The 141137-nt window shown below is 39.2% G+C and overlaps 1 protein-coding gene across 1 annotated transcript; it reads left to right on the plus strand.

Annotated features, from left to right (window-relative positions):
* The first annotated feature begins 30013 nt into the window (after positions 1-30013).
* On the plus strand, positions 30014-120156 carry LOC125257743 (ribonuclease inhibitor-like). The gene is made up of 5 exons (XM_048174392.1): positions 30014-30019; positions 30103-30302; positions 75731-75901; positions 100938-101108; positions 120024-120156. Exons 1-5 carry the CDS (start codon positions 30014-30016, stop codon positions 120154-120156), a joined length of 681 nt encoding a protein of 226 aa, XP_048030349.1.
* The last annotated feature ends 20981 nt before the right edge of the window (positions 120157-141137 follow it).

Consider the following 141137-nt stretch of genomic DNA (forward strand, 5'->3'; position numbering starts at 1 on the left):
TAGCTGTCTGTTTTGGATCATTCATGCACTTGGTGCATCGCCTTTCGTCATTAATCAATTTAAAGTATGCTTGTTTAATCGATGCTTTGCATCCACAGCACAAATATTTGATTTGACATGCTCTAGCACTATATTTTCTCATTGTGGTGATATCGTCACCTTCCAATTCATGGATCTCCCTTTTCAGGATCTGGAATTTACGTAGAAATGTAATTGGAAACGATTCCTTAAATCGTCCCAACATTCTCTCCATATTCTCACATCTTATTCACCTTATCCCAGCGATTCATCAGTATAGCAATTCCCAATAATTTAATATTTTCATTTTCCATAAAAATTCCAAAAGTGAAAACAGTTACTGTCAACACCCCCACAAATATCCATATATTAGCTTTTTTCCTATATCTACACACAAGCAAAATCACTAAGTATACTGTTGTACATGTAATTATAGACATCTCACACCAAATCGCATAATGATCATTCTCAATCAATTTCATTATTACATCAATTCCCAATTTACATACACAGGATATAAAAAGGACTGTAAGTCCCCTGATTTCACACATTTTACAACCTTGAGAGCTAATTAGTAGACCACAAACAAAGATCATTTTGCTCAAACTCTTCATTATTAAACGTCTGCTGATTTGAACAGTGCTCAGTAAATAATGCCACCAGAGATATTTAGTAGCTCCCTGATCATCCAAGAAAAAAAGATTGATAATTGACAAACCTCCAAAAACGTGTCGGAGGTCCCAGGCTCAGATTGGATGCCATTCTACACTTATCAATTTGGATCTCTGTTGGACTTAATTCAACGCCAATTGCAATGTCAGTTCACACTGGAAGTCAAAAGCTTCATCCTGATACCTTGAGATATTTAATGTCAGAGTCTAAGTCGTCTGTGTGTCAGTCTGTACAGTAGCCAACGTATATCTTCAGTTTCTACTTGCCCTTTTTCCATATAGAGAAAATTAGGAAGTTTACATTAATGGCCTCTTAGAACGCTTCCTTTTTTTGCTGTCTTTCTTGCACATCGAGAAGTTGTTCTAAGATCTCCAACTCGTCAGCCTTATCACCTTTTCAGGAGCATAGCTGTTGTCTGGCCATCACACATAAAGATTTTATCAATACGAATAATAATACAATGCCAATCACAATCAGACCTGTATACAGGCTGTACCATCTCATAGTAACCAGAAAATCAGTTATCCAGCTCCACAGATCTTTGGATACAAAGTTGACTATGACCGTTGCTGCAGTCTTTATTCCTTTAACACCTGTTTCCAGGAATCCGATTGGATCATCGTACCATCTCACTCCCACTAAAATCCCGTCTATTTCCCGACTCGTGTTGCATGTGATATTTCTCATCCAGTCTAATCCTAGGTAAGAGTTTTTATCCAGTGTGTTGAACCAATTCTTTTTCCAATTCCTCTTATTAATCAGATCACTGAGATCATCTAAAGCGAGTGCATCTAGATTTGTTAACACAGCTTTATTTTTGCCGTATGGAACATTATATCTAATTAGACTATTTTCTTCAATTCTAGACGGTGTATGAAAAACTTCCCAATTCCTTCTCTCATTAATTTCTCTCACTACGCCCCCTAGACCATAGGTCATCTTGAACCCATTTGATGTTTGATCACGTATGAACGTCCAAGGCAACACAGGTATACCATACGTCTAATAACATAAAACTGCAGATATCTGATTAATGGTTATAGAATCATATCCTTCTGCACAGTTCTTTATCACTTCAGCACACTCCTGACCAGGCAGACCGAATGTCTCTCCCTTAAGATAAATCAAGCTCAGTTTGTAAATCCCTTGTTCATCCCTTTTTTGTTTCAAACCTACTCTCTTCAAATATAACTTTCTTTTTATACTCAGAGTTTCACTTGTTCGGTTACCCGTTTCCGGGTCTGTTCCGTTAACAAGATCATCACAGTCCATTTTGTCTCTGTATTTGTCACATAAACTCGAATATGAAAAGTCATTATAATCATTTTTCGTGTAATGATATTTTTGTCCGTGTCGTCTTTTACCAATTTTTCCCGGACACATTTATCCATTAGTTTAGTTTCACGTTCATAATGGTTTCTAATCTCATGCTCGGTTTTTAATGTTTCATTAATCTTCATTTTGATTAAATAAACATCAACTGGTCTTTCTGTGTTATCCACCTCCCAAGATTCCTTCTCTTGGTTATATGTGGCTCTCTGTAGAGTCATTTTAACTTTCCATAACCATGGTAAAGTATTATTAAAATCCAGACTCATTGTAGTCTCATAATAATTCTCTTTCTCTACATAAATCATTTCCATAACAATTTATATAACAATCTTTAGCTGAAGTCAGTAAAACAAATTCATATAAAATTTTACTGGCTTTAATCCACTTGTTGATTTTTACGCTTAACGGGTCTTCACGTCTTTTTACTTTACTCCGTTTATGTCTCACCACTGACTCTGTACATTTGCATCCGTCTGTTCCACAGATTAACCCTCAGGGGTCTGAGGATTTTTGGGACCCTGGAGAAGTTTTGACATGCCCTGACATTTGTGCTTTTTTCAGTTGTTCATAAACATATTAATGGAAAAAGTGTCATTACACTGTATTCAGCACAAACTAGGCTACAATAATATGTGAGGAACATGTATGTACATGTTTGTGTTTTTGAAGGAATAACGTTTATGCGTGGTTATTGAAAAAACAAAAAAACTTAAGTCACTGAAATAAAGCCAAAAAATATATATTAAATCTTTGTTCACAAGACTTCTGGGTATTTGAGGTTGTAGACTAGAGTTTTTGCTTCAAAATGAGGTAAAAATTATGCTGCCTGCTTGTTCATATAAAACAATAGAGAGATTTAAAGCGCTGGCTCCGTGGGCGTGGCCGCATTAGCGGATAATGAGCTGAATCACGGATTTCTGACATGGCTCTCTTTTCATACAGATTACATAAACATACAATGTTTGTTTTCGATTTGACTTACACGATTTAAAACCTGACATTTCAACGTTTTTTTAGACAGAAGTCTCATTTTTTTGTGATTAGTATTAAGTTAGAGTTCATTTTCTGAGAACTATCAGATTGGACTTCCTTCAGAGGGAGACGAGAGATCACGCATCATGTTAGTTTTCTTTATTTTACAAAAAGCACAACATTTTGTTTTTACTCTGAGTGTACACAAATAAAAGAAGATATTCCACAGATTAAAATGGTGTATAACTCTTAATTGTATGTGCAACATTAACGGAGTATTTTGAGTCTCTTTCACAGTGGTAAGAAAAAAACCGCGGTGGTATCGCCGGCGATACCCTCAGACCTCAGAGTGTTAAAATCATTCCTTAATCTATCTAACAACCCCACAATTCCTCATTAACACTAGTTTGGGTTGTAGATCCTATAAAATATTTAGCAGTCATTGTCTTCTCGTTCCTCGATGTAGCTATTTGTCTCAAAGATTTCCACCATTTTGTCATGCCAATGTTTAAATTTTTACGGTATGTTGTAGCTTCATTTTGCGTTCTCTGACCATGTAATACAATACACGGTCATTCTCCGTACTATTATCTACTAACCCTTTCCAAAAACCAATTGTTTCGTTTTCGATGGTTATTATTCCGTTTTGGAATAGGCCTATAGACTTTATAACCCTTAAGCTCTCCCGAACCGACCTAGATGATTCTAGCGTCCGGTTCTTTGCCTCACACACCACACATTGCCAAAAATTAGTACCATCCCAGGTACAACTGCACCTCTCTCCAAAATCTCCAGATAACTTTGTAACACAGTTCGTAAATATGGGAAGGAGGAGGCGGGAACCAGCGAACATTCAACAAAACTTTACTTCAAAATAAACAAATACAAAACGAAAGTAATGCCGGCAGACCCTCACGGACGTCTGCCGGCCACACAAACATAATAAAACATAAAATAAAGTCCAGGCCTGGTCCTCTCTCGTCCTTCACGGTTGTCGCTCCTCCTTTTATGCTCCCGGAGCTCCTCCGTGAGAGACTCAAGGCCGGTGCGCCTCCCAGGTGATGCTCGTTATCACTTGCGTCACCGGCCTCGCGCCGTTTCCTCACGGCTCTCACCTGCCCTGGTCGCCACATACCCCCATCGCCCCTCGCAGGCCAGGGGGGTACTCCCGAGACTGCGCTCTACTCCCCCCCGGGGCCTGTCTCGGCAGCCGCAGCACCTGGGGGTAAGGACAGACGAGACGAGAGAAAGGAGACGGAAGCAAGGGGAGCGACAGGACGAGACAGGGGAGAGAGGAAAAAGAGAAAAAAAATTCTGGGTCCGGTTCCCAGACACACTGCCGCTCGGTCCTCAGCCTGCCAAGAGGCTCTTCCTCGCGGTGCCATGCAGTGGCACTGGACGCTCAGGCCCATAACTCTGCCCAATTCTGGTTCTAGCCACATCATTGCTCTTGACCTATGTTTTCCGTGCTCAACCTTGATCAGACCCCTTTGATTAATGAGGTTTATTATACCATCCATTTTTTTTAATTTCCTGATCAAATCTCTGTTGCTATGTATTCCGTTAGCCTATAACTCCACTGTATTAGACCCTGTGATAGCCTTGACTTTATCCAAGGTTCCCAGGCCTTCCCTAAATCTTCCTACTTTTCTTCTTCTAATGATAATTACCTGATCACCAGGTTGGAACTTCGGGTTTTTCTTTATCTCTGTCTCTGTCGTCTCAACTTTATTGCACCTGATGAGATCCAAGAGACACCTATCAATAATAGTATCCCATTCTCCCAATGCCCGATTTTTACAAAACCATTCCTTCACTTCCCTAATCGCTCTCTCGGCAATCCCATTCGTTTGGGGACGATAAGCGACAGATTTGGTCAGTATTATCCTATTTTCCTTGCAAAAACTTTCCACTAATTTTCTGCTAATATTATGCACCCCATCAGCTCGGATGGACTGCATCTTGCCTTTCCATCTTATCCATTGCTTCAAACACTCAACCACTTTTTCCTCTGTTGCGGAACGCATAGGCCATATCATTTTCATTTTAGTGTGGTTATCGATGGCCAGTAGGAAATAACAATTTCCTAATTTGGGTTGAGGTCTCATAGGGCAGGCAAAATCTAAACTGACTTCCTGTCTGGGATATTCTTTTGGGAGTTCGCTGTCTTGTGCACCTTTAGCTGTCATAAATTTCCTACATATGTTGCACTCCTTCTTAACTTCCCAATATCTTGCCCTCCAATTCGGAATATTTAGTTTTCTTAACCTAAGCTCCAATTGAATCATATTGTAGCTCGGATGATTCAACTGATCATGCATCTTTTAAAAAAGCTGAGTTAAGTCTTGTAACTTATCTCGCCCTATCAATTTATCAATTTCCTGATTTACGTTCGCCGCTTCCGTAGTTTGTTTGCTCTGGCTGATTTGATGATAGCAATGAGTGACCACCTGCTTTAAAAGGTCAGCTATTCTCATCCATTGTTCTCTGTGAGCCATAGGCTTATTTCTAGCTGGAAACCATTTGCCTTCCACACATCCAATTCTCGGTTGCTTCCATCCGAAACGTATTCAGAATCGCAGGTTAAGACAATTTCCTTGTGTCCTAACTCAACCGCTTTTTCCAGCGCTTTCTCTACAGCTACTACCTCCGCTAGCTGAGCTGTTCCCACTATTTCTTGACTTTTAGAGGTTATTAATTGTCTGTCTTTTCTAACTATATAACCCCACTTCACTTTACCAGCCTTCTCGCTTCCATCTGTAAAATATTTAGGCAAATGCTGATGTTCATCATGATATTTTGTCATTTTTTCATTCCTTTTTAGTTTAGTCATCCTCCATTCCAATTGGGTATCAGACAAAATCAAGTTCCACTGATCAAATCTGTGACAGTGAATTCTCTGTTGGTTCATGACTAGATTCTTTTTCAGCCTGGTGAGCTCTCCTGTGCTCTCCTGAGCTCGTCTGGATAGATCCGTCAATAGTCAACCAACTTTGGAATTTTCAGAATGCTTTTAGCCTCCTGAACTGTGCCTGTAAATCCCTAATCGGCTCCGGCCGACTGTGACTTCCTAGCTCTGGAGACTTCAAAAGGATCACCCCCCCCTATCATATCATAAATTATGCAAATCAAGCCACAAGACAAGACAAAGAAAACTTTGCCCGCCAAACATTGCAGCCTGACTATTGGTTGTTCCAAAGAAGGAGGTGTGTTAGCTTGGTTTTCCATAAAAGCACCAACACGCAACTTTTCCTATGTCTCCCGATTGTCTCTGGATTACCTCGTGCACGTCTCTCCCGGACATCTCAGGTGACTGCGCTTCCATCACGCGCACAGCTTCTTTCGGGACCAAAATCTCCAGCGAAACAAACTTTCAAGTCCTCAGTTCAAACCTTTCTGCGGAAACGTAAGAAGCCAATGAACTGCAGCCGCACTTCTCCGAAACTCGGCACCTAAACTGATGCAAGTAGCAGGGACATGCACAGGGGGGTTGCTCAGGTTGCCCAGGCAACTGCCCATATGCCCTTCTCGACTCACGTTGCCCTTCCGAGGTGGAAAAAAAATAAATAAAAAAATCATACAATGGATGCAGAATTTCACGTAGGCCTAGATTTAAATTTTTTTTTTAAAAAAATAAAAAAAAAATAAAAATCGCAAAGGCAAGGCAAGGCAATTTTATTTGTATAGCACATTTCATACACAATGGTAATTCAAAGTGCTTTACATAAAGAATAATAATAAAAATAGAACATAAGGAACAGAAATAACAGTAAAAACAGAGAATTTTGCTATCTGGATGGATGAGCTAGGAAGTCTCAGGGAGTTTTTTTGTTGTTATTGTTGTTGTTGTTGTTGTCCATCAGAGTGGATCTAAACGGATCTATCCATCAGAGCAGTTCTGAATGGATCTTCCTCACACGACAGGACTGCTACCTGTTAAGGCATTTCAAACTGATACGCAAAGTTTCAATCTCCCCTTTTGCCAAGACACCTCAAACTGCACCACACAGCCCTAATCCCCCCTTCCGGAGATATATTATCTATGCAACACAGTTCAAATTTCCCCTTTGGAAATTTCCCCCTTTGGAAAGTGTCCTGACTGTAATCCAGAGATATCTTAACCATGCACCACAGCTCAAATTTCCCCATGGTTTGTACCAAATTTTAACCTAATCACAAATGCTTTCTTCCTAATTCTCCCAGCTCTTTCAACCAGACAGCAATATTTAAAATGCATTAAAAGTCAGAAAACAAGATGATACGTAAAATATATAAAATGCATTAAAAATGAAATAAAAACAGGAAAAGGAATTTAAAAGAATAAAAAGATAATACGTATAAAATAAAATGCAAACAGTTTGGACATAGCACAGTGCTCAATCAGCAAATGCATAGATAAAAAGATGTGTTTTGAGTCTGGATTTGAATGTGGCTACTGTTGGAGCACACCTGATCTCTTCTGGAAGCTGGTTCCAGCTGCGGCTGGCGTAACAGCTAAAAGCAGACTCTCCTTGCTTTGAGTGAACCCTTGGTATTTCTAAATGACTTGATCCTGATGATCTGAGTGATCTGTTAGGTTTATATTCTATGAGCATATCTGCAATGTATTGAGGTCCTAGGCCATTGAGTGATTTATAAACAAGTAACAGTACTTTAAAATCAATTCTAAAGGCAACTGGAAGCCAGTGCAAGGACCTGAGAACTGGTGTGATGTGTTCATGTTTTCTGGTTCTGCTCAGAATCCTTGCAGCAGCATTCTGTACGAGCTGCAGCTGTCTTATGGTCTTTTTGGGAAGGCCAGTGAGGAGCCCATTACAATAATCCACCCTGCTGGTGATGAAAGCATGAACAAGTTTCTCTAAGTCTTGACTGGAGACAAAGCATCTAATTCTTGCAATATTTTTTAGATGATAATATGCTGATTTAGTTACTGTCTTTACATGGCTACTGAAACTCAGGTCTGACTCCAAAATCACACCAAGATTCCTGACTTGATTTTTAATTGTTTGACCCCTAGAGTGAAGGTACGTGTTCACTTTGAGAACTTCATCTTTGTTTCCAAACGCAATGATTTCAGTTTTGTCTTTGTTTAACTGAAGGAAGTTTAGGCACATCCAATTTTTAATTTCATCAATGCATTGGCACAGGGAGTCAATGGGGCTGTAGTCGTTAGGTGATAGGGCTAGGTAAATCTGGGTGTCATCTGCATAGCTGTGATATGCAATTTGGTTCTTTCTCATTATTTGGCTCAGGGGCAGCATATATAGGTTGAACAGGAGGGGTGCGAGTATTGAACCTTGAGGGACTCCGCATGTCATGGATGTCCACTCAGACTTATAGTCACCGATACTCACATAATAACCTCTCCCTTCTAAGTATGACCTGAACCATTTAAGGACCATCCCAGAAAGCCCAACCCAGTTTTCCAGCCTGTCAAGAAGTATGTTGTGATCGACAGTGTCAAATGCAGCACTGAGGTCGAGAAGAACTAGCACTGATAATTTACCTGAATCTGTGTTTAGGCGAATATCATTTATTATCTTTATGAGCGCTGTCTCTGTGCTGTGATGCGGTCGGAAACCAGATTGAAAGTTGTCAAAATATCCATTCAAGCTTAAGAACTTGTTCAGCTGATTGAAAACAACTTTTTCAATGATCTTGCCTATGAAAGGAAGATTTGAGATTGGTCTGTAGTTGCTCAATATGGTGTTATCCAGATTGCTCTTTTTCAGGAGGGGCTTAACAACTGCAGTTTTCAGGGATTTTGGAAAAGTCCCAGAGAGAAGTGAGGCATTTACCACTTCTAGGAGATCTGCTTCTAAACAGTTAAACACGCTTTTGAAAAAAGATGTGGGAAGTGTGTCAAGGGCATAGGTTGATGTTTTAAGGTGCTATACTGTTTCTTCCAAAATTTTACCATCAATTGCTTCGAAAACAGACATAATAGCTACTTTCTGAGGTTGTAATCTGATCTGTTTTACCCCGGTGCAGCTCAAGGATGTGCTGATCGCCTTTCTGATATTATTAATTTTCTCAGAGAAGAAGGAAGCAAACTCACAGCATTTGCTGTCTGAGAGCATTTCACTGGGAATCTGACTTGGGGGGTTTGTTAGTCTCTCTACAGTAGCAAAAAGATTGCGGGTGTTGTTTAGGTTTCTGTTTATAATATTTGAGAAGAAGGTCTGTCTAGCTTTGCCTAGTTCCACATTGAAAGCATGAAGAATATCTTTATAGATGTGATAATGGATTTCGAGTTTTGTCTTTCGCCACATGCGCTCAGCTTTTCTGCATTGTCTTTTCATATTTTGCACTGCTGTTGAGTTTCTCCATGGTGCTTTTTGTCTGCCACTCTTCTTCCTGACTTTCACAGGAGCAATGTTATCAATAACATTCCGTACTTTTGAGTTAAAAGAATCAAGGAGAAAATCAACAGAGTCTGCGGATATGCTTGGTGTTAAAGATATAGCCTTCATAAACAGTGCACTAGTATTCTCATTTAAGCATTGCTTTTTGACTGAGACAGATCTAGCTTCAACAGTTGGAGAGATCAATATATCAAAGAAAATACAGAAATGATCAGATAGCACTACATCCTTAATGACAATGGATGAAATGTTTAGACCCTTACTAATAATTAAATCTAGAGTGTGTCCACGATTGTGTGTAGGTCCATGTACATGCTGAGTCAGATCAAAAGTATTCAAAACAGTTATGATTTCTTTTGCCATATTGGATTCTGCATTTTCTATGTGGATGTTAAAGTCTCCAGTAATAGCAAAACAGTCAAACTCAGAGGAAATTGCTGATAACAGTTCTGTAAAATCCTCCACAAAGGCTGGAGAGTATTTTGGAGGCCTGTAAATAACTATAAGTAGAATGCGAGGAGCACCTTTTAACACGATACCCAAGTATTCGAAAGACAAGTAATCACCAAATGACACTTGCTTGCATTGATAGACATCTTTAAATAGAGCAGCTACACCTCCACCTCTCCTAACAGCTCTGCAGACACTCATAAAAGTAAAGTTAGGAGGGGCTGTTTCATTCAGGATTGTTGAACTGCAACTGTCTTCAAGCCATGTTTCATTTAGAAGCATAAAATCTAGGTTGTTTGTGGTTATTAAGTCATTGACTAGAAGTGATTTATTTTTAAGTGAGCGGATGTTTAAAAGTGCTAACTTAACAGTCTTACTTTCTGTCTCTACAGTAATCTTAGTTTGACGTGTAATAGGCAGCAGATTAAATGGGTTTGCCAAACGGTTTGAGAAGGCCTTAGGCTTTCTATCACGTAATAAAACAGAAATAGAGAAAGCAACAGGCACACTGGGTTCCCGCATGTTCTGTAAACATTTGAAAAAGTCACTGTTATCATAGCGGGGACCCGACACACATCACTGAGAGCTGTTATCGGTTGTTTTTGGTTCACCTAGAACAGATGGAGGAGGTTGAGGGCCCTGGCGTTGTGGCAGGGGCCGAAGAGCTCTTGCAGGAGGAGGGGCAGGGCGAGCTGGGCCCACAGGCTTTGGTGGTTTCAGGGCTTGACGTTTTTTTGTTGATATCTGGGGGCTCGCAGCAAAAGAGTGGGAGAGTTTGGTTCCAGCATACACCAGTTCCTCCATTTTCTCTGAGAAGCACAGAAGAGGGGATGCTGGAGAGAGGGATAACGTGTCCGGTGAGAGGGGCTGTTGCTCTGGTGTTACCGGAGGCTGTAATATGTTGTCCTGGCTTCCCTGGCTGTTTTCCTGAAAGTCGTCCTTGGGTGCTGAATCTTGGAGCAGTTCTAACACGTCACTGTCTCTCGGTGAGCTCTGTGGGCAGGGCTCAGTCAGGATTGTGTCCGTGAGCAGTGGTTGTTGTGGCTGCGTGGTGTTATCATTGACCTTGTGGGATGTGTCAACCGCATGTCCATTCAGATGCTGAAATGAAGTCCTGTGGTCAGTTGTACTCTGTCCAGGTGTGTTTGTGCCATTCAAATTCAGTGGATTTGCACACACTGCTGAAGGATGATGAAGGGAGAAGTAGATATTGTCCTTTAGCACTCTTGAGCCCAGTTTGTTTGGGTGCAGGCCATCATGAGTGAACAGTTGTCTCTGACTCCAGAACAGATTGAAGTTGTCGATGAAATTCAGTCCTTTTAAGTTGCAGGTTTTTTGCAGCCATGTGTTAAGCCCAAGCAACCGTGTAAATCTATTTGTTCCTCTTGCTGGGAGTGGTCCACTGATGAACGACTGAACTTTTAGTCTTTTAAGCATTTCAAAAAGTTCATTGAAATCCCTCTTAAGGAGTTCTGACTGCTCCTTCCGAATATCATTCTTCCCCACATGGATGATTAGTCGATTTGCAGTCTTATATTTCATCAGAATGCTCTTAAGTTCCCTGTTTACATCAGAAACTGTTGCTTGTGGAAGGCAGCATGTAGTTGTATCCCTGCTGCTAATGTTTCTGATAATAGAGTCACCCACTATCAGAGTCCTGGGCTCGGCTGCTCTCTGAGCTGAGTGCCGCTGACTGTTCAACCTTGAGCGGCAGTTAGCATCGGTGTTAGCTGCTGGCTGATTTGATCTGTGTCCGATCATGTTTGGGGATTCCTCACCCACATTCATCATGTCTGGAGATTCCTCACCCACATTCATTAACACTTCAAATCTGTTCTCCAGATGTATTGGCGGTGGTAGGGAGCTAGTGTTTGGGGTAGAGGATGCTACTGCATTAATATGTGATACTCGTGACAATCTGATGTCTCGAGTGCCTTTGGGTCTCGCTCCCTGTGTGTGCCATCGATTAATATGTTGATCAATTTCGGCACTCAGTACGGTCTGTTTAGGAGCATTAGATTCATGGGACTCACCGACTGTGTGCTGAGGATGTCCATGATGAAGCTCTGTTGTGTGTTCCTTCTGGTTTGGTAGTCCCGCAAGTAACTTTGTTTCAAGGACTGCAATCCTTTGTAGAAGTCTGTGGCAGTTTGTGCAGCAGGTAGATTCTTCAACCAGAGGAGGCATATTATTTCTAATGCTTTTGGATGTAGGCAGCTGTGTTTTCCCTTCTCCGGAATGTAAGCTGATGGCTGCCGTCAGTGGGAGGCTGGTTGGATAAAAATTCCCTTTTTCTGTAGCAATTCTTCCAGTTAAAAAGATTGTTTGTGCCAAGATTTGTCGTTTGAGCACTGTGCTGATTTGCTGTAGTTAAAATTAGGAGATAAAATATAAAAGCAATAGAGCAAAGCGCGGAGCTGTAAGCAAGAGCGTCCGAACAGTAGCGAAGCAGGAAGAGCAAAGCCTCATTCACTTCCATATTCGGGTACCCGTCCGAAAGTGAAAGTCAGTAGGGGAAGGGCAAACTCTGTTTATGTGGCTGCAGCGCTGCACGCGACCAGCACCTGAGCTGAGCCTGCATGAGCGGCACTAGAAGGAGATTGTCGCGGTTGTCGGGTGAGACGACTTAACATTGTCGGAAAGGTGAGTAAGGTTATAATCGTTAACGAAAACGAACGAAAAAACGAAAACTAGGTGGGGAAAAAACATCGTCGTTGACTGAAATAAAAATAAAAACGAGGCATTACAAAAAAATGATAATTAACCAAAACTGTAATGTGTGTTTGGCAAAACTAACTAAAATAAAATAAAATTATAGATTAAATGTCCTTAGTTTTCGTCTTTGTCAATGTCTTTCATAGAGGAAACGTTCAGCTGCATTTAATTTCCCTGCGTCTCTCACTCACGCGTCTCTCTCACATACTCGCACGTGCACAGCCCCTCCGTGCACACCTGAGTTGGTGATTCGGTCACGACTCGAAGCAGAGTCAATTATTCCGCTTATTCCACAGTTATTCTCAGTCCTTCGTATAGCCCATGAGTTTTTTTAGTTTTTTTTGGGGGGGGGGGGGTTTGGTAGGGGAGTGTCTTTTTTTTTTAGGTCAGAGCAACTGCCCCTCAAAATTCCTGTGCACGTCCCTGGCAAGTAGCCTACCGTTTCTCAATCTTAGATAATGAAACTGATTTCTGTGCTGGCTCTCAAGGACTGTTAGTAAGTTTTGCTATTTGTCTTCTCTCTTTTCCTGCCTTTACTTTCACTCTTGTATATATGTGTATATCCTGTATTTAGATGTATAACCTCTGTAGTAGTAGTTTTCATATATTAAACACATTATATCCATGCTCGATTGTTCTTTTGCTCATTCATAAAACCCAGGTCACTTTAATGTTTTCGATCTAGCACCATCGCTTTACGCTTTGATGCTATAATAGGAATTTATTCTCGTGGCCAGAGAATAACATTCCCTTTTATAATAGTCTGTGGAAAACTTAACAGTTTGCTGGACAAACTGGGGTAGTTTCTCTAAACAACTATTAAACTAGAACTGACCATATATGTAATTAATTATAATTCGTTGTAATTGATTCCCATATATGTACCTAATTCCCTCTTGGGTCGATATATGTATCATAATTAATCATAAAGCTTTATGATTTATTATATTCATATATTTCACCCACAAATTGATTAAATAACTGTAAAATCGCTACACCCGCCATCGAGTAGATTATTATTGGCTGTTCTTTTGCTACAGCTTTTATCTGCAACAATCTTTTGGTTATGGAAGCCAGCACCCTTTCCGGCCCGTTTGGGTCATACTTGTTCATCGCTGACTCCTGCATGTGAGTCAAAAAGGCTATAGGCACTTTTCCGTCTCTGTTTGACAAATTAAGTGTCACTTCGTCACCTTCCTCATGGACATGCACTTCTAATGGGATCTTTTCATTTCGCCTCTCTAACTGTCCACTATTAAGGTCCATCCTTATCAATTTCAACCTGGCTCTTTCCATCTCTTCTGTCCATTGCCATTTTCCTTCGCTAGTTCCCTGGTACAACACTTTGGCTTCCCTGGAATACAGAGGGATCAATTCCCTGATAAAATTCAGTGTTCCTAGCAAGGACTGCAGTTGCTCACGTGATTTAGGTGGTCCAGATTCCTCCATTTCCTCTAACTTACTTCTCGTGTTGGTAGTTAGGATTTAAACTAGGAAAAGACATGAAAGCTCTAAGAAATCCACGTCCTGTTTCCCAGTTTCCATTTTCTTTAAGCTTTAAACCTGCTTTCGTTATTCGGTCCAGAGTTGCTTCTAGAAATTCCAAGTGTGCTTCCTCAGGTTCTGTGGCTATTAGAATATCATCAATGTATACTATTACAGGTAAACCAGATAGAGTTTCGACCATCATGCTCTGGAAAACATTTGATAACATTTGACACATACTGATCAACCTGTTACGTAAAAGCTGTCTTTCCTTGACCATCTTCTGCCAATGGAATACTCCAGAAACCATTAGCAAGATCAATTTTAGACTACCAAATCTTCTCTTTTCCAATATTAATGCTCGCTTCACCACAATTGATTAAATGCCTAGTATCAGGTACGGTAACTTTGTTCAAGGCCTTGTAATTAGCAACCAGATGCCAACCACCCTGTGGTTTGGCTACAGCCTGAATTGGCGCATTGGTCACGGCGGTTTCATTTTTCCCCAATTTTCTAATAATCCCCTGTTCTGTTAATTCTTGGATAGTCTCACTTATTTCTTTTTCTGCTTTACTATTGATCTTGTACTGCCGCTGAGGGGGCGGAATTCCCCCTTGTATCTTATTGTTCATACTTTGATTGAACCTTTCCACAGTCGTTTTTGCTTCTCGAATAGCTATCGATATATTTTCTCAGAATTGTTTCCAGCTCCCCTTTTCTGTTTATTGTAGATTCTCTCACAATTCATTCTATTTCTTTTTCTCTGTCAACCACTCCTAATCTTCCTATTTTCAATAAATCATCGGGGCATAGTCTCTCGCTTCCTAGAATTACTTTTATCTCCTTTTTCTCCCATAGATTTTTATTCCTAACATGCCCATAAAAATCTTCAACTGGTACCTCGTCTAACAGTCTACCATGTTTCTATGACGGTTTTATTACAGATAAATCGGCCCATGTGTCAATGCGGAATGTGGTTTTGTCATAAGTTTGATATATTTTCTTATCTCTCTCTTCGGTTTTTAGGAGTGCCTTCTGTAGGGGAGCCGCCTCATCCTATGCTTCTGATCTTCCCTTTTTACCCTTGACCATTTTAGGCTTTGCTTCCTCTGACTCGGCATTTGGAAGAGTTTCTTCAGCCCTATTCATGCCTACTTTAGCTACTGCTTTATTTTTTCCTCTCTCTGTCATGACCCTAGTTTTCTCTTCGTGACTAAGTTTGTTCCATCTTTCTGGGCTAATATAACCTTTTCCTTTATTATTTTCCGCTCTGTTTGAGCGAGGTTTCGACTGATCTCTGTATCTATTTTCTCTACGGTTTTGGCTTCTATGGTCAATTTTCTCTCCTTTGTCTTCTCCTGATCTCCATTTCTGGTTTATTTTGCGTTCAGGACGAGATGAGGGCCTATTATCGGTCTCATGACGATTATAGGGTTTCTTTTCACGGCCTGACCTTCTAAGTTTATCTCTAGACTGCTGCTTTTTATTATTTGACTTTTCCCTATCTGCCAGTATCATTTCGGTTGTCCTTTCATACCGGATAAGGGCCCTCTCCAGTTCTTCAGGAGCTGTTTCTGGGCCGTATATGAGGAATTCTTTGGCCCTGACTAGAGCATTTTGAAGGCATTTTCGACCTTCGACGCCTTTCTGAGCCATCTCATGGTATGCGGCTAAGGCTCCTACAGTTGCCCATTTATCTTCAAACTGCTTTTTCTCCTGTTCTTCCTTGTTGGTGGGGATTAAACCTTCAAGGGTCTGTGCTAGTTTACGACCACTATGTATCCCAAATTTAGCTAGTAGGTGAGAATCTATAGATTCTTCTGATATTTTCATCTGTTCACCGTAACGAACCAACTTCCTAACGTTTTCCTTTTACGTTGGGGATTTTTTAACTTAGCCCTTTTTTTCCCCTCTCTTCTTGTTGTTATCTGTTAATAAATTATGCAGTCATTAGGGCTGCTTTTCTTTAATGTGATAATCTATAGAGGGGTCCGTGACTGACAGGCAGCAGCTCACAGCTTCTGGTGATTGTCCGTTCCTCTTTTGAGTTTCCGCTCCATCCCTTCTCTGGGTTTGTTCTATCACCCAAGCAACTCAGTGTCTCTTGACCACAAACTGTCACTGCAGTGCAGTAAGTGTCAGAGACCCATCGCATCCTAAACAGGACATACATTTTCTTTTCACTATTATTTAGAATGTGTTTGTCCATTCACATAAGGTTAATAACTTTATTCACCCATATCGATAATGTAAGTTCATCATCATTGGGCCTTTTTCATTGGCCACTTTTATCCTTCTAGGTTACTGTGAAATTTCTCATATCCTTATATGTTTTCATCACTACAACACAATTTCATTTTATTATTTCTTAATTTGTAATGTCTATTTAACAGATCTATTGTTTACTAATTTCAGCCAGTTGTCTCCAGTTTTTCTACTGTAATTGTCTGCTTAGGTTCACCTACTCTCTTTATTTGTTATTATCAGTTGCACTACAAATTTAACTGCCTGGCATACCCGCAATGATCTTCGAGGTGGGTGCTACTGTCAGGTCATCAAAAGTGTCTGCTCACACTTTATGATGCCATGTATTGTTATGAGACCAATGCCAACCAACAACACAACCCGAGCAGAGCAGCGCTCTAGCCATGCTGCAAGTATTGCATTGAGAACTCCAATACAGTCAGTCATGGCAAATAATCCATGACATTCACAAATCAACATAGCACCTTAACCTCTCAGATAATGCTTAATTACTATTTGGCTAAGTTATATTGTCCAACAATAATTTGATGTAACTGCTTCATATGAGCAGCTCAAGCCCACCAATGCGAATACACTGACATGACGAATAATAAGGCCTTACTATTAAAACTAGCAGAGTGAGATTTTTTTTCCATCATTCAGTTTTAAGTATTCCACTAACCTGAGATTTCTTTATCTCAAAATTCTTATGCAATTAGGGCTGAACGTGCCGACATCTATTAGCAACATTAATAAGGATATTGAGCCTCTTTCTCACATTCCAAACACCCTTGTTTCAGGATGATTAAATTTGTTCCCTTACCGAAAAATATCCTGACTGGTTCCTCGTCCTCAGACGAAGAATCATCACTTGGCTTTTAGGGGTGTCAATGTCAGCTACTGGAGCCGATAGGTCTAGAGCACTTTCATTCCCCTCTCTTAGGGGTATGAAACTAGGAGCCACTGAGCCCCTCTCGGATCCCTCTTCCAGATCATTGACTGTTAGGGAGGCCCAACCTCTTGTTGGTATGCCTATTATCTCTTCCACAGCTTTGTCAAAGACCCGTACTTTAGGCGATCCATCTTTGCCTCCCTTACTGGAGTAAATGAAGGTGGGGACCTCTGCCCCTTCCTTCATTCTAAAATTCACAACTGGAGCAATCATCTTGACTTCCTCCCAAGGAATATGACTGGACTCACATCTACACTGTGTTGAGTTAACCCATTCTAGTTTCTCACCTGCGTCTTCAGGTACTACATCAATGGTAACCATCTGAACCCCCATATCTCCCTATTTTCTACTTTTAGAAACCGGTTTCTATTCTGACAAAACTCACCCTCCTCTGAGGGGGCTCCTGAGCTCTTGTCTTTCAACTTTTTACAGGTCTTCACTCGAGCCTGTGCACGCTTTTGCAGTTCCTCTGAACTGACTTTTGCAGTTGACTGCTGAAGTGGTCGCGATCCACCTCCTCCCTGTGCAGTGAACTGTTTCTATTCCTGGTTCCCGATCACTGCTGAGGTGATTTTCTTTCACCTTCTCCCTGGGCAGTGAACCATCCTCTACAGCTCCTCTGAACTGTCTTTTTCAGTTCCTCCACCCCCACTGACCAGTGCTCTCCCCCTCTGTCTATGACACCATCATTCATTGTTGCAAGTCTTGGAGAGACAATGAGAAAACCATTTCATGTTAAGGACATCAAGAAGGAACACTTTTCCCTGCTCACTGAAAACTAAGATATTTTTATTTTCATTTATTTGAATTTTCATTTAATTTAATTTTATTATAAAACTATAATAATTGGCTTCAGTAAATTTAGTAAAGTCAAGTCACCTTTATTTATAGAGCGCTTTTTACAATGCGGATTGTGTCAAAGCAGCTTTACAGTGACAACTGGTATATAATTTTGGCTTAGTAACTGTTATTAACATTGTTACTTTTATTACCATCTTCATTTTCACTTTTGAAAAGTGTGTGTGTGTGTGTGTGTGTGTGTGTGTGTGTGTGTGTGTGTGTGTGTGAGTGTGTGTGTGAGAGTGAGTCAGTGAGAGATTTTTAGATTTCAGTATAAACTAAAAGCAAAATGTTTTTAGATTTTTTTTATTTAACTACCAAAATGTATGCCCCATTTGTAAAACACCTTTTAAAATTATACTAAATTATATTTTTCAAAATATAAAAATGAAAATGTTTACTACGATACATAGGGACAGATTATACAAAAAATAAAAAAGTCTATGTAAACCCTGCATAAACCATGGAAACCCCAACATGTCTGGACATGTCCACACAAGAAATTCCTTTTGCGTTGTTAAAATGAATATACCTTTACTTATATGTCCACATTTTGGGTGTTTTATATTTCAAACTAAAAGCAACTGTTAACTCAATGGACATCATTGCTAGTTTTTATATTTATATGTAACTATAATAAACAGTCTGTTTTTTATTATTATTATTTATTTATTTTATAAAATATATAGCATGTTTATTCTTTTGTTATTTTGATCTGGCTGTTTCTTATTTTTGTCACTTGCATAGAGATGAGCCGGAATGCAGATGTCTGTTCAACACATGCATGACCCCGAAAATTACCCTCAGAACTTCCAATTTGTATGGTCTATGTTCAAAAATCATGCTCATTAAATAATGGCAAATATTATTTAAATAATGACAAAATATTATTTAAATAATGACAAAATATTATTTAAACAACGGCAAAATACTATTCGAATACATCATATAAGTTAATCAAATAACATAATATAACAATAATGTAAATAATGAAATCAAAAGCCTGCAACACCATCAAATGTGACGAATCTAGCTTAAAACTATATTGACTACATTACCCAGAATGCCTAGCGCCAGAGGAGCATGCGCACAGTGACTCTACCGTCACTGGTAGCTATGGACGCTGTCTCCGTACACAAAACCCATGCTACCACAATCCTCGATCAAATGATTCATACACGCATAAATGCACTCTACCATAGACCACCGATTAAAACCACCGGTATCACTACCGCCACAAGAAACCAATAAAGTGCTCTGAATAATCAGCACAACGCTAATGGCTAATAATGATGCCTAATGCTTTACAACATCCAGGACGCTAAACTACCGCTACAAGTTACTCTTATCCAATTAATACAGACATAATAAAGTAAACGTTTAGTGCATTCATATATAATTTCCTTAATGTTACTAGATTGTGTGAAAAGTTAGCGGTTACATACCAACAGGCTGTGTGCTCCTGCTGAATGTCTGTGATGAAGTGATTACCAGCTGCCATGACTTTAAAGTCTCAGTAAAGCATCGCACATGAACACATCTGCATGTAAACAAACTTAAGAAATCACTCATTTCCCATTTGCGTCTCATTTATCTATTTGCATATACATTAAATTTTTTTTTTTTTTTTTTTTTTTTTTTTTTTTAACAAGCTAAAAGTCTTAACACCTCCCACTTGGCCGACTGATCAAAGATCCAAGGAGGGCACAGTTGCTTTAGTCTTAATGAATAGCTAAGCAAAGAACACTGAGTCACAGAGTTTTGAGTACCCATGGTGAGGACTTATATTACCTCCACTTGATCTTCAACAGGAATTAAGATCACCAACCTCCGCACATCTCTGCGAATGACAATGGTCGTGGGCATGGTAAAATCCTTTCTCTGAGCTCTGGGAGCAGGAAGACCCACACAGGTTTTTATGTCCACATCCCGAACAACCCCTTTCTTGTCTGGGTATGTTGTAGTAACCCGGCCGAGCCGGAACTGCCCCCTTAGAGCATTCTGGTCCGCGATCCAGACAACATCTCCAACCTTGACACTTCTCTCTGCTCGGTGCCACTTGTGTCGTATGAACAAGTTAGGTCCTGCCAGCTCACTCCATTTCTTCCAGAACCTGTCGACTCCAGCCTGGACAGCCCCAAGTCTACGCCAAGAGCAGGTGTCCATATCAATTCCGTGCATGTCTCCTCCCTGACCGGAGCGCCCTAGGATAAGGGAGTTGGGGGTCAGATACTCCACAGAGTCCTCTTGTTCCTGTGCCCTGGCGTCAATTGGTCTCTCATTAGTCAAGTTGGCTGCTGAGTAGAGAAGGGTCTGAAACTCTCCCCAAGTGTAGCTGCCAGTTGTCGCGCCAAGACTGTTAAGAGCTCTTTTAAGGAGCTTGACAGCTGCTTCTGCTGCTCCATTCCTGTGTGGCGAGTCAGCAGGATGAAAGTCCCATTGCCACTCTGTGCCATTTCTGGCAGCCTTGTCTTCAATGGATGCCTTCTGCAAACAGGCCAGGTGCTTGTGCAGCTCCCTTAGAGCAGGTCTTGCACCCAAAAAGTTTGTGCCTCTGTCTGACCATAGTTTTTTGGGATGTCCCCTCAGAGCAGTGAACCGAGAGTAGGCCTGAAGAAAGCTTTCCGAAGACTGATCGTCAACGAGATCAGCGTGGATAGCTCTAGAAGTCATGCAGCAATACACGATTCCCCTGACCTTTTTCTTGGTTCTTTTCTTAACAGCATCTCTAACTTCAAAGGGTCCGAAGAGGTCCAGTGTAGTATACTCGAATGGATTCGCTCTACTAGTACGTTCTTGAGGAAGAGCGCTCATCACTTGCTGGCAAAGCCGGGCTTTTTGTTTCTTGCAAGTGATGCACTTATTTACCACCACCTTCACTATTCTCCGACCTTGCACAACCCAGGCTTTTCTTTTAGTACGTAGCAGTGTGGCAGCAACCCCTTCATGATTCGCTTCATGAGCTTCCCTCGCAAGCAAGGTTCCCAGCCACGACTGGAATGAGATTAAAGGAACAGCGGTTCCATCTTCATTCCAAGACTGAACTCTACCACCACAAAGTAAGAGCCCACTGTTGTCATCTTTAATCACAGCAAGACGATTTAATGTATCCTGAATTAATGGTGCAAGGGCTTCTTGGAAAGCCGCCGTTCTCTCTTCCACAGGTACGACACTTTACCTCCCACTTTGGAGTTGAGGCTTTGTTTATTGTTCCAATTCTGCATCTTTGCCCAGGCAATTGTTCACACAATTTAGACAAATTACTGTTGTTCATCAACAAGGTGCAAGAGCTACCCCCCAGGGCTTCCTCTCTACTACTGGAGTTAGACTTGGTCTTTTAGTGGTTGCGGTGTGGATTTTTCCTGCCCCAACATGAGCTGGAGCTTGAGATTTTTCTGCCTGAGCCCTGGTGACTGCTGCTGAAAACGCTTTTCTCTGCAACTTTTTAACATCATCAGCAACACTGGTTACGATCTCACTGGCCGTTTTCACAGGCCACTCATCTTCAGGCCAACTCAGGAACTTTGGGCCTTGTTGCCACTCTGACCCTTCAATGAGTTCCTCAGGAGTTGCTCCCCTTGTGATGATGTCTGCTATGTTCAGGTTACCCTCAACCCACCTCCAATCTTCCACTGGACTAGCCTTCTGGATTTCTCCAATGCGGTTAGCAAAGAAAGTTTGAAAGCCATAGCTATCTTTGTGAATTGCTCCCAGGATTGTTTGGCTATCCACAAAGTGGATCCAGCGGGTGACCTTGATGCGACAGTGCTTCTCAAAGTACTTTCTCAGACGGATCACAAAGACAGCGCCACATAGCTCTGCCTTAATTACATCTCCTTTCTGGTTGAGGGGGGTAAGCTTTGCTTTTGACTCAACTAACTTAACTACAACCCCATTTTGTGTCTCCCAACGGAGATACAGCACCACACCATAGGAAGCTTCACTCCCATCTGAAAACGTGGCTCCCATTGGATGGCCTTTAGCTCCAATTGGTGTGAGGCTTCTTTCGAACCTAATCTGGGCAAGTCTCACATATTCTTCAAGGAGTTTTATGGAGGCCTCTCGTAATTTTGGTGAGAGTGGGTCATCCCAAGTGTCTTTAACTTGACTCCTTATACTCACTTCTTGGTAAGCTTCTCTCACAAGCATCACCCCTTTCTGCTTCGCAGGTGTGGCAAGACCAATGGGGTCGTAGAATCCAGCGATCTGGCTTAGCAGCATCCGACGGGTCAATGGGTTTGGAGTTTTACCTCTGACTTCCTCTTCGCGTAAATCGACTCCTGTCCTCATCTTTCCTCTCTTCTTCGAGAAATTTACAGAAGCCATCACACGAAGTTTGTCAGTCTCTGGTTCATAGCCGACTCCAAGCGCTTTGCTTTCTTCGTCTCGCATCTGGTTAGGCAACACCAGGGTTTTGGGCACACTCACAGTTATCTTACTAATACTGGGATCAGTTGTGGTTTCAGGCAGGGTTCGAATTACAAAGTGGCTTTCGGGGGAGCCCGATTTTCCGATCCTCCCTGACTGACTTTAACGCTTTTGGTGCATGTTAGGGCATTTAAAACAATAGGTTTACAGTAAATCTATTGTTTACTTAGTAAACCGTTTACTTTAAAACGCAAGCGTCAGTCAGTGTTGTCAGTGTTAGGGCAAACAGCTCTGTCCACGGTTCTGAATCAACCGCGCTTAGGCCTACATCATGCAAATCATGATAAAAAAACAGAATAACTCACATAACAATCATAAAAAAAAAATACATCAATATTAAATAGGATTAGGGCCAATCCTCACAAACGCACAGATCAAGTAAGTAATTCCATGATTCTTACCTTAAATCAGAAGTGACCACAGAGGCCTGGGGTCTTCTGTCTTTGCTTTCCGTCCTGTAACCCAGGATGTTGAGGGTCGGTGACCGGCTTTAATCCAAGATGATACAAAAGGCAGAGGGTCAAATTGCTCCAAAGGGGGTCCATTCAGATCCACGAAGAGAATCGAGGAGAGGCTTTGTTCACGCAACTTGTTGCGATACTTGCTGTCAGTAGAATTCACGGCAGAAAATCCCTCTCACACTCAGCTGAGGACGGCAAGTAGGTCAGACTTGCTGTTTGAAGTTTGACAAGAGTTTTCCCTGGTGCTCTGTTTTGCAATTTAAAGTCCCGGAACTCCTCAACAGCCTCTCGGGCCGGTTCTCCCAGTGTTTTTGCCAATGCTCGAACCTCAGTTTCCCCATATAGGATACGGGCGCTATGTTGCTGTGGCCAAAAGCGTTTATCCAGCGGTTTCAGCATCTGGACAAGGTCCGGTTCGGGCAGTCTCTTCTTTAGGCTGTTGATAATAGACTGATTGAACTGAAAGACGGTTTATCTTCGGCCTGCTCTCTGAAAGCTCAACATCTTTGAACAGGCCAGTCGATATGCGTTGTTCGGCTTTTTGTGTGGAAAAACTCAAATTGGTTACATCCAGCTACTTCCTTAAGTGAGTCTTTGACAGCTAACTCAAGTCGGTGAGCTAGACAGTGTATTGACTGAACTTTGGGGAAATCTTGTTTGAGTTTAGTGACGAGTCCGCCGACTCTGCCCGTCAGTACCGCTGCTCCATCCGTTGCAATGCAGATGAGATTTTTTCCCAGAAACTCATCATCCAGTCCCGCTTGTCTCAAGCTTTTCCTCAAACTTTTGTACATCGATTCGGCATCCATGCCTTCTGAAAGCTCAACGATATCTAAAAAAAAACATTATCCACTTCCCCCGTTCCTGTCATGTCACACCGCACATAAATGATCATATAAGCCAGGCCATGAACTGTGCTCTCATCTATCGTGATACTGATTCGTGATCCCAGTTCTTTTATTTTTGAAACAAATTTAGCTCTCATTTCACTGGCGATATGTCCGATTATTTCAGCACAAGCATGGTCTGATTTGTGCACATTTCCCACGTTTGCACCATTAAGTTTTTGAAGGGACATTACAGCAGGGAGCTTTCTGTAGGCCAATTTTTCCTTGGCCACCATATAAGCAGATCTGAAAGACGTAGCTGTTTCTTGCATTAAATTAGCATTTACTTCAAGTACCTTGTTTGGGAGCACATCCTTTTCCTTCATCTCCGAAATCTCAACCGCTCTTTTGTGTGCCAAACTGTCCCGATGCTTGTAAATCTTTTTCCGCAGGTTATTCTGTGACTCGCTGCTGACCTCTCCATTCATCCATTCCTCTGACAGATGTACTCCCGTTGCTCTTTCGGCGAGCAACAGGCTTTTTGCCTCCATGCATACTGTACATCCTAACTTCTGATTTTTGGAGTAGAGCCATGTATTCCTGATTCTCCACTCACTCCATTGCTTTGTTGTCCAGTTGAAAGGTGTTGCATGATCGCCTGGTCCGCTGCAGGTCGCAGCGGTGGTTTCTGGCGCCAAAGTCTCGCTATCCTCGGTGCTGGTTCTGTCACTAGCAGCAACTTTTAGCGGCGGCAGCGCCGACGGTATCACCGGCAAGCTAGTTGTAGCTGGTGCGCTGTCATCACTCCTCTTTGTTTGTTTTGTAAATCCAAATTGACTGAGGTTTGGCTGCTTTCTTTTTGACATTCTTATTAGTATCCACAGAGTGTTCCAAAAAACGAATAAAGTATGTTTTGAACTTGAAGTTAAGCTAACATTCAAATACCAACTCAGTGAGAAGTTCAAGTGGTGACGTAAACGTAGTAATTTCAGTGAAGCGCCGCCACGCATGGATGGTCACAGCAGGAGACACAGCGGAAAATAGTGTTCGGAAATAGTAATGTAATGAGCGAATAAACACACAACATTGACACATTTTTAATATCATCATTTATTTCAGGAACCTTAATGTACAGAAAATCAAAATCTATATGCGACACAAAAAATGGACAGTGTTTTAGAGCTCCCCTAAATGTCTCAAAGTAGGCTTTCAGGGGAGCCCAGGTCCTTTTCAGGGGAGCCGAGCTCCCCTTAGCTCCCCCATAATTCGAACCCAAAGCCTCCCACTTTGGCCAGATAAGATCCACGGCTTAAGGGAGAAGCCTCCAGCCTTTAAGATTTTTCCCACTCCTTTAGTGATTTTCTCCAGTATCCGCAAGTCGTTGTGGGACGTCAAAATGTCATCAACATAACTATCTTCTACCACAACTCTGCGCTCCTCAACCATGGCTTCAAATTGGGGCAGATTGCCAGTTTCTCTCATTGCCACCTGAGCGATACAACCAGCAGGTTTATCACCAATATTTACCCTGACAACGGCAAAGACTTCAATTATCTTCTCAGGATCATCTCTCCAGAGAAATCGATGGAGATGTACTTCTTTGTCTTCTAGCCAGACAGAGTTGTACATTTTTTTCACATCACCCAGGGCGGCGTACAACCCAGTCCTGAATCTCAGAAGTATGCCCCTTATCTGATTCAGGACATCAGGACCCTTGTACAGTAGGTCATTTAAACTTATCCCCTTAAATTCTTGGCTACTGTTCCAAACAATTCTTACAGGGGTAGTGGTTGAGTGAGGATTAGGAGCAACTAAATGACTGATAGACCACTTAGATCCTTTCCAGTTATCGATTTCCTCTTGGGTGACTTTAACGGCAGCCCCTCTTGAGACCATATCATGGATTTGCTCTCTGTAGGCAGCCTTCCATTCTGGTTCTCTCTCCAGTCGTTTCTCAGTGTTCAAAAAGGTAGCTTCCACGGCACGTCGATTGTCAGGTAGTTTTGCGGGGTCTCCTTTCCATGGGTAAGCTGCGTGCCAGTGCGGGGATTCGCTATGCTTGTCAGCTTGCACATATGTGAGACATTCCTTTATTTTTTTCCAATTCTCTCTCCTCTCCTAGGGTCATTTCCTTGCCTCCAAGGGGGCACCTACCGCATCTGCAGCCACCACACTGAGGATCACAGGCGGCACCAATACTGTCCCACTTGAACCATTCTAAAACTTCTTTGTTGGTCGTTGCAGTGTTTCTAAGGATTGCGTCTTCTTTTTCCACCGAAACTTCACTGGGTCCTTCAGGCTTTACACAAATCTCTTTGTACACCTTCGAAGCTGTTCTCATTGACCTACAGAAATGTGTTTCAGACCTGTGCACTGCTAGGTCTATCACTTCAAAGAGATCAGGATGCGTTCCACCTACAGTCTTACCAAGGGGGCCATCCCAGAGGACGAGGTCTCCAACTACTCTGACTGGCTGTGGGACCAGACGACCCTCTCTGTGACTTATCAACAGGTCGATCTTTTTAGGCCGGACCAAGTCCTTGAGTGGAATGTTTGGAAAGAACTTCTTTAGTTGCTGTGATGTGACAGCTTGGTTCACCTTTGCAACATCTTCCAAGCCGTAACAAAGGAGTTTGTGTTCTGCTATTGTACCTTTAGGAGTTTTTACTCTCAGCCTCAAGGTATACTTCTTGGTAGTAATGGTTTTCTCCATCCCTCCAACACCTTGGACAATCAACTTAATGTTCTCACCATTTAGCTTGAGACGCTCTGCTGCATTATTAGATATATAATTAGTATCTGAAGCGAGATCAATCAATGTACCGCCTAGTTGGCCAGAGTTTGTCGTCACATCCAACAGCATCATTATGACAGGGCTTTCTTTTGGCTCACAACCAGTGCTGGCACACATTTTTGTTGTGATTTTATTTGAAAAGGCTTCCTTGAACTCTGCTCGCAACTCTGGGGAAAGTTTGGTAAGGAGTTCCTCCTGTTTGTCGGTTAATCCAAGCCCCCTTTTTCCCAATTTTGCATCGTTCTGCTCTCTGCTCTTTCTGTCCTGATGCAATTTGTGGAGGCTCCCGTTGAATCTTTGCTGATATTGTCTTGATGAAAGAGAACCAGTTGGATTCAGGGGATCTTTGGTGAATGGAAAGTCTAGGCTGAGGCCTGGCACAAGCTTGGGGTTCCATAGAAGCTTCTAGCTTCTCACAGAATCATCTTAACATCAGCATTTTTAAGTAAAAGTGAAGAGAGAGTTTGATCTTGTGATCAGTGAATATAAGGGGTGAAGATGTCACACCCTCTTGAGGTGTCTGAGCCAATAAGGAGTTTCCCTTTCAGAGGGAAGTTTTACGAGTCTTTGTTCTGTAGCAAGATATTAGCATAAGACACTGGATTGGATGAATGAGAAAAGAACCTTCTAGATTATTATAATACTAATGTGTCACAGAGTTAGTAACATGTAACATAAATGACCAAATAGGAACGAAAGTTAGAGTCCATAGATACCAAACATGCTACCAATGTGATTTCAGTTAACTATACATTTGCAACTAATACCAAAATAGTTCAAAAGAGAGAATTAATACATAGAATAAAGCCTATAAAAAGGAAAGTCATGAGATGCGAAAATTGGATACATGTTTATACATTTCCCAAGTGGTTATATAGAGAATACATAGGCTTAAGAGAGTTCATTTGTCCTTCTCAGAAAGAATGAAGTCAGAGTCACTAGTCTCTTCAAAATTCTTCCTGATCGTAAAAGGTCCAAGTATCTGTAACAGGACACCAAGTTCTGCCAATGGTTTAGCTATGTTTGGGATGCTAGTTGCAGTTTTAGGGGGATGGGTTCACAGAACTTTGATAGAGTGAGTTTATGGGTAATTTGTTTAAATATAATGAATAATTGTGTGCCTGATTGGTCCAGACGCTACATCTGACATGGAGTACTTGTAAAAGAATCAAACAGTTGTTGATGTAATGTGTGCAGTAATTTTTAGGAACTGTTGTCATCAAGTTTTATTGTTTTCCCTTTTAAATCAGTATAAAATACTGGTATCTTCCCTCATAATATGGTATAACCGGTTTTCCATATCATGGTGAGCTTATGCCGAGTTCAGACTGCACGATTTTAGCCTCGATTTTGGCTCGCCGACAGGTTTTGAGAAATCGCCGACAAATGCCCGAGCAAGATACAGAGCAGTGGGGAGTTCGGGGAGGAGTTATAGACCACAACATCAGCAAGCATGGCTTCGTACACATAAACATTACAATTCTATCAAACAAAACACAAACATTTGCTTGACCATCCGCAACAGCAGCACATTGAAAAGAAACTCTCGTTGCAGAACACACAATCCACAGTCTCCCCAACCATTTCCTCCTCCATATTTTTCTTTTCTTTTTCTTATATTCGCTGCAAATCAGCGCACAGGCAACTCGTATTGCAAGCTTCTTGCGTGCTACCGTTTTTTAATAATAATAACAACAACTCCGGTCCTCCACACGTGATATCGCGTTGTTTTATGGAGTCAAATTAATGCCTTAAAGTTTTGCACAAAAATAAAGTTTTGCAAAACACAAAAAAGAATTGAGCAATAAAAAAATGTTTTGCAAACAAAAATAAAGAATTGCAAAGGAAAAAATAAAGTATTGAGCAGAAAAAAATAAGTTTTGCAAGCAAAATAAAATAACGTAGTGCAAAAATAAAAATATAATCAATTACAAAAATCAATGACAGCTGTAATCCTATTTTATCTTTGCCACTTATTTTTCATGCTCAAACCTACTAAATCATTTGCAACGCTCATTTTATTCTGCGTTTCAGTCAAGCGATACCGGTTTTCTTTTGCGCTGCACTTTTCTGTGCAGATCTCTTTATGGCACTGGTTTGACGTGGGGGTGGAGTCAAGAAACGGGGGCACGCCCCCGCGAAATGCATTGAAGGGGAACGTAATCGGCGACAGGTGAAATAATTCTTTGACATGGTTAAAAATAATGAATGGTTTGTTTTTGTTGGTTTGTTTAGCATATGTTGTCGTCGATTACGACCCCTCCAATGCATTTCTTATAGTAATATGACCCGTTGCGCTCTGTCTCACTGCCTGTATCCACTTTTGTGTCCTTAAACATTCGTTTTTTTGGGATCGACAGCTTATAAAAACTTATTTCTGGGTTTTTTAGCTTGTTAGCTGTACACCTTGTCACACAGCAGCTTTTAGGCATTGTTCTGTTTTTTGTAATGTGTCAGAAAAGACAAGAAGGCAGCCTCACGCAATACAAAGTCAATGGAGACGGTTGGATTCCCCCGGTGGGCGTGGTTTTCAGATTATAATAAATGCGCTCTGTCTCTATGCTTGATCTGTTCTGTTCGATCTGCGTCTCCTGCAGATGGCGTGTTTCGCGGGGACGTGCCCCCGTTTCTTGACTCCACCCCCACATCAAACCAGTGCCATAAAGAGAACCGCACAGAAAAGTGCAGCGCAAAGGAAAACTGGTATCGTGAGCTCATAAAATGAGCGTTGCAAATGACTTAGTAGGTTTGAGCATGAAAAATATGTGGCAAAGATAAAATAAGATTACAGCTGTCATTGATTTTTGTAATTGATTATATTTTTATATTTTTGCACTACGTTATTTTATTTTGCTTGCAAAACTTATTTTTTTCTGCTCAATACTTTATTTTTCCTTTGCAATTCTTTATTTTTGTTTGCAAAACATTTTTTTATTGCTCAATTCTTTTTTTTGTTTTGCAAAACTTTATTTTTGTGCAAAACTTTAAGGCATTAATTTGACTCCATATTGTTTCCTTGTCCATATTGTTTCCTTGTTTGGTTGTGAAACGTAGTTTGCGTGCCAGACAGAGTTGTCAGCGATTCTTCCTATTGTAAAGTCATGCAGTGTGAAACCTTCTGTCGCCGATCCATCGTGCAGTTTGAACACAGCAGCAACTGAATGCTGGCCAAGATAGTCATGCAGTGTGAAAAGAACAGTGACCCGACTACTTTGAAAATTGTGCAGTCTGAACTCGGCTTTAGGTGCCACTCCTCATTCTGTGGATCATACAATAATTAACAAACAACAAATGAAGATAATAGATAATAATCATCATCTTTAATAGATAATAATCATCTTTCCTCTGTGTCTCTCTTATTATTAAACTTCCAATGTAGACTAGGATTTTTGAAGCTCAGGTGTTGAAAGCTTTTTGAATTTCTTTATTATTATTTTAATTATTATTATTTTAATCAAATGACTGTGATAAATCTCCATTGGAAATTTAGGCATATTTAATAATCTGTGTAGAATTGTGACTTGAACTTGTTGATCTGAACTGAGAGAGTGAAGAGTGTGTCATTGTTCTCTACAGGTTGGGTGATTGTGGAGTCACAGGTGAAGATTGTGCTGCTCTGGCTTCAGCTCTGAAATCAAACCCCTCACACCTGAGAGAACTGAATCTGTCTGGGAATAAACTAGGAGATTCAGTTTATCTGCTCTCTGCTGTACTGGAGGATCCTCGCTGTAAACTGGAGACACTGTGGTAAGATCATCTCTCTGATTGTCACAGTGTTTTTGCCCTAAGATGAATCATTTGATGTAAATGTTAGGACTAAAATTAGCTTTTAAAATCTTCTGTAAACACTAAATCTCAGCACAAAAATGACAGGTGTACACAAATGACTGATCTCATGATCTGTTACCAGTGTTCATTTTAACATTTCTTTAAAAATATCCTTTAAATTTAGTCAATATTTTGTCATATTCATTACAAAAAATATTTTAATCTGAATAGAATGAACATGACCAAATGAATAGTTCAGTATTATGTATCATTTTGATGCACACAGGAAGCTGCCGTAAATCATGTGTATATCATGTTAATCTAAATCGGGGTGCCAATCCTGTTCAGTCCTGTTCAGAGTTCAGATCCAACCCTGATCAAACACACCCGAACCAGATAATTAAGTTCTTCAGGAGCACTTGATCATTTCAGACAGGTGTGTTGGATCAGGTTGGATCAGAACTCAGCAGGTAGGTTGATCTCCAGGAACAGGATTCGATGCCCCTGATCTAAATAAATTATCTGAGCGGTGATTGTTACAGCAGTGTTTCCCAACCCTTTTGCTGGAAACACACCAACAAACATTTTCAAACTATTCCTGTCAAACACACCTTTGATTCAACTGTATATTTTCAACATAGCTAGCTCTCTAATTTCACTTAACATAATAGGATAGATTGCACATTTTAGCGGTTAGTAAAACCTCTGGACTCGATGTCCTGACAGGCTGGAGTTTATGCAACCTCCACAAACACAATAATTTACCATGACAATGATAAATAGAATACAAAAACTAGCGAAAACACACTGATTCATGACCGCTGTTACTGAATATCAACCTACTCTGCACTGAGTCAACACAGAGTTCAGGACTCCCTCTCGTGACGTAAAATGACGCGACGCTGAAAAAAAAAAAGTCACTTTATCTACTAAAATCCTGCCTTTATGTTCTGCAAAACATTTTTAAACCCTGCAGTACCTTTTTATATGGGATTTTTGTACAAGATTATATATACATCTCAAAAAAAAAAAAAAAAAATTAACCTGCAATATGCACTTTAAGTAAGAAATTTTGCTATGTTTTGCTTTTGTTATTGTTAATTAATATTCAGTGATATCTTCCAAAGATTTCTGAATTTTGAAGCATTTTTCAAAATTTTGCATTACCCTCGGTTTCCGTTTTATTTTGTAGAAACCATGGAAACAAAGATGCTTTAATATATTACATTTTAATGGACAACAACAGCTATGTTAACTAGCACACATTTAAATCTACTTTTCTTGATTTTATGCGAGTACCATGCTTTACCATGCCTCAGAGAAAAACACTTTTTTGTCAAGTAGTTAATATAGCATAATCAGATGCAGCTTTATTTTTAGTAACAGTAATACAGCATTTTCTCCATCATATGTTTTAAAATTAATTGCATGTCATTTATCAACACAAGCCATCCAGCATTTATTAATAGGATATTCTAATGCTGTGTTCACACCGAACGCGTATCGCGCATCAAATTCGCGTCAGACGCGCCTAGTTGGACGCTTGAACATTTTGAAGTCAGACTCGGGTCAAATTCGCTCTATTCACGCGTCTAAACAAAGTGTGTTCAGACGTGAATTCGCGTCATGGGAGGGGCTTCCATTTCTTTATGCACAGATCCTCTGAATAAACACATCATCTCGTCAGTTGGAAACTAATAGCGGCAATTTAGCTCAGTTATGCCGGCTGGCTTTTGCTAGCTAGCAGGTGGGCTACTATCAACGGCTAAAATCATGCAAAGCGTTTTACAACTTACCAGATTGTCCGATTTCCTCGCTTATCCTCTTCCAGGCAAGGTCCTTTTTATTCCTGTCACGATAAAAATATGATGACACATCATAGAGCTCAGGGTGGCCACACACAGTGACTATTATCTTTGTTCTGGTCTCCACTGCTGATCACGTCATAAACACATACTACCAAAGCAGAGTCCCTGATTGGTTTTTCAACTCTGGCGTCTAGGGCGTTAGATGCTCGATACGCTCGATTCTCTCGTCAGGCGCATGACCGCTCAATTTGCGCCACGCTAGAGGCTTGATTCGCATCGCAGGACGTCTACATGCGCGTTTACATTGACTTAACATGTAAATCAGACGCTCCAGATGCCCCCGATGCGTTCGGTGTGAACGCAGCATAAAATCGATCTATCTTACTGCAGTGTGCAACAAATGTCACACAACAGCCACCGAGCGAACACACAGAGTAACGTTATAATGTTTCCAACACACTCAATTGTATCTAATACAATAAACAGAGCTGCGTTACCTCATTCTTATAACCGGAATGGCGGAAGCGGCGCCGGCAACGGTGTCATAACAAAAGTTCCGCTGCTCGTGAGGCGTGTTGCACAATCGTTCCAGTGGCCTCATTCAGCTGCCACAACACTTGGTCCTTCACTGCTTGATACTACAATAACGTTAACAATCACATCCATGAACATGATTTCTGCCCGAGTCCTGTCCCGATTTATTTCCACCAGCTGTCATCTGAAGACTACATGTCCCAAGATTCCAGGCTCAAACTTGGCATCATCAAGCTACGCCTTTGTTTTAAATAGGCGACCCCTAGCGGTTGGAAAAACTACAGTGTACCTTTAAAGGTGCTAAAGAGGATGTTTTGTTTTATACATTTTTGCAATATTACTTGAAACTGTCTTTACTAACTGATAAAAGACTATTTATTAGGTGCACTGAAAGGAATAATATTAATATACATCATCTGTGCACGAGGTAGGGCCTTAAAAACATCAGCCAATCGTTTACGCGATGATCGGCCCTCTGGGTGGCCCTCTGATTGGCCCTCTGGCTTGTCAATCACTGCCATTACGTTGCTTGTGAAAGACGCGCACGGATTGGCCCTCTGGCTTGTGAGAGACGAGCACGGCTGTGCGCTCCAGTAACTTTCCACACTCCACAGGCGCCGCATGCAATGTTTTTGTCAGGAGACAGGAGTAACAACTGCAGGTTATGAGTCCGACATAATGAATCCACTAACACGACACAGCGAATGCCGGTGGTAAACACTCGTGTTCCAATACTCGTGCATGAGTTTTGGGAGGCGTTCCCTTGAAATGAGCTGTGAAGGAGGGGGGTTGTTCTTACGCATGCGCTCATTTCAAAAGCTCAGTAACAGTCTTTGGTTTCTCAGTCAACGAAAAGATCCTCTTTATCACCTTTAAGTGATGGGTGCTGTTATGGTTGTGGCCTGTAGGTGCGCAAGTGAACAATCTCAAGAGAGCAGAGCCAGCATTATACAGCGTTGTGAGATTGCTGTTTTGAATCCTCCTGTGAAAAAGGTTATTTCTGTTGTGTATTTCACAAAATATTATGTTTTTTCTGTTGATTCATCGAATTTACGTTGTATTAAAAAAAGGTTACGTGATGCATGATATGCTCAGAGGAAACAGTTCATCACTTTTTTCGTTCATAATCATGAACTCTGAGTCATAGTTTAAGATAATTAAACATTAGTTTTGCCATTGTATATGTGTAAGGTTGAATTGCGTCATTTAATTAGTTTGCTAAGTGCTTTCTGCTTAGTCACACAAATTAATATCACAAAATGTATGTTTATACTGCTTTATTCATCAGTATTTCTGCACGAAACTAAGTTTGAGGGATTTTTACATGTAAAAACACAAGTTTAACGTGACACCAACCGGTTATACCACACAACCTGAAAATAATTATTCATGGTACAACAGAGTGAAAATCATTTTAATAGATTCAGATCTGTAAAGAAGAGGTCTTGTAACTTTGTAAGAGTTCAATGTTTGAAACTGATAATATGTATGTGCAGACTGTTTTTTCCCCCCCTTCCCATTTATTGTGGTCTTCGACGCCACAAGGTTGTTAGATCAAAAATGGCATGCAAGAAATTTCTATTTCTAAGATCTTCAGTCTCCATGGAGCCCCAGAACTTTTGTGAACCTTGAGTGAACCTACACGAGGATCGGATAAGAACTTTTGATCATATTCACTACCCGGGTAGTTAATGACAAAAATCCTATTTTTCTTATTTTTTTATTGACCCAAGTTTTATTTTGTTTATTTACCATTTTGAACTAAAATTGTTTTTTCCTTTTACTTAATCAAATTGCACTTTCATATTCTAAAAGGAATGGTGCAGTAAAACTGTGCATTTGTTAAATATATTGTTGTTCTTGTGACTCACATACAGTCTCCTAGAGCCTAGGTCTTGGATTTCAGTGGTTCTTATATCTTTTAGCTGGAATTGAGTGGAATCGCTACAGTACCAAGAGGGGTGCCAGTCTGGCAAAACCCAAAGGAATCTAATACATGTCCACATCAATTTATATAATCCCTATCTTATCCTGTTTCTTTAGTTTAGTTTTTATTTTTTTCACAAATTCAAATGACACAACCTAAAACAAGTAAAATTTCATAATACCCATACATCAGTACAATAAATCCAAACATAGCAAATGAACACAAATATACAAAGCATTTACAAATTCTTGTATATTCTCTTTGTACAACTCCTCAATCCATTCAGCATACTTTTACGAATTAACATTTATATCCAACAATAAATGTTGGAATGTTGGAAGTTTGTTGGAAGTTTTTTAGCTTAAATCATCAAAGTCTTTTAGGAATGCCCATGGAGTGTTTGTATTGTTAATAACTTGAATCGTATCCAGTTCAAAATAAAGAAAGCCCACCCTTAAATACAAATAAATTAAATATTATTAGCACAAAAACAAAATAACAATTTACATAAAAATCTAATTTACAACATCCCGTAAAAAATAAACAATAGCTTCCTGCTTTGCTATTGTTCTGACGCTCTTGCTTACAGCTCCGTGCTTTGCTCTATTGCTTTTATATTTTATCTCCTAATTTTAACTACAGCAAATTAGCACAGTGCTCAAACAACAAATCTTGGTACCAACAAACTTTTTAACTGAAAGATTGCTACAAAAAAGGGGAATCTTTATCCGACCAGCCTCCCACTGACAGCAGCCATCAGGTTACATTCCGGAGAAGGGAAAACATGGCTGCTTACATCCAAAAGGATTAGAAATAATATGCCTCTTCTGGTAGAAGAATCTACCTACTGCACAAACTGCCACAGACTTCTACAAAGGATTGCAGTTCTTGAAACAAAGTTACTTGCGGGACTACCAAACCAGAAGGAACACACAACAGAGCTGGTTCCCTACCATCGCCAATACATCTGGAGAACAGATTTGAAGTTCTAATGAATGTGGGTGAGGAATCTCCAGACATGATAAATGTGGGTGAGGAATCCCCGAATGTGGGTGAGGAATCTCCAAACATGATAAATGTGGGTGAGGAATCCCATGAATCGACTAATGATTCATGTGGGGAAAAATTATATTCGAAAAGAGCAGTCACAACTCCTTAAAAGGGATTTCAATTAACTTTCTGATACGTTTAGAAGACTAAAAGTTCAGTCGTTCATCAGTGGACCACTCCCAGCAAGAGGAACAAATAGATTTTCACCATTGCTTTGGCTTAACACATGGCTGCAAAAAAAAACTGCAACATAAAGGGACTGAATTTCAGCGATAACTTCAATCTTTTCTGGAGTCAGAGACAATTGCTCACACATGATGGCCTGCACCCAAACAAACTGGGCTCAAGAGTGCTAAAGGACAATATCTACTTCTCCCTTCTTCATCCTCCAGCAGATTGAGTGCAAATCTACTCAATCTGAATGGCACAAACACACCTGGACAGAGTATGAATGACCACAGGATTTCATTTCAGCATCTGAATGGACATGCGGTTGACACATCCCACAAGGACAATGATAACACCATGCAGCCACAACAACCACTGCTCGACACATTTGACTTGACATTTGATATTCAATAGTATTCTTGGCATTTATTCAACAGTGCTTCTGATCTGCCTGCATTGACACTATTATTTAAGAGCTGCTATGCAGCCAAATTATGTACCAGTTATCAATGTAAAGCTGCTTTGACACAATCTGCATTGTAAAAAGCGCTATATAAATAAAGGTGACTTGACTTGACTTGACAATCTCGACTGAGCCCTGCCCACAGAGCTCACCAATAGACAGTGACGTGTTAGAACTGCTCCAAGATTCAGCACCTAAAGACTACTTTTGGGAGGACAGGGAAAAACCAGGACAACATATTACAGCCTCCGGTAACACCAGAGCAACAGCCCCTCTCACCAGACACGTTATTCCTCTCTCCAGCATCCCCTCTTCTGTGCTTCTCAGAGAAAATGGAGGAACTGGTGAATGCTGGAACCAAACTCTCCCACTCTTTTGCTGTGAGCCCCCAGATATCAACAGTGTGCCTGTTGCTTTCACTATTTCTGTTTTATTACATGAAAGAAAGCCTAAGGCCTTCTCAAACCGTTTGACAAACCCATTTAACCCTTTGGAGTCTGAGGCTGATTTGGGGCCCTGGAGAAGTTGACATGCCCTAACATTTGTGCTTTTTTCAGTTGTTCATAAACATATTAATGGAAAAAGTGTCATTACACTGTATTCAGCACAAACTAGGCTACCATAATATGTGAGAAACATGTATGTACATGTTTGTATTTTTGAAGGAATAAAGTTTGTGTGGTTATTGAGAAAAAAAAAAAAAAAAAAAACTGAAATAAGGCCAAAAAAATAATATATATGTGTTCACAAGACTTCTGGGTATTGGAGGCTGTAAACTAGAGTTTTTGCTTCAAAATTATGTAAAAATTATCCTGCCCACTCGTTCATATAAAACAGTAGAGAGATTTAAATTTTGTAAGACACTTTTTGTCAAGAAACACAGTATACGTGGACCACATCATGAATAATCCTGTAATTCACACCTGAGAACACAAAAGAATCCCATAATGAGTTCTAATGACCTGCATATTAATGTGGCCTTTCAGTCAGGTAGGCTGTGAAAAAACCCTCTGTGATCATGTCTCAAGCTCATCATGGTGTATATCAAACATACAGAAAAAAAACAGCAATACTGTGAAATATTATTACAATTTAAAATAATGGTATTCTATTATATACTTTAAAATATAATGTATTTATGTGATGGAATGTGTCTGAACAATTATGTTAGCTCTATGGCATTTCATATAGACTTTTAGCTTAAAAGTATGCACATTTGGAGAAATATTGATGGATTCTCATATGTTTGTCAATTTTCTATACAGAGGAGTAATATTTATTCAATATTTATTGTCATTACTATGAGCGCTGGATACTGTATTTCCAATTTATACTTGCAGCCGGAGGGTACTTTTTCTGTCCAGTCATTTACGGCGTCATCACCCGGGTGTTGATAGCAAGCGAGCGCAGGTGAGACATATTTGGTTATGTCTTAAGTGAACGTATATTAGTCGAGAAAGACAATGCATGTGTAACAGTATATGTACTGGATCATGCATGTCTTAAAGGGAAAAAAAACTATTCTTTCTGCCGGTTTTTAATGTTAAATCAAACAACAAATAAAGAAATCACTCACTGCTCTTGACTGAATAGTTTTTGTAACTCCAATAATGATTAATCTTTATTTATTTTATACAGTAAAGAAAATATGCAGTGTTATTTTATATTTGATTAATTTATCCATTTTCTGTACCTGAAAACTATTGTTAGATACCTGAAAAGCACTGTTTATTTTATTTGAATATTTGCTTTATTATACTTATTTGTGATGTTGCTTGTAGTTTGTATTTTTATTTGACAGTAGTCCTATTTTCCCTAAACATTGCACATAACGAACCGTACCGAAACCGTGACCCTAAAACCATGATACGAACCGAACTGTGAGCAATTTGAACCGTTGCACCCCTAGTATTCACTAAGTTACACTTCATTTTCTGAGAACTATCAGATTGGACTTCGTTCAGAGGGAGACGAAAGATCACGCATCATGTAGTTTTCTTTATTTTGCAAAAAGCACAACATTTTGTTTAATACTGAGTGTACACAAATAAAAGAAGATATCCAACAGATTAAAATGGTGTATAACTCTTAATTGTATGTGCAAAATTGACGGAGTATTTTGAGTCTCTTTCAAAAAAACCAAGGTGGTATCGCCGGTGATACCTCAGACTCCAGAGTGTTAAATCTTGTAAGACACTTTTTGTCAAGACACACAGTATGCATGGAGGCGTGAATCTTCATGAATAATGCTGTGATTCACACCTGAGAAGGGAAAGACCTGCATAATGACCCGCATAATGAGCCCTTTCAGTCAGGTAGGCTATGTGGAAAAAAACCTCTGATAACAGGATAACATCAGCTATTGTATTAAAGTTAATATAATGTCCACTCTTGACACAAAAAACAACAACAAAAAACATGATTTTTGTGATCTCATGCATGCACGTATTATATACATCATGTGAAGAAAAATGTGTATAGGTCTATCATAGTTTAAATTACAGTACCAGTCAAAAGATTGGACACATTACTATTATAATGTTTTTAAAAGAAGCCTCAAGCTCATCATGGTGTATATCAAACATACAGAAAAAAACAGCAATAATGTGAAATATTATTACAATTTAAAATAATAGTATTCTATTATATACTTTAAAATATAATGTATTTATGTGATGCGAAGTGTCTGAACAATCATGTTACCTCTATGGCATTTCATATAGGCTTTCAGCTTAAAAGCATGCACATTTGGAGAAATATTGATGGATTCTCATATGTTTGTCAATTTTCTATACAGAGAAGTAATATTTATTCAATATTTATTGTCATCACTATAAGCGCTTAATACTGTGATGTACTGTGTTTTCAATTCATACTTGCAGCCGGAGGGCGCTCTGTGCACCTTTAGTCCACAAATGCCTCCTAATGAAGAACAGGCATACCATGTGACATTCCAGGAACTAACAGAGGCTTCCAGAGATCACTAACCATGGCTATAACACGCAGATAGACAATTTTGTAGATAATAAATACACAATTGCGACAATGTATACATGTATTCCCTCAGAATTTGTGTCTGATTAGCGTTCGCTTCATGGGCATGGCCGCATTAGCAGATAATGAGCTGAATCACGGGCATCTGACATCTCTCTTTTCGTTTCTTTTTTTCTGAAAAAAAAATCTCTCTTTTCATTTAGATTACATAAACAGAGAATTTTTGTTTTCGATTTGACCTGACAGTTCAACGTTTTTTAGACATAAGTCTCAGTGTCATTAGTATTCACTAAGTTACACTTCATTTTCTGAGAACTATCAGCCGTGTTTCCCGACTTATTACACGTCAAACTAAGATTACTGTAGTGACAGAAAGTAAGTGTAATGTTAAAATGGCTTGTATAAATGTATATTGTATAGGGTTAGGGTTACATGTTGCAGTATTAACGCACACAGTACTGACTCCTGGTACTGTATATACCTTATTAGCTATGCATAACACAACAGGTACAAGTTCCAGATTCTCAAACTATCATTACAGTAAGATTGTTAAGTTAGAACTTTAAACATTACAGTGCAACAATACTCAATGAAACAGTACCTCCTAGCTTTAGTGTCTGCAGAGCTGTTAGGAGAGGTGGAGGTGTAGCTGATCTATTTAAAGATATTTATCAATGCAAGCAAGTGTCATTTGGTGATTACTTGTCTTTCGAATATCTGGGTATCATGTTAAAAAGGTGCTCCTCACATTCTACTTAGTTATTTATAGGCCTCCAAAATACTCTCCAGCCATTGTTGAGGACTTTACAGAACTGTTATCAGCAATTTCCTCAGAATTTGACTGTTTTGCCATTACTGGGGACTTTAACATCCACATAGATAATGCAGAATCTAATATGGCAAAAGAAATCATAACTGTTTTGAATACTTTTGATCTGATTCAGCATGTACATGGACCCACACACAATCGTGGACACACTCTAGATTTAACACAATGGAGTATTGCGGTATTGCCGGCCATACCACTACAGTTTTTTTCTTACCAGTGTGAAAGAGACTAAAACTACTCTGCAATTTTACACATACAATTAAGAGTTATACTCCATTTTAATCTATGAAATATTTGTGTACAATCAGAGTAAAAACAAAATGTTGTGCTTTTTGTAAAATAAAGGAAACTAACATGATGCGTGATCTCTCGTCTCCCTCTGAAGGAAGTCCAATCTGATAGTTCTCAAAAAATGAAGTGTAACTTAGTGAATACTAATCACAAAAAAATACACTTATGTCTAAAGAAACGTTGAAATGTCAGGTTTTAAATTGTGTAAGTCAAATAGAAAACAAAAATTCTGTTTATATAATCTGTATGACAAGAGAGCCATGTCAGACGTCTGTGAGTCAGCTCATTATCCGCTAATTCGGCCGCGCCCACGGAGTGAGCGCTATACAGATGCAAATTCTGAGGCAACACATGTATACATCATCGCAATTGTGTATTTATTATCTTTAAAATTGTTTATCTGCATGTTATAGCCATGATTATAGCAATCTCTGGAAGCCTGTTAGTTCCTGGAATGTCACATGGTATGCCTGTTCTTCATTAGGAGTCATTTGTGGACTAAATGTGCACAGAGCGCCCACCGACTGCAAGTATGAATTGAAAACACAGTATCCAGTGGTCATAGTTATCACAATAAGTATTGAATAAATATTACTCCTCTGTATAGAAAATTGACAAACATATGAGAATCCATTAATATTTCTTCAAATGTGCATGCTTTTAAGCTAAAAGCCCTGATGGATGTTGTTTTGTCAAAGGTAACGACTTTTTCATATTCATAACTCCTGATGCATATTAAGAAATTACGGTCAATATAAGATTTTAAGAGTAAGAGGTCAAAATGTGAAGCTTGAGTCTTAGATCTTTTTAATGATGTATAGTTTGTCAATTGCACATTAACATTAAGGCTATATAATATAACAAATATAGTAGCCTTTATGAAATGCCATAGAGGTAACATGAATGTTCAGATGCTTTGCATCACAGAAATGCATTATATTTTAAAGTATATTAAAATAAAATAAAAATAAAAAAAAATTATTTGGTTAGAGACTTGAGACTTCTTTTAAAAACATAATAGTAATGTGTCCAATCTTTTGACTGGTACTGTAATTTAAACTATAATAGGCCTATACAAAATTTTCTTCACATGATGTGCAATAATACGTGCATGCATGAGATCACAAAAATCATGGGTTTTGTTGTTGTTGTTGTTGTTTTGTCAAGAGTGGACATTAAATTAACATATTCCTGTTATCAGCATGATCACAGAGGGTTTTTTTTCCTCATAGCCTACCTGACTGAATGGGCTCATTATGTGGGTCATTATGCAGGTCTTTGTCTTCTCAGGTCAGGTGTGAATCACAGCATTATTCATGAAGATTCACGCCTCCATGTGTTTCTTGACAAAAAGTGTCTCACAAAATCTAAATCAATATATTGTTTTATATGAACGAGTAGGCAAGATTTTACATCATTTTGAAGCAAAAACTCTAGTCTACAACCTCCAATACCCAGAAGTCTTGTGAACATATATAATATTAGTTTTGTGGCTTCATTTCAGTGACTAAAGTTTTTTGTTTTTTCAATTACCATGCATAAACGTTATTCCTTCAAAAATACAAACATGTACATACATGTTGCTCACATTTTATGGTAGCGTAGTTCATGTTAAATACAGTGTAATGGCACTTTTGTCATTAATATGTTTATAAACAACTGAAAAAAGCACAAATGTCAGGGCATGTCAAAACTTCTCCAGGGCCCCAAAAATCCTTAGACCCCAGAGGGTTAATTATCAGTAAGGGTCTAAACATTTCATCCATTCTCATTAAGGATTTAGCGCTATCTGATAATTTCTGTATTTTCTTTGATATATTGATCTCTCCTACTGTTGAAGCTAGATCTATCTATGTCAAAAAGCAATGCTTAAATGAGAATACTAGTGTAATGTTTATGTACTGTCTATATCTTTAACACCAATATGTACTGTCTATATCTTTAACACCAAGCATATCTCAGACTCTAATCAGACTCTGTTGATTTTCTCCTTGATTCTTTTAACTCAAAAGTAAAGTATGTTGTTGATAACATTGCTCCTGTGAAAGTCAGGAAGAAGAGTGGCAGACAAAAAGCATCTTGGAGAAACTCAACAGCAGTGCAAAATATGATGATGAGACCATGCAGTAAAGTTGCAAATAAGACAATGCAGTAAAGTTGAGCGCATGTTGTGAAAGAGAAAACATGAAATCCACTATAACATTTATAAAGATATCCTTCATGCTTTCAATGTGGAACTAAGCAAAGCTAGACAGACCTTCTTCTCAAATATTACAAACAGAAACTTAAACAACACCCGCACTCTTTTTGTTACTGTAGAGACTAACACCCCCCAAGTCAGATTCCCAGTGAAATGCTCTCAGACAGCAAATGCTGTGAGTTTGCTTCCTTCTCTGAGAAAAGCAATATTATCAGAAAGGCGATCAGCACATCCTTGAGCTGCACTGGGGTAAAACAGATCAGAGCCTCAGAAAGTAGTATGTCTGATTTCGAAGCAATTGATGGTAAAATTTTGGAAGAAACAGTACAACACCTTAAAACATCCACCTGCGCCCTTGACACACTTCCCACATCTTTTTTGAAAAGTGTTTAACTGTTTAGAAGCAGATCTCCTAGAAGTGGTGAATGCCTCACTTCTCTCTGGGACTTTTCCAAAATCCCTGAAAACTGCAGTCGTTAAGCCCCTCCTGAAAAAGAGCAATCTGGATAACACCATATTGAGCAACTACAGACCAATCTCAAATCTTCCTTTCATAGGCAAGATCATTAAAAAATTTGTTTTCAATCAGCTGAACAAATTCTTAAGCTTCAATGGATACTTTGACAACTTTCAATGCAAGTATTTGTGTGCGCGCGCGATGCGCTGGCGCGACCACTGGATTTGTTTTCCTTCTATAAGACAGTAAACTGTCTCCGTAATTTATGGTCATACAGGTAGTGTGTTATGTAGGTAGGCCTAGTATTCTCTGTTCACAGAAGCGCTGCAGATGCGTGATGTGACGTTGAAAATTGTACTATCCTGCAATTTTTGCTGGTTTCAAAACATACAACAAGCTGCATATTACTTAACATTCATTTTCACTTAAATGTAGACCTAATACTTGAAGGTTGGTGACATATATCATCGGAAAAACTAATGCCAGGGCATTGCCATTGTGACTTACCTAATCTATGATCACTTGACAACTGAGCCTGAATGCGTCAGCGGGGGCATCTCACTGTAGAGCCTGAGTGGGGGCATCAGTTGAGGATCGTATTCATCACGGCGGTATGGACGGTCTGTTGAGGAACTGTGCTACTGGCTGTCGTGTCGATGAGGCCTTCACAATGGATGATCTAGTTGACTCAATCTCAGCTGATACTTCAAGGCTGCATTGTGGTCCTGTTGGGGCGCTGGTCCTTGGTCTCATCTGGATACAGCCCGGATCCGGTTGACTACGGTAAACCTTGGGATAAACAGAAAGACTAATATTAGCGTAGATGCCATTCTTTTTCTGATGTAACGAGTACATCTGGTGATATAGGAAGTGTTCCCGGTTCCGGCTGACCTAATTTATGCAGCCTAATAATCCTTTAACAGATTTGAAAATATAAATTGATAATGTGTTGTGTGTATGGCAGGTTAAAGAGATGCGTTTTTAGTCTAGATTTAAACTGACAGATTGTGTCTGCTTCCCAAACAATGCTAGGAAGATTATTCCAGAGCTTAGGTGCCAAATAGGAGAAGGATCTACCACCTGTGGTTGATTTTGATATTCTAGGTATTATCAGCTGGCCTGAATTCTGAGATCGAGACATGAAGGACTATAATGCTTTAAGAACTCGCTCAGGTACTGGGGATGTGAAGATTCCATGTTACCCCTAATTACCCACATTTCTTGTGTGTATACCCTGTTTATTTTGGTTTTTATTTGTTTGGTTTATTTGCATAAATGTTTGTTGTTTAAAAATTACTTTGGGTTATTTTTCATAGTCTAAGGTGCACATTAGACGACAGAAAAAGGACACCAAGAGTTTTCTTTCTTTCTTTTATTTATAGTTTAACAATTTCCATTTTTCTTACCTTTTGTTTCTGGGAGCATGGCTGCAGCATGGTTCCGGGGGTGGGGGTTTAAGAGGAAGTGCGGCCTTCCCGTTTCCTTTTTTATGTATCCCAGAGGAATTATGGGTAATGTAGGCATAGTCTACTTAGCAGTGCCAGCAGGGGGGTCATTGTTTCATTGTGTTTATTTGAATGTATGTACAAATGTGGTGTTTTGTTTATTTTTTTGTATTTATTTGGGTATTATTGATTGTTAATTTATTTTGAATTTGATATTCAATTATTGAGTTTATTTATGTGTTTATGTATATGTATGATTTTTTTATTTTCCCTGTGATTATGATTTGGTTTGACTCTTGAGTTTTAAATGGCTCACTGTGCTTGCTAGAGTCAGTTCTGGTTGGGGCCTCCGTGAGGAGGGTCAACATTAGTGTCCCGGGTTTAATGTGTTTTGTTGTTTTGTAAAATGCAAGTTTTGAGTCAATAAACCTATCAAATTGACTTCAAGCAGTGTCTCCCCGCCTTTACTCTGGCCATGTCCCTACAGGGGAACTAAACCATTTAATGCTTTGTAAGTAATTAGCAAGATTTTAAAATCTATACGATGTTTAACAGGAAGCCAATGCAGTGTTGACAGAACTGGGCTAATATGGTCATACTTCCTAGTTCTAGAAAGAACTCTAGCTGCTGCATTTTGTACGGGCTGCAGTTTATTTATCAAGCGGGATGAACAACCACCCAGTAGAGCGTTACAGTAATCTAGCCTCGAGGTCATGAACGCATGAACTAACTGTTCTGCATTTTTCATTGAGAGCATATGTCGTAGTTTAGATATATTTTTAAGATGGAAGAATGCGGTTTTACAGATGTTAGTAACATGGCCTTTCAAATGAAAGATTGGTATCAAAGAGCACAGCCCAGGTTCCTAGCTGACGGATGAAGACTTAACAGAGCAGCCATCAAGTGTTAGACAATATTCTAGGTAATTACGTGAATAAGTTTTCAGTCCAAAAATTAGAATCTCTGTTTTTTTCTGAATTTAGTAGTAGGAAATTAGTGGTCATCAAGTTTTTAGTATCAGCTATACAATCTGTTAATTTTGCGAATTGGTAAGTTTTGTCAGGGTGCAAAGAAATATAGAGCTGAGTATAATCAGCGTAACAACGAAAACTAACGCCATGCTTTCTAATGATATCTGGGCAGCATGTACAGAGTGAAAAGCAACGGTCCTAGTATTGAGCCTTGCGGTACTCCATATTGAACTTGTGATCGATATGACCTCTCTTCGTTAACTACTACAAACTGATAACGGTCAGATAAGTATGATTTGAACCATGACCAATGCAATTCCACTAATGCCAATATAGTTTTCGAAGTCTATTTTAAAATAATATTGTGATCAATAGTGTCAAATGCAGCACTAAGATCCAGTAACACTAATAGAGAGAATACAACCACGATCTGGATGATAAGAGCAAACCATTAGTAACTCTAATGAGAGCAGTCTCAGTACTATGGTATGGTCTAAATCCTGACCGGAAATTCCTCACAGATTCCATTTCTTTCTAAAAAGGAGCACAGTTGTGATTGAAACTGCCTTTTCTAGTATTTTTGACAGAAAAGTGAGATTTTAGATTGGTCCTGTAATTGACTAATTCTCTAGGATCAAGTTGTGTTTTTTTAATAAGAGGTTTAATAATAGCCAGCTTAAAAGTTTTTGGTACGTATCCTTGTGACAAAGATGAATTAACAATACTAAGAAGAGGATCCTATGACCTCTGGCAAGCATCTTCTTTCAATAGCTTTAGTCGGTATAGGGTCTAACATACATGTTGGTTGATTTTGATGATTTGAACAAGTTTAGGACAATTCTTCCTCTCCTATAAGCAGGCGAATGAATTGAATTTTTCCTCAGGGACACTTACAATGCAACTGTCTGACATGATAACTGTATTAGACGGTTGCATGGTTTATAATTTTCTTCTCTAATATTATCAATCTTGCAAGTAAAGAAGTTCATAAAGTCATTACTGCTGTGCTCTTTGGAAACATCAGCAAGTTGAAGCTCTTATTTCTTGTTAATTTAGCCACTGTATCAAATAAATACCTAGGGTTGTGTTTATTTTCTATCTAAAAGTTTTGAAAAATAAGTAGATCTAGCATTTCTTATAGCCGTTCTGTACTTAATCATTTTTTCTTTCCACGAAAGGCGAAAAACTTCTAGTTTTGTTTTCTTCCAACTACGTTCAGCTTTTCTCACAGCTCGTTTTAGAGCCCGAGTGTGCTCATCATACCACGGCGTTGGATTAGTTTCCCTAATCTTCTTTAGACGTAAAGGAGCGACTGCATCTAATGTGCTGGAAAAGAGAGAGCCAATAGTTTCTGTTGCAGCATCGAGTTCTTCTAAGTTGTCAGGTATACTAAGGCGATGAAACTGCTCGGGGAGATTATTTATAAAGCAATCTTTAGTGGTAGAAGTGATGGTTCTACCATATTTATGGCTGGGTGGTGGTTTTGTAGCCTTGGCTAACTGTATTATACACGACACTAAATAATGATCTGATACATCATCGCTCTGCTGTAGAATTTCAACAGCATCAATATCAATTCCATGCGACAGTATTAGATCTAAGGTATGATTACGACAATGAGTGGGTCCTGACACGTGTTGTCTAACTCCAATAGAGTTTAAAATGTCTGCAAATGCCAATCCAAATGCGTCTTTATTATTATCTACATGGATATTAAAATCACCAACAACAAGGACTTTATCCGCAGCCAGTACTAACTCTGATAGAAAATCAGCAAATTCTTTGATAAAGTCAGTATGGTGCCCTGGTGGCCTGTATACAGTAGCCAGCACAAATGTCAACTTACATAATGTTACATAAAGCACCATCACTTCAAAGGAGTTATATTTGAAATTCTTTTGAAATATATTACTATAAATTACAGCAACACCTCCCCCTTTGCCTTTCTGTCGAGGATTGTGTCGATAATCATAATGAGGGCTATACTCATTTAAAGTAATGCAATCGTCCGGTTTTAGCCAGGTTTCTGTCAAACATAGCACATCTAGATTATTTATTGTCTGTGATAATATTGTTTACAATAAGTGCTTTTGAAGAAAGGGATCTAATATTTAACAGTAGCCCAAGCTTTATCATTTGTTTATCATTATTATCTCTGAATTTTTATTTGTTGAACATCAATTAAATTTTTACCATTAAATGGGTTTCGGAAGTTTTTTGTTTTTACTAATTCGGGGTACAGACACAGTCTCTATGTGATAATATCTAGGTGTGAGAGTTTCTATGTGTTGGGAATTATCTGATTTCTGTAACGTGAGGCAGTTAGCAGACGGTCGGTTTAGCCAGTCTGTCTGCTGCTTTTTCCTGTCCTGGGCCCCAGTTTGTCATGTTTCAGCTCTAAGACTATGTGCCATATTACTAGAGAGAAGAGCAGCACCATCCCGGGAGGGATGAATACCATCTCTTTTCAACAGGTCAGGTCTGCCCCAAAAACTTTTCCAATTGTCTATGAATCCTATATTATTCTGTGGACACCACTTAGACAGCCAGCCATTGAGTGATGATAATCTGCTAACTATCTCATCACTCCGATGAACAGGAAGAGGGCCAGAGCAAATTCCTTCTCCTGACGTTGTACTTGCGAGTTCACACACCTCTTTAATGTTAATTTTAGTGATCTCCGACTGGCAAAATCGAACATCATTAGTACCAACGTTAATAATAATTTTAGTGTATTTACGATTAGCATTAGCCAGCACTTTTAAATTTACTTTGATGTCAGGTGCTCTGGCTCCTGGCAAACATGTGACTATGGTGGCTGGTGTCTCTATTTTCACGTTCCGTGTAATAGAATCGCCAATAACTAGGGCACTTTCAACAGGATTCTCAGTGGGTGCATCACTGAGTGGGGAGAACCTGTTTGATGTTCTTATTGGAACGGAAGAGTGGTATTTTCCATGGCTCGGCTGCCTCACCGTTACCCAAGTGCCCTGCTGCGCGGGCTCTACAGCCGGAACCGAACAATGTACAGAATTCACTAAGCTAGTCGCATCCAAAACAGTATCTGAAGCCCCTGCATTCTTACTATACTCGATTAAAGTTTGGATGCGTGTCTCTAATTCTGAGATTCTCTCTGTCAGCCTGACTATTTCCCTACATTTATGACATGTAAATCCCTCGTCGCTGACAGAGAGAGCTCTGCTGAACATGTGACAAGTGGAACAGGAAACAATTCTGGGAGAGGATGACATGACTTAACGTGTTTGTAGACTGATCCGAGTTACCACAGCTGTGTGATGAATGCGTTGAAAAAGGAGCGTGCGAGAGATTGATGACAAGTTAACAAGCTAGCGAGATGCAAATGCGTTGTAACAGCGATTTAGATAATAGTATATATAAAGTAATAATAATATAAGCAACAATGAATAAAAGTACGAGATTCAATAAAAGTAAGAGAAAACAAAGCTATACGGAGACGCAAACCACTGAGCAGCGAGGCAGAGGCAGCGAGGCAGGTTTATTTATTTCTAATAAATAAACCTGTTTCTCACTTTGAATATAGCAATAGAAGCTGGAATGGCGTTTAAAAAGAATTTTTTTTTTTAAATTTGTTTTGGCTTGACGTTTATATAGCCTGAATAGTCCTGTTAATTTTAGAGGTTTTGTTGTGGAGTACATAAATAATATAGGGCAGTTTTGTTCATAATTTATGTTTACAAACATTATAAACAAAGATATGTATGTAATCCCACATGGAAACAACCTATATAAACATATATGTTTCAATATAGGTTTTGATATAGGTTTTACATATATGTGACATATATAAAATTGGCCGTTTTCCTATATTATATGTACATATATGCACACATATATGCACACATATATGTACACATATATGCACACATATATTTACACATATATGTACACATATATATATACACATATATATATACACATATATGTACATATATGTACACATAATATAGGAAAACGGCCAATTTTATATATGTCACATATATTAAAAACCTATATTGAAACATATATGTTTATATAGGTTTTTTCCATGTGGGACCAATTTCACGTGTTCGTGTAGCGGTGTGTTTTCTGCGTTGTGTCGTAATCAAAGACAGACTGCGAAAAATCTTGCCATCAGGTCCTCACTTTATTCTGTATAACACAAATGGCAATATATGAGGACTTGTGCAGCATACAAACAGCATGCGGCAGCAACGCACAACGCTGAGAAAGAGAGATATTAAAAGTAACTTAAGTAAAGAAAAATAATCAACGAAACATCTGAATGTACATCACAGAGGGGTTTTGGATTACAATCATACAAATATATCATGTGAATTCAGCTGTTACATGAAACATGGACTTAATTGAATCACCGCAAAAACTTTGTGCGACCTACCGCTGTGATGTCTCATGCAGACTGGGAAGCAGCAAAGTGCGTCAACACCCCAAGTCAGCATGGCGGCAGGAAACCCCAAATATGGTCATGGCAAGTGGAATCACAAAATAATTGTCTAAATACATAACTGCTACATTCGCACATACATAAGTTCTTGCATAATTTTTTTCGTTAATTCTTAGTTTTTGCCTTGATAATAGAAAATATGAGCTAGGCATCATGTATGACAGTCAAAAATGAGATATGAGCTACAAAAATGACCAGATCCTGCCATTAGCTATATAGAAGACATATCTTGTATGTATAGGGCATATATATGGATATGAAGAAGCAATACAGGAGACCTATATTTCCTGTATATGCACATATATGCACCTCAATTTTGCCTATATGTGGCATATATACACATATATGCAGTATATATACGCATATATGCAGCATATATATAGCATATATGCAGTATATATGCGCATATATCCAGCATATATATAGCATATATGCAGTATATATGCGCATATATCCAGCATATATATAGCATATATGCAGTATATATGCGCATATATGCAGCATATATATAGCATATATGCAGTATATATGCGCATATATGCAGCATATATATTATCATATATGTGCATATATGCAGCATATATGTACATATACACTGCATATAGGTTTCATATATGCGCATATATCCACATATAGGTTCTTTCCATGTGGGATAATGTAATGTAATAATAAAATGCGACATATAGGCCTATGCAACATTTTTTCCTCTCAGGAATCGCGTCGGTATTTTTAACCATGCAGCAAACGTTAAAACATCTTAAAAAATTACTTTAATTTATAAACCATTGTTTTTTCTTTTGTTTAATAGGTTTACATTTGAAAAGAATCTTGTTATAAATTAAAATCTTGTTATAAAAATAATTGTAGGCCTGTTGGCTAGGACGGCAAATACACTCCTTGTTTTTTTAATAAATAAAATCCTGTACGTTTTATTATTATTATTATTATTATTAGGTAGGCTACACGCAAAAAAATAAAATAAATAAATAAATAAAAATAACGTTATTAACCATTATTTTTTCTAATCAAACCGGTTTCGGAATGTTTATAATATAGAAGAAACGCTAGAACAGAAACGTTAAAATACTGATTCTGCTCGGAGTGGAACAATTAAAACATTTTTTTTCGTTTTTAAGCCCTGCTCCTGTGGGCATTATAGTACCTGGCTTGTCCAAGTTGTGCCTTCCTTACAGATTGTTTGACTTCTTCAGCGAGTTGATGTTGTCTTTCTATTATGGAGTATGCAGATTGAGACGGGTTTGATGAATAGTGAATCAGTCTCTTCAGAGGCCCTTTAATGGGTCTTTCCAGAGTAAGCTCCGCAGGAGTCCTGTTAGTAGTTTCATGTTTGGCATTATTTATTGCAAATCGAAACTCTGCGAGCCACATGTCCCACTCTTTATGGTTCTCCCCCACATAAGAAGCCATCATGGTTTTCAATGTCCTGTTAACTTTCGGTGAGGTTGGTCTGTGGGTGGTAACTGGTAGTTAATTTCTGAGTAACACCCCAGTTCAGACACAAATCAATCAAGAGCTGACTAAGGAATTGTGGGCCTCGATCTGAAAGAAGGTATTTCGGGACCCCCACTGATTGAAGATTTCATCCTTTAAGATTTGACAGATGCGTGGAGTCTTACTGTCTCTCAAGGGGAAAAGCTCAATCCATTTAGTAAAGTAGTCACCACCACCAGAAGAAAGATATAACCCTTTTTACTTTTAGGGAAGGGTCCCATGATGTCCACGCCAAGCACGTAACCTGACTCTTTTACCTCAGTCTATTGGAGAAAACCCAGGCTTTATATTAGAAGGTTTGTATTGTTGACACACAACACACTCTTTAACATGTTGCCACACATTCTTTCAGATTTCAGGCCACCATGCCACCTCCAAGATTTTCAACAGGGTCTTCATCTTCCCAAGATGAGCTCCTAAAAGATTGTTGTGTAGTTGATGAAAGTGAGGACAAGGGACTTGAGCACTACTAACTGGTATTTTCCACCACCAGCATATGGCAGATGCCCTGCTGGATTTCCCATCTTATCCGATCACTTTGTTCATCCTTCATGTCTATTTTATCCATCAATTCCTTTACATGCTCATCTTATCCATGCGATTCGGCTATTTCAGCCAATGATGTAGGCAACTCAAAGATCCATGGGGAGGTCCTTTTTGGTACACATGCTGCCACAATTGCTTGATCTTGGCTGGACCTAGATAGAGCATCAGGTACCATGTTCATTCTCCCTTTTTTATACTGTGCCTTCTTCTGCCTATACAACAACCAGGCACTCTCTTTCTCCGATGTTGAATAGTTTAGTTCGGCTCCCCTTAGACTCCTTGAGACATAAGCGATAACCAATTCTTCCTCATCAGTCTTCTGTGTAAGTACCACTCCCAGTCCAGTAGCACTAGCATCGGTTTGTACTTGAAAGGAATTACATGGATCTAGTTGGGTCAACACAGGGGCTTGTTGCAGAGCTGCTTTCAACCTCTCTATGCTCTGCTGGCACTCTTTGGTCAACCCTGGTCTGTAGTCAACACAGACCTGTAGGCTTTGATCAGGTTTTGGCACAATTACCACTGGGGATGCCCAAGGAGATTGTGAGGGCTCAATGATGCCATCTTAGATCATCTTTTGGATCTCTTCTCGAATGATTTCCTTCTTTAGCTCAATAGGCTTTACACCTGCATCTGTGGTTAGAATCTGGTGGGTGGTCAGGTTTGTCCTTCCCAACTTGTCCGAATAGCCTAATATAAGGGGAAATGCAAGTTGTTTGTCTGCCATCACATAAGTGTCAACTGTCCACATCATCCCATGCCACTCGTAGGTAATCGGGACTTGGCCTCCTGAGGTCTGTGTCTTCACATCAGCCAAAACAAATGTCCTATTAAAAATGTCTCATGGGCTCACCTGGTCCAGCCAATGCCTCCCACAGCTGGCACTGCATCAAGGTAAACGGTAAACGTGGAGCCGATATCTAGAATAGCATCCACATGCTTACCATGAACTCCCAAAACCACTCAAAGCAATGGTGGAGTGGTCGACTGCACTAGTGCAAGATGTTGAGTTGGTCCAGTCAGAGGTTTGGAGGTATTAACATGACGGGCTGTTGGATTTTTTCTTCCCTTTTTCATTGCCTTTAATTTGGTTTACCATAGCCCAATAATCTCTTTTGGAATTGAGGTCTCTTTCCACCAGTGATCCAACCTTGACTAATTGCTCCACTGTATGCACAGCACCCTGACTAATTGCTCCACTGTATGCACAGCACCCCTTAGGCTTCCTGTCAGAGAAGGATTGCAATTATTAAGGATTCTTCTAACCACTTCTTCTACGGGAAGATCAGACTTCCACTTTAAGCATAATGCCCTATAATCATAAGCAAAATCTCTAATACATTGAGCAGGACCTTGTATCATAGCTTTAAGTTGTTCCTCTATCTCAGTGAGATAGTCAGTGCGAAAGAATACTCCCAAGAATACTTTTTTTAAACTCATCCCAGTTATGGAACTTGTTTCTTTCTGCCAGCCACCAACTCCTGGCCGGTCCACCCAGGTGAAAAAAAAAGTACACTTCTATAATGTACTTAAAGTGCTATTTTCGCGCACTAATTTTGTACTTAATATATTAAAAATTCTACTTTAGTACTTCTTAAGATCATCTTAAGAAGATCTAAGAGTACTCAAGTGTGCTATTTTAAGACAGTATGAAATATGAACTAAAATGTGTTTTTAATATACTATCTCTGTATTTAAAAATATATTTAGCTACCACTTGTAGTACACTATGGGTTCAAATGCAGTATAAGTGGTATCTAAATAAATTTTTTAAATACAGAGATAGTATATTAAAAGCACTAGTTCATATTTTAGTTCATATTTCATATTGTCTCAAAATAGCATAGTTGAGTACACTTAGATGTTCTTAAGATGATCTTAAGAAGTACTAAAGAAGAATTTTTAGTATATTAAGTCCAAAATTAGTGCACGAAAATAGAGCACTTTAAGTATATTATGGAAATGTACTTTTTTTTCACCTGGGCAGAGAGAACAGCATTTAGGGTTGCTACAAGTTCTGTGTCCAACATATGTTGGAGTATCAAATTTTCACACCGCTTCACAAATTCCACTACATCACTGGTTTATCTGGTTTCTCCAAAACTAGGGAACACTAAATTGATTGGGGTTTAGGATAGGAAGCAGTGGGCATTGTTGAATGCATTCTCTCACTATCTGAAGTAGCAGCCCCCCAAAAAAACGTGTCATGGGACTACTTGTTTTCCTGATACAATCAGCTTCCTTTCGCCACTGTTCATCCCTTCTTTGAAGACAATCTATAATATCTTTCTCTATCTTAGCCAAAGATCTTTGCATAAAAATTTCAATGTCTATGTTTATGAAATGTGAATTTGTCTGTTTTCTTGTTCTGTTTTTGCTGTTTTTTTAACACTACTTGTATAGTTATTCTATGTGCTGGTGAGCCAAAGACAATTTTCCACCTTCGTGGACAATAAAGATATACAATACAATATACAATACAATACAATATCATCAAAGCTTTGATTTACAGCATCTTTGAATACAGCTTCACAGTTTATTGCACTCTCAATGGATGTTCGAAGACAATCTTTTAATGTGTTAATTTCAACCCGTAATTCTTGGACCGACTGTGAGAGGTTTGATATTTCAGAATCTATTCTTCCCATCTCATTTCCTATGGGATTCACAATGGGTTGCGCCGCCTCATCACTTTCTTCTGTGTGGAAGTATTTAAACCATGTGTGTTTCAGCTAACCCCATATTAGTTTGTGCCCCGCTCTCCCCTACACATTTTGAATCTTATTTTTTGATAAAGTATATGGAATAGTCATCACTAATTTGTTTTTATGTGACTGTTTTCTGAGACAAATGAAGAGAAAGGAAGACATTTTTTTTTTTTTTTAATCAAAGCAAGATGCAGATGAAAGCAGAACAGGAGAGAAGAGCAGAGACAAAAGATAATTATGCAATGAAGGTACAGGAAGGAACAGTGGAGGAGAGAAGGAAATACTGGAAGAAGAAAGTGATGCAGAAGAAGACCAAAACATAGAGGCAGAAGGGGTAATGCTTTATAATACTGTTCCATCATTAATGAATGACTGCACAGAAACTAATGAGTAATGCACTGTTAACTTTCTATTAACTACTAAAACAAAAAACTGAATGAATTAGTAAATATTAGCACTCAGCTTAATGTGGTAGTTCACTTTTATGTAATCAACTACTTTTTTTTCCCAGAGGAATACTAAGAACTACTAGGGGATTGTGGGGCACAAACTAACACGGGATAGTTGTAACACACACGGTTTAAAAGATTCCACACATGCAGCATGTCAAAACTTACGGTATTTACTGTATTTAGTTGTCATATCAAAACTATAAAGAGAAAAAAAAAAAATGTGCCAAAATTAAAAGGTTAAATTAAAATTAAAAGGTATCGCTGAACATTTATTTAGCCATAGAAAAAGTAAATCTCTGACTGAAGTTATTTTTTCATCTCAGTTTTAAGTGTTTATTTAAAACAAATCACTTTGTTAGGAGTTAGATTTGACAGGCAGTCCACAGAACTTTCTCTCCCTTTGTTCCTTTTTCAACTCAAAGTGAACACTCCAGCACCCACCAATCACAGCGCACGCCTTCCCCTGAGTACTGATCACGAACACCTGCACCTCATCACCACACCAATCAGCACTCACATAAAAGACACTCAAACAGTCACATTGTTCGATCTTGTTTGCATCAAGGAACTTACCTCCATGCTTACCTTAAGGACTCCCATTGCTGTGTTCCATGTCTGTGTGTGAGTGTCGTCCGCCATCCTTGTCTCTGAACTAGTGATGGGAAAATGAAGCCTCATGAAGCACTGAGGCTTTTCCCTCATTGTTTCGGGAAAAGATTCCAAGCTTCGAGAGTGTCGAAAACAGCGCCATCTGGTGTTTAGTAAAAAATAATGCAGCTAAAACCCTGTGAAACAAGCTTCGTCGGACGAAGCAACCACCACACAGTTTCATGTTATGCGCTCAAATAAAAGCCTGATAGTGCGTGCACATGTGTGTTGAAATTATCACAGTGATAAATTAATGTACCCATTAAACTATGGCATTTAATACCAGAATAATTATCAATATAATGTAACAGAGGAATAAATGTACACAAATTAATTTCATATGGCAAATATTGTATTTTCCTAAAATAATTTGTATTATTCATGTTACTTGTATAACTGGGTATCTGAAAATTTGTCTGAATGAAAACCTACTCATAAAGTAAGATCTGGGGGTTCGAACCTTCTGACACGCAAAGCGAAACGCGCACGTGATTGGATAGAAAGTGAGGCTTCATTTGTCATCAATCACGTGACCAATACAAACCCGGTACGGGGCTTCACTATAAATTGTGTCGCATGCGCGATACGCACATCGAAGCCTCAGTGTCATACGTAACATCACTACTCTGAACTGCTACCGCTGTTCTCCAGCATCCAACCTGCAAACCACAAAGGACAGTATTACCATTTATTCTATCATCATTCACTTATACTACCACTGCCAACTCACCTGTTATCACTGTTACCTCTGCTTGTGTCCAATAAACATCCTGAACTGTGATCTTCTGTCTCTGTCTGGTACATATTGTAACAGAAGACCGGAACAAAACAGAGGGACACAAGTATGAGCCACCCCAATCCATTCCAGGACTTGGTTGACGCTTTGCATCGCACATTCACCGCTCATTCACCACCGTCAGCAGCCATCACTTCCATAAACACCATCACTTCTTCCTCACCGCCAGTTTACGCCAGTCCCATGGCCAAACTGGCACCCTACTCTGGTTCGGCGGAGGATTGCAATTGGTGAGAGACTCTATAATTTGAAGCAAGGGAAAATGTCTGTTAACGAATATGCTCTTCAATTCAGAACCCTCGCTGCCAGAAGTGGATGGAATGAACAACCGCTACTAACCACCTATCGCCAGGGTTTGGATCCTCGAGTGCGGTTGCATCTCGCTGCATACAAGGATACCATCGGCATTGAACGATTCATCCAGCTGTCAATCTGCTTTGCCACTCGTATGCAGTCGTGTCTCGAAGAGCACCAGGGTCAGTTGCAGCTCAACACCTTCCTCTGCCAGCCAGATTCCGTCAGCAGTCCAGAACCAGCCACCGAACCCATGCAAGTGGAATCTACTCGTCTGACACCCGCTGAACGGCAGAGAAGGCTGACCCAGAACTTGTTTATATTGTGGCTCTCCTGGGCATGTAATCTCCACATGCCCAACACGTTCTCCTCGTCCCATGGTGAGTGCTTTCATCCCTACTCTCCAGACTATGAAACCACTCACCACTACTGTAACACTTACTGCTGCTGATGTTTCCATTCCAGTATCCGCACTCCTCGATTCTGGGTCAGCAGGAAACTTAATCTCCGGCGCCCTCTGCTGTCAGCTCGGCCTCAAGACCAAGAACACGCCGTCAACCTACCAGATCCACTTAATAACTGGCAAACCTGTGAGTTGAAGACATGTCAGCCGAAGTATTGGACCACTACAACTCCAAGTTGGATTACTTCATGTAGAGAAAATCCATCTGCTGGTTCTGGAGGGATCCACCGCTCACGTGATTCAAGGGCGCCCGTGTTTGGAGCAGCACAACCCAGTTCTATCCTGGAAGACAGGAGAAGTCCTGAAGTGGGGCGACACCACCTGTTTTCCAAGCTGTTTCTCTGCACTGCCAGTTCAACGATCTCCAAGTTCCAAACCTCTCCCTGTCTGTGCAACTTCCATAGAAAGCCCCATCGAGAAACGTTCTGTGGATATTCCATTGTGTTACGCCCTCTGTTGTCTCTGTCCTGGACTCCAGCCGCCACAGAAGCAGTCGACCTCCTCAAACAAGCCTTCACCACCGCTCCTCTCCTGGTCCATCTCGATCCAGATAAGCCCTTCATCGTGGAAGTGGACGCCTCCACCACCGGGAGGAGCGGTCCTTTCGCAGCAGCAGGGGAACCCGAGCCGTCTCCATCCATGTGCCGCCTTCTCCCGCAAGCTCAACCCAGCGGTGAACTACGACATCGGCAACAGAGAACTACTCGCTGTCAAGTTGGCCCTCAATGAGTGGCTGGAGGGAGCCAGACATCCCTTCCTGGTTCTTACAGATCATAAAAACCTCGAGTATCTTCGAGCTGCTAAAAGACTCAACCCTAGACAAGCACGTTGGACGTTATTCTTCACACGCTTTAACTTCACCATCTCTTACCGACCTGGATCCAGGAACGTCAAGGCAGACGCCTTATCATGACTCCATGCTCCAGAAGAAAATACAGAAGAACCTGAATCCATTCTCCCTGAGTAGATCATTGTCAGCCCCATCACCTGGTTGGCTGAGACTCTTCCCTCCTCCAATGCCTCCATCAACACTCTGCTGGGTTGTCCACCGGGCTTGCAGTACATCACCAGGACACGGCGCACTCCATTAATTCACTTTGCCCACTCTTCACTCGGCACTGGCCACCCGGGGGTCAATGAAACCCTCTCACTGCTGAAGGAATGCTTCTGGTGTTGTCAGAACTGATGTCAGAAGGTACATGCAGGGATGCAAGGAATGAGCCATCTCGAAGAGCCCGTGCCATCTACCATCCGGCAAGCTTCTTCCTCTGCCCATTCCTAAACGACCCTGGTCACACCTAGGAGATGACTTCGTCATTGACCTCCCAGTCTCCAATGGATGTACCTGCATACTAGTTTTGGTGGACAGGTTCTCTAAATCCTGCCGTCTACTTCCTCTGAAAGGACTTCCTACTGCTATGGAAACCACTGAGATTATGTTTGTGTTCCGATACTTCGGTATCCCCGAAGACATCGTGTCGGATAGATGACCACAGTTCATCTCCCGAGTGTGGAAAGCATTCTTCTCACTCCTAGGTGTGACCGTCAGCCTCTCATCAGGTTACCATCCACAGTCGAACGGGCAGACGGAACGGAAGATCCAAGAGATCGGCCGTTTCCTCCGTACCTTCTGTCATGGCCACCAGGACTCTTGGAACCAGTACCTGGGTTGGGCCGAGTACGCGCAGAACTCCCTACACCAGCCATCCACTGGACTAACACCATTCCAGTGCGTACTCTGCTACCAACCCCCACTGTTCCCCTGGACCAGGGAACCATTGGACGTACCATCTGTGGATTACTTGTTCCGAGAGAGCGAGAGGGTCTGGGACTCAGCCCACCACTAACTGCAACGTGCTCTCCGTAGGCGCAGAATGACAGCAGACCTTTGTCGCTCTGAAGCTTCTGCATACCAACCGGGACAGAAGGTCTGGCTGTCCACCAAGGACATCCGACTGCGCCTACCATGCCGTAAACTGAGTCCCAGGTTCATTAGCCCATTCACCATCTTAGAGCAGATCAACCCGGTCACCTACATACTCAGGGTATAACTTGAGTTTCGCATTCACCCCACATTCCATGTGTCACTCCTGAAACCTCACCACCCTTCTGTTCCTCTCTCCACAGAGACTGGTGTGACCGAAGCCGAGCCCCCATTTCCACTCATACTGGACAAAGGAGCTGCATACGAGGTGCGAGAGAGCTTGGACTCCCGGCGCCGTGGTGGTCAGCTCGAGTATCTCATGGACTGGGAGGGTTACGGTCCTGAGGAACGTTCATGGATTCCATGTAAAGACATTCTTGATCCCAACCTGCTGGAAACCTTCCATGCTGCTCATCCCAATGTCACAGACACGCCAGGCTCCAGCACCCACTAATCACAGTGCACGCCTTCCCCTGAGTACTGATCACGAACACCTGCACCTCATCACCACGCCAATCAGCACTCACATAAAAGACACTCACACACTCACATTGTCCGGTCTCGTTTGCATCAAGGAACTTACCTCCATGCTTACATTAAGGACTCCCATTGCTACTTACCTGTCTCCTGTGTCTCCGAGCTCCCTCCTGTGTTCCAAGTCTGTGTGTGAGTGTCATCTGCCATCCTTGTCTCCAAACTGCTACCGCTATTCTTCAGCATCTCACCTGCAAACCACAAAGGACAGTATTACCATTCATTCTATCATCATTCACTTATACTACCACTGCCAACTCACCTGTTATCACTGTTACCTCTGCTTGTGTCCAATAAACATCCTGAACTGTGATCTATCTCCATCTGGTACATATTGTAACAATATTATATATGATGTATTTTAGAGAAAGTAATGGCTGAGTAAAGCAAATGGTGTGTGTCTCCGTGTTCACGTTCCATCTCTGAATCGGACACACGGAGGACACTGAAATGTCGAGTTTGTCTGTCTCTGAGCGCTTCTCTCGTCATGATAAAGTGAAAAGGTCTTTGTGCCTGTGATGTTGACCCGCTCGAATATCGTGGGTTTGAAGGCACAGGTTTATATGATGCTGCCTCAGATCAGAGAGACGCTCATGTGCCATCTCTCCCCTGGGAGAGCATCATCAGAGGCGTTTCACAGCGAGCCGGGCTGGTACTGTGCTGTACACAATGCTGTGTTACAGACATTCCAGGCTGATCTATGGAAGATTTAAGCACAGATTTTCATTCAGACCATGTTTACTTGTCTGGTAATTAGCTGAAGTTAATTCTGAGGAATTAATTAGTGAAATGGCCATCTATATATATATATATAAGCAATATCACACTTGTAGCTGTGCGATATGGCTGTATATCAGCATGGCTGTGATTCGTCCGTAGACAGCCATATCGCACGGCTACGAGTGTGATATTGCATTTACAGGTGCTGGTCATATAATTAGAATATCATCAAAAAGTTAATTTTTTTTTTTATTGTAAATTATTTTTTAAAATGAAACTTTCATATATTCTAGATTCCCTACATGTAAAGTAAAACATTTCAAAAGTTTTTAAATTTTGATGATTAGAGCGTACAGCTCATGAAAGTCCAAAATCCAGTATCTCAAAATATTAGAATATTTCCTAAGATCAATCAAATCTATTGAGCCTTCAGATCATCTGTATATTGTTGGATCGACTGTTTCTCATCTTTCTCTTAAAGCACAGTAATATCATGGTCAGCAAACCACTTGGAAATGGTTTTTGCACTGTGGGCAGGTGCTAAAGTCCTGCTGGAAAAGGAAATCAGCATCTCCATAAAGCTTGTCAGCATATGGAAGCATAAAATCTCCAAAATCTGCTGGAAGATGGCTGCATTGACGTTGCACTTTATAAAACACAATGGACCAACACCAGCAGACGTCACCACCATCTGAGTGTGGTGACTCTTGATGCTCTGACTCCGACTTCATTCTACTCATTGTGAAGCTCTCCCAAGTGTTTGAATTGGCTTTACTTGACAGTATTCTCAAGTTTGCGGTCATCCCTGTTGCTTGTGTACCTTTGCCTACCCAATTTCTTCCTTCCAGTCAACTTTGCATTCAATATGCTTTGATACATCACTCTGTAAACAGCCACCCCATTCAGTAATGACCTTCTGTCACTTACTCTCTTTGTGGAGGGTGTCAATGATTGTCTCATGGACCATTGCCAAGTCAGCAGTGTTCCCCATTAGTGTGGTTTCAAAGAACAAGAGATACCTGGAATTTATACTGTAGGGATGGTCATTTAACGAAACTCAAATATAAATATTCTAATATTTTGAGATACTGGAATTTGGACTTTCATTTGCTGTACGCTCTAATCAACAAATTAAAAAAAAAAAAAAAAAAAAATTTGAAATGTTTTACTTTACATGTAGGGAATCTAGAATATATGAAAGTTTCATTTTTTAAAATAATTTATAATAAAAAAATGAACTTTTTCACGATATTCTAATTATATGACCAGCACCTGTATACAACAGTTCGACGGCACGAGTGTGTAAAAAAAAAAAGAAGAACAACGGAGTGTCTTTAAAAAACTCTTTTGTGCTGCACTACTTCCTTCCGCCATGGATTCAAATCTAAAGTTGACAGTTAAATAAATAAATAAATAAAAGATATAGGTCACCCTTTACGCTTGTATGTAGGTTTTATGGCTCTGGGTTTTACAAATATTTAATGAATGAAAAGGATTTTAAAGAGCTTGTGACAAAACCTCGTAACTCTATTGGATCCTCAAACTGTCAGTCAAACCTCATAAATCCTCTGTCTTGAATGAAGTGCCGCACGCAGTTTGGTCATCTCTTCTATGCAATGCAAAGGCAAATAAAGATCTGATGTTTGAAAAAAAAAATTATAAAGCATTTTCTTTACTCAAAAAACACTATGTCTATAAAGGGTATGTATTTAAAGGGAGCAAGAAGAGGAAGCGGAGAAGAGTCTTCGTCTGATATGTCCCGTCTAGTTGTAGCCAATATGCTATGCTATATAAAGGATAAGGTAACTTAATTATTATTCAATTAAACATAGCACAATTCGACTTTCTCTGGAACAAATAATAGATTAAGAAAAACAAAGATTGCCCTTTAATGTACTCAAAATGAGTTATGTCTCATGTTTAACCACTATAAGAGCCAGCGGCAAATCCCCGAAGCACTGGCCGAGATGAAGCTGTTCTCGGCGCGTACACAAGCACTGAACGGCCGCTGACGTAAAATAGGCGCTATGATTAAATATGAGTCACATATTTCAGGTCTAAACAACTACATTTTTGTCTAAACAACTATTAAAACAACAGTTCATGGTATAACAAGTAGTATTAGCAAAAATGATGGTGGATTTGATCGGCCGCCATGATGGTCACTTCAAGCCGAGTGATACAAACGGTAAAAAGGTAGGAGTGCTGTTATCACTGAAATATTGCACGGCAAAATAGAAAAATAAAACATGTTTACTCGTTCATGGGGAAAACCTTATTTTTCATGTGCTTTTGTGCCCTATGTCAACTTATTCGACTATCGTGGGTGCAATTGTGTGTGATTATATGATGATGCTCCAGTTCGAAGACATGCTTGCAAGCTATCTCTTCTTTGGAGCTCATAGTCATTTAAAGAGACAGCACTCGCCACCAAGCTATGCATAATAACATCCATACTGGTGGGAAGGCGTTTTGATCAGTGGGTAAGACTGGTACTGCTCTGCACCCTATGGCAGTGTTGCAGGTGGACCAGGCTGACCTGCTAAGAAGGCTCAAAAGCAGACTGTGGCAAGTTGCACTTCCCTGCGTAAAACTGGGGACCAGTTCATCATGCTCAGCAGCCTCATAATGCCCGACCCTTCTCAATATCTTTACATAAACCCTCCTTCCCCACCACCTCTGGTACTTTGGGAATGACAGAGAACGCTAGAGAACGACATATTTAGAGGTTATATGGGATTCGACCATAATGAGGGTACAATTGTCTCCCGCTCGAGACGAGACCATTCTAACCACCCTGAACAATGTCAGGCTAGGCCAAGATTGCACTGTTCTGCATTATCAAAAAATGTTAGGTCTTATGGCGTCAGCGTCCTCGGTGATTCCTATGGGCCTTTTGCATATGAGACCATTTCATTTGTGGCTCAGAGCCAGAAGACTTTGTCCAAGCAATTCCCCACGGCAAATAAGGGCAAGGCTGAGTGCTTTGTGCCCTTTCTAAAATCCATGTTTATGGTAAGTCATGTGCTAATGCTTCATGCACTTTAAAAAATCCATGTTTATGGTAAGGGTTACGTGCTGCAGCTTCGTTCCCTTTCTATGTGGCTCAGACCCCGGTCCTTTTCCTTGGGTTCCACTCTATATGCGTTTGTGACGAGCAGGGCGGGCTAGAGCCGTGAGGGAACGGCGCGAGTCTCTCACGGAGGAGCTCCGGAAGCAAAAAAAAGGAGGAGCGAAGACAGTGAAGGACGAGAGATGACCAAGCCTGGACTTTATTTGATGTTTTGTTATGTTTGTGTGGCCGGCAGTTGTCCGTGAGGAACTGCCGGCATTTTACTTTCGTTTTGTTCTTTGTTTATTTTACAGTGGGTACGGAAAGTATTCAGACTCCCTTAAATTTTTCACTCTTTATTATATTGCCATTTGCTAAAATCATTTAAGTTCATTTTTTTTTCCTCATTAATGTACACACAGCACCCCATATTGACAGAAAAACACAGAATTGTTGACATTTTTGCAGATTTATTAAAAAAGAAAAACGTCTCGGTTACAAAGGTAACCCTCGTTCCCTGAAGGAGGGAACAGAGACGTACGTCGGACAGACCGACGAATAGGAATCTCGCCAGAGAGGCCAATCTACTTTGAGTGTAACTAAACGAGCCAATGCACATTGGCATGCAATCATATGCATCAGCTGCTCGCCTCACAGCGCGGGTATATAATGAGCAGCAGGTGCGTTGCATCTTCAGGTTTTCGCTGAGGAGCCGAACCAAGCAGGTGGCAGCATCAGCAGGACAACGACTGTGGCGACGGGACATACAGTAGGTGGCCATCCAAAACGGTGTTTCTACCGCCGCGCGTGCCGCCGCCGCCGCCGCCGCCGCGTCGCAAAGTGCATTTGCAGCTTTGACCGCTGAGTGGCGTTTTAACCACATGTTATCCAACCAATGCATCAAAGCACATTTATCTTTATGCAAAATGTTAATTTTCTCACATATTAGGCCTATATTTATCACAAATACATTTTTTATTTATATTTTAAACTCCTTTAATAAAACAGTATGGATTTTTGACACGCACATACTTTGTTATTCGTTACCTGTCCTTTATTTGACAGATAACTACTTAGGAAAAATATAGCATATCTGTTTGGACACTGATTAAGAAATTGTTTCGTGTTTCATGAATTGTATCCTTTATTTTAGTAAAACATGAGTCACTGAATAATTTCGCTCCCATTATTAAGGCACGATTTAGCTAAATCATTAAAACTAAAAAGAATGGACGAATTAATAAAACGTCATAAAAATGCAGGAGTGTATTCTATTCCTTAAAATATCAAATACAAATTCAAATTCAGAAACAACACATTCCAGCGGATAGATCGCCTCTTATTTAACACAGACCTACGAATTTATTATCGAATTGAGATATTTCTTTCTTTTTAGGTACAATTATTCGCTGAGTTTAAGTTCACTTTTGAGACGTTTCAGATTCTCGCAGAGAGACAGCTAAAAGCCCATCCTGTTTTTTATTTTATTTTATTTTTCAAAAGAACATGGTTTTGTTGTTATTGTGAGCGTACACAAATAAAAGTAGACCATTTGTAGTCTTGCATCAATCTGTAGGCTATCACCAAAAATGACGGAAGGCCTGTTTTAAGTTATTTCAGCTGTCATGAGGAAAAAATCCATCAGAACGCGCCGGCGCATTCATCGGCCAGAGGGATAAAAATGTAGCCAATTTAGTTTCATATTTATATTTAAATATTGGGCTATAGCCTAATATAATTTTTTTTAAGATGTCACCAATGTTGATTATGAAAAGTGAATAGCATGACGGATGCGCAATGTTGGGAGACAAATGCAGCGGGTTAGACATGTGTTCGACCACTTCATTAAGTTTTGTTTTATAGTAAGTCTTTCTTTAAAACGAATTTCGTTTTGTAGAAATTGTATCTTAATTTCAATCAATGTTTCATCAATCAATTATTAATAATTAGGAAGAAAACCAAGAACGTCGGGTGTGGAATGGATTGAAGTGCGTAACAAACGAACTCATGTTTCCGCAGCCTTTGAAAAAGGCTGAAGCAATAGACGTCTTTCTGTTTTTATTAAATTTCTTAAATATATACCTTTATTACTTAATTAATTGATAAGATGTTTTGGTCTAACAATATATTTTAGGTGGTCTAAATTCTAAGTTAGACACAAATTTGCGTGTAGGCTATAAGGTTCCCTTCTAGACAAGCGCGTATTGCTGTTTCGGCCGCAAATTTTCAGTAATTTCGATTAATTACGTTTGGGCAATATATAATAATAATAATAATAATAATATATCAGCAAAGACCGAACATATTTATTTGTCTCGGCACACGCCCGCTAACAGTAACACAGTAGCACAGCGCATCAAAGCTTGCTGTTGTCTTGGCTACCTTACAAACGGCGATGGAAACAATGATTTTTTCCCCCTTTTGTGGTAATTTAGCACTATTTTCTATGGTATTCTGCTTGCATTTTTGGGCTTCAGTTGGATGCTTTATTTTTATCTTTAGTCAATTTAGTTTAGTTCTAAAAAAAGCAAAGGCTTTGGTGGTGCGGGGGTGTCCCGTACGCCCATGATGTAATGGTAATACATCGCGTACAAAGGGTTCATGTTAACTACTGTATGATTATCAGACGATTTGAATGTGTTAATGTTTCAACTATCATGCAATTATAGCTATGTAACAATCTTATAAACTGCAATTGTGTAGTTTCTATCCATTAACACGCTTATAAACATTACAAAAAGAAATGTCATGTCATAAGCTACACAATTACGAACAACAAAAAAACCGTTGATATCCCAATAATCAACATTTTGTTATTCAACAAGTGCTAGGCTATTAAGATAAAAAGTTTCTGCTATAGTTTGCGCCTAATCTGACTCTCCACAATGGGCTACACAATGCATAAAAATATTTTATAGGCCTATTTGTATTTTGACTGCAGTTAGAGCAAAATGACGAGAACATGTTTAACATTGGAAGTTTAAGATTCTTTATTAAATATTCTTACTTTATGCAAAACATATAGCCATCTGTACATTGTACCTCTATAACATCATAACATAAATTATTAAATTATAGTTCAAATGAACCGTACAAACCCAATCTTGTTTTTTGCCTATTTTTTGCCTATTTATTTAGATCAGCAGATCTGTGTTGATTCAGTTTATTTCAATAACTGTTGATGTTGCAAACTGTGGTTAAGCTGTAAAGCAGCTCGAAAGAATTGACCAAGATATGTAACATTATGGCTCGTTGACAAGTTTGAGATAGGGGAAGGGCGCTTTGTTTAAAATGTTTGTCACCAAAGCCATTAATCCAGAGGGCGGGAGACTCAAAATATTAGCCTAAGCTATATGCGTGTGACAGACCTTTTTGCAATCTTGGTGCTTTTTGTTAATTTTAACATCCTGGGCTGGGTTTCCCAATAACGATGTATCTTAGCTCTTAAGAGTGCTTTCTACGTGCAAGGTTACGAACGCTCGCTGCAATTCCACGTGCGTTTCCCAAAAATGCCCTTAACATGAACGCGCGAGAACGCGCTCTACGTGCTACTTAAGAGTCGCTGTCCGTTTCTGAAGTGCTGAACATTACCTTATAGAATCGTGTCCTTTAACTTTTAACCTAATAATCGTCACCTGATGTGGTTTAGAATAAATAAATAAATAAAGATACCTTTCAAAAAGATTAAATTAATGTTTTTTCAGGAGGAGGTAGAGCTAAACAAAGATGTAATTTTCTGACGATTTCTTTAAGCTATATATATATATATATATATATATATATATATATATATATATATATATATATAAATATATAAATACACACACAGTCAAACCACAATTTATTCAGACACCTTGAACATTTCATTCATTATTACAGATTATTCACTATAGTCTTTTTTTAATGGTAGGCTAATAAGATATGACAAGATCTCAAATAACACTTTAGCAAAACATGGTCAGGTCAAAGTGTCTGAATAATTTTTGGTTCCAAATGTGTATCAATTTTACTGGTAGTCCACTGTATGAAGAATTTTTGGGTATAATATGTCACAGTTTACTTTACTTGTCATTCTCACTTACATAAATGACTATAGTGTCCTGCATATATATATGTGTGTGTGTGTGTGTGTGTGTGTGTGTGTGTGTGTGTGTGTGTGTGTGTGTGTGTGTGTGTGTGTGTGTGAAATCAATCAAACTGTGATTCAGTGTTTTGATGTCCATGTGTTTGCTGAACCACCCAAGGCCTAAGGCCCTATGAAATACTACAGGAATTTTTAAGGGTTCTTCCAAGTGTTTCTGAAGTGACTGACTTTTTTCAACCATAAACTAAATTTTAAAACATAACATGCAAGTTTAGATATCAATAGGGCTATATAAAGGGTATATATTAAGGGTGACAGTAGCACATATTATCTACTTCATCTAGCCAATTTCTACAGCTGTACAGACAAATTTTTATGACAGACATGTTTTATCAGCACTATTTATGACATCATGTGTATTTTTATATTTGTATTTTCTTCCCTTTTATTTTCATATTAAACATCAAAGAGTATTTAAGAGGAATACAGTCAAAACCATAGCTGTTATACACATTCCACTTTAATAAAGGTGTAATCTGCCGGTTGTCCTGTAGGTGACCTCATAACTCTGTCTTCTTACGATGCACTTAGAGGTTTACGATTACTCCAGAGCACTCGTAGATCTGCGATCATTTTCAAGTGCTACTTAAGTTACGATGCTTTTGGGAAACAGACCTTAATATTAAGATCACTCGTACGATCGTTTTTACGATCAACTTAGGCTTACGATGCTTTTGGGAAACGCAGCCCTGATCTGATCATATGAAATAAGCTGACGAAATACACAATTGTTAGACTCTGTTATGAGTATTTGCAGTAAGTTTCTTTATTTGTTTGTGTTATGGGGATTTGCAGTGTTTCACGCTCCACTCCAGAAGTTCTGAATGAGATCAACCCTCCCCCGCGCGCTGCCAGCGTCTGCTGCTGCCGAGCAGAGTATGTGCGAAGTTTTGACTGGAGCGAGGAGGGATTTTTTAAAAGTCGGAGCGTCGTGTTTTTTTTGTTTTGTTTTTTTTAATCTGCAAGAAATGTTATGAGTTTGGCGTGTGGTAGGAAAAAAAGTTTGCACAATAAGCCACTACGCAAATTTGTGTCTAACTAGACCAGCTAAAATATATTGTTCAACCAAAAACATCTTATCAATTATTTAAGTAATAAAGACATGTAATAAAGTAATAAATAAAATTTGATTTAATTTAATTAAAACAGAAAGACGTATATTGATTCAGCCTTATTCAAAGGCCGCGGAAACATGGTTTCGTTTGTTACGCACTTCAATCCATTCCACACCCGACTTTCTTGGTTTTCTTCCTTTTTATTAAATATAGGCAATTGGTTGATGAAACATTGATTGAAATTAAGATACAATTTATACAAAACGAAATTCACTTTAAAGAAAGACTTGCTATAAAACAAAACTTAATGAAGAGGTCAAACTTATGTCTGACCCGCTGCATGTGTCTCCCAACATTGCGCATCCGTCATGCTATTCACTTTTCATAATGAACATAGGTGAAATTTAAAATAATAATAATAATAATAATAATAATAATAATAATAATAGGCAATAGCCCAATATTTAAATATAAATATGAAACTAAATTGGTTACATTTTTATCCCTCTGGCCGACGAAAGCGCCGGCGCGTTCTGATGGATTTTCTCCTCATGACAGCTGAAACAACTTAAAACAGGCCTTCCGTCATTTTTGGTGATAGCCTACAGATTAGTGCAAGACTACAAATAGTCTACTTTTATTTGTGTCCGCTCACAATAACAACAAAACCTTGTACTTTTGAAAAATAAAATAAAATAAAAATAGGGTGCACTTTCAGCTGTCTCTCTGCGAGAATCTGCTCAAAAGTGAACTTAAACTCAGCGAATAATTGTACCTAAAAGGAAAGAAATATCTCAATTCGATAAGATATAGGTCTGTGTTAAATAAGAGGCGATCTATCCGCTGGAATGTGTTGTTTCTGAAATCATGGCCAGTGCTCGTTGCTGCTGTTATCAGTTCTCTTGGCGCTCGTGCACACGCGCAGTTTTCACACAGACAATCGAGCGTTTCGTTCTGGTAAAAGCACAAAACAAAATGCACAACGTGTTCTTGCTCTTGATGTACAATCACTGATGAACACCTTTGGTTTTAATGAGTAAATTAGCCAAAATATTTATTCCTGCCGGTATTTTAGTCTGCGATATCAAAATCACTAACATTACATTTTTTTTTCTAAGAGCAGACCAGAATGAAAATATTACATTTTTAATCGTGTGTGTTTGCTCCTTATATATATGCCTAGTAATGACTGTTTAATGACAATATCATGTCCGCTTTGTGTAAAGGTCTTTCTTTTAATTTTTGATGCATAGACTGTAGCCAAAGACTATCCCACGTTTTGAAATTAACTCTCACTTTAAATTTTCTAATGGTTTTTAAGGATGTTAAAATGTTATATAATAATGTTATTGTTGTTTTACTTCGTCCTTTCATCGTTTATAAACCAACATTTTATTATTACAGTCACTTTCCAATCCGTCCCTTTGCGCCACCTGGCGGTAGTTTTTTACACGCGACTGAATTTCAGTTAACGCAACAGCCCTGCGGCGGCGGTATGCGCAGCGGTAATACCCATTTTGGTTGTCCACCTACTGTACGTCTCCGTTCCCTCCTTCAGGGAACGAGGGTTACCTTTGTAACCGAGGCGTCCGTCGGACAGACCGACGAATAGGAATCCCTACCAAAGTGCCACAGGAGCTGCCCTCTTCCAGCGCTCTGTTGTAAGCCACCCGGACCCCCTTGCCTGAGGATGGCGGGACAGGGCTAACACACAGAGAGGGTCGATCACTGCTGTTCCAAAACCCATTCAGTGAGACTATTGGATAACGCTGGGAAAGCGAAACCTTTCGTTAGAAAAGAACGCTGCGGAAGCCCACATCCTTCCTGTGCCTTGCCACAATTCTGTCTCTGAGCTCTTCAGGCAGTTCCTTTGACCTCATGATTCTCATTTGCTCTGACATGCACTGTGAGCTGTAAGGTCTTATACAGACAGGTGTGTGGCTTTCCTAATCAAGTCCAATCAGTATAATCAAACACAGCTGGACTCAAATGAAGGTGTAGAACCATCTCAAGGATGATCAGAAGAAATGGACAGCACCTGAGTTAAATATATGAGTGTCACAGCAAAGGGTCTGAATACTTAGGATCATGTGATATTTCAGTTTTTCTATTTTAATAAATCTGCAAAAATGTCAACAATTCTGTGTTTTTCTGTCAATATGGGGTGCAGTGTGTACATTGAGGAAAAAAAAATTAACTTAAATGATTTTAGCAAATGGCTGTAATATAACAAAGAGTGAAAAATTTAAGGGGGTCTGAACACTTTCTGTACCCACTGTATATTAAAATTGTGTTCAACGTTCGCCGATTCCTGCCTCCTCCTTCCCGTACATACAAACTGTGTAACATTGGTGCCAAAACCACGGGAGGAAGGAGGGACATGCTGTCGGAGGGCCCTCACTGCTTAGGGAGATCGCGGTGCTGCGGAGTTCGGGCAGTGTGGGAGTGTGAAGACCGCGAGTGGCTGCCCAAGGCAATGGTGCTGGAGCTTATCAACAGGTGGGATGGAGAGCTTGCTGCCATGCTCCTGGGATGAGGTGGGGTGGCTGCCGTCCAAGAGGGAGCAGAGGAGTCGCCAGCACTCGCCGTGGGCCGGAGCTTGCTGCCGCCCGCCATGAAAAGGGAGAAGCAGGGAACAGCGGACTCGCTGGTCCAGTACCATCACATGGCACCGCGAGGAAGAGCCTCTCAGCTGGCTGAGGACCAAGCGGCAGTGTGTCTGAGAACCGGACCAAGAATTTTTTTTTCCAATTTGATAAGCACAGCACAAGAAACCTGTATGTATGGAAAATCAAACAAGACTTTATTGAACTAAATCTACTAAAACACAAACTAATCTAACAAAAACATATACTCTCACTCACACACACACACACACACACACACACACACACACACACACACACACACACACACACACACATTCATTCAGTTACAGGGAAATAGTGAGGTTATTGTCTGGAGGTGAATGGATTCCCCAATTGTTTAGCTTTTACCGAGTTTCTTTGAACTTAACCTGAGAGAATTAATACACTAGCAATTCAACCATAGTTTCATTTGCTTAATAAAATTGCACCAGCTCAGCAAAATTAGGAGACCTGTGTTACTTGCTTGGACTGCTCCTGTAAGCGCGTGTTCCTTTATGACAGAGTTGAAGGAAGCGGCATTGCTCGGTCAAGAGTTCTGAAGGACGTCGTCCCGTGGGGAAATAGTTGACTTTGCGGAAAATGGAGTCTTCTTCGAATAGTTGCAGGATTTACGCGTTGCTGCATGGGTGACTCTCTGCGTCTCAAGGAGTAGCTGGAAATAAAGGACTTTTGGCAAGTTCAATAAAGGTTCTTGCAGGGGTTTGAGTGAGTTCTGGAAGAGGTTTAGCTTGCAGGCAGGACGATGTTCGGTCTGCCGACTTAGCGAAGACCAAGGCAAAGTACAAGCAAGGGCAAAAAGCGAAAGCACAATGCGCTGCATTGGATTTTGAACGGTTTGTTGGTTCCACCTTTCCGATTGTTTTAGCCAATCAGGTCCTGTTTTGGGCGGGTCCTACGCCCAGTTCTCCTGTTCTTGTATGCAATTAGCATAATGTCCTTACAGCCCTTTGTTCTCATACTTAGGGATTTTGGTCAGAACTTTGTTAATTGAACTTGTTGGTCAGAACTAAGTTAATTTTGCTTGTTCAAAAATCATACATCTTACATAAATCAATTTTGCATCATAATATTGTAGAGCATTCATCCATTACAACCATACCAAACAGTACACACTTTCTGTAATTTTCTTCAAATTTACCAGTATTCAAAATGTAAAACACACAGAAAGAATTACATAGGTTCCATAAACAAAATAGAACATGCTTAATACATATAATATGTTAGAGACTGCTTTTTGGTGATAAGTTCATATCTCTGGCAGTATTTTCTAAATTGTTTCTGTGGTCTCTGAAACTTTGGAATGTCTTTTTGAAATGCAAAGCTGGGCAAAAGGGAATGTTGATCCCTGTGATGACCTACTGTGACTTTCACCTCGAGATGTGTCAAGTCCGAGTTTCCTGACGACAGTGGGAATTTACGCCTTGGGGTTTGTTGATGCAGTTGTTCCTTAAAGTCAACACAGCGAAAGAGGGTCTCTTTGCTGTTTTTCTCTGTTACTACAATCATTGAGACATTGCAGACATTGAGGGGCTGTCTTCGATAGGCCATTTTAGTTCCCAGGTCCAACTTTATGACTCACAAATGGTTCAATGGGGGAGTGAGTTGACTCTTTGATCTTTGGAATGTGGAGTCTGTGGTAATTTGGTGGGCTTCGTTCAGGAATAATCCTACAAGGTCCTCATCTCAATTTGCATACCAAATGCTTCGAATTGATGGCTGTATTTCTGTGCCCGGTTGCATAAAGCACCTTAAGTTTTTCCCTTAAGTATGACACTTAAGGCGTGATTTCCCCTTAAGTAAGGAATGACTTCAGGGTGTTACATATAATCTCTTAACGGTTTCCCTTACCTAAGTGAACAGTTTAAGTGTTTCACGACAGCAACCCAGGTTTTGCCGTTATAAAATTCTACTGTTGCCATGGACATGTTATTTGTTAATACATATCGTGGTAAGTTTTCACAGAAAACAACATAAGATGGATAAGGAAAACAAAAAAGAAAACCAAATATGAAAGAGAACGACCAGACGAGAAACTCAAATTAATAGTTTACTCAAAATTGAGATTTCTGCCGTCATTCACTCACCCTCATGTCGTTCCAAACCCACAAGACTTTGATTCATCTTTGGATAACAAATAAAGATATTTTTAATATTCTCTCATCATTTATGTCCATTTATTGAAAAACATCCATATGATTACGGCTGTGTCGGAAGCTCAAACGTGCGCGCAAGAACCAATGAGGTTTGTTTTTGCGTGTGATGTACGCACGTTTGTGCTTCTGTTGACCATATAAGATATGTGCTACAGTACATATGTGATTTCATCAATGTTTATGTGAATAAACCGCTAAAGTACAATTTGTTTATCATATAAAGCGGTCGATCGTGTCTCGTTAGAAGACTTGGATTGAACCTGCTCACTCCGTGTAACACTTAAGGTGAAGTTTTCCTAACCTTATGTTATACTTAGGGAAATGACGGTTAAGGGGCTTTATGCAACACTTACGGTTTTTTAAAGGATTACTTAAGTGAAAAATACATACTTAAGGGAAATTCTTAGGGTGTATGCATTTCACCTAAAGAAACCCTTAAGTAATACTTAACAGTTATTTTCTGCAACACCCTTAAGTTTAAGAGAAACATAAGGGCGATCTTAAGGGAAAATTACACTTAAGGTGCTTTATGCAACCGGGCACTGGCCCTGAAGTACTTCCTCCACCAGTTAAGGGGTTACCATGGCCTAGTGTGGATGAACATTACTGCAGTAGCTTCTAATACAAATAGCCGGGGTGGACTGCGTTTGCAACTTCTAGACAGGCTAGTGCAGCGCATTCTGCTCTGAGCTCAGGACAAGTTCCTGTCCCTCAGAGCATTTTATATCCCCAGATATCTCAAGGTGGAAGCAGATCTACTGTCCAGACAGAGAATACCGGCAGGGGAGTAGAAACTCCACCTGAGGTAGTGAAACAAATCTGGTAAAGATTTTATGAAACTGAGATGGACCTCTTTGCCCCCCAACAGGCAGTGCAATGTCCACTCTACCTCATTCTGAGTCACCCAGCTCCCCTGAGTCTGGATGTGATGCGCATACTTGGCCCAGAATGCGCCTGTATGCATTTCCTCTGGTTTCTATGCTCCCAGGAGTTCTAACCACAGTTTGCCAACAAGGGACTTGCCTCTTACTGATAGCACCACATTGGCTAAACGGAATATGGTTTTCTGAGATATCTCTTCTCAACGGCTCGCCATTGGCGATACCGAAGGGGAGGGACTTTCTGTCTCAGGTGCAGGGGACAATATTTCATCCCCTGCCGGAGATGTGGAAACCTTCAAAGAACAACATACAAACAGTAATAATATACACAATGTACTGGGGAAATGCATGTTCATTCATTTAGACGAGGTTGTCAATGAATTAATGGCAAAGAATCCAGTTTATAGACAATGTCTGCTTCCTGTCTCCTAAGGGTCTTTGAAATGTGTGTAAAGAGCACATGGTGCAGATGGGGTGATAGCGCTCAGTGGGGGAGCCAGACCTTACAGGGCCTGCATGGGTGATTGCTTTTTTTTCAATTGTGTTTGATCGCTCCAGACGCTACATCTGTTCCCTGAAATGGTCCCAGGACTGCTCTTAGACAGATCCTTAACTCAGACTGAGAGGAAGTATGCAACAGTGGAGAAAGAGGCTTTGGTATGCATGTGGGCGGTGGAAAAGTGGAGGACCTATCTGTGGGGGTGCAAGTTTACATCAGTCTCTCACGACACTACTCTGTACAAAAGGAGCAGACAGGGCTGGCATGCGCATAGCTTGATGGGCTGTGTGCCTGCTATGCTTTAATTATGATGTGGTCTGTCGTGCAGGTTGGTTGAACTGTACAGCTGATTGTCTTTCAAGGTTGCCCTTGCCATCTACCATAGACATGGACTCGGACACAGAACCTGAGCTAGTTGCGTTGCCTTCAATGTGTCTTACGTCAGTTACTCCAAAGGAGTTTGAGTCTGCTTTTATGGCCTGTTCTGAAATTTCTGCCCTGCATTCTCAGATTGAAAAGGGTTAGCCAGCTTCAGCAAAAGCCCTGTATTCCCTATAAATAACTGGATTTACACAAAATGAGAAAATTAAAAAATTATTAGTAAACTTTTAATGTAAACTGGGATTTTTGAAGCACAGGTATTGAAAGCTTTTTGAATTTCTTTATATATATACATACATTTAATGGTCTGTGTAGAACTGTGACTTGTACCTGTTGATCTGAACTGAGAGTGAAGAGTGTGTCATTGTTCTCTACAGGTTGAAGAATTGTGAAGTCACAGATGAAGATTGTGCTGCTCTGGCTTCAGCTCTGAGATCAAACCCCTCACACCTGAGACAACTGTATCTGTCTAAGAATAAACTAGGAGGTTCCGTTCATCTGCTCTCTGCTGTACTGGAGGATCCTCACTGTCAACTGGAGATACTGTGGTAAGATCGTCTCTCTGATACACTGTTAGCCCGGATAAGTTGAATTTACTTAAAAAATTTGAGGAAACTGGTTGCCCTAAAAAAATTAAGTAATGATTAAGTAATTTAACTTAAAATGTTTTGTAATATTAATTACTTTGTAGTTATTACACATAGTATATTTAAGTTCAAATGTACTAAGCAAGTTAATTTATAGCAACTTCTATTTTACTACAAAATTAAGAAAAAAAGCAAATAAAAGGTACATTCATTCAATTTTATGTTTTATTTTAATTCAATTCCAAATACAACAACATTTCATGTCCTGAAAACATTTCCTTATAAAACGTGAAAAAACTAGTTTTAACAAATCAGCTTATTGTTAAGCACATAAATAGTCTATCTCAGAATCACAACAAATTGCATCAAAACTATATGGTTTGTTCACACTCCTGAGTTCACAATAGTGGCAGTATTCCATTTTAGGTGCCAGCTCACATTTTCCTAGGTTGCCCATACGGTAAAAAAATATATTTTCAAATATATATTTTAAATATATTTCAAAATATACAAAAAATGGCCAAAAAAATATATTTAGCTAAAATATATTTTCAAATATAAATATATTTTCTAAAAATATATTTTTTGGACATTTTTTGTATATTTTTAAAAAATATATTTTCAAATATATTTACATAAATATATTTTCTAAAAATGTATTTTTTGGCCATTTTTTTGTATATTTTTATATTTATATTTTTTATGAGTTATTTTTTTAACTTAATGTTTCTAGTAAATTTTCCTTTCACCAAGTATTGACTTACCGTATATATGGCTGCCATGGTTTCCTCGTCAAGGGCACTTCTTCTGTCTCTACCACTGTACTCCTACAAAAGACAAAACACAATAACTGAACATCTGTACAGGTACAGAGGGCATGCACTTTGTCTTCTGACTAGTTTTGGATTTCCTGATATTTTTGTTTACACTGGAAATAAAACAATTACAGGTATACTGGATTTTAAAGATATTTAATGGGCACATTTTTGGACAGTACAGTAAAGAAACTGATGATTGAGGAGAGGTCGAATTAGCCTTTCTTTACACTTCTGCATTGCATTTTCACTTTTACAAATGAAGGGATAGTGAAATATCACAAAGTCACTCATTTAAGCTAACTTAACTCAAAGGGATAATCCACCCAAAAACAGTAATGATCTCATCATTTACTTACCCTCAAGCTGTTCCAGTTGATAATGACATTATCTTTTTCTGTGGAATACAAACAGAGATATTTAGAAAAATAATCCATCTCTGTGTGTTCATGCAAGAAGGTCAAAAACCAAAGTGAACATGATGGTAATCCACATGACCTCAGTTGACGAATCAACTTCTTCTGAAGTGAAACAATAGGTGTGTTTGAGGAAAATACTATTATGTTAAATTTGTTACACTACAGATTTGCCAACTGTCCAGTATGGGCTCAAAGTCAACATGTTGTAATTTGTGATGTGTGTTTTAAAGCTTGAGGAATCATTTGGAAGTACAGACTTTAAAATATTAATATTTTTCTAACACACACCTAGTGTTTCACTTCAACTAGGGTCATGTTGACTACTGTTGTTTTTTACTCTGTGTGGCTTTTAAAGTGTCAACCTTACACATGCACTCACAGAGATGGATTATTTTCCAAAAATCATAATTTGAAAGAAAGTCATATTCTGAGAGTATTTTAATTTTTGGGTGGAGTATCCCTTTTTTTAGTATTATCAGAAACAAAAACTTTATTTTTCTTAGCCAAAAATAATAATTAAAAAAAATCTGTAGTTTGGCCTTTATATTTAAATTCAACTTTTGAATTTTGAATTCTGTTAATTTCATGTTTATTACTGTGAAGCTGTTTTGTATAAAGTGCCACAGAAATGAATATGACTTGACTATGAACATTATCCTGTACCTATAACTTGTGGTCAGAGGCTCTCCAGCACAATTGTTGGGATGGTGGGGCGGACAGCAAGTGGACAAGCATCTTGACAGATGGGTTTGGACCCGCACCTATTCCAGACAGAAACAGATATTAACACAAGTGCAGAGAACATATCAATTCATAAATTACACAATAAAATAATATAATTTGCTTAACAGTGCTTAATTAAACAAAATTATTCTACTTCTTAAAGTGTCTCATCATTCTCACCTTGTTGCTGTTGCACAGACCGTCTCTGCTTCTGCTACTGAAAATAAAAAGAAGATTTTTTTACAGTAATGAATGACACATGTAAACCTGTAGGTCGTGACAAATAAGCATCTTCTGTTACAAGCGACTTATTGAATCACTGGCTCAACTGGATCATCGAAAACAGCTTGTCATTCAGCAGAAAGTGAATATATTATAGTAACCTAGGCTATATTAATAATGATAATAATAGTAGAAAAATTGGGCGCATGAAATGCCATTAATGGCAAACCAGCATATGCCTGAACTCTTAATAACGAGCGAATAATATGTGCATAATTAACAAGTTTAGTAAAACATTTAAATTTAGCAAAAAATACTTACGTTACAAGCTCCACTATCAGTAACAGGATCACGTGAGCATCATCGATCGACAACAGCAGGCAGCACGGTCTCCAAACACTCTACAGCTGAAATCTTTAAAAAAAATATTAAACATTATTTTTGTGTGTAACGTTAGTTTTCACTAGTGTCCAAATGAAAAACAAATGACGTTAAAACGGAAATCTGAAAATATCAAATGCGTCTCCTCATGTGAGCAAATGAAACAAACAGGGCATTAAATTGACAAATAAAGTAAAAAAAAACCTTGACAATACAAAACATTATACATTCAAAGTAGCAATTAACATTACATATGTAAAAAATGACGACTAAAAATAAAGTTATAGCTCATTACCTTTTACTCCGTGAACTCCCGGTTGACTGACGACCGTTACAGATCAAAATGACGTGCATGCGCTGTACTCCAAAAGTCTGTGATCGCTGCTAGTGGTTTCCCATTCAAATTACGTCACAGTTAACATCGTACATCTAGCGATTTTATTCATCTATTTATTTGTAGGCCTATTTGTTAAACGCTATATTACACTGACAATAAATTACAAATAAATTAATTAATTAATTAATAAGTAATAGACTAAAACACACATTTGTGAGGTGGTGCCATGATAACTCTGTATTTTTTTTTTTGGGAAGATCATATGTGAACAAAGTGGTCAATGTGGAAAATATGGGGAAATTCATGTTTTTTCTGGAAGTGTTTAAAATTCTTCTAACATGATGGATACTTTTGATCGCAAGGCTTTCTTCCACCCACATTTGCATTGTTGACTGTAAGATTGGAAATGTATTTTCTTGCGCCCTGAAATATATTTTTATATATAAATATATTTTCCTGCCCCTGAAATACATGTTTAAATATATTTTAAGTATATAAGGTTGAAACAAAATATATTTTCAGTTTCAAAAATATATTTCATTGAACTTCACTGTTTGTAACATATATTTACCATATATTTAAAATATATTTTGGCCAGATAAAATATATTTTTTTACCGTATGCATTACCTGCTGAATAAAATATAAAGTATTTTTCATACAGTTAGGGTAGTCCAGTTGCAGGGCATAAATCAGTCAGAAAAAAGGATACAGAAGTCCTGAGGTTGGTCGGTTCATCCATCACCAAACATCCTTCCAAGACGATCTTCACTCATGATGGGTTTAGCTGAGCACTTTATAGATCAACACAGAGGATTCTCACTGGAGTTTGCCTGTATGAGTCCTTATCAGCTGCAACCTAGTAGAGGAAGACAAAGATCGACAAAGACATTATCATATAATAATGCATCAGATAATGGTATTGTCAAATACTCCATGCATCAATACATACCTGGTTTACTGTAGAAAGAGCTGGCCATTGAAGTACCATCAGGCTGATGTCAGGCTCGTCGTTGACAACTTTTCTGTGAGGAGCAAACATTAAAGTTAAAGTCTTGATTATGGCACCTGATTTTATGGTTTACATGTAATTGTGCACTGTGCAGTATGCAGATTAATAAAATAATCAGCCAAAGAAAAGGTCTCAGTAAACCCACATGACACACAGCTATGGAGTTTTTGGTGAAGGCTGTATAAGTGTACATATTGTGCATAACGTGTGATATAAATGTACATGTATGTTCCAGATGTAAACAAGGAAATTGTTCTGTTCTTGTATAACTTCATTGTTTGAGCCTATAATGTTTAAATAGCTGAGCTTTCTTTTCACAGTTATGAGGCAATACTTACACTTCCAATCCAAAGCATCTCTTCTTGACCTGCAACACAAAACAAGATAGTCTGTCTGTTTTTGTTTTCAACTCGTCAATTAACTCTAACGTAATCTTTCAATCAATAGCCGTGTCGAAATAAAACACGGTCGTTAAATTATTGCACTCACCATTTTCGCGCTTCATCCTCTCTCCTCTGCTGGAAGCGCGGGCGCGGCCGCGGTGTTCGCCGACAGCCAGAGGTTCAAACTAGAGGTCTACAGGGGCGCCCCCAAGGGGTGGCCAGGGGTGGCCACGGCCACCCCTGCATAAACTCTGGCCACCCCTGTGGCCACCCCAGTATAATTTTGCATTGGGTACTATTAATTTAAATGCATAATGTAAATTCACAAGTTCATGAAGTGAAAGAAAAATGCCACCAAAAAAGATAGATTGACTGACGCTACCAGAGTAGCTGTTTCACTGCCACCAAGAGTCTAAATAGTAATGTCTACAGACCTGAATTTCAAATGTTATTTATACTGTGAAGAGGGTAGGGTAGGGGTGTGCGATATATTTAGTCTACGATTTTATCATAATTGTTGTTTTAACGATGAACAATCGATCTGACATCCCTGTATGTGATGTTGTCTTGTAGGTTAGACAAGTGTCGGTGCGCATTTAGAGTGCACGCTTTCACTGTTAATAAATATCACATGAAGAGTGCTGTTTTTCTCCAGATATCAGCATAACAAATGTTATATAAATCTTATTCATGTTTACATTTTAGACATCATTGCCTGTTTCTGCACAATTTCGCCAACGAATATAGTTCAGATCAAATCCAGAGCATTGTATTGCGTCCCTGAGCAACAAATGGCGCTGTTTACTGAATGAATCAGCTTTTTGAACGAATAAGTTGAATCAATGAAAATTGGAAAAGATAGGTTACAAGTGACGACGAGGGAGCTTCAGTTGAACAACAGTGAACTGCGGTCAGATGAGATATTGTCAGACTATGTCAGTAAAATTCAGAAAAATGAACAGGTCCAATCAGCTGTTATTCTGTGCTCGCGGCGCGCACTCAAGTATTGCATGCGCAAATGTGCCGGCGCGCGCTGCATAATTACTTTATTATAGCTTAAATAAAGCCCAAAAGAATACGAGCAATGACCGTCATTGCTGTGTTGTAAGTTAAGTCATGAAATTACCACACATGCGATTAAAGCTGCCTCAAAACTGTGAATGCATGTATTTGTTGACATGGTTTTAAAGCTATTGTTATCCAATTTGTTGGCCTTAAAACGTCTTAAAAATGCACATATGTACACCAGATAAATCTAAATTTTCTCGGGGGAGCATGCCCCCGAACCCCCTTAGCAAACTATATTTTATGACCTCGGGAATTATGAAACCATAATGCAATCTGAGATAAATGTGTATTTCTACAAATGTGCACACTTTTGGACTAAAAGGTAGGTATGTGTATGCAAATAAATGGGACTGAACGCGACTGAATGTAAAGGTTTGTGTCCTCATTATTCTATTAATAACTACCAATTGATTTTGCATGTATGTATATGTATATACACACACACACACACACACACACACACATATATATATATTATTATTTATTTATTTTTTTTGCCACCCCAAGAATTGCTGTGGCCTCGTCTGGCCACCCCTATTAAAATTTTCTGGGGGCGCCACTGGAGGTCTACAAAGAAGACCCGAGACCCGAGGACCCGGGACCCGACCCGGGACCCGTACGGGTTCGGGACTATATTTTAAATGGTCAGCCGGGTCCGGGTCGGGTCCTAATCTATTACTTCGGTTCCCGGGTCTGATTAACATTGTGTGTATACCCGAGCCGATTTGATTCGGAGATCACCCAGCCGTGTTGGGAGTCAGACAGCGCTGTGCGTGTTTTGTAACTTGAAAAGTATGAGCCGGGAAATAAGGTGAAAAAACACGAGTGACCCCAGCCATCAGAAGCAGAGCGGGCGGAGTTAATGCAAGCAAACGGTGATCATCGCGTTTTACTCTTCCTATCGTGTGCAACAGTAATGCAAACAAACTTAAAATCTCAAGAACTGCTTGTAGCCTTGCACATTCGCATTTAAATAAGTTAACATAGCCTATTTCAAATCATTAACAAAATATGAACTATCACACGAATGTCTTCTGTGACGCTTAAAGCTTATGTTTCAGGTTGCTCCAGCTAACGCGCATGTCTCATGCGAGCGCACTTTCTTTCTCCTGTTTTTATAATAACATTATGCCGTCTTGTTATATCTAAAGTTTTGGTCAGACTCGGCTCAGAAAGCACAGAAATGACCGCAAATAAGTAATGCTAACGTCAGCGGCCATGTCACTGAACAAGCAATCGTTATTATAGTTCAAAAGGGCAAACAGTCAAAGTTATTTTATTATGTGAGTTGACTCGAGTCTCGAGATACAACGAAATAATGCAAAACTGCAAAGTCGCATTTGTCATCGTGACAGCAAGTGAACTTTTAAAGCTGGAATAATGAGTGGATTAAGCATTTCAATCGGCAAGAGAGGAATAACGGATGAACTTTCTTGGCAAGTGCATCACAGTCAGGTACAAGGGAGAAAGCTATAGCCTAGGCTACTAATATTAGGTAAGACAACACGTTTTATTTTCGCAACTTGTTTATTGACTTATTAATAGCAATTTGCTGTGGAATAGACCTATGTGCCGTTCGGGTCCAGCTTAGACGGGTCCGGGTAGTACATTTATGGCATTTCTCGGTTCTGCACGGGTTCGGGTCCAACTTTCAAAATAATAGTCGGGCCGGGTCGGTTCCGTGTAGCACATTTACGGGTATCTTCGGGTTCGGGTATGAATTTTTGGACCCGTGAAGACCTCTAGTTCAAACTAAGTTTACACGCCCAACAACAGCTCCTCGTGTGAAAAAGAAACAAACGCGCGTCGAACTCGCCGATCAGGGGTTCATGTACGGTGATCCACCGCACGCGAGAGAGAACACTAGCTAACCGGAGAAAACAGTTCCGTCGTTTAAACTTTAACAAACGATTTTCACTGCTCACAAACAGTCTCTCAGGGGGGAAACGATAAAAAGGCAAATGTTTGGAAAAAAAATGTCTGTAGAACTTGCCAAAACAAATGTTCCAACTTCTCATCAACAGCTCCTTGAATTCACACACACCACGACAAAATGGCGTCATTACCTGCCGTAAACCAATGTGTAAGAGGCGTGGTCAGGAGAAAAACTTAATAATTTAAGTGCATTTAAAGGTGCTAAAGAGGATGTTTTGTTTTATACATTTTTGCAATATTACTTAAACTGTCTTTACTAACTGATAAAAGACTATTTTAGGTGCACTGAAAGTAATAATATTATCATCTGTGCACGAGGTAGGGCCTTAAAAACATCAGCCAATCGTTTACGCGATGATTACGCAAGCCCTCTGGCTTGTCAATCACTGCCGTGACATTCCTTGTGAGAGACGTGCGCGGATTGGCCCTCTGGCTTGTCAATCACTGCCGTGACGTTCCTTGTGAGAGACGAGCTCGACTGCGCGCTCCAGTATCTTTCCACACTGCACAGGCGCTGCATGCAATGTTTTTGTCAGGAGACAGGAATAACAACTGCAGATTATGAGTTACCTACGGTGAGTCCGACATAATGAATCCAAAAAACACGACACAGCTAATGCCGGTGGTAAACACTCGTGTTCCGATACTCGTGCACGAGTTTTGGGAGGCATTCCTTTGAAGTGAGCTGTGAATGAGGGGGGCTGTTCTTACACATGCGCTCATTTCAAAAACTCAGTAACAGTCTTTGGATTCTCAGTCGACGAAAAAATCCTCTCTATCACCTTTGACTTAAATTTATTAACACATTCAAATTACATCCACAATTTAGTAGAATATACTTATATTTTATAAGTAATGCAATCAAACTTAAATATTTTAAGTATATTGTAATTATATAGTTTAAGCAAATATAAAATCCGGGCTAAGAAAGATGAATAATTTGATGTAAATTTTAGGACTAAAATTAGAAAATGATCTGTAAAACATTCTGTAAACACTAAATCTCAGCACAGAAATGACAGGTGTACACAAATGACTGATCAGTGTTAATTTTCACATTTCTTTAAAAATATCCTTTAAATTTAGTCCAATTTTTTCATATTCTTTATATTAAATTATTTTTGTCTGAAGAGAATAAACATGACCAAATGAAGTTAGTTAGAATATTATGTATCATTTTGATGCACAGAAGCAGGTACTGTAAATCTTTAATCTAAATCAGGGGTGTCAATCCTGTTCCTAAATTCAGATCAAATCCTGATCCAACTCAACTGAACCTGATAATTAAGTTCTTTAGGAGCACTTGATAAGGTGTGTTGGATCAGGGATGGATCTGAACTCTGCAGGTAGGTTGATCTCCAGGAACAGGATAGGAAACCCATGATCTAAATAAATGACCTGGGGTGCTTCTCAATTCTTATTTGTGCATCCTTGTTTCCTTTCCTTGCTTCCTTTCCTTGTGTCTTAGCTCCACCCCTTCAGGATGCAAGGGAAGGAAACAAGTAAAAGAAGCGAGGACGGAGGAATTGAATCAAGTGAAATGATATATCCTTGCTCCCTTCAGCGTCACTTCGAAGCGTCATCAGCTGCACTCGAGGGATCTACCCATATGTTGTTAAAGTTTGGTTATTTAAAAAATATATTATAAGTATTAATAAAGCAAGATGCCCTGTTGAAATATGTGAGATATAAAGTTTATTTAAACTGCATACATTAAAGCATACATTTAAATTATTGTGACAGATATGAAGGGGGAGGAGAATTTATGCGTGCGTCGGGTTTCTCGATGAGAAAGACTTCCACAAAGGATGCACCTGTGTATCCTCGCTCATGACTCCTCAGGAAGCCTCCTCATTCCTCGTTCCTCACCTCCTCAGGGTGCAATTAGAGAACTGAGATGTCCTTCAAGATGGCTGAGCTCGATCGCTTTCCGGGTCATAGGATGGAGGACGGAGGAGCGAGGAAACGAGGAGGGATATTGAAAAGCACCCCTGGGATGGATTTCCAGATATTGTTTTTTCTTAGCGCACTATGGAGATTGTAAAGGCATACCTTAACTGAAGATATACCTTTCCTAGGCATGTTCCCTAAACTATACCTTAGGAGGTTGCTTAAGGTATATTCTTAAAGGTGCAATATGTAATATTTTTTACAGTAAAATATCCAAAAACCACTAGGCCAGTGTTATATATTTTGTTCACTTGAGTACTTACAATATCCCAAATGTTTCCAACTATTTGTAAATTGTGAGAAAATTGCAATTTTAACCAAGGCTCCGGGACGTGTGAGGAGTCGCCTGTCAATTGCATCATACCCGCGTTACCCTCGGTTTACAGTTTTATTTTGTAGAAACCATGGAAACACCAAAGACTCTTTAATATATTACACATTTTAATAGACAAGGGAACAACTGTTTTGATATATTTATAGACAGAAAACTAATTGTTGTTATATAGCTCAACACGTTTAGTCTTATTGTTTAAATCAATTTTCTTGATTTTTTTGTGAGTACTATGCTTTACCATGCCTCAGAGAAAAACACTCAAGAAGCTAACATAGCTAACATTATTGGATGGCTTGTTGATAAATTACATGCAATTAATTTTAAAACGTATATGATGGAGAAAATTATGTATTACTGTTAATAAAAATAAAGCTGCATCTGATTATGCTATGTTAGCTTCTTGACAAAATAGGGTTTTTCTCTGAGGCATGGTAAAGCATGGTACTCGCAAAAAATCAATAAAATTGATTTAAAAAATAAGACTAAACGTGTTGAACTATATAACAACAATTAGTTTTCTGTCTATAAATTACAGTGACTGGGAGGGGACATGTTCGGTTCACTTAGTTTTGTGGTGGCCACGACATTTAAAATCGTGGAAACATGATAATATGTCGTGGCCACATGGGAACGTGATAACAACTCGTGGCCATGCGATGTAAAGTCGTGGCCTCGAGATCATATGGTGAGGGAACGATATATTTTTCACGAGTTACATGTGTAAACAATCTGCGCTACCATAGCAACCTGGAATTAAGAACGATAAAATAAGGGCGGAATTAAGAAATTATTATATTAATGGTGCTCTAAGCGATGTCACACGTTTTTAGGTCAAAACATTTTTTTTGTCACATACAGCAAACATCTCCTCACTGTCCACTAGCTGCCTGTCCCCTGAACACACTGTAAAAAAAAAATGCGGTGTCTGTAGTGGCCACAAGCTCAAAAAACGGCAACAAAAACTACCTGGTGCAGCCTGGACCACGAAACATAATAAACATGCTCCAGCCAATAACTGACAAGACTGATTTTAAAGGCGCATTCATAAAAAGGCGACTTTTTCAGGAAGCACGGAGGGGAAGGGAAGGAGGAGGAGGAGGAGGGAGGGTCTAGCCTCTATTCTGTTCGACAACACTTCGAACGTCAACAGGAAGTTACTCCACCCAGGATCGCTTAGAGCACCTTTAATATATTATTTGAATGCTGTCTATATAGTCAACATCGTGCTCAATGTAATAAGCTATAAATAGCCAATTGCGCGCGATGTTGCCACTATAGCATTGAAATGAAGTTTGTTATTATCAATTTGATAAACTTCATTTAATTGCGCGCGATGTTGCCACTATAGCATTGAAATGAAGTTTGTTATTATCAATTTGATAAACTTCATTTAATGATAAAATAATATGTAAGAACATTAAATAATAAAGGCCTAGAAGAAAAACATTTATCCATCCCATCTCACAGCCTTTTAATCTGATCGTGTCTTTATTATTATTATTATTATTATTATTAATATGCCTATTAAAACCTAAATAAAATGAATAAAATGATGAACAAAATTAAGTTTTTGTTTAGGCTATATCAGTGAATGGATTTTTTTTTTTTTTAGCTTATTCTTTTAACATATAACCAATTAATAATAATTAATTATGCGAACTTCACTCAAATGCTGTCACGGGCATGAGGGACTACAAATGATAACAGACGCTCATTTATCCTATCTTCAAGGCTACAGTCAATACAGTCACAAAGTCACATTTTATTGGCATGATCTGGCATTTAAAGTATTTACAAAATATAGCTAACATAATATAGGCCTACAGAAAGGATATACAAATTGAAGGGGAAAATAAAGCAAATAGGGCTACATAACAATGAATAAAAAATGTAATGGTAGCCTAATAATAATAATAAATAATATAAAAATATGAAATAAAAAATTAACAATCAGTGAATGGATTTAAAAGACTGTTTGATGTGATAATATACATGGCATATTCTAATATTTATTGATAAACTTCATTCGAATGCTGCTGTAGGCATCGCACACAACACAATAGGCAACATGTTAATATAATAATTTCTTAATTCTGCACTTTTTCTTAATTAAAAATAAATAGTATTATAATCTTATCCATTTCTGATAATTCCAGGTTGCTACGGTAGTGCAGGTTGTTTACACATTTAACTTGTGGCCATGAAAAATTGTCGTTCCCTCAACATAATGAAGTCGTGGCCATGTAGCAAATTAACTCAAAGGGGAAATATTAATAATTATTCATAACTCAATATGATTTATTAATTATGATTAATTATGAATATGTAAATCGGTTAATCAGATTTACTGGATATAGCTACATTAATCTTAATATTACCATCAAATAACCTGTTGTCCAGGGAACACTTAGTGTTGATTGTTTAATAATTCTAAGAAATGTTCATTTCCAGGTTATGGAAAAATAATTCTTATCGCATCGTGCTACTTAGAGCATAGGTTCGGGTCTATATCACTTAAGAGGCAATTCCTTAGCAGATGGAGTCAGAACCAAACATGTATTGTGCACAATCTTTATTAACTAACTCACAAACACATAACTAAACTAACAAACACATAACATAACATAACATAACATACACAAAGGGTCACACACATATGTAGGTCAGAATGAGTAATGATAGAGTTGAACCGAAAGAGGTACTGTTACTAGAGCTATAGGAAAGTCGAAGACACTCTGGAAAGGACTCATCAGTTTCTTTTAGCAATAGCAAGGTAAGTCTTACAAATCAATACTAAATCGCTGTTTAGCATTAAAATGTACGATACTTGCAATGTGCCCTTAGGCTGAGGAGCGTCGGATCTGCAGGTTGAGGATAAATCTTGAGGTTATCGTCTGAAGTTGTTGCCAGTCTGTTGGGTGATGAGCACATGGCTGAGTGTTGTAGGCCGGGGGCCTACCAGCCTTGCGGGCCAGGCCTAGAGAGGCCGGCCGCAAGGAGACCTGTTCGTTTGTCCAGAAGCAAGGAAGAAGAGAGGGAGTGGCCTTGTTCTCTAGCTTTTATCCTCTGGTCAAAGTCCAACCTCTTAAAATTGATGCAGCCAATGAAGGTGTTGTGTTTCCGGGTGACAACACTCCCCCTTGTTGGGGCTTTTATGACTGAGCAAGATTAAACTGGCTGAGCTTTGAAGAAGAACTATTAAAGATTCTTGTAATACTTATGTGTTGCGCAGGTATGGACATACCGCACACGCGAGCATTCAAATCTTCCCGCTGGGAACCCATAGACACTAAACATGGCATAATTGAAGTTACTTTAAATGTATCATAAAACCACATACATACGTGAATACAATGATTGTAATACAGCAATGGTAATAATGGATAATATTTAATCTCCTGGGATTGTTAATGTTTATTTATAAAACAGTCTGTCTGTACATTAATGCAAGAGAGTCTGTGTTATGTTTGGATAATGCAGGAGAGATGCACGTTTTGTGTGTCTCTTCTCTGCTCTCCATGCGGCAGCACATTCCTCTGTGCAATAAAGTTTTAACTGATAACTTCTCGGGGGGGATGGGGACAGTCAAATCCCAGAGTGAGCTTAAAACTATTGGTGAACAAACAAATAATTGTGTCTGATTTGTCTCAGTCATTACAGCCACGAGAAAAATATATCGTTCCCTCACCATATGATCTCAAGGCCACGACTTTACATCGCAAGGCCATGATATAAGAATGTCGTTACCTCGACAAAACGATCTCGTGGCCACGAATTATCACGTTCCCACGAATTAATATCTTGTGGCCACGACATATTATCACTTTTCCACGAGTTTATATGTCGTGGCCATGACAAAACTAAGTGAACCGAACATGTCCCCCTCCCGGTCATCGTAATAAATATATCAAAACAGTTGTTCCCTTGTCTATTAAAGGCGTGAGGCATATGTTGCATTCCAGCGGCCTCGTTCAACTCCCACAACACTCGGTCATGCTCTGCTTCATACTAAATAACCTCATCCACGAACATGATTTGTTCCCGAGTCCTAGCCCTATTCTTTTGCACCGTCCGTTGAGGTGGACACCACATGTCCCAAGATTCCAATCTAAAACTTGGCGTCATCAAGCTATGCCTTTGTTTCAGATGGTGAGAAAGGCACGCTGGACGGGACCAGCTGGACAGGCGACAGTTCTGGGGCAAGAAAATTGTCCTCTCCACACCTTGAGTCCAGCAGTGTCTCAGCAAAAAACTCACTCTCAGTAGCGGGGGGTGGGCGGATCTCACTTCCGATCCCTCGAAGTCCACCAACACTCCCGCGGCGATGGATGGCTTGGCAGGCTCACACACCAGGTCAGGCGTATGCTGCTCGGCCTCCATGACGATGTGACCCCCGATCGCTCTTGTATGCGTGGGCGGCTCAATTGCGGCGGTCTTCGTCGTACTACCCGCGGTGGGCTCAGGTCGTTTATCCTCGCCGTCTGGGTGGTTCTGGCTGGGCACTATATGGGAAGTGAGGTTGTCAGCAATCTCGATGGTAAACGCTGATCCACAGGATGCCAGCACCCACTCCACATAGGACGCAAAGCTCCCTCGAGGACCCTCCCTGAACAGCTGTGCGTTGAGTCCGACGAACAGGAACGTGCACAGGCAGTGGTCCGGGAAGGTGGTCTGATGGGCGAGATTCAATTAAACTCAATTCAATTCAATTCACATTTATTTGTATAGCACTTTTCACAATACATATCATTTCAAAGCAGCTTCACAGAGAATGCATGTAAATTACAAAGAATGCAGTTAGCAAATAATGTAATAATTTAGGCAATTAATTTGCAAACACTGTTAGCATTTTACTTGAAGGTAGAAGCAATGAGCTCCTGGAAAAATGAATTACATATTAACAATAATTAGGATATATAGAAATTTGGGAATGTGCATGTTGCATCTTCTGAATTCCTCGCAGGAGTTGGCGCCGTCTCTTCACAGGTGTTGGTCATCTGAGGTCGTCTTAAGAGGCTGGATCCAAACTGAAGCTGATGTACTCTCTAGTCACCTCGTGACAGGCGTCCCGAGGTAAAACAGAAAAGCAAATGGAGAATAATTAGCATAGCTGATGTTGATAACATTAAGCAAAGATAGTCATGTGCAGTTGATCTGATAAGATGCATTATCTGTAAACGCAGCCCCTAACGCATCATGGGTATTCTCAACATGAATGTTAAAATCTCCAACAATCAGCGCTTTATCGACGTTGACCAATAGGTCTGAGAGAAAGTCTGCAAACTCTTTTAGGAAATCAGCATAAGGCCCTGGAGGTCTATAAGCAGATAGTAGCGACTTTTTACTTATATCTGAGAGTGTAATATTTAGCATAAGATTTTCAAATGAATTAAACCGATAATTTGTTTTCTGAGTAACTTTAAGAATATCTCTATAGATTGTTGCAACACCACCGCCTCAGCCAATCAGACGGCATTTGTTTTTATAACAGTAGCCAGGCGGACAAGACTCATTAAGACCGAAATAATCATTTGGCTTAAGCCATGTTTCAGTAAGGAGGATTGGTGAGCATCAGCACGGGAATTTTCCAGCACCGTTTGCCACTCCCGTAGCTCAGCCTGCTTCTTGAAAAGGGTCCAAATCTGTCATTCCACTGCCTCCAGTTCCAGCTGCACTGCATGCAGCTCGAACGTGTCCTCACCTGCACTCAAAGGTAGAGAAACATCCGATACACTCGCCATTTGAATAGATGAACAATAATATAGTGAGAGAGAAGAGTACAAACACTAGTGTGACCATGCCGCTACTGCTAGCGGGCTAAAGCTAGTAGCGAATGTTCGGGAAGTCAGATAAAACTAGCGATATCAAGGCAATCCGAGTGTTTTTTTTATATAAAATAATGTCAGCGATGTGTTCCCTTGCCGTAAAAGAGAGAATGATATGTTATTAATTTGATATTAAGAGAAAAAACAAGCAATAGGAATCAGCTCGACAGAGCTCTAAGTCAAACAGCGTGGCAGCAACAGATGGGAAATGACGTAATCGTGACGCTCATCTGAGATCCAAAAACAGTTGTAAATGTCTCTCGAGGGAGTTTTCTCCTTGCTCAAGGCACATGAGTCTCACAGGTGGGTCCATGGTGAAGGCAGGGGTGAAGACACGGAACAAAAAAAAAAAAAAACACTGAACACGAAAATAAAAATAAAATCAAACAAACATGTCGCTTTACTTTTTAAGTCGGGTATTCTGTTACGGTACTGCTGGTGTATCAAACACACAACAAGGAAGATAATAGATAAACAAGTCTTTACTTGATAATCCAACGGGAGAATCCAGAATCCAGACAGGAACATACACCAACGTAGACACAAACGATACCCAACAATGAACAGAGAACAAACAGGGACTATTATACACAGATGAATTAACTCAAATGATATACAGCTGAGATGAATGTGATGAGTGTCCATTGTGACTGATTATGGCAGGAAAACACAACAAAGGAGCACATGTGACAGAATGAAAACCAAAACAAACAGAACATGACGTGACTGTGACAGTGTAGAAGTGAATGTGTTTTGTCATGCGATGAGTTTGCACTGCAAATCAGGGCTATCGGATTAACAAATGTTTTCCCGAAATACATAGATGTGGCTGGTGAACTGGGAGAAGAATAGAGTAAACTATATTGTTTCATACACAATGTGTTTCTGATATGAATAAATCATTTCGTCAAATTATATAATTGAAAGGGTTATTATTGCAGCTTGACATCAGTGTATGGAATTTCACTTTAACAAACAATAAATGTCTTTTTTTATTGCCTAGTACTTCATTAAAACTTCATTTAATTGTCTGAAAGATACTGTCTTCCTCAAAAAAACGTCCCTATAGGTTGTTTTTTCAAGCACCTTATTAAGACCTATATTTACGTTTGTAACAAAGGGAGTCCACTGAAGGCGAGCATGGTGAGAACCCATGTGCAGTTTTATTAAAGTGAGAAATCCAAAACAGAAACATAAACAGGAACAAAAACAAAGACGTGACTTGACGTGACTTGACTTGACTTGACTTGACTTGACTCGACTCGACTCGACTCTAAACACAAACGCACACCAAACAGCGAGTTACATAAAACAAAGCTAGACAAGATAACAATGGAACATGAGGGCTATAAATACAAGAACTGAATGAACACATGACTAGGTCAACCAATGGGGAAGTGACACAAGGAACAAGAGAACCAATGAAAGAACAGGACTGAAAACCACATGACCATAAACACCCAATCGGAACATGACACATGGACTAAGGGAGAACATGAGGAGCAAGGGAGCAAGACACAACAAGCAACATAAATCAAACTACAAAATAAAAGACATGAAATCATAAACGTGAACAAAACCAAAACACACGTGACAACGTTTTAAAGTCATGCGCCCTCAAGTTGTCGGAAAAATAATGACAGTGTCATGTTACGTCTGTCGTCATGAAATGACGTAAGACTGTTGTTACCAATCAAAATGCGTGTTCATTTAAATGCAATGTGTGGACTTTTTTTTATCCCTTACCCACCATTTGTCCAATTTCCAATTAGTAAAACTCTTTTTTTTAAAATTTTTTTTATTAACAACTACACCTACCCCAACCCTAAACCTACCCTTACAATAATGCAAATACAGTATTTATGAGCATATGCATTCCCTGGGATCGAACCCATGATTGCATATTGTTATATATTGCAATGATCGGTAACACTTTAGAATACTGATCCTTCATTAATGAATAACTACACAGGAACAAATGAGTAATGCATTATTAACACTCTAGTAACTACTATTAACTAACAAGAAACTCTGATGAATGAATTAGTAAGTAATAGTGCTCAGTTGAAGGTGGTAGTTCACTATTAGCTAATCAGTAACTACTGTTTTTTTCATACCTCCCAGAGAACTACTAAGAACTACTATATACATGTTTGTAATTAATGTGAATAATGACTAATGTATAATTAATTCTAAAGTAAAGGCCTTGGTAACCCACTAGTAATGACTGAAGCATTACCAAATACTTAAGAAGGAATTACTAATTATTTGGATCAGTATTCTAAAGTGAAAAGCATTATAACTCTCTAGTAACTGTTGTCATTGTAAACTTTTGAGGTTTTTGTAAAGTATTGGATAGTAATAACTCAAGAGTTACTGTATAACTCTAAAGTAACTACTAATTATTTGGATCAGTATTCTAAAGTGAAGATCATGGTAACCCACTAGTAATTACTTAAGTGTTACCAAACATATCATAAGGAATTACTGTACAAAAACATACAAAAACATCAAAAGTTTACAAAGACTTCAGTAGTTACTAGAGAGTTATCATGTTTTTCACTTTAGAATACTGATCCAAATAATTAGTAATTCCTTAAGTATTTAGTAATACTTCAGTCATTACTAGTGGGTTACCAAGGCCTTTACTTTAGAATTAATTATACATTATGCATCATTCATGTTAATTATGAACCTGTATATGTAGTTCTTAGTAGTTCTCTGGGAGGTATGAAAAAACAGTAGTTACTGATTAGTTAATAGTGAGCGTTCAACTGCTCCAGCCCGTGAGCCCATTCCAGCCCGTGTGTCCATTCCAAAGCCCGCTCCAGCCCATGAGTGTGTCCCAGCCCGTGAATCCGCTTCAGAGGCCTCAGAGGAGGTTGGCACTGAGTCTCCGCTTCCCACATCTAAAAGGAGGAAGAGGAGGAGGAAGGCTTCCATCCCCCAAGACCCGGAGGCCTCTCCAGAGCTCGCTCCAGTCAGTGAATCCACTCCAGAGCCCGCTTCAGTTAGTGAGTCCACTCCAGAGCCTGCTCCAGTCAGTGAGTCCGCTCCAGTCAGTGAGTCCGCTCCAGTCAGTGAGTCCGCTCCAGTCAGTGAGTCCGCTCCAGTCAGAGAGGCCGCTCCAGTCAGTGAGTCTACTACAGAGCCCGCTCCAGCCAGTGAGTCTACTACAGAGCCCGCTCCAGCCAGTGAGTCTACTACAGAGCCCGCTCCAGCCAGTGAGTCAACTACAGAGCCCGCTCCAGTCAGTGAGTCCGCTCCAGCCAGTGAGTCCACTACAGAGCCCGCTCCAGCCAGTGAGCCCACTACAGAGCCCGCTCCAGCCAGTGAGTCCACTACAGAGCCCGCTCCAGCCTGTGAGCCCGTTCCAGCCAGTGAGTCCACTCCAGAGCCCGCTCCAACCAGTGAGTCCGCTCCAGCCAGTGAGTCCGCTCCAGCCAGTGAGTCCGCTCCAGTATGGCATGCTCTCCCTATCAGTCCGGTGATGGCCAAGAGGGCTGTCCTCACGTTCTATGTTTTGGCGGTCTTGCGTGCCTGGAGGATGCTCTCAGAACAGCCTCAGCCTGAGCCCGCTGCCGTCCAAGAGCAGCCTCAGCCTGAACACGCTGCCGTCCCAGAGCAGCCCCAGCCTGAGCACGCTGCCGTCCCAGAGCAGCCCCAGCCTGAGCACGCTGCCGTCCCAGAGCAGCCCCAGCCTGAGCACGCTGCCGTCCCAGAGCAGCCCCAGCCTGAGCACGCTGCCGTCCCAGAGCAGCCCCAGCCTGAGCACGCTGCCGTCCCAGAGCAGCCCCAGCCTGAGCACGTTGCCGTCCCTCAGCAGCTCCAGTCTGAACACGTTGCCATCCCAGAGCAGTTCCAGTCTGAGCCCGCTGCCGTCCCTGAGTCCCTGCCCTAGTCAGCCACTAGAGGGCACTCCATCCTGGACTCTTGTTTTCACCCCTTGGACTACAATTCCCATACTCACTCTTGGACTCATTATCCCACTCATTGCACTCAGCTGTTTTGTGTTTGTTATCAGTGTCTGTCTATTTAGTCTCAGTTGTTTCTGTCCTTGGTTGTGGTTTGTTGTATTTTGTTACGTGCACTTTTGTTTCTCTGGCTTTCTGTATTGGACTGTTTTTGTGGAGTTTAACCTTTGCCTGTGCACTGGATTACATGCTTGGAGTTTCCTGTAATAAACATCGCTGCACTTGGATCTTACCATCTTGTTCTTGTGTGCACCGTGACATGGGATGCCCCCTATAGAAACAGACCTTTGTTTTTTTTCTACTTATTTTAAATGAGGTGTTTATAGGCCTTTGAAGTCGAATAATGTGATATATCTCCAAAATGCTGCAGTAAAAATGATAAATATGAGGTATGCATACTCTATGGGACGTCCCCTATAGAAACAGACCATTAGTTTTTTCTACTTATTTGAAATGAAGTCTTTATAGGCCTCCACAGTTGAATAATGTGGTAAATCACCAAAATGCTGCAGTAAAATGTACTCATATGAGGTATGCATACTCCATGGGATGTCCCCTATAGAAACAGACCATTAGTTTTTTCTACTTATTTGAAATGAGGTGTTTATAGGCCTTTGAAGTCAATTAATGTGAAATATCTCCAAGATTCTACAGTAAAATTGACTCATATAAGGTATGCATACTCTATGGGACGCCCCCTATAGAAACAGGCTCTTCGTTTTTTCTACTTATTTGAAATGAGGTCTTTAAAGGCCTCCAAAGTCATATAATGTGGCATATCTCCGAAATGCTGCAGAAAATGTACTGATATGGGATATGCATACTCTATGGGACGTCCCCTATAGAAACAGACCATTTGTTTTTTCTACTTATTTGAAATGAGGTGTTTATAGGCTTTGAAGTCGAATAATGTGGCATATCTCCAAAATGCTGCAGTAAAATGTACTCATATGCGGTATGCATACTCTATGGGACGTCCCCTATAGAAACAGACCATTTGTTTTTTCTACTTATTTGAAATGAGGTGTTTATAGGCTTTGAAGTCGAATAATGTGGCATATCTCCAAAATGCTGCAGTAAAATGTACTCATATGCAGTATGCATACTCTATGGGACGTCCCCTATAGAAACAGTTCATTGTTTTTTTCTACTTATTTGAAATGAGGTGTTTATAGGCCTTTGAAGTCAAATGATGTGGCATATCTCCGAAATGCTGCAGTAAAATGTACTCATATGAGGTATACATACTCTATGGGACGCCCCCTATAGAAACTGACCATTATTTTTTTCTACTTATTTGAAATGAAGTCTTTATAGGCCTCCAAAGTCAAATAATGTGGCATACCTCCAAAATGCTGCAGTAAAATGTACTCATATGAGGTATGCATACTCTATGGGACGTCCCCTATAGAAACAGACCATTTGTTTTTTCTACTTATTTGAAATGGGGTGTTTATAGGCCTTTGAAGTCGAATAATGTGGCATATCTCCAAAATGCTGCAGTAAAATGTACTCATATGGGGTATGCATACTCTATGGGACGTCCCCTATAGAAACATTTCATTGTTTTTTTCTACTTATTTGAAATGAAGTCTTTATAGGCCTCCAAAGTCGAATAATGTGGCATATCTCCAAAATGCTGCAGTAAAATGTATTCATATGGGGTATGCATACTCTATGGGACGTTCCCTATAGAAACATTTCATTGTTTTTTTCTACTTATTTTAAATGAGGTGTTTATAGGCCTTTGAAGTCGAATAATGTGAAATATCTCCAAGATGCTGCAGTAAAATGTATTCATAGGAGGTGTGTAAACTCTATGGGACGTCTCCTATAGAAACAGACCATTAGTTTTTCTACTTATTTGTAATGAGGTCTTTATAGACCTGTGAAGTCAAATTATGTCAAATATCTCCAAGATTCTACAGTAAAATTGACTCATATAAGGTATGCATACTCTATGGGACGCCCCCTATAGAAACAGACTCTTCGTTTTTTCTACTTATTTGAAATGAGGTCTTTAAAGGCCTCCAAAGTCATATAATGTGGCATATCTCCGAAATGCTGCAGTAAAATGTACTGATATGGGATATGCATACTCTATGGGACGTCCCCTATAGAAACAGACCATTTGTTTTTTCTACTTATTTGAAATGAGGTGTTTATAGGCTTTGAAGTCGAATAATGTGGCACATCTCCAAAATGCTGCAGTAAAATGTACTCATATGGGGTATGCATACTCTATGGGACGTCCCCTATAGAAACATTTCATTGTTTTTTTCTACTTATTTGAAATGAGGTGTTTATAGGCCTTTGAAGTCGAATAATGTGGCATATCTCCGAAATGCTGCAGTAAAATGTACTCATATGAGGTATGCATACTCTATGGGATGTCCCCTATAGAAACAAACCATTAGTTTTTTCTACTTATTTGAAATTAGGTGTTTATAGGCCTTTGAAGTCAAATAATGTGGCATATCTCCGAAATGCTGCAGTAAAATGTACTGATATGGGGTATGCATACACTATGGGATGTCCCCTATAGAAACAGACCATTTGTTTTTTCTACTTATTTGAAATGAGGTGTTTATAGGCTTTGAAGTCGAATAATGTGGCATATCTCCAAAATGCTGCAGTAAAATGTACTCATATGAGGTATGCATACTCTATGGGATGTCCCCTATAGAAACAAACCATTAGTTTTTTCTACTTATTTGAAATGAGGTGTTTATAGGCCTTTGAAGTCGAATAATGTGGCATATCTCCAAAATGCTGCAGTAAAATGTACTCATATAGGGTATGCATACTCTATGGGACGTCCCCTATAGAAACAAACCATTCGTTTTTTCTACTTATTTGAAATGAGGTGTTTATAGGCCTTTGAAGTCGAATAATGTGGCATATCTCCAAAATGCTGCAGTAAAATGTACTCATATGAGGTATGCATACTCTATGGGATGTCCCCTATAGAAACAAACCATTAGTTTTTTCTACTTATCTGAAATGAGGTGTGTATAGGCCTTTGAAGTCGAATAATGTGGCATATCTCCAAAATGCTGCAGTAAAATGTACTCATATGGGGTATGCATACTCTATGGGACATCCCCTATAGAAACATTTCATTGTTTTTTTCTACTTATTTGAAATGAGGTGTTTATAGGCCTTTGAAGTCGAATAATGTGGCATATCTCCGAAATGCTGCAGTAAAATGTACTCATATGAGGTATGCATACTCTATGGGATGTCCCCTATAGAAACAAACCATTAGTTTTTTCTACTTATTTGAAATGAGGTGTTTATAGGCCTTTGAAGTCGAATAATGTGGCATATCTCCAAAATGCTGCAGTAAAATGTACTCATATGGGGTATGCATACTCTATGGGACGTCCCCTATAGAAACAGTTCATTGTTTTTTTCTACTTATTTGAAATGAGGTGTTTATGGGCCTTTGAAGTCGAATAATGTGGCATATCTCCAAAATGCTGCAGTAAAATGTACTCATATGGGGTATGCATACTCTATGGGACGCCCCCTATAGAAACTGACCATTATTTTTTTCTACTTATTTGAAATGAAGTCTTTATAGGCCTCCAAAGTCAAATAATGTGGCATACCTCCAAAATGCTGCAGTAAAATGTACTCATATGAGGTATGCATACTCTATGGGATGTCCCCTATAGAAACAAACCATTAGTTTTTTTCTACTTATTTGAAATGAGGTGTTTATAGGCCTTTGAAGTCAAATAATGTGGCATATCTCCGAAATGCTGCAGTAAAATGTACTGATATGGGGTATGGATACTCTATGGGACGTCCCCTATAGAAACAGACCATTTGTTTTTTCTACTTATTTGAAATGAGGTGTTTATAGGCCTTTGAAGTCAAATAATGTGGCATATCTCCGAAATGCTGCAGTAAAATGTACTGATATGGGGTATGCATACTCTATGGGACGTCCCCTATAGAAACAGACCATTTGTTTTTTCTACTTATTTGAAATGAGGTGTTTATAGGCTTTGAAGTCGAATAATGTGGCATATCTCCAAAATGCTGCAGTAAAATGTACTCATATGAGGTATGCATACTCTATGGGACGCCCCCTATAGAAATTGACCATTATTTTTTTCTACTTATTTGAAATGAAGTCTTTATAGGCCTCCAAAGTCAAATAATGTTGCATACCTCCAAAATGCTGCAGTAAAATGTACTCATATGAGGTATGCATACTCTATGGTATGTCCCCTATAGAAACAAACCATTAGTTTTTTCTACTTATTTGAAATGAGGTGTTTATAGGCCTTTGAAGTCAAATAATGTGGCATATCTCCAAAATGCTGCAATAAAAGGTATATTATGAGGTATGCATACTGTATGGGACGTCCCCTATAGAAACAGACCATTGGTATTTTCTACTTATTTAAAATGAGGTCTTTATAGGCCTAATCAGACAGTGATCCTTACGTAGTAAGACAGTAACACAATTTAATTCAAGAGTAATTGTCATATATATATATATATATATATATATATATATATATATATATAAAATAACAACAGAGTGATAGAAAGAAATATTAGAAAGATAGACATTACAAAGAAAAAGGAAAGAGATATATTAGAAAAAAGAAAGATATAATACAAAAAAGAAAGATATGTTAAGAGAAAGAAATAAATATTAGAAAGAAAGACATAAGAAAAAGAAATAGATATATTAGAAAAAAGAAAGATATAGTAAGAGAAAGAAACATTAGAAAGAAAAAAGAAAGAGATGGATATATAATCGAAAGAAAAAAGAGAGATATATTAGAAAGAAAGAAAGAAAGAAAGAAAGAAAGAAAGAAAGATGTTTTATATATTAGACTGAATAAAGATTAGATAGATAGATAGATAGATAGATAGATAGATAGATAGATAGATAGATAGATAGATAGATAGATATGGGCAACTCAAGCGCTCTGAAAGCGCGTTCTCTCGCTGCTGTTCCTGAAATTACCGTATTTATAGTAATAGGCGCACACACTTTTTTTTTTGGCGGCTGGCTTGACCGTGTATTTTCAAACTGCGGTTGACTACGCTGTTATGTGAAGAATGATGTCGATAATGCGAGTGAAGTACAAAGCTTAAGTTACATAATAAATAGTCTAATAGTTTAGTATTCGTCTCGAAAATGGAAACAGTGCCGAATGAGAAAGGTATGCTTCAGATTCACTTTACATTAATTTGTTTAGCAGTTTTATTTAGTTTTATTTCTAATAAATAACCCTGTTTTTCACTTCTTCGCTGCTCTAAACAGTGGTTGCTTATGGCAACACAGCACAACTTCCTGTGTTTGCATTCTGAGAAGAATTGATTTCCGATTTGCTGCGTTAAGCAAAGATAGCGGGCACAACTAGATATTGTTTAAGAAAATAGTATCGGAATCGGAACAACCCTAGTTACAATGCATTAAAATAAAAGTGTCCTGTTGTTGATAGGGGTGCAACTTTAGTAAACATTACTATGGGTCATATTTCAGTGAAGTGACAAACAACCTATATGGGTGTATTGGTTGGAGGACATGTTGGACTTGAACCTGTTGATCTGAACCGAGAGAGTGAGAGTGTGTCATTGTTCTCTACAGGTTGTGGGATTGTGGAGTCACAGGTGAAGATTGTGCTGCTCTGGCTTCAGCTCTGAGATCAAACCCCTCACACCTGAGAGAACTGAATCTGGCTTTGAATAAACTAGGAGATTCAGTTCATCTGCTCTCTGCTGTACTGGAGGATCCTCACTGTAAACTGGAGACAATGTGGTAAGATCATCTCTCTGCTAGTCACACATGTCTTTGCCCTCAGTAAGAAGGATCATTTGATGTAAATTTTAGGCTAAAATTAGCTTGTAAAATGTTCTGTAAACACTAAAGGTATACTTCAAACGAAATCGAAGAACGAACTGATGTGATGTAATTTCGAACAAAATCAGGCCAAAACGAAGTTCGTTTTGTGTTCTTTTTGGAAGTTTGAAATGGCTTGCCAAAGCGAACTTTCAGGAAAAGAAGTTGTGCTTGTAAAAAAATGAGGCACTGACACTGTTTTTCATGTTTGATACTGTAAAGCTGTTGATTTTAAGCAATCTATTAAATAAAGTGCTATATGTAGTCGTGACGTGACTGGAGTGCTACTTTACAGAGCTCGTGCTAACATACCCATGTTGTTATGAACAGACGCTTTTCTTATGCTTTCTATAATAAATGCTTGCTGTTTTCTCATTTTTGTTGTGTTTATTTTGTTACTGAGAAGAAAGTGCACGGCACATATTTACATATTCATGTAACTGTTGCTCTCAGCAGTGTGGGCTTTGTCAGATGTTTGTTTACAGTATATCGCTGGTCACGCATTTCGAACTTCGTTTTACCCCTAAACAAAGAACGAAAACGAACTTTGTTTGAAGTATACCAGGACTTTAAATCTCAGCACAGAAATCACAGGTGAACACAAATGACTGATCTCATGATCTGTTACCAGTGTTCATTTCTTTTAAATATCCTTTAAATTTAGTGAATATTTTGTCATAATAAATTATTTTAGTCTGAGGGTCAAATACAAAAAATAAATAAATAAATAAATAAATAAAAATTAACTTAAGAAATTTTCTATTTTTTGGTTTTGCTATTGTTAAATAAATGCTCAGTAATATCTTCCAAAGATTTCTGAATTTCAGAGAATGTCTGAATGTGTTTATGCATCAATTGCATTGTTTTAAATTATGCTGTATAGTTGTTTTGTGTGCTATAATTGTCAAACTCCAAAATTCATTTATTTTTAATTATTTAAAAAAAACATTCTATGGTCCAGTTAGTATTTTCACCCCATAATGGCTGCTGCACTACCGGACCGCCATCTAGTGGCTGTTAGCCAAAAAGTATCAAAGTGTCGCCTTTTGGTTTCTAAGCTTTTTGTAAGAGGGTCTGTATCTCTTACCATTGGAGAAAGCATAACGGCTAACTTAATCACATGTGGCACCTCTCACCCTATCATGTAATGGCAGTGACGTCAGTTGCAACATTCCCTAGTCTGCCTACTCTTAAAAAAATAAATTTTTATCAAGCTAAAATATACATATAGTTCCCAACGAAAGGATTTTTTAGTGTAAAACATGCGGAAGATTAACAAACAGGCTGTCCATTAATTAAATGATTATCTATTTCCTCACAAAAGCTGTTTAATCAGCATAGTGAAGCCTCTCATCCATTGACTTCCATTCAAAAAATAGCCTCAGGTCACATTCCCTGCGTACCGCTGGGGCATAGATATATACACTAGGGCTGCGTCCGAAAACTGTAAAATGCTGCCTTCCGAGGACACATTTCAAGGTAAGAAGGCATCAAGGCACATCCGAATCCAATGTTAGCTTCACTTCCTCTCTCATGAGATACCTTCCTCAGATCGATTTTTGAAGGAAGCATGGATGTATCCTTAGCTGCCTTTGATATCCCACAATCCTGTGCTTTCCATTCTGTGACAGTTGAGCTAGAAAAATAAAGATGGCGTCCGAAGGTTGCGTTTGCTGCTCAGTTTGTGTATAAATGTACGATTTTGATCAACATATTTCAATTTTGATATCATTTCTATCGAGAAATTACTACTGTAGTAATTAAATATTTGTTTGGTTCTCACCAAAGCTCGCGCTATATTGCTGTAGATCATTAAACTGTTACACTGCCTCAGAAGTCTGTCCGAAATCAATTTCGTGAGGTACCTTCATGCACAAACGCTGCCATACAAGTCATTCTCTTATAAGATAGCGAGGCAGCAAGACAGCTACCTAGGTTTTTCGGACGCAGCCTAGATGTCGCCTTGGCTACGGTAGTTCATTGGAACGAATGCGTCAATAGAGCTGCCATCTTGGAACAGGGGAGCCCCTCCTCTTTAATGCATCAGCGTCAATGTAGGCAAAGGTCTAACGGAAATAAAATCACCATAAATCGTCATGAATGCGATTTTCTAGTTTTTTTGGGGGGGTTCGTTCCAACGGTCAGACATGTATTTATCATTGAGTCCAGAGAAAATTTAAGGTTTTGATATTAAAGCGGAACTCAGTAAGATTTGCGAAGCTCCCCCTACAGTTTCCTTCAGTGAATCACACTGTCGTAAATACTCCAAGCGCAGCTCTGGACTACAACGACTACAACGCTCACCAGCGCAGTAGTTTTGCAAATACAGTACAAGAAAGAGGAGGTGGGTAATTTGCAAATACAGTACACTTGATGGAGGTGGGTAATTTTCGAAATTGTCTTATAAAGTCATAATATATACATTGTTTTTGAATTACCGTAAAGCATTTTGTCACTCTCGCGTGAACGTGAACATGAGGCGAGATTGTGTCGGGTCGATGCAGCTCAACTTGCAAGTGCTGTATTCTGGTGTAGACGTGCCAGATGGGGTTAGTGCTCGCCTCAAACACACCACTACAAGTCAATTAACCATCGTAAGGACTTAGAAAACTTTTTATGAAGGTAAAAAAAGTTACTTAGTTCTGCTTTAAGATAATCTACTTTTTAAAAATATAATGCATAGTGCTAGTAGGCCCTATGGTAGGCCCTAGGTAGTAAGTTTATTAGTCACATTCTTCCACTTGAGTAAACTTCGAATGAACTATCGCTACTTACATATAATTATTAAAGAATAAAACAGAAAAACAACATGAAAATCACCACAGTGGTACTTGGGAACATGTATAACAAGAATCAGGTGAAGTTTGCAGCCGTTTCATTTTATTTATTTTTTATGAATTTTAAAAATATTTCTAGCGACACTTAACACCTACGCTTAACAACCTCATGTAGATGCGCAATACATTTTAAGCATAGATGGCGTGACCGCATACAGGTCGCTGGGCAGGCGGGTATAGCCGTGGCAGGTCGACTGACAGGCGCATGTATCCGAGGCAGGTCGACTGACAGGCGTGTATATCTGTTGCAGATCGATTGGCAGTGGTGACAGGTCGCGGGGCAGGCGCGTTTATCCGTGGCAGGTCGCGGGGCAGGCGGGTAGTGATGGGGAGTCCACTCCAAAAAACTTGGAATCGAACACCCCTACAGGCGCGCGTATATCTGTGACAGATCGAGTGACAGGCGCATATAGCGGTGACAGGTCGAGTGGCAGCTGCCCCTGCCACGCAAATATTTTACTCCTACTGCGGTTTTCCTAACTGTCAAAAACTAATGGGTAACTAGCATGGATTAGCTGCAGTCGTTAACCAAGGACTGAAACAAACCAACGTAACCAGAGATATAATTTCATAACATTCAATATCATATAACACATTCTCACTTGTGAAATGTAATCCCTTGCTGTCTGGTTTTTAGATTTCTTTCGTCTGAACGCAGCACAAAAATCTGGCATCGTCCACGAATTCAAAGTACAGGCGGAGATAGCAGGATTACCTGTTACTTCCTATGACAAGACCCCTGTTCCAAGATGGTGGCGGTTTTGACGCATGCTTAGAACCCCAAGGCGACATCTAGTGTATATATCTATGCCGCCGGGGGCTGGGCATTAGCTTTAGCCGTTACGCTTTTTTGGCTAAACCTTGCAGGCTTGCCTTCCAGTGGCTGTGATCAAACCATAGACTGTAAAAAAACGCTCATTGGTTCTCACCTGCTTCGCCACATATTGCGACATGCCGTGTTTCAGTGGATTGACATTTGAGTGCGCCCCTTCATGGAGAGAAGCCGGATTCATTATATTTTCATGGATTAATATATTAAATTCTGCTCTGAACCCTATAAAAACTATTACCGCCAGAGAGGACTGCAACTGCAACTCATCATCATTTGACTAACGTACTTTTGGTACCACTTTTGACATTTTCCCAAAAAAATAAATTATTGTGATTACGCTTGTCTCTTATTCTTTTATTTATAATTGTACATAGTTTTAAGAAATGGTTATGGGTAGGTTTAGGGGTGGGAGTGGATTAGTGGCTCAAAATATCGTTTTAATGTTATATTTTTATTTATATATGTTATTTTGCTGAACATTTATTTCCATTATGTTTTATTATTTTAACATTCTGTATAAAATGGTTATAGGTTGGGGATGGGGTTTAGGGATTTATTAATGAATGCTTTGTTAATGGTAAGTCATGTTAATAAAGGATCTACAAATGTTAGTAACACATCAGTTAATGATGAAATAGTGTACACTTTACAATAAGGTTCACAAATTCCATTAATAAATGTTTTGTTGAATGTAAGTAATGATAGTAAAGTGCTTATAAACAAGAACAACATATCTGTTAATGTTCAGATGGTTTGCACTTCAGAATTAAGAATGGTATTTTTACCTTTAGTGTGAGTGGGGCGTTAGAAATATGTCAACTGCTACATAAACTAATGTAAGTACAGTAAGTTAACCTTAAAACATTAAGGCTATTTAGAGGCATTGTTCATGATTAGTTCATGCAGTGTTTCCCACAGGATTTTGTGAGACTGTGGTGGGTGGACATCTGTCCCTCTAGGGGTTCCGGGGGCATGCCCCCCATAGGAAAATTGTGTACATTTTAAATTTAAATGCATAAATCTGGTGCATTCAGAGAGCAAAATTAAGTGCCAGTCACATACATCATATACATCAGTATACATCAATGAAGAAATTTGTTCTCTTGTAAACAATTTTGTTCTCAAAATGTAATTTATTTATTGGTGATGGTAGGGCACATTAGTCATGTACACAACATATAGTAGACTTAATGATGGTCAAACATGTAGAGTATTTAAACCATTAAAAAATATGTAGCTTTGTTGAATTAATTTAATTTAAAGCCTGTCTCTATACATCTGTATTTGTGGAACTAATGGTCACTCTGATTTATTAAACAATCCAGAATGCACTAAACACACTACATCATTACAGAGAAAAACAACAAATGAATAAAAATATATAAACATAAGCTGACTGATAAATAAATAAATTAAAACTAGGTGACTATATAATTCAGCAGCAAAAAGAATGCTAGTCTATTCTTGAAAAAAACTTTGCACAGTAATTTTATAAAATCCAAATGTTAATAAAAAGTTTAAAATTACTATTTGTATTCTTATGAAATAAAAAAAACTATATTATATTTATATGTAAAGAATTATATGTAAAGGTGCTGGTCATATAATTAAAATATCATCAAAAAGTTGATTTATTTCACTAATTCCATTCAAAAAGTGAAACTTGTATATTATATTCATTCATTACACAGAGACTGATATATTTCAAATGTTTATTTCTTTAAATTTTGATGATTATAACTGACAACTAAGGAAAATCCTAAATTCAATATCTCAGAAAATTAAAATATTACTGAAGACCAATACAAAGAAAGGATTTTTAGAAATCTTGGCCAACTGAAAAGTATGAACATGAAAAGTATGAGCATGTACAGCACTCAATACTTAGTTGGGGCTCCTTTTGTCTGAATTACTGCATCAATGCGCATGGCATGGAGTCGATCAGTCTCCATAGCTTTGGCACTGTGTGCAGGTGCCAAGTCCTGTTGGAAAATGAAATCTGCATCTCCATAAAGTTGGTCAGCAGCAGGAAGCATGAAGTGCTCTAAAACTTCCTGGTATACGGCTGCATTGACCTTGGACCTCAGAAAACACAGTGGACCAACACCAGCAGATGACATGGCACCCCAAACCCTCACTGACTGTGGAAACTTTACACTGGACCTCAAGCAACGTGGATTGTGTGCCTCTTCTCTCTTCCTCCAGACTCTGGGACCCTGATTTCCAAAGGAAATGCAAAATTTACTTTCATCAGAGAACATAACTATGGACCACTCAGCAGCAGTCCAGTCCTTTTTGTCTTTAGCCCAGGCGAGACGCTTCTGACGCTGTCTGTTGTTCAAGAGTGGCTTGGCAAGGAATGCGACAGCTGAAACCCATGTCTTGCATATGTCTGTGCGTAGTGGTTCTTGAAGCACTGACTCCAGCTGCAGTCCACTCTTTGTGAATCTCCCTCACATTTTTGAATGGGTTTTGTTTCACAATCCTCTCCAGGGTGCGGTTATCCCTATTGCTTGTACACTTTTTTTTCTACCACATCTTTTCCTTCCCTTCACCTCTCTATTAATGTGCTTGGACACAGAGCTTTGTGAACAGCCAGCCTCATTTTCAATGACCTTTTGTCTTGCCCTCCCTGTGCAAGGTGTCAATGGTCGTCTTTTGGACAACTGTCAAGTCAGCAGTCTTCCCCATGATTGTGTAGCCTACAGAACTAAACTGAGAGACGATTTAAAGGCCTTTGCAGGTGTTTTAAGTTAATTAGCTGATTAGAGTGTGGCACCAGGTGTCTTCAATATTGAACCTTTTTACAATACTCTGAGATACTGAATTTTGGATTTTCCTTAGTTGTCAGTTATAATCATCAAAATTAAAAGAAATACATTCGAAATACACTGCTCAAAAAAATTAAAGGAACACTTTTTAATCAGAGAATAGCATCAAGTCAGTTAAACTCCTGGGTGTTATTGAAATTAACAACCGGTGCACTAGATGGGCAACAATGAGACGACCCCCAAAACAGGAATGGTTTTATCAGTGGACGCCACTGACATTTTTTTCCCTACTTATCTTTTCTGACTGTTTTTCACTAGTTTTGCATTTGGCTATGGTCAGTGTCACTACTGGTGGCATGAGGCGATACCTGGACCCTACAGAGGTTGCACAGGCAGTCCAACTCCTCTAGGATGGCACATCAATACATGCCATTGCCAGAAGGTTTGCCATGTCTCCCAACACAGTCTCAAGTGCATGGAAGAGATTCCAGGAGACAGGCAGTTACTCTAGGAGAACTGGACAGGGCCGTAGAAGGTCCTTAACCCATCAGCAGGACCGGTATCTGCTTCTTTGTGCAAGGAGGAACAGGATGAGCACTGCCAGAGCCCTACAATGACCTCCAGCAGGCCACTGGTGTGAATGTCTCTGACCAGTTAATCAGAAACAGACTTCATGAGGGTGGCCTGAGGGCCTGACATCCTCTAGTGGGCCCTCTGCTCACTTCCTGGCACTGTGGAGCTCAATTGGCATTTGCCATTGAACACCAGAATTGTCAGGTCCACCACTGGCACCCTGTGCTATTCACAGATGAGAGCAGGTTCACCCTGAGCACGTGACAGATGTGAAAGGGTCTGCAGAAGCCGTGGAGAACATTATGATCAAGCATCGCGTTAGTTCAGGCAGGCCACGTCAGTCAAGCATCAGCTGTTTCATGACGTGTACAAATCCAGTCATGACACCCATCACAGCGGTTCATTTAAATGCCCATTCATTCTGCCTCTCTCTATTGCTTAGCTGCATGCTGCATTTAACTCCCTCCTCCATCCCCAACTCCACCTATCTGGATACTTTAATCTAATCTGTTGTCTGTTACGACTGTCTTTGCATACAGTAATTTTATTTTCCTTCCCTGTGTATTTAGCTGTTTACAACACTAATGTATTGTGACTGTTACTATGTATGTATGTTTACTGGATCTGTTCTGTACCCCAGGGGGGTTTGACTTGCTGCTCTCCCGGCTCCGTCCAAGCAGGGCTGCATGGACAGGTGTGTGGAGTTTGCCCAGAACAGATCCATACCGCCAACACTAACTGTATGCACTTATCATTTGTAATAAATATACATTGACGAAAGTGGCTTGACTGAACTGCCTATAACATCGTTCAGCATGACCGGTTTGATGGTGGGTCAGTGATGGTCTGGGGAGGCGTATCCATAGAGGGACGCACAGACCTCTACAGGCTAGACAATGGCACCCTGACTGCTCATCCTATCAGGATGAAATCCTTGGACTCATTGTCAGACCCTATGCTGGTGCAGTGCATCCTGGGTTCCTCCTGGTGCATGACAATGCCCGGCCTCATGTGGCGAGAGTATGCAGGCAGTTCCTGGATGATGAAGGAACTGACACCATTGAATGGCCCCCACGCTTGCCTGACCTAAATCCAATAAAACACCTCTGGGACATTATGTTTTGGTTCATCCGACAGTGATGCCCTGGTCCAGATCTGGGAGGAAATACCCCAGGACACCATCCTTCGTCACATTAGGAGAATGCCCCGGCATTGTCAGGCATGCATAAAAGAACATGGGGGCCATACAACTACTGAGCACCATTTTGAGTCGCTGCAATGAAATTTCAACAAAATGGACTAGCCTGCTGCATAATTTTTTCACTTTGATTTTTGGGGTGTCTTTGAATTCAGTCCTCTGTAGGTTGATAATTTTCATTTCCATCAAACGATGTGACATCCTCTCGTTCCTAACACATTACCCTGTTCATATTAGTATAGATATCCAGCATGATATTTTTCACCATTGAGATCTGATGTGTTTTCAAAGTGTTCCTTTAATTTTTTTGAGCAGTGTATATGTTACGTGTAGCTGTAGTAGCAAGCACGATGCAGACGAAGATGACGATTAACAATACTTTAATGGGACACAGGAGATTCCAAACAGGGAGATGACAGCATACACACGTGTAGACAACAACGAGAACGGACAAGGAGTGAAGTAGAACACAGGGTATATATACAGGTGACTAACAAAGGGAGCTAAACAAGGTGACGGGATAATTAACAAGACACAAGTGGATGAAATGAACTAATCAACAGAACGGGGAAACTAGGTCACAGGGGGAAGACTGGAACATGACATGTAACAGTATATCAGTCTGTGTGTAATGAATGAATATAATATACAAGTTTCACTTTATTTCACTAATAGTGAAATAAATCAACTTTTTGATGATATTCTAATTATATGACCAGCACCTGTATTTATTATAATGTAGGCTAAGATTAAAAGACGTTTATTTTAAATGTATTGTGCAGCTTTTTAATGGGGCAACAAGACATAGATAAGACAGAACAAAATAGCCTATTAATAATCTTTCAGTGTGCAAAACCATGATAATATGAAATGCTTCAATGCGCATCTTGGGTGCAGAATGATGTGATTGAAGCAATATGGAGTCACAGCGCGCAGTTGTGCTGGGCTGGGTTTCCCAAATAACAATGTAATTTAGCTCTAAAGTGCACTTTCTACGTGCGAGGTTACGAACACTCGCTGCAATTCCACTTAAAGGTGCTAAAGAGGATGTTTTGTTTTATACATTTTTGCAATATTACTTGAAACTATCTTTACTAACTGATAAAAGACTATTTATTAGGTGCACTGAAAGTAATAATATTAATATACATCATCTGTGCACGAGGTAGGGCCTTAAAAACATCAGCCAATCGTTTATGCGATCATCGCGTAAACGATTGGCCCTCTGGCTTGTCAATCACTGCCATTATGTTCCTTGTGAGAGACGTGCGCGGATTGGCCCTCTGGCTTGTCAATCACTGCCATGACGATCCATGTGAGAGACGCGCGGCTGCGCGCTCCAGTAACATTCCACACTCCACAGGTGCCACTTGCAATGTTTTTGTCAGGAGACAGGAGTAAGTCCGACATAATGAATCCACTAAGTGTGTGCGCGGCTTTAAGTCGCGCACACACTTAACGATTGTAAGGCCGATTATGAATGTAAATTGATACTTATGACTGATCGCGCTTAAACGCGTCCAGTCAGAGCCAGTTGCTTTCAGTCTGCGATTACAGTCGGTGTTCAAATTCCATGTGAAAGTATATAAATCTGCTTCAGGAGCAGGAAACAATCGCTGTATGTTGAGCTCAGTCAGAATGTTTTAGCTAGTCGTTAAATGTGTGCCCGGCTTAATAACACAGCGAATGCTGGTGTTAAATACTCTCGTGCACGAGTTTTGGGAGGCGTTCCCTCTAAATGAGCTGTGAAGGAGGGGGGTTGTTCTTAACCATGCGCTCATTTCAAAAACTCAGTCGACAAAAAGAACCTCTTTAGCACCTTTAAGAGTCGCTGTCGTTTCTCAAGTGCTGAATATTACCTTATAGAATCGTATCCTTTAATGTTTTACCTAATAATCGTCACCTTATGTGGATTAGAATAAATAAACAAATAAAGATACCCTTTAAAGATTAAATTAATGTTCTTCTGGAGGAGGTAGAGCAAACATGTAATTTTGAGATGATTTCTTAAAGCTATATATATATATAGGACCTCCAGCAGAAAAATAAGCCCACAACATTAAAGATACAGCAGTATATTTCATTGTACACATGGGGTACTTTTTACCCCTGTGTGCACCAAACCCATCTTAAGTGTTTGCTGCTAAAAAGCTATTTTTTTTGCTTCATCTGACCATGTAGTGTAGCCATCATTTTTGCAACAGTTTCTTTGCATGTGAGGCCATTTTGATGCAAAGCATCTTTTCACTGGATCATAAAGAAATTCAAGTTGAGAAATGCAACTGCAATGAAGAAGCCTTCAGAACATCAGAGTGTCCAGCAAGCGGCAGGACAGGAACCTCCTGAAGAGTCAATCCTGAACCATGTGCAGAGCTCAATAGCCTACTGACAGCAGGTGTGCATCTGTACTCACAGTGAGGTCAAGACTTTTGGACAGTGGCTTGGTGAAGAAGGGCAGCAAAGAAGCCACTTTTCTCCAAGAAAAACATCAAGAACAGACTAGAATTCTGCAAGTACAGCAAGGATTAGACAGTAGAAGACTGAAAAAAATGAATTAATCTGGAAAATGAATAGTCCAGGGAAGAAAAGGTGAACGCTATACCATGATGAGTCCTGTGTTATGTCAACAGTGAAGCATCCTGAGACCATCCATGAGTGGGGTGGTCCCAAGGGAGTGTCAAATTGATCACAAAAATAATGCATGTTATTACCCTTGATAGCAAATATATTATAATATATTATATTATATTATATTATATTATATTATATTATATCATATTATATTATATATTTAAAGAGCTATTTGAGTAGTAAATGAAGAAACATAAAGTACCTGACACATTAAATGGTTTTTAATTGCTGGGGTAAAATTAACCCCAGTGGGGACAAAATGTTGCTGGATTTCAGGGTAATAGGAGGGTTAATAGTGTTGCAAAATCTGTCAGAAGGATTTCCAAAACCTCACAAAAACCTCAAAAGCTTCCTTCTGAAGGATTTGGGAATACTTGAGTCAATACTAGTGGGTTACCATGATATTCACTTTAGAATTAATTACACATTATGAATTATTCACATTATTAATGAGCTATATAGTATATAGAGTATAGTGATGTGCCCGAAGCCAAAAACCTTATCCTAGTTATATAGCCTAGTTGCCACCCCTCATTCTGCCCCATCAGTAATAACAAACAACAAATGAAGATCATCTTTCCTCTGTGTCTCTCTTATTATTAAACTTTCAATATAAACTGGGATTTTTGAAGCACATGTGTTGAAAGCTTTTTGAAATTCTTTATTATTTTTTATGACTGTGATAAATCTCCAATGGAAATTTAGACATATTTAATGGTCTGTGTAGAATTGTGACTTGTACCTGTTGAGCTGAACTGAGAGAGTGAAGAGTGTGTCATTGTTCTCTACAGGTTGTGGGATTGTGGAGTCACAGATGAAGGTTGTGCTGCTCTGGCTTCAGCTCTGAGATCAAACCCCTCACACCTGAGAGAACTGAGTCTGTCTAGGAATAATCTAGGAGATTCAGTTCATCTGCTCTCTGCTGCACTGGAGGATCCTCGCTGTAAACTGGAGATACTGGCGTAAGATTATATATGACTCATACATGAAACTCAATGTATATTTAAGTGTTCACCCTTTATCTGCTGCTGTGAGTTCATCTGATTGAGCTGTGAATGATTGAACACATGAGCTGCTCCTCAGTCACATGATACTGCAGGACTGAGAGTCACTGAAATACACACTTTCACAATCAACATTTCAGTCTCTTGATTTTAAACAGATCTCAACACATTCAGAACTGAGGAATGAAGAACATGCTGGATTTATTCTTTCAGTTCATCACATTCATCTTTCTGCAGGGACTGTTTTTAAAATATTGTTTACACAGTATTTGAAATAATTTTTAAAAAATTCTCCATACTTACTGTATTAGTACAGATCTAAAAAATGAGATGTTTTATGATCATGTTTTGAGATCTATGACCATCAAACACATTAATTTGTGGTTTAAGTTTCAGTATTTTCTCCTAAATAATGGATTAACTGCTAAACTGATCTGAACTGAGAGAGTGAAGAGTGTGTCATTGTTCTCTACAGGTTGTGCGGTTGTGGAGTCACAGATCAAGGTTGTGCTGCTCTGGCTTCAGCTCTGAAATCAAACCCCTCACACCTGAGAGAACTGAATCTGGCTGGGAATGAACTAGGAGATTCAGTTCATCTGCTCTCTGCTGTACTTGAGGATCCTCACTGTAAACTGGAGAAACTTGAGTAAGATCATCACTCTGATCACATAATCACATATATATTTGTCCTTGGTAAACATATTATTATTAGTTATGTAATAGTTTTTTAACTTTTTAACACAATGATCACCTTTTTTTTTTCGTGTCTGTAGAAGGAGTTCAAACAAACCATCACACTACATCCACACAAATGAGAGAAAATTGAATATATTTTATTAACAGCTCATTTTTTGTAAAAATATAGTTTGACCAAGAAAACCAAAACCAGTAGTTTTTCAGTGATTCATAGACACTCAATTACAAGTGGTACTTACTTCAGTCCAAATACACATTAAATAAATATTCAGTTAAATAATTTTATAGCTGTATTTATAAACTGCTTATAAATGATGAATTAACTATTTACTAATGCTTAACTAATGCTTCATAGTGTGCAGTTATTATAAAGTGTTATTCATTGTTTCACATTGTTTCAACTGTTTCACATCAAGTTCATGTAAAACTGGCATAAACAGTCCTTTATAAGACAGTGTAGTGTGAACTTATGTGGCATTGCTTATCACTAGTTTTAAATCATTTCACACATTATTGCAATATTTAATAAACTGGTCATTTACACACTGTTTACACAGCATCATTGTTCTCTACAGTTTGAGTTGTTGTGGAGTCACAGGTGAAGGTTGTGCTGCTCTGGCTTCAGCTCTGAGATCAAACCCCTCACACCTGAGAGAACTGGATCTGTCTATGAATACACTAGAAAATTCAGATGTGAAGCTTCTCTCTGATCTAAAGAATGATCCACATTATAAACTGGAGACACTAGATTACAACTGTAAGTAGATTTGTATATATATTTAACAACTATAATAGAAATAAGTGGAAATTAGCCTGGTGTTTTTAAATTGAACTAAGTCTAGTGTAACAGGCCTGTAACATGTGACTGATCTATGAATATATGAATATTTTCATCTCTTACAGTATCTCTGTGTGAAAGTCACAAAGTAAGAGTTGTTTAATATTTAGGGCCCGAGCACCGATGGTGTGAGGACCCTATTGGACCCTATAGGCCCTATCGGGCCTAACAACTTTCATGCTCTAAGTTTTATGTCACCTCAACAGAAAGTCGGCTATTATGGGTTGGTTGGAAAACGCATGCTCTGGAATTTGATATACTCCTCCTAGACGATTAATCCGATCACCACCAAACTTGGTCAGCTTAAAGTCCAGACACTGAGGATGCTAAATTGCCAGCGGATTTTTGATATCTCGAATGGTTTGGCCATGGCGAGGCAACAAATTTATGGCGAGAAAAGGAAAACAGGAAATGTTATAATGTCTGCATACATTGATTTTTATTAAACTTCACCTGTGTGTTCATTATAGGATGCTGATCACATGCATGTGACTATTGTGAGTCAAAGTTATAGCGCCGTCAGTTGGCAGCAGGAAGTGTCACTTTCAAAATGCTTTGAGATCACCCTCTTTTTTTACCTGTTTTGTTTCAAACTTCATCAGTGTAATGTCAATACACAGCAGATATAGACCTTTGAAAAGAATTGTGATATCTCAAACACTGTTCCCATAGCAAAGCATCAAAATTTAATTTTAGTTTTTGATGCTTTTGAGATGCTTACCATGCTTCAAATTGCATGAAACTCGATACAAACGTCAGAGATGTCAACCAGTAGACATGGGCAAAACCGTACAAAACAGGTGGGGAGGAGGGCCTCTCTAGTGCCATCTTTTGACAAAAGTGGGGGGTTAGTTTAAACTACAGTCACCAAACTCGGTACACATATTATTCTCATTAAGATGGACGACTTTCTAATTGACTGTCATTAGCTCCGACCAACAGGAAGTCAGATATTTTGGTTTGAATGTAGACTTTTACGCACGCAGGCACGCACACACACACACACACACACACACACACACACACACACACACACACACACACTTCACTTCACTTGAAGCTTATTCATTAAATTATTACCATCATTGTAGTAAGTGCAAGTTAATTTCATTACACCACATTTAAACACAGCTTAAGATGACCAAGTGCTATACAAAAAAAAAAAACTTTAAAATGAAATTTAAAAAGTACAACAAACACAAATATATTTGTCAACAATAACCGATATGGGACAAAGCACAGAATAAATACATGACAACAGATCAGTGTTAATTTTGACAGCAAATTTTGATTTAGTTTTAGTCATAGTCTTTTGAATAAATTGCCATTCAGTTTTAATCATGTTTTAGTCATTTGAATTGTTTTAGTAGTTGACTAAATATCACAAGATTTTAGTTGACTAAATCTAACGGGTTTAGTTAAATTGTAATGCATTAAGAATTTCTCTAAAATTTCCAAACCCATTATATACTCCTGGAGAAAACATCTACTGTATTAACCTATTAATATGAATGATATTAAAATTTGAACATGCAATACTGACACAGATTTAACTGTTGTGGCATATAAAAAAAATATTATCTTATAATTAAATAAAACCACTCCTCCTAAAGAAGAACACAATGTCTTCTTTTCAATGAATGATATATGCATTCTTTATAACAACTTGCATACAACATTCCTTATGGATTAAATATAATTAATATATAATAAATCCTTATTAAAGCTAAAGAGCAGTGAGTGATTTTCTGTCTTTTGTTGTTTGATTAATTTTAAGAGCACTGACGGCGGCAGGTTTATAGACTGCTGTGACTTTAAGAACGAATGCGGACCGAAAATGACAATAGATATTAGTCATAGTTTTTGCCATTCAAAGCTGTTTTTTTAGTTATTGTCTCATTTTCGTTTGTGAAAAAAATTTTGTTGATGAAAATATTGACAAATTATTCGTCAACGAAATTAACATAGCAACAGATTGAAAAATGAATGGGCCAAAAGATTAACAAGTTTACGCTAACTTGTCATGCTGGATAATGAGTAAACACCAGCACCAGAAGAGCTACTGGAGGGACGTTATGCTCCTCACTTCAAAACGGAACATAAGTAGGATTCTGTAGTGACTTACCCTGCTGTTGAACTCCCTTCCTCCTCATCAAGGACTCCAAGATGTTTTCGTTTTAGGTGCTGAATCATCACCGTGGTGCTCCCGTGCCATGCCATGTCGCTTCTGCATATAAAAACACTTTTTTGACTGATTTAGTGTGAAATGCTCCCACACCTTGGATGACTTGGGTCGTCGTACTGATTTCTCTGTCTCCACCATATGTTTCAGAACAACGTTACGTGTCTCTCCGATGGTCTTTCCTCTACCTCCGCTCTGCTATTTATTTATTTATTTATTTTTGCTCCACTCTGCTTCGCGCTGTTGTGGCAAAAAAATCAACTCCGACTCTACTGCATAAGAGACAAACACGTCCAATTGTCTTTAAAGCTTTTATTTCTTGCAAGAAAGGTCAGACAGGTCATATAGAAACACAAGTAGCTGCAGAGTGTAAGACCAAGAACGAAAGCTTCCCCTCACTTTTATATCTCTAACCTCCAAGGCCGAAGCCTCTATCCTTTTACCATATTAGGAACATCTCTTAGTGGCTGTAACTTTCCACACATTGTTAGCACAGACATGTTTTTAACATACATCTTGCATGTCCCCATACCATATCTTGCTCTTTCTATTTTTGACATCTATGTTAAACATTACCACTTAAACCAACATCATACCATGTTCCATAAGCATCATATTTCACAAGAATACAGGTAAAAAGCATATGAAAAATTAAAATTTCCACAACAATTCCCTCTTCTTATCATTCATCGATAACTAATCATTACTTCTACTTCATTTCACATCACACTCTTAAGTGTTAACCACTTAAATATTCAACTTAAAGTATCTTATACAGTAAATTTAAGTTCTTACGTCCCATTTATGCTCTTCACTTCTGATCTTCATACAAACAACAAATTCAGATACATCACCCAATCATAGAACTAATGATAACATCCTTCATTTTACAGACATATAGCATGCAAATTTAGGTTCTATAACATCTTATCACAACAGATCCATTTTGTAGCCCACGATGTGTCATTGTCCAACCTCAGTGGTGATTCGGAATTTCTTGAGCTGGTTTCACCTGTATACAAACCTTAGACAGGATAGAAAACATTTCTTTGCAATAGTTCAACATGTCATGTTCACACAATTCTGTTGATGCCACTCGTTGTTTAGCCCCTTCTATTCCCAAAAATGGGCTCTTCCAACCTAATTTAAAATTTTCAGGCATATTTTCAGCCATACATTCGTTAGTTACCATCCCCTTTTTTTATGTATTGTTCATCATTAATTGATCATAGTGGTTGGAGACATGTTTCTCTAAACAACATTTGCCATCAACACTAAACTAAACTCCATCTTCAATTCTGCAACCAGATTTCCTCCAGCTTTCTCTGTCTCTGAACATGCTCTGTAAAGAGTTAGAAAAATCATGGTTATTTTCAGATGACAGATTACACACAATCTCCTGTGTCTGCTCCAGCACTACCTAAAGAAACAAACAAAAATTCCAACCACAGCACCCCAAAGATCGTCTACCACCCCAACCTAATAATGGGCACCTGTGTAGATAGTCACAATTCTTTCCATCTTGACTTCTCCCTTGTATTCTGTCATAAAAGCTCCTAACTTCTCACTGTAACTCACATTGTCACTCTTTTCAACCCAGTCTGTAGTCTCAACACACTCTCTGACAAACAGGACCACTTTATTCTTATGTTTAGCTCTGTTTTTCAATTGATATTACAATTCTTTCAGTCAGTCTACCCCCTCCAGTGTGCGTATACCAAATAGTTAGAGGACAGTAGCCCTGAATCCAACACTTCACATTCCATGGTTAACTTATCCTTCGCTATTCCAGTCTGTTGTTTTGTCTCTGAAGACAGAGCCATCTACAAACAACACGTCCTCACAGTTATTAAATGGTTTATCTAGCAGGTCAAGTCATGAATCAGGTGTGATATATGAGGGAAACATACAAAATGTGCAGGGTTGGGGGTCCTCCAGGACAGGTTTGGGAACCACTGGTGTACAGACTTGATCAAGGATAGTCAAACAACAATGATGTTCCTTCTCATCATCCTTTGTTCTGTGAAGGTTACTGGGCTCTCTGGATAATTTTGTTTACTGCCAGTGTGTCACTGTTTCTCTGCCGTCAAGTCTACATTTTACATTTAGCATTGTGATCACACATAGCTGACAGTGTTTAAATTCAGACCCCAAGTTAAATTTAGACAAGGGGTTTTAACCCATGGACGGCAATCTTCAATTTCACAATTCCAATTTTCCATAAATACTTAAACTTACTAATCCAGAGAGTAATTCAAATCAACATCATAAATGACAAAAGTGGTCATAATTACCATTAGTAGACAGAGCTGGATAAACAATCCACTTAAAGCTCGTCCCATGTTCTGTATTGTCTTTTCATCAGATTCAATCAAAATATCTGCTTCTCCAAATTTCTCGTTTCACTTAACCCATCTGTAACGATAAAACACTCATTCACACTAGTTAATGACATATACACTCTCTATGGGAACAGAATATTTCCCCAAACTAACACATACAAAATATAAAGTCCAGTCATTCTCACACTCACTCACATTAGACACACATGACTATAAACTGCTCACTTTCAAAGTTGCTTTTGGTGTTAATTCTAAAAACACATCTTTAAACTTCCCATTTTTCTGTAGATCTTTACTTAGTTTTTTACACGATCTTTTATTCAGTCTCAAAGCATCTCTGTTCTTTTTCACAAAAGTCAGCTGGGTTGTTTTGGTTCTAGTCTCATTGCTTTGTTTTGTTTAAACTTTGGCAGACTGATAACAGACAGACAGAGTATCCTTGCCTCTACCCCAGCCGTCTCTCTCTCTCTTACTGCACAAATAATCAATTCAGCAGCCTCTCAAGACTGTAACTTTCAAATAAAGAAAACATTACCATCCTCTAAAATATGTTATGCCAGTTGTCATTTTTGAGGGTATCTTTAGTTTAAATGCTGAATGCACTTAACTTTCTCTTGAATCTGCAAAATCAGTCTTCATCTTTAACACCACCATTGCCTTGGAATTATCCTCTGCCATGTCTAATGACCTGCAGGAATAAAACTATGATAGAGACACATTAGTTCAAAATCACACAGCCTCATGAATTCAGGGATTCATCATCCTGCTGAATCCTAAACTTCTATACAGTTCTTGCCAATAGGGCAACCAACATCATGTTACTAAATGTTACTCTGGTCTCCCCAGAAATTACGGACAATCACCTCATGGTCATCGGCTCTTGAAAGTTCATTCCCATCAGCTCTATATCAATAATCTCCTTTTCCTCAGGGTCTTGTCCCCTGGCATAGTTGCTTGTCACAATGAAAAACAAGCCCTCTCAGGAATGCGGTTTCTGGTGAGTGGTGTAGAGGAGCATATTTGGGTCAGACTGCTGTTCTTCTCACAGGTCATCCCCCCTTAATGATGCTGCTGGCCTCACAGTCATCCTGCTCAACTCTCATACCCATCTCACATAAACACCTCCCTCCAGGGTAGATGCCCAGTGGCGGCGGCAACCCCCTGCCTTAGGTTGTCCTCTGTCTGGCCAAAGAGGATCTTACCCGTCATTGAGAAATCACCTCGTGCACACTGGTACCCGCTCTTTCCCATTCCAGATCTTTGACAGTTTTCTTCAACAAAATCAGGTGTTTTCTGGAGCTTAGTGAAGTTGCATTCAAGAGCCACCAGAGCCATTGGGATGCCTAATAGTGTTAAAACATGGAGACAGGTTAATAACAGCAGTATTTAATCACTAAAATCATTAGACTGTGCATTCTCTCAGCAGCAACAATATCAGTGCTGAGAATATACTCTGTGAATTTAACTCTTACAACTGTCCATTCAGTGTAGTGTTCTGCCACATCTGTAACCGGAGCCATCAGCCCTGCACATGGTGGTGACAAAGATCAGACAAAAAAAGTTACTGGTCATAGAAGAAATTCATCAAAATAGTCACTTCTGTCCTTCAAGGTCTATATTACTAATTTAACCCTCTGGAGTCTGAGGCTGATTTGGGGCCTGGAGAAGTTTTGACATGCCCTGACATTTGTGCTTTTTTCAGTTGTTCATAAACATATTAATGACACAAGTGCCATTACACTGTATTCAGCACAAACTAGGCTACCATAATATGTGAGGAACATGTGTGTACATGTTTGTGTTTTTGAAGGAATAACGTTTATGCGTGGTTACTGAAAAAACAAAAAACTTAAGTCACTGATATAAGGCCAATAAAAGTATATTAAATCTGTGTTCACAAGACTTTTGGGTATTGAAGGTTGTAGACTAGAGTTTTTGCTTCAAAATTATGTAAAAATTATGCTGACTACTCTTTCATTTATAACAATATACTGATTTAGTTTTTGTAAGACACTTTTTGCCAAGAAACACGGTATGCGAGGAGGCGTGAATCTCCATGAATAATGGCTCATTCTCACCTGTGAAGACAAAAGAATTGAATAGTAATGACCTGAAAAGACTTGCATATTAATGAGGCATTTCAGTCAGGTAGGCTGTGAAAAAAAACTTCTGTGATGTCTCAAACTCATCATGGTATATGAAACATACAGAAAAATTTTATTACAATATAAAATAATGGTTTTATATTATACTTTAAAATATAATGTATTTCTGTGATGCAAAGAGTCTGAATATAGGCTTTTAGTTTAAAAGCATGCACATTTGGAGAAATATAGGATTCTCATATGTTTATGTCAATTTTCTATACAGAGGAGTTATTTTTTATTTAATATTCATTGTTATCTCTATGAGCGCTGGTGTTTGCAATTCATCCTTGAAGTCGGAGGGCGCTCTCTGTGCATTTTAGTCCACAAATTCACCTAAGAAGAAGACGATATTCCATGAATGGTGTTTACCAATTCATACTACAGCCGGAGGGCGCTAAAGAAACAAAAACTCACTTAAAACTTATCAATAGAAGAAAACAAACAGGAATTTACTGAATGTCTTCCAGAGATCGCTAACCATGGCTTTTTCATCCAGATAAACAATTTTCAAGGCAATAAATACACGATTGAGATGATGAATGCATGTGTTGTCTCTGAATTTGCCTGTGAATAGCGCTGGCTCCGTGGGCGTGGCCGCATTAGTGGGTAATGAGCTGAATCACGGACTTCTGACATGGCTCTCTTTTCATACAGATTACATAAACACAGAATGTTTGTTTTCGATTTGACTTGCACGATTTAAAACCTGACATTTCAACGTTTTGTTAGACATAAGTATGAATTTTTTGTGATTAGTATTCACTAAGTTACACTTCATTTTCTGAGAACTATCAGATTGGACTTCGTTCAGAGGGAGATGAGAGATCACGCATCATGTTAGTTTTCTTTATTTTACAAAAAGCACAACATTTTGTTTTTACTCTGAGTGTATACAAATAAAAGGAGATATTCTATAGTTCCAATTGATGTATTACTTATGTCTCTATGACAAAAAATGACAGAGTATTTTAAGTCTGTTTTGCTGCAATGTGAAAAAAAACCTGCAAAACGCGCCGGCGCGTTTTTAGACCTCAGAGTGTTAAAGACCTCTTTATACTCATTGAGTTTTCCTTTAACAAATTTAACAGTTAATTTCCCTCTTCATGGCAATCATTTCTTTTCACATCTCTGTGTCCTTGATTTTCAGCCGAGACACTGTGCTTCACTATAAATAGCTTATCACTTATGACACAAGCTCAGATAGCAGCATTTAGCTGACTTTGAGTGAGAGAGACTCTGAGGATTTCAGGAATAGTACTCTGCCTTTTATAACTTTTAACATCAAACTTTGTCTACTGTCTTTTGACTCTGGCCCAGCTTAAGACTTTGCCAGAAATGACATTGATTTCCAAATAAACAACTGTTTATATTTGTCTTTTACTCACACATCATGGAAATTAGAGGTTACAAATTTCCAGTCAGGTTGAGTCTTTGTTATAACTGGCAGTCTCATTTTTCTGCCATTTAACTTTTGACCATCAAAAACCAAACATTTAGACATTAAAGGTCCAAAATCATTTTAGTCATTTTACATTGTGATAGCGATGCGCTAATCACATAAAAACATACTTGAGACTGTTCAACCTTTTTCCCCAAAGTGAAACATTCTTTTGGAATTTTCATTTTCACTTTCATAAAATTAATTTTTTCCTGCTATATTTCCCTTCATCATTGGCACTTATCCCACTATCAAATAGTTAGTTTGCAGATGCAAAACACATTATCAATATGGTTTCTACTGTTTTGCTTTCATAACATTAATCTTTTCTCCTTCAACCATTCTTATATAAATTGTAGTCCTCTAGATCTAATGTCATGCATCCATTTAATGGATGAATAAACAAAACTTTTTTGTAAGTTACGTTCACATCGAACTTCTTCACATGCCAATTCTTTTTGCATTCACCTTCTTTCCCTTCTGTCTGCTTCGTCTAGCCTACAATCTCTAGTCTGCAATCTCTAGTCTGCTTACATTTCACACACACATTGCTCTCACACAAACACAACACCCCCAAATCGCAGTTCTCTTCAACTCATTCCCTTACAACCTTAAGTCTTATGACCACTCAACATTCCCTCTTCTGGAAAATCATAATACTATATTTCCCTCTTTTCCTTCATTTTTATCGTGTTTTATATTTTTCTGTTTTTCTTCAGGTTTTTTTTTTATCCTGCACTTCATTCTCTACTGGTTGCACTAATTGTTTCTGCAAAGCTCTCCGCTCTCTCTTTTTCTGCTTCCTGCAACCAGCAGTTCACTGTCTGAGCGCAGTTTACACACACGTTTTCTTTTCCAGCAGCCCGCTTTCACCTGATTCCCTGCCTCTACATCAGCTTTTATCATTGTGAGCCGAGTTACACTCAATGTCCCCTCTGCTGGGAAATCGTGATACTTAATTAATTTATCAATGTCCCTTAGACACACCCGACCATACATTTTTCTCATTTGAAAGAACACAGGGGTGTCGTATTCCACAACACCCCCGGCCATCCCCGTTTTTGCAAGCTTGCTCTGGGACTTCTCCATTTTTAACCCTTCCGGATCCCGTGGATTTCCCCGGTGCGCGACTTACCCCACACAACAAGAATAACCTGATGGACGTCTCCAGCAGGTTCTGCCGATTGTTACTAACCCAAAATCGGTAACGGTCCTAACGCCGATTGTTACTAACCCAAAATCGGTAACGGTCCTAACGCGGTCGGATTCCAGGGATATCTTGATTACCCTGCTTAGTTTGCGTCATGCAGTCCCGGCCCAAATTTGCCCAAATCTTGCAGCAGTTTGCTGTATTGGCACAGACCGCCTGAGCCCGCACGAGGCCTCTTTTAGTCTGCGTCGCAGCACCCCCCCCAATTCTGCCCAAATCTTGCAGCCCCTTGCTGCACTTGGCCCAGACCGCCTTAGCATGCGAGGCAGCGCAAAAATACCACTTCTGGGGAATTATTAAGCATCCGATCTCAATCCCTCTAAAAACCCCTCGGACCACGACCACTGACCCTGCCGAAGCCTGTTAAAAATGGTTCATCCCGTTTCCTAATTATAATTTTCAAATCATAAATTCCTTTTTTTTTTTTTTTTTACTTTTTCTATTCAAAAAACGATTGTCAACCCACATAAACTCATATTTAAATCACTTAAATCACAATTTTTTTTAATTTTTTCCTGTTTTCTAATCTTCCAAATTTTACCAAATCACACTTACTCTTAATTCCCCATAAAATTTAAATTTATCTCTTACCAGAGAGTCGTGTAGCCACCTGGGTTCGTTTTCTGATTCCAGTGGTGTCCCCCTCTGGACCCTGGCGGTCGGCCCCTCATCCCTTAATCTATTCGGGGTAGGGCTGAGACTACTATTAAGTCCAGGATGATCAGTCACCGTCCACTCTCGGGTCCAAAAGGCACATCCATGGAATCCCACTTTCTGACACTAAATTGTTGTGGCAAAAAAATCAACTCCGACTCTACTGCATAAGAGACAAACACATCCAATTGTCTTTAAAGCTTTTATTTCTTGCAAGAAAGGTCAGACAGGTCATACAGAAACACAAGTAGCTGCAGAGTGTAAGACCAAGAACGAAAGCTTCCCCTCACTTTTATATCTCTAACCTCCAAGGCCGAAGCCTCTGTCCTTAGGAACATCTCTTAGTGGCTGTAACTTTCCACACATTGTTAGCACAGACATGTTTTTAACATACATCTTGCATGTCCCCATACCATATCTTGCTCTTTCTATTTCTGACATCTATGTTAAACATTACCACTTAAGCCAACATCATACCATGTTCCATAAGCATCATATTTCACAAGAATACAGGTAAAAAGCATATGAAAAATTAAAATTTCCACAACAGCGCTCAAGCGCGCTTTTTTATACTCAAACATCTCCGCGTCTTATTGAGAGGTGTAATAGTCGTGCGACACAACAAATCGATAATGAAATTCGTTGCCAACTCTTTTAATAATCAAATTTTATCGATTCGTTGTTGCAGCCCTAATACAAAGAAAGGATTTTTAGAAATCTTGGCCAACTGAAAAGTATGAACATGTACAACACTCAATACTTAGTTGGGGCTCCTTTTGCCTGAATTACTGCAGCAATGCGGCGTGGCATGTGGCACTGCTCAGGTATTATGAGAGCCCAGGTTGCTCTGATAGTGGCCTTCAGCTCTTCTGCATTGTTGGGTCTGGCATATCGCATCATCCTCTTCACAATACCCCATAGATTTTCTATAGGGTTAAGGTCAGGCGAGTTTGCTGGCCAATTAAGAAAAGGGATACCATGGTCCTTAAACCAGGTACTGGTAGCTTTGGCACTGTGTGCAGGTGCCAAGTCCTGTTGGAAAATGAAATCTGCATCTCCATAAAGTTGGTCAGCAGCAGGAAGCATGAAGTGCTCTAAAACCTCCTGGTATACTGCTGCATTGACCTTGGACCTCAGAAAACACAGTGGACCAACACCAGCAGATGACATGGCACCCCAAACCATCACTGACTGTGAAAACTTTACACTGGACCTCGAGCAACATGGATTGTGTGCCTCTCCTCTCTTCCTCCAGACTCTGGGACCCTGATTTCCAAAGGAAATGCAAAATTTACTTTCATTAGAGAACATAACTTTGGACCACTCAGCAGCAGTCCAGTCCTTTTTGTCTTTAGCCCAGGCGAGACGCTTCTGACGCTGTCTGTTGTTCAAGAGTGGCTTGACACAAGGAATGCGACAGCTGAAACCCATGTCTTGCATATGTCTGTGCGTAGTGGTTCTTGAAGCACTGACTCCAGCTGCAGTCCACTCTTTGTGAATCTCCCCCACATTTTTGAATGGGTTTTGTTTCACAATCCTCTCCAGGGTGCGGTTATCCTATTGCTTGTACACTTTTTTTCTACCACATCTTTTCCTTTCCTTCGCCTCTCTATTAATATGCTTGGACACAGAGCTTTGTGAACAGCCAGCCTCTTTTGCAATGACCTTTTGTCTTGCCCTCCCTGTGCAAGGTGTCAATGGTTGTCTTTTGGACAACTGTCAAGTCAGCAGTCTTCCCCATGATTGTGTAGCCTACAGAACTAGACTGAGAGACCATTTAAAGGCCTTTGCAGGTGTTTTGAGTTAATTAGCTGATTAGAGTGTGGCACCAGGTGTCTTCAATATTGAACCTTTTCACAATATTCTAATTTTCTGAGATACTGAATTTGTGATTTTCCTTAGTTGTCAGTTATAATCATCAAAATTAAAAGAAATAAACATTTGAAATATATCAGTCTGTGTGTAATGAATGAATATAATATACAAGTTTCACTTTTTGAATGGAATTAGTGAAATCAACTTTTTGATGATATTCTAATTATATGACCAGCACCTGTACACTTACTGCAAGTGGCCTTTTATTTAATTAATATTATATTATCTGCAAGTATTTTTTTAAATATACTTTAATGATTTAAAGTTTACTTCAAGAGCACATTCAGTACAATTAAGCACACTACTTTTTCACAAGAGTCAATGGTCCCTTGAGAGTTGTTTCCTCCCAGCACAACCAAAGTCAACAAGTTTCCTCCTCCACCTAAATTCCCAATCCTCCTTCCCACCTCCACCCATGGATGACCTGCCTCCTCCACCACCTACTCCAGAAGATGCCAAGCTGCCCCCTGACTTTCTTCCTCCACCGCCACCTAGTTTTGGATCTTACGCGGCAGACATGCTCCCCCCACCACCTCCAGACCCCATTGCCTCCTTTCCACCACCTCCTCCTGGTCCCCAAAACTTTGCATCTGCAGGTGGAGTGCCGCCACCAAATCCACCCCCGCCTCCACCTCCAGCTCCTGCACCGGCTGCCAACCCATCCGCCGGCTCCGTTAGAAAAGTGGCTCCACCTCCACCACAGAGAACTACACCTCAACTAACAGCGCCCTCAGATGGTGACCTCATGTCAGAACTGATGACAGCCATGCAGAAAAAGTGTGGTCAATAATGATCTTGAAGACAGAAAGAGCTAATTGACATAGTTGGACTGAGGAACTGACCGCCAAACCAGTTCTTGGCGTGACATTAGGACAGACATCTTTAATTCTGTTGTTTAATATGCTTGCAATACACCACCAAACTCAACATATTTACTTATGTAAATATGTTGTTCTTATGCTATATCTTCATTGCTAATGAAATGTCATAATAAATGGTCTTGCAAAGTTAACTGTTAAACAGATTCCGGCATGCCTAATTGTTGAGTTCTCCTTTTTACAGTTAACAGGAGATGTATGATGCAGGGATAAACAGATGATGCAAAGTTTTTCACACTTTTTGTAGAAATGCAAAAACAGCAATACGACAAAAGACATCCATGTTAGTATGTTACAGCTGAAGACTGTGCAGCCACAGGGGTGTATATATAATGTCGAACATGGCTCATCATCCAATCAGATCATCCATTAGGAAGTTCAGATCTTTAGATGTGTTAACAATGTTATAAACAATATTTTTGGTTCAAATGATGCTGAAATTTGTGATTTTATTTCCCATTCGTCCCTGAGTAGATTATGAAGAACAGCTGACCCTCAGCTGCTGAGCCCAGGATGGAGGTTTACTGGCATATCCAGCTCTCTCAGCCTCATCCTTATTCATAAATGGCTCCATTAGAGTCTTCTGCAACAGCAGAAGAATGTTGGCTAAATTACGTTTAGGAACTTCACTTAACGAGTTCGTTTGCCCATATAATCTTTAGGGTATTAGGTTAGCTAATTTGGCTTGCTGTCCACTGAGGAGGGGCTCGATGAAGCATCTTCAACTCGAGCTCTGATACACCCCCCAAAAAGTGCAGAATAAATTTGGGACAGCAAGTTGGATTTAGCATGGTTGAAAATGCTTAAGGATTTAAAGTATATGGGATACCCAGATGCTTAATGCTTGTTACCCCCCCCCCCCCCCCCAAAAGGAGCGAAAGATTAAAGCGATATGAAGAATAGAGTTGAGGTGTCGAGTGGCATTAGTGTTTCCTATGCCGGAACACAAGGAGGTTGCGATTAATTGGCCTGGAGTCATGAATGAACACTGCTGCGGCAGTGATATTTAATGAGGCTCCTGTGGGATCTGGGCTGGAACGCGTTGCCCTACTATGTCCACCATGTGGAGCTATGAGCAGGCTTCTGCTGCGGCAATATTATTATTTAAAGAACTCTGTCGGGAGCTTGCGTTTATTGCTGCTGTGTGAGTTTGACTAGGATGCATCTCGCCGCTGCACTGCTGCGGCAGTGCCTTCTAAAATTACTCCTGCGGGAGTGTTTTTTGGGACTGGAGGTTTGAGTACGTGGTTGGAGAACTTCCCGCCGCAACGTCTGCAACATGGGGGCCCATGAATTCAGAAGTACATGGGGCCCCCAGCTGCCAACAGAGGGGGAAGGAGGTCCTCGTCCCTAAAGGGAAAACGGGCCACTGATATCCAGAGCGAACCTGCCTGCCGCAGAAAAAGGGAGCCTACGGTATATAGATGAAACGCAGAGCTACCGTCCTTCCAAGGTGGTTTGGATCACATAAGGACATGAGGGCCCGCTGCGATCCTTATGGGACGTACGATCCTTGGTACCTCCAGTCCGCTTGTTCAGATAGGAGGGCCCACACTGCGATCCGAACGGGAGAGCCTCCATGGTTAAGAACATGAAGAATCACACTGCGATTCAGAAAGGGAGAGCCCCCACGGCGCCTGAACGGAAGCTCACACTGCGATTCGACCGGGAGAGCTCCCACTGCGTTTCGAAGGAGAGAGCCCCCGATAAAATAAACGGGAAGCTCACTCTGCAAGTCGAACGGGAGAGCCCACACTGCAAGTCGAACGGGAGAGCCTGCACAGTATCTGGACGGGGGAGCCCACACAGCAATTCGAATGGGAAAGCCCACTCCAGGAGTGGTAGCTAACACACATCTGAAAAGGGAGAGCTCTCACTGCATCCAGATGAATATGAGCCCTGCGGGGCTTGGTAAGCGGGGAGATGCAAAAATAGTAGGGAGAAGCGGTCCAGACTCAGAAAGATGCTAGTGTTTGTGATGTAGAACTGATCGAACATATGTTGTTTTAAAGGCGTGGCATCGACCGATCATTTTAATTTGGTGTTCGGATAGTCCCCTCTGGGCTGCTGTGATGGCTGCACCTATGCAGAAAGATAAGAAAAATGGATGGTTAAAAGGTTGTCTGGTGTTTGGCTGAGGGGGATTGGTTTTGTAAACCTTTGATGAGGAGGGATATCTGGGGACTTGAAGAGTCGGGGCACTGTTGGCCATGGATGAACTTGGAAAGCAATGTATGCCACTGAGGTAGATTTTGATTGTTCCTGAATTAAATTGGTATGATGGAGGTAAGAGATGAAGGATATTGAAAGGAGGGAAAACTCCTGGAAAGCTCTGTGGAAGATTTTGAAGGAACTCCAAGCTGTCCAGTAGGATTGGAGTGTTCTGGGAGAAACAGCTTGCAGTATGGTATTTGAGGATGTGGTATGAAGATGTCTTGAGGAAATGGACCAGATGAATGAGAGTTCAGGAGGAATTGAAGTTGATTGGAGTCTGCTTCAAGAGCCAATGTTCTAAATTTGAAAAACAAGATAAAACATCTGTGATTTTATTTTGGTGACCTGGGATATGTTCATCTATGATGATGAACTGGTAACAGGCGGAAATTCTAAGGGGCAATTAACATTTCGGAACCCCACAGATTAGCTGTTACTACTATGGGATACAGGTTTATGAGAATGATTGCTTGGTCTATGTTGTGGTGGTGGAGAATTCATCTAATTTGGTTACTCCAATTGGGCTTATGCAGAATAAGGTGGAGAATCAAAAGGGGCCGATCATGAATCCGGAATCTAGTTCTTTTTGATGAGGCCTTCCACTATATCGGGTCCAGCTGTTGCAGATTATAAGTTATTGCAGATCAAGCTGGAGTCAGGTATACTTTCCAGACTGCGGCTGAAATGTTCTGTCAGGCCTGAAAAAAAGAACTGTTTGGAAATTGTCTGGATGGTGTCTATTTCACTAATTAACCGGGAAATAATGATTGAAGAAGAGAGAGGCTGCTCACTTAGCTGCAAAGCTTGAGGTAGATATAAAAATGACTGCTCTAAAGGAAGAAGATCAAATGTCTGCATCTGATAGAATTAGGGAACGGTTATGAGTTGAGAATGTTGGTTGTTCCATGGTAACTGCGTTGGGAGGAGCTGGAAGAGGGACTGCTGTTGCGAGAGAATGGGCTGGCAAGCGGCTCAGACCTGAAGAAGTGTTTGGTGTTGGAAAAAGATGGATGCTGGGAGGAGGGCTCCATTACTGACTGGTGTCCAAGATGGCTGAAGTGAGAGAAAGGGGTTGGTGGGCAAAAAGAGTGTTGAGATCATTTGCGGAGGCAACCTCACGCTAGGATCTGTGCCAAGAAGAATGTTAGAAGAAATTGGGGAACAGAAGGGAGGAGAGGAATGAGGTAAGTTGTAAACGGATAGAGGGTGAGGGACGACTAGCGGAGGCAGCCTCACGCTAGGATCTGCTTTCTGGGTGAGCGAGAAGTAACCATTTGCGAGGGCATCCTGGCGCATGGGTTTATCATGAAGAAGATTGAAAAAGAACTGAAAAAGCAGAAGGAATTAGTGATGTTACATATGAAACTGAAGCTTCAAATCTCATATCGAATACACGGCTCAATTATAATGAATGCATGTTTTCAGAGGAGCGGTGATAAATGAAAGACGTCTCAACTATCTTTCCAGTCACATGAATGCTGTGCGTTTCAGAATGTTGAACCCAGACCACTACTCTACAGGTTTATGGAATTTAAAGTCCATTTACTAATCTATATATTATATTACATGATCGTACATTCTGCCATAAAGACAGTATAAAACCCTATCATAATTAGAGCATGATTTACTTGCATCAAACTCTGTTAGTATTATTATTGTTATATTTAATTTATTGCAACACATTAGTATGGAAATTATATTATCAGAAAACTACATGTTTAACATTGCCAGGCTTTTATTTGCTTAATGGAATGACTGAGCTGTACATCTATATTCTTTGGCTGCACTGGCTGGTTTATGGCTGCTGTAAATTTATTTATTTATTTTTAAAAGCTTCAAGATTCAAGAGGCTTCATTTCATAATCCATAGAAGGAAGTAAAGTGCGGGAGACAGGAGTAAGTTTGGATAGTTCTTGCCTGAGGAGTGGAGCTGCATATGGGAAGAGCTGGAAAAGCGGACCGTTTTTGCGGCCGCTGTTGTTGATCGGGCGGAAAAACGGCGGACGAGGAAGTGCGTGCGGCGGCAACGGACTGTGGATTAGCGTGCTGTAAATGTTTATGTTCAGGACATCAGGTCAGAAGAGAAACTTCTGAGTCTTGCTTTTATGATGCTGAAGTGTTTGTTGGCATGCTGGAACTGTTGTTAGAACTAAAGAAGATCGTAGAGTTTAGCTTTTGATGATCTGCGGAAGAAATTAATTCCAGAGCTGGAGAGGACTTGACGTAGGCTGTTGGCGGACCATTTGAAATGGGTAGAATCAGTGTATTAACGGCGGTAGAATGAAGAGGTGAAGTCTGTGAAGATGACTGATGAGGCGCAGTTTAACGGGCGATCCTGAGCATGGAGGAGAGAGTGGTTATCCGCAGCGTGGTCTGTATGAGCGCTCAGAAAGAGCATCCGTGTTTGGATCTGTGAGATCCGATCTTACGCGAGATGTGACTGTTGGTGTCACGGGGAAGTTCGTCGTCTGAAGGGGGATGGTGGAATTTCCGTGGTGTCGGACATTGTTCAGTACGGCACTACCGGATGCTGAAACAGCTGAGACTGAAGAGAGGTAAGCAGCTGCTTATATACTCTGGCTGTTGATTGGAAGATTAGATGGGCTCGCTCCTCCCTAAATTACGTTTAGGAACTTCACATAATAAACATGATCATGACAACATATTAGTTTGACATCACATGAAGTAATACCTCTGAAAAGTCATTTTTCTCTGCTTTTCTGATAGCAGATTCGGCCATCCAGTTCCTCAACACGTACCGTGGGTTTATTCCTGAACAATAAAAACAATTTCAATGAGTTCAACAAATATAAATAACTATAAATACATCATAACACATCGTAAAACATACACTACCGTATATATTAATATAGAATGTAGTTGTTTTATATTGTCATAATATTTCACAAAATTACAGTTTTTCATGTATTTTTGTTCAAATAAGTCGAACATAGACTTCTTTCAAAAACATTACAAAATCTTACCAAGCCCAAACATTTCAGTGGTAGTGTACCATGACCTACTGTAACAATATATAAAAACATAAAATATAACATTGCATCATATAACATACACCAAAACATACCTTGCATTCTGTGCTGCATCTGAGTCACTTTTTACACTGTAGAAGATGATTAAAACATCAAGTGATGTTCGTTTCAAAGCTCTAATGTGTGCGAGTGGACATTACTGCAACATTACCTCAGCAGACGCTGTACATACAGCTGAACCCAGCCTCTGAAATACTCATGTGATGAGAGGTCTGAAAGAGCCCACACTGACTGTCAAGAGAGACACAGTCACAGTTAATGGACTGAAATCATGATTATGGATATTGCAGCTGCTGTGGGTGTGAATGGAGAGGAAATGTACCGGAGCAATGGATCCCTTCTGAAGCTGGGACAGGGTCACTTCACTCAGCTGTCTGAAAGTCATAATGAAGTCTGCTCCAGTGTCCTCCATTAGCTCAAATCAACACATCACACATCATAAAACATTATATGGGTCATTCACAGGAAATGCTGCCATTTGTGTGATTGAATACTGAAATAACTGGATACTGAACTTAATGACTTTATTTGACAGTTTGGCTGTTATATATAAAAAAATATATATAGGAAAAAATAACTTTTCTTTAACGGTTAACTGGTTCCTTACTTTTTCATAAAAAAAAAAAATATATATAAATACATTTTCTGTCACAAATGGCACCATTTTCTGAGAATGGCTAATAAAACTTTTATTATATTAATTAATGAAAATGAGAGAAAAGACCAATCCAGCTAATATTTACCTTTAGAAGAAATGCAATCACATGTGAATCTTTTTCTTCATTTCCCAAACTTTGCTTTGAACAGCTCATGAAATCTATAACAGAAATGTTCAAATGAGATTAGAAATGAATCAGAGATGAATAAGTGTTCTATACTGTCTAATGACGCTCACCTTTGATGGTAGATTTGTGGATATTCTCTCAATATTTGCTGAGATCTGAAATGAATAAAACAACATCATGAATCACCTGCTTTATTCCAGACCAATACCAACAGAAAATAAAATTCTCTCTTACTGGGACAGCTGATCTGAGGTCAGTAGTGGTTTCAGAGCTTCTAGAAGTTTCTGTAGATTGAACAGGCCGACATTAGCTTGAGCTCCTATACTGTACCGACCCTCATCATCAGACGTGTTCGGGACAAAATCTATACAGAGGAAACAATGCTGAAGCAATAAAGACTTTTTAACAATAACATTTTTATGGCTGTCAGTTTCACTTTAACTTATTAGAATATAATAAATTAAATTAAAACAAATAACACATTCAAAAAATTATGCAATTAATCATGTCCCTCGACCCATGTATATATAAGACTATATATAATTTAGTAGCTTACTTATCATTCATTTCTCCTCCACTTTTGCTGTATTAGTGTAATATATAGTTTGTGTGTGATGATATTAATATGTTAATCCGAAAAAAACTTAAAAATAAACTCATTGCTAACATTATGAAGTATGGAGAAAATGCGCAGTTTAGGTTACAAAAAGAAACTTACTTGGGTCATATGATTCCATAAATCCAAATGGGCCATAATCAATAGTGATAGAAAGCAGACTGAAGTTATCTGTGTTGCAGACTCCTGTGTGAAGATGCAGATCATGTGATTGAGCAGTTTGTGTATTAAACTCAATCTATAATGATAATCTATGTTATAAATAAACTAGTAAAATAGAGTGAACTAACCATGAGCAAACCCAACCGACATCCAGTGAGCGATTAAATGTGCCGTTTCATTCACCACTCTAGAGAAAAACACCTTCACACAACATGAACACATTCAAATACAGCGAGACTGATCTGACAATATAAAATAATCTTGTATTTCAACTAAACAGCAGAGAGACGCAGATACTCACCACATACTTGTCAGGGTCATTTGTTGCAATAGATTTAAAATGCTCTTTAATTACAAAGTCCAATAATGTCCTGGAAATAAAAATTAAAAATGCAAATGAGAGTGAGAAAAAAAAAACAATTCCCCTCCTGAGTTAAAGTTAATTTACCGAAGGACATCTAACTCTCCGGTTCGAGTTAATATCTCCAGTGAACCGATGCGAAACCAGGACTTGGCCAGACGCAGAACAACCGCTCCTGACAGACACAGAGAACAATCACATGATTGATAAAGCTGAAGACAGATGAAGAACTTCGTTATTTTTCCAATTCTGATCATATTTTACCTCTTTCTTTTATGACATTGCCATTATAAAACGGATCCCTCCTTACAGGTTCCTCACTTACAACCAGACTGACAAACAATGAAGGCAAAAAATGGAAAAAGTATAAATAAATAAACAATTTAAATTCAACATCAAACATTTGAATGTTGTAAATGCATATATTACTATTCTTGAGCATGTCCATTCATTCTCCAATTACCATTTAGTAATAAAGCATATCTGCATTATGTCTAAATATAAAGTCATCAAAAATGTTATACAGTATAGACACACATATATATGTACCTGAGGGCTCTGCTGGTGGGAACTCCCAGAAAGTGCATGGCTTCACTGCACAGGAACTCCCTCACAGAGGAGCGAATCACAGCCCGTCCATCACCTGACCTGCACACAAAACATCATGTACAGTAAACAGCATAATGATTGAACTACTGCCGCACAGTCTTACAAAGGACAAGACAATGAGACGCTATGAATCATAACGTAAGATAATTTACATCTAAATATATCTCAGAATTACTTAAAAATCATATAAAAAAATAGCAGCAGGAACTGATATTCACCTCGAGTATGGTGTCTTTCCTGAGCTTTTCAACTGGAGTTCCCATCTTTCCCCTTTTCTGGATAAAAAAGTAAGTATACTTGAAAACTATAAGTATACTTGAGTATACTTATAAAAGAGTATAATTTTATACTGCTCTACTGTACTGTCTGTTCTGATGGTTAACACTGATGGCTGTCACATTTCATTTCTGTTCAGATGCAAGTTTAAAGGGTTAGTTCACCCAAAAATGAAATTTCTGTCATTTATTTCTCACCCTCATGTCGTCCCAAACCTGTAAGACCTTTGTTCATCTTCGGAACACAAATTAAGATATTTTTGATGAAATCCGAGGGTTTCTGAACCACACATAGACAGCAATACTTTTTGTGCGTACAAAAAAAAAGACTTTATTTAACATTTTGAACATTTTGAACATTCGGACATCGAACACGGAAGCGCTGCACTGCATTCACTGAGTCAATTGCATATGAAAACAGCTCAAACTATTAAATAAAGTCGAATTTCTATTTTGTTTTTGCACACAAAAAGTATTCTCGTCACTTCATAACATTAAGATTTAACCACTGTAGTCACATGGACTATTTTAACGATGTCTTTACTACCCTTCTGGACCTCAAAAGATGCAATGACTTTGCTGCCTGTGTGGTTCAGAAACCCTCAGATTTCATCAAAAATTTCTGTCTTATAATATCTGTTAAATCTGTTGTACGGGTTTGGGACAACATGAGGGTGAGTACGTAATGACAGAAATTTTTGGGTGAACTAACCCTTTAAACATTAAGTGAGATTTTATAGTTTAAAAATGACAGAATCATTTGTCTATTTGCTGAAAAACCAAGAGGTATAGATTACACTTTCCATTCATTAATCTTAAACAACATTATGGGAAAAGTGATCAACATTTACAACAGAAAAGTCAAATATCATGACAGTAACAGCTGATGATTTCTGTTGAACTCTGATGGATCAGGATGATTTTACCTGTTTGTGTATTCACCCAGCAAATGTGCTCTTCCGTCCCCCAGCTGTCCGGCCCAATAACCAAACTATGATAATAATAAAACATGGTTGAAATGTTTGTTGTGGTTGTCTTATGCCATCGCTGTCAGGTTTGAAATGACTGTCAGTTTTACCTGATGACCGCCGTATCTGTGTGCTAGAGGAATAGAGCCAGGAAACAGTTTTCCACCACTGACACAACCAACAAACTCTTCATTCTGAACCACAGACTCATTCAGATCCAAAATATTCCTCAACACATCCTGAAATACACAAAAAAGGGCCTAAATATGTGCAGAAACAACATTTACAAAAAAGTACTGTGGTGGTACCATGGTACAGTGATGTATTAGATGGTCATACCATGGTACTCTGATAAATACAATGACATGTTTGGACAAACTTGACTGAATTCCTGTTTCTCATGAGCTTAAAAACATTTTATTCTAAAGCAGTTTTCTCAAACTGTGCTGTGAAGGAGTCCTAGTCACCCATGAGTTGACAGATGATTAAAAACTTAATGAGTGAATAAATGAATAAAAGTACAACTAACAAAAAGGACCAACACTGAATTAATCAATTAACTCATTACAAATTCATCTGTGATAAAGTGTTTCTATTGTCTCTTTAAGTATGTAAGTGTTCGGTCCAATTTTTAAGCTAGTGAACATATAAAAGCTAAGAATAATTTGTAAACTATAGCAGTAATTGATTTGAGGTGTTTGGTGTTTCATAATTTCATTTTGTTGAAGTGATCTGATACCCTCTTGTGAAAAAGAAGTGTTAAAATTGGAAAACATTGTTTATTTTAAAAAACTGTACATGTAGATACAGTATGTTATAATATAATATTAATGAAATAAAAGGCCACTTAAGTGTACATAAAGAGTACACTTTTCTTAAAACATTTAAGTAAAACTAAAAGCTTCACTTTAAAGTACATTTTACATCATTATGTTCTAATAATCTTTTATTTAATTTAATTTAAATTAAATTGCAATGAACATGTAAATAAGTGTCTGAAACATTACAATCAGTTTGCACCTAAATATGAGCTCAATGACCTGAACAAGTTCAGAATGATGATGATGATGATGATGATGATTATGACTTCACTGGTATTTTAAAATGTGGACAAGAAACATGCTAAAGAAAGGGTGGATGTGACACTTTTGGCTGGTGGTAGTTCAGATTTTACTCCTGCTCCATTGTATTTTTAAATGACATAAACACAGTTACTGCAACAATATCTCCAGGTTTTACTGCAGTGAAGCACAGGTTTTCTGTGAATGATGAAGATTGGATGGTTTCTTCACCTGTGACACAGCAGTCAGTGTCAGGGGCTCTTTCAGAGGGGTGGGCTGAGACTCTGAAAACACACATCCCTTCACAGCACGAATGAAATTACCTTCAACCTCATCGAGAGGGAGAGCGTCTGTAAAACACAGAGAACGAGATTAAATCACTGTCAACGTGTAAAATAGCATATTGATACTCATATCTGTATCTTACCTATAAGTTTATGTGATATGTCAGTGGTATTTCTCCACAGTATTTTACATTGCTATAAAAGTGACTCTTATCAAACTCTCTTTCATTACAACTTTCACTCTCACAGAATTCTTGTTCGTCGCTAAATGTAGCGCTGGCGATGGCCGAGAAAAATAAAAATAATGTGAAATCATGTTTTGTCATTACATCAAGCTCACAGACATTATTTTTTACTGTTTGTATCCTGTACTTTATTACATCACGGAGGTAGAAAAATACATCAGATCTGTTTCATGTTACACAAACAATCCTGTGTTCCACCAGAGGGCGCTCATCGGCTCAAAAACCCCAATGCTCCTTTATGTCATATTCGGGACTTTTTATCTTTTTGGAAATGTATGCGCGCTTCAAACTATAACCGATTAAATCTATTAATGTGGATTCAGAAGCTGTCGTACAAACTCTCGGAAGTTTCTCACTGTAATGATTAAATAAGCATCTCTAGACCAATGATCACAGACGACTATGATTGGCTCACCCCAACCCGCGCTGTAAAAAGAAACAGGTACCATGTGATCATGATAAACACTCAGAAATGAAGATTGAAATGAATGTAGCCTAATGAATATGGGATTTAAAAAAAAATGTAAATATGCAAATATGTTTTAAAGCCCCCAAACCCCACTGGCGTCTGGACACCTTTAACTTCAGCAACCCCAAAGCAAAACAATTTAATTCACTTTTATAATTATATGTAACTGTTTACATTCATTAAAATATAATAATAATAATAATTGCTTCTATTATTATTATTATTATTAATAACATGAAACGATATATATTAATTTGTTTAAATTGTTGTTGTTAATATTTATTATTTATCTTATTACCATATTTACCTATTTATAATACTTTACATTTATTCATTTTTTAATAAATTAAATAATAGACTTGTCAAATACATGGACAGGCAATATTTTTAGACTTAGAGATCATGAATAATGTTTGCCACTCTCGCGTCATCACAGATAAAACTGAAAGTAAAAGAAACAAAGCGGATGTTTCGCTGTTTTAAACAGACTGTCGATTTAAAATACTATTACATTTTTCATAGAAACTTTTATAAAACCTTAGACAGGAATGTATGTGTAGCGTGATGAAGAGACGGAGGAGTTTGTGAATCGGGTAGCTGTGTAGATTTTGATGGTGAAGGTGATTCGCGTCTCCCTTTGTTGACATTTTAAATGCTAAGGCAAATGAACGAGGTTTATTTCGTGCTGTTGTAGGTTATGTGATGATTTTTCAAAAGACTAACATTAGGCTACCCAGCCAGCAATGACATGTGGGGCCCAGATGAGGGCTTCATGGGCGGCAAATGTGGGCCCCATTATGGGCTTGCGCCCGGGATCCACATTGGGGCAAGCCATGGAAGCCCAGACGTACTAAAAGTGGGACCTGTAAGGGTACTGCATGGGTCTTAATTGGGCAATTCATGTCAGACCCATTTGGGCCCCACCTGCCCAAAGGGGTCCAAAGTGGGCTTTGCAACATGGCTACACAGATGGGCTTTAAATGGGATCTGTAAGAGTCTTATGTGGGTCCTAACTGGGCAATTCATGCCAAACCCATTTGGGCCCCACCTGCCAAAGGGGTTTAAAGTGGGTTTGCAACCGGAATCCACATGGGGCCAGCCGTGGATGCCCAGATGGGTTTTAAGTGGGATCTGTAAGGGTCTTATGTGGGTCTTAACAGGGCAATTCATGTCAGACCCATTTGGGGCCACCAGTCTGAAGGGGTTTAAAGTGGGCTTGCACCCGGGATCCACATGGGGGCCAGCCGTGGATGCCCAGGTGGGTTTTAAGTGGGATCTGTAAGGGTCTTATGTGGGTCTTAACCGGGCAATTCATGACAGACCCATTTGGGCCCCACCTGCCCAAAGGGGTTTAAAGTGGGTTTGCACCCGGGATCCACATGGGGGCCAGCCATGGATGCCCAGGTGGGTTTTAAGTGGGATCTGTAAGGGTCTTATGTGGGTCTTAACCAGGCAATTTGTGTCAGACCCATTTGGGCCCCACCTGCCTAAGGGGTTTAAAGTGGGCTTGCACCAGGATTCAACCGTGAATGCCCATATGGGCTTAAAGTGGGCTCTGTAAGGATCTTATGTTGGTCCTAACTGGGCAATTCATGCAAGGTAAGCCCAACCATTCATGGAAACAATCTAAGAAAAATTAAAAACGAAGAATGAATGTAAGTACAAGATAAATACAAGACACTTGATGCTTTGAACTGCAAGAAATATATTAAATTGAACAACAAATTATCTTTAAAAAACAATGTCACAACATATGGTAAACTAAAAAAAAATCTCTGAAAAAAACCCTCCAAAATACAATACAAAATACACTCATTATATAATACATTGAACAACAAACATAATCTTTAACAATTTAAATTAAAGCCTTATCCCAGGAACATCACGGTTGATGCTCATGATGCCAAACCACTCAGATGTTCCTGGGAGTCATAAGGCTGATATTAATTCAGCTCCATCAAATTGGCTGTGCTTGTTTACTTTCATATACTTAAAATGTAGGTAATTATATTATTATACAATTATCATTTATTTAGCTCCTTTGTCAGAATATTTTACGAGTTTTAATAATTCTTATATTTTATAATAAGATATCTGCAGCAATATTTGCTCTTTGGGTTATGCAAGCAAACAAAATTCAACCTTAGTCAATATTTATCCTTCATTTTGTATTAGCTGCTAGTGCAGTTATAACTGCAACACTACAACTAACGATAGAAGCCAGCAAGATGCACAGGGAGACCGGGGAGACCGACATTATGATGTTTACAAGCCCAAAACATTTGAGACTGTTTGCTTACACATTTAGTTTGATTTGATTTGTTCCAATTTATTCTTAGAGCAAAAGGTGGGGACAGTGCAATATGTTGAAGTATGTGTTATGCAATATGTGCAATATGTTTTTATGTTTAAAGCATGAGGAAGGGTTCGGGACGGAACCAAACTCTGAATCTGATATTGACTCAGATGAATTTGAAGTGAAATAATGATGAATATATTTTATATCATATCACCGTTATTGAATAAAAGTATATTGTGATATATTGATACTGAATTATTGTCCAGCCCTATAGCTAAACCAAACCCGCTGTTTTTCCTTTTGGTTAGATTCTACATCAGATTAAACAGCACAAACCAAAAATACAGACTACTGTACAATCTGCAGTGTTATTTTTATGGCAACATAATATTTCAACTTACCTTAATTTTATGGAAATTCGGCGTTGGTCGGAAGAAATATGCA

This window comes from Megalobrama amblycephala, linkage group LG22 (assembly GCF_018812025.1).
Source record: "Megalobrama amblycephala isolate DHTTF-2021 linkage group LG22, ASM1881202v1, whole genome shotgun sequence".
Taxonomy (NCBI): Eukaryota; Metazoa; Chordata; class Actinopteri; order Cypriniformes; family Xenocyprididae; genus Megalobrama; species Megalobrama amblycephala.

Bases quoted from the DNA above. Each gene is read 5' to 3' on its own strand.
- LOC125257743 (XM_048174392.1), top strand. The intron at 75,902-100,937 runs GTAAGATCGTCT...TGTTCTCTACAG, and splicing joins TGTCAACTGGAGATACTGTG to GTTGTGGGATTGTGGAGTCA. The intron at 101,109-120,023 runs GTAAGATCATCT...CCTTTTCCTCAG, and splicing joins TGTAAACTGGAGACAATGTG to GGTCTTGTCCCCTGGCATAG.